This window comes from Canis lupus, chromosome 37 (assembly GCF_011100685.1).
Source record: "Canis lupus familiaris isolate Mischka breed German Shepherd chromosome 37, alternate assembly UU_Cfam_GSD_1.0, whole genome shotgun sequence".
Lineage (NCBI taxonomy): Eukaryota > Metazoa > Chordata > Mammalia > Carnivora > Canidae > Canis > Canis lupus.
In genome coordinates this window covers 10,126,359-10,248,516 of record NC_049258.1, presented here as the reverse complement: position 1 = coordinate 10,248,516, position 122,158 = coordinate 10,126,359, and the positions used below count along the sequence as shown (strand labels likewise).

Sequence of the window (122,158 nt, the reverse complement as noted above, 5' to 3'; positions counted from 1 at the left end):
ACAGTAGGAATATAGCCAGGGGAAAGGGCCTCCTGGATGGCAGGCACCTGTGGGAAGGAGGTGGGAAAAAATGTATGTGGAAGATGGAGGCGAGAATGTTCAAGTCAACTCAGGCAGGCACAATTTGCCCAACAAAGTAACCATGAGTGTCTGGGAGGGGAAGTGGTGGCAATAGGGATGAAGCTGTGGCCAGGAACCATTACAAAGGGCCTCATGCTGTAGGGCAAAGGCTCAGGCTTTACCCTAGAGGTGATGGGGAACTCAGAAAGGACCGTAATGTCATCCAGTTTGGGATTAACATGAAAAGTGTGGAGGACAGGGGCGCCTGGTGGCTCAGTGGGTTAAGCATCTGCCTTCCACTCAGGTCATGATCCTGGGGTCCTGGTCTGTCTCCCTGCTCAGCAGGAAGCCTGCTTCTCCAGTTCCTTCTGCCTCTCCCCCCACTCATGCTCTCTCTTGTGTGACCTGGCTCTCTCAAATAAATACATAAACCCCTTTAAAAAAAAAAGTGGATGCCTGGGTGACTCAGTCAGTTGAGCATCTGCCTGTCGCTCAGGTCATGACCTCAGGGTCTGGGGTAGAGCCCCCCATCAGGCTTCCTGCCCAGCATGGAGCCTGTTTCTCCCTCTCCCTCAGCTCCTCCCCACCGCACACGTGCTCACTCGCTCTCCCTCTCCCTGCTCTCTCTCTCTCAAATAAGTAAAATATTTTTTAAAAAATTTAAATTAAAATTTAAAAATATGTGTGGAGGATAGGCCAAAAGGACTAGAGGCCAGAGAAAGAATGGGATCTGACTGAAACAATGGTGCTGGGAAGACACGCCGCAGTGCTATACCCCAAAGGCCTCAGGATCACCTGACTCTAGAGGCAGTTCCCTGCACTGGCTAACATTTTTTGGATGAAAACACAAGTCCTGATTCTATTACTTGAGGTAATGATCAAGTGAACCAGGACTTATGTATTTTCTATATCCAATGTTAAAATAGAAATATTTGAGGGGCACCCGGTTGGCTCAGTCAGTTAAGAGTTTGACTCTTGATTTCAGCTGAGGTGATGATCTCAGGGTCACAAGACTGAGCCCTGCGTCAAACTCCGTGCTGGAAGTGGAGCCTGCTTAAGATTCTCTCTCCCTCTCCCTCTGTCCCTCCCCACCCCGACCCTCCCCTGCACACATGGCTCTATCTCTCTAAACAAACAAATAAGTAAGTAAATAAATAAATAAATAAATAGAAATATTTTTGATTTGCACATAAAGGTTAAATTTTAATATTTTCAAAAAGTACCCTGAAAGACTTTAAAATTTGTAGTTTTCCCTTTTAAAACACCTTCCTGGGCACCTGGGTGACTCAGTGGTTGAGCATCTGCCTGTGGCTCAGGACAAGATCTGGGGGTCCTGGGATGGAGTCCTGCATTGAGCTCCCCACAGAGAGCTTGCTTTTCCCTCTGCCTTTATTTCTGCCTCTGTGTCTCTCATGAATAAATAAATAAAACCTTTTAAAAAGACAAACAAAAAAACACCTTCCCTCTCCCTTGCCCACTCTGATTATAGAAGCAGTGTTTTTTTGTGTGTATGAAAATTGAAAATACAGTAAATCATAACATGGTCTCAGTTATCATTATCATACACCACACACACATGCATGTGCATGCAAAGATGCATTCATATAAAAATTAGAATCAGGCTGCATATCCAGCTGTGTACACCTATTTTTCCCCACTTAATATTTAGAACAAACATTTACCCCTACCATTAAATATTCTTTGGGACATTTTTAATATTTCTTGATCTCCAGCATGCAAATATAGCAAAATTTATTTTAAGGGATTTTTAATTCCTTTACTCTTAAAAATAATATAATATTGAGAAGCTTTTTCACATATCCTTTGCATATCTCTGATTATTTCCCTCTTAGAAGCCAAATTATGGAACAAAACCTTTTTTTCCCCTTTTAATCTAGAGCATACATCATTGTTTAGACACGTTTTCTTGCTTTAGGAAACTAGAAGGAAATATCTTGAAAGATACACTTTGTATGGGGTTCTCAAAGGCTGTAGAGCCTACATCTTTCACAAAAGCAACCAATTATCATGAAAATACTTTTATTTAGAAAAGGCATCTTAAATATGTGGCTATCACCTAACGGCATATGTTCAAAATGTAGCAAGCAAAACCTACTGGACATCAAAGGGGGCAAACTAGCAGGTTCATTCCTTAAATCACATTTCATAGAAACACACATGTACTAAACAGACTATGCGCATGGACTGTCACCACACAATGTGCAACCCTGAACAACTGGAAACATCCCAAATGTCCGTCAATATAGAAATGGCTGATTAAACTAAGGTATAGTCGGGATCCCTGGGTGGCGCAGCGGTTTAGCGCCTGTCTTTGGCCCAGGGCGCGATCCTGGAGACCCGGGATCGAATCCCACATCGGGCTCCCGGTGCATGGAGCCTGCTCCTCCCTCTGCCTGTGTCTCTGCCTCTCTCTCTCTCCCTGTGTGACTATCGTAAAAAAAAAAAAAAAAAAAAAAAAAATTATTAAAAATAAATAAACTAAGGTATAGTCGTACTACAGAATATTGTGCAGCAGTTAAGAAAATCCACTCCATCTTCTGAAATAAAAATGATAGCTATCCAAGATGTGTTATTATGACAGTAAAAAAAAAAAAGTAGAAAAAGTCATTACAATATTTTTTTTTAAGATTTATTTATTTATGAGAGAGAGAGAGAGAGGAGGAGGAGGGAGAAGCAGGCTCCATGCAGGAGCCCACATGGGACTCGATCCCGGGACTCCAGGATCGCACCCTGGGCCAAAGGCAGGCGCTAAACCACTGAGCCACCCAGGGACCCCCACATTACAATATTTTTTTAAAATATGTTTATTTTTAAAAATTACTCAAAGCAATACGAGATTTTCAGTGGTTGCAGATACATATGCAAAAGCAGAAAATAAAAAGGTAACAAGGTTCTGGGAAGAGACATACCAAATTCAAAAGTTTCTTCCGAGGAATAAAGGAGAAAACTAGAACCAGGGGGTAAAGGAGTGAGGAAAGAGAGTTGCCCTTTCCCTGTAATATGGTAAGAAGGATGTATGCAGATATTCTCTGTGTAAATGAAACTACTGTTAAAATACATCAGTTTGTTCTTGGGTTTAAGGTTAGTGTAAGAGAGTGAGTGAAGGAGGAACAGGAAATGACACACCACAGGCACATCAACCAGGAAAAGAAACCAAATCAGAGAAGCAACACAACACTGTTTGTGTTGTTTTGTTTTGTTTTTTAAGTAGGCTCCATGCCCGGCACCCAGTGTGTAGCCGAATGTGGAACTCACAACCCTGAGATCAAGACCTGAGCTGGTATCAAGAGTCGGTCACTTAGCCGAATGAGCTACCTGGGCGCCCCCACATTTGTGTTCTTCAAAGAAAATAAAGTATTAGAAGAATTTAAACTTTAAAAAAGAATTTAAGAGAACTCAGAAAACCTATCTGCCCTGAAAATAACAGGAAACTTCCACACGCCTTTCTTCGAAAATAAAAAATCTAGTAGACCGAGTAGAAAACTGAAAGATCGAAGTGGCACAAGTGACAAACTCTAACAGAATTTCCTCCCAGTAGCAAATACTTGTCCTTTCAAACACATACCAAGTAGTCACAAAAGTTGTCCACAAAGAAAATCTTAATACAAGATTTCCAAACAACAGAAATAGTACCAGTCCATATTCTCCTTTAGAATTTAACAGTGAAAAAAAAAAAAAAAAGAATTTAACAGTGAAATTAGAAACTAATGTGTAATTAGAAGTTAGCAATGAAAAATAGTCAAACTGAATGCACTGCAAAAAAGAGCTATCCTCATTTTTCAACACATCATGTTAGAACAATTGGGCAAACTTCTAGAACAAACTGCAATGGATCATAACTGAACTCTGCGTTAAAATAAGCTGCAGATGGATCAGAGATTCAAACCTGAAAAATTAAAATACTAAAGAAAGAAATATTGGAGAATTGTTTAAAGTAATCATGCTGTGGTAAAGAATCTTTCTAAGTACAACAGAAAACCTGGAAGCCATTACAGAAAGGTTCATAAATGCCCTTAAATAATACTAAAATATTCTGCAAAAATAAGCCAAACAAACATTAAAAATAAATAAATCTTGGACTAGGAAAAAGTAGAAAAAGGACTGATTTTCTTAAAATAAGACTCTTGTAAGTTAATTTTTTTTGAAAGAGATAAAGACCAATAATCCAATGCATAAACAGGTAAAGATCATAAGCACACAGTTCAGAGAAAAGTTAAGTACCAGTGGCTTTATTTCTTGAAACCAATGGCTTTTAAAGATTTGAAAAGATATTCAACCTCATTCACAAAAAAAAAAAAAAAAAATTTAAGCAACTTGAAATTACAAAAGACCATTTTCCAACTATCAGATTGGTGAAGTACAAAACTTGCAATACAGTGTTTTGAGGTGGTGGAAATAAAAACAGGCAGTTGGGTAATTTGGCCTTGTGGGTTAAAATATAAAATGACCCCACAATTTGACTTCCAGGAGTTTTTGCTACATTAGGTTAAGCGCCATGTACTTAAAAACATGTACACAGCTTTTCATGGCAGCATTGCTTGAAAGAACAAAAGGGCAGAAACAACTGTTTATCAGTATGAGAAGTTCAAAGAAACTTTACTGATATATTTAAAAAGCATAGGAAGATCGTCATGATTGGATTTGTGTGATCTAATAAGTGGTGCATGGATTTGTGTATTCACAGATCTTTGAATAGAACCAATACACAGGCAGCTGCTTCAGCGGCTGCTTCAGAGAGGATCTAGAGGCCCAGTGCTGGAGTGGATGAGGCCAAAAAGGTGGCAGAAAATTCAAGGTGACACCTTGAATTTTTACCAGGTGCATGCATTATTTATCCTACATGGACTTACATTTAAATGAAAATCACTACTTAAAGGCCCAATTTCATTCATAAGCTGGAAAGGACCTAAATTAGGTCCAGCTCTGTTTAGCACCATTAGCTCCAATGTCCTTACAGTTTTAAATCAGTTCTAACCTCTATTAAAATCTCATTTTGGGTATTATACTGAGTGAAATAAGTCAATCAGAGAAGGACAAACATTATATGGTCTCATTCATTTGGGGAATATAAAAAAAAATAGTGAAAGGGAATAAAGGGAAAAGGAGAAAAAATGAGTGGGATATATCAGAAAGGGAGACAGAACATGAGAGACTCCTAACTCTGGGAAACGATCTAGGGGTGGTGGAAGGGGAGGTGGGCGGGGAGTGGGGGTGACTGGGTGACAGGCACTGAGGGGGGCACTTGATGGGATGAGCACTGGGTGTTATTCTATATGTTGGCAAATTGAACACCAATAAAAAATAAATTTATAAAAAAAAATAAAATAAAATCTCATTTTACAGAATCAAATGAACCAAAGAATCAAATAAAAGCAGAATTTCTTTTTTTCCTCCATAATTTTTTCTGATAACAATGCTTATTGTATTCATTTTAGAAGGCACAGAAAAGATAAAAGGGAAAATAAAAATTACCTACTAATTCCACCATCCAAAGATAATCACTTAATAATATTTTACCATCTTTCCTACCAAGCATTTTATATATATTTATATTTCCCCTCATATTTTATTATACCATATTTCTGAGGTATAAGTGGACTTTTCACTGGTAATATTGTAAATACATCTTGATATCTTCATCTTTTCTTCTACAGCATGGATTTTAAAATTTGTAAAGTACAAAATCGCAGGATTGGACCATAATTTATGTAACCAGTCTCTGCTTATATTTAGAATAAGCTCTTAAAATGGAAGTCTCTGTGTACACCTCTGATTATTTTCTTAGAATAATTTCCTAGAAGTAATAACTATTGGATCCAAAGGAATAAACCTTCTTTAAGGCTTTTGTTACTACATATTCAAGAGCATTTTATGACAGTATATTATAATAATAATACTACAATCCAAGGCCAGGATGATACAACGTTTGGTTATAACATGATCGGCACTTGGCTCCTGTCCTCTGTCGCTGCTTCATCTCGTTCATTTTATTATCTTTGCAATAATTACACAATGCTTTCTAAATGATTTTTGCATCATATCAAAATGGAGGGTTAGTAGGGAAAATGCTGGCAGGGCTTCTTTTCTGGTCCAGGTTTTACAGGACACACTATGGCATCATCTTCAGTCTTTGTTTAGACCACACATCTCTCTAGTCATAGTGCCTGAAAAGCAATTCGCTGTAACAGAATTTTACACCGTTGATGACGGGCCGCCTCTAGGCACAAAGATCCACAAGTACAAGGATCGTGGAATGGATATTGTTTTATGCGACCTAGGTTTCCTGCATAATGGGCTAGAAATTTTGTCACAGTAACAATTTTTAAAGAAAACTTATTCTTGAATTTTTCTGATCCTAAAATAGTAAAAGTCAAACGTATTCCTTAGAGAATGAACAGAAAAGTATAAAGAGAAAAAGAAAAATCACTTAGAAACTCACCATTTAGAAATAATTCTTTGGTTATATTCGGTGGTTTCCTTCCATCTATAGTCGTGTGTGTGTGTGTGTGTGTGTGTGTGTAAATACATATATATATTTATACATATATCTGTGTGTTTATATACATACATAAAACTTATAAATTTGAATATTTTCATATTTTCATACATAATGCATACACTGTAGAAGAAAGGGATGGGGATGCAACGCCTCGAGGAAATTTTCTTTCACTTTCAGTTATACAATATCTGTTAAATAATAAATCCATATAAATAGATTTGTAGGGGCACTTGGTGGCTAAGTGGTTGAGCATCTGCCTTCGGCTCAGGTCATGATCAAGTCCTGCATCAGGCTCCCCTTAGAGAGCCTACTTCTCCTGCCTATGTCTCTGCCTCTCTCTGTGTGTCTCTCATGAATAAATAAATAAAATATTTTTAAAAGATTTGTATTATATAAATATAAGTATCTTTAATATTTTAATAATAAATTTATTCCCAAAAGTATTTGATATACATAAATGTTTCTATTATGATACACAAGCGTTTATAACATACATCCATATAAACTTAAAAATATGTTTTTACTTATTTTACTACAAGCCTTTGAAAAATTGGTATTATCATCTTCATGTTACGATTGTGAAAATCAGTTTAGAAATAAGCTTGTAGGAGAGGCGTCGGGCTCAAATTTGAACATCTTACTGGAGAGTTTCAACGACAGGCTCTGCAAAGATTTAATTTTATTCTACTTGCAGTTGGAAGCCAGTGAAAGAATTTAACCAAAAAAAGACATGTAATCATAATTTTTTCAAAGATTAAAATATTTTTAAAATTGAAAAACAAAGATAGTCTCAAAACACAAAACCAGGAATCTTTAATAAGTCTACTGCGGCAGAAAGGTCAGAATCTGAGAAATCAGACCTTATCTCCTTCCAGAGTCCCAACTCTACCCCTGCTTTGGCCATGATTTAATTAAGGATGAGCTCTCTGTAAAGATAGTAATACTTGGAACATTCCAGAAAAACCTAACCTAAGCTGGAGGGCGCCTTGAGATCTGGAATCTGTGGGGCTCTCCCCATGGCTCTCAGAGGGACTACTAATTCTTACCGTTTTCTCACCCTCAATAGCCTAGAAACGTCTAGAATCAAAGGTCTTTCTTCCCGGAGGCCCATCCAACCTTACCAAAGAAGCCGATAATCCTAGGACCCTCAAGCAGCAGCAGCAGCTTCTCCAGAGGCCTGTTTTCTCCCGGGCACACGACACACGACTAAAACAAGAGTACAGAACTAAGCTAGCTCCGCTCTACTTCCTGTTTGTGAAATAGTGACTCATTTAGGCTGAGTAAGGCTAGCTTGCCCCAGAGCAGTATCTCCTCCCAGAATTCAAGAGTGTGAGAGAAACAGGGGACAGGTTACAGGTGGGGAGCTGGGCCACCTGAGCTTTTGGCTTTGGCTGTGTGTTTGGACGGTCGTTCTGCCTTTAGGGCCTCATTACCACATTCCAAAATAAGAAAGGTGGTCTGGATGGTAACTAAGAACCCCTTCTTTTCATATTTCAGGAATTTACAGATTTTTCTGGGTTCGTTATGAAGACTTAAATGTTTTCATTCAGCAAATATTCATTGAGCACTTCCGAGAGATCTGAAAAGTGTGAGGCCCTCAGCATGGTTCTAGGAGGATCTGCTAACCCCCACAGCTAACTCTCATGGTTTCCCAGGATCACCTCCATGGGCCCTGAGCCCACCAGATCCCAGCCTCAGCAGCCTAGACAACTCTAGAGTCAAGGCCCTTTCTCCTGAAAGGCCCAGATGACCTCACCAAAGGGACAGACAAATCCTAGGGTCCTCAGTGTAGTCTGGACCCTGGAGATATAACTGAACAAAACACACATCAGCCTAGCCTCTTTGCTGTGAATCAGCTGAGATGTGTTCCGATGTTAAAAGTAGAAAGAAAAACAATTGAACACCTCTCTTCTTTGAAACTGTCCTTTTTCTTTCCCCAAATAGAATATTAGCTTTCTGAGGGCAGAGACTCACCTTAGAGCTGAGACGATTAAATGAGGTGTCTGAAGGTGCCTCTTCACCTGTAGAGGGCGGGATAAAGGTGCCAGGGTAAGTACTACCAATGCCCTTCACTACCACTTGATCTGTCCATTGAGTAAGGACACAGCAACAGAAGGAAATCCTGTTAGGAGTTCAATCCTAGCCCAGGAGGGATTCCCTGATTCTTGATGCTTCCTAAGCATCCACCCCAGCGTTTATTCCACTGTTTTATGACAAGCTGTGAGCTTCACAAGGGCAGGAATCATATCTTTCATGTCTGTGTTCCCAGAACCTGCCACGGGAGTAGCAATATCTATAACCTACAAACATTTCCTGCCAATCAGTGAGAAGAAGAAACCCTGTAGAGGGACAATGGGTTTGAACATGGAGTTCCTTCACAGGGATGCTTTAAAAAGCCAAAATGTTCAAAGTGATGCTCAAACATTTTAACAACCTCAGAAATGCAAAATAAAGCAACACAATACCCATTTTATACCTATCAGATTGGTCAAGTTGGATCAGACTAAGGATTGTTGGGCAAGTTCTTTATATAGGACTGTAAAGACTGTCCCGGGGTTAGAAAGTGGGACCTGGCAAAACATGGAACTTCAAATCCCAGAATGCTTCCTTTTTTAAAAAGAAGCGGAATGAGCAAGATACAAACCAAATAATACCAATACATAGTAATAATTGCTAGTACTTGAGAGCTTCTGTAGCACTAGTCACTGTTGGAAGTGGTTAACGTGTATTATCTCATTAAATCCTCAGGACCACCTCATGAGGTAGTATGAATTCCATTTAATGGTGAGAAAACAGAAGCACAGAGAAATTACTTACTCATTCCAGTTCACAGCTAAAAAATAGTGTATAGGGGATCCCTGGGTGGCTCAGCGGTTTAGGGCCTGCCTTCAGCTCAGGGTGTGATCCTGGGTCCTGGGATCGAGTCCCGCATCAGGCTCCCTGCATGGAGCCTGCTTCTCCTTCTGCCTGTGTCTCTGCCTCTCTCTCTCTCCCTGTGTCTCTCATGAATAAATAAATAAAATCTTTTAAAAAACAGTGTACACACACACACACACACAAACAATGATACATTTTGCAAAGATACAGATCTGTTCAGGGATAGTATCAAAAGATTTAGAGAGCTGTATTTTGAGAGGCAGCAGAGGGGATAGGAAGCGGGGTGGCAGAGGGAGATGGAAGAAAGCACCAACCCTCTGCCTGAATGGAAAAGAAAACAAATGAAATCGGTAAACAGCGCCTCATGGACTCTCCAAACTGATCCAGCAGGAGAGACACTGTGTCTGTATGTATAAGGACACACTAGGGGAAACCGAGCAGAGGAGTGGAGATCCCGGAGTTAAAAAGGAGCAAGGCCCGGGGCTGTGGCCAGGAGAGAAAGCAGAGACCTGGGGCCCTGGCGGGACCCTGAGGAGTCTCCACTGTGCCCCCTGAACCAGTCCCAGGAACCTGGGGTTCAGGAGCCTCCTTCTGCTCCAGGCACTCACCTGCTCCACCTTGTCCCAGCCACATCACAGTCACCAAGTGCCCACTGCACCCCTGAACTGCCTAATTTCCCACAAACTCTTAGGGCTTGTCCACACAACGAGAAAAATCCCTTGAAAGAGGGCGGGGATGAGAAGGGTGCAGATGGAAACACCTCCAGGAAGAAGTTTTCTTTTACTTTCGATAACTGCACTTTCTTCCTCCCCCAGGGGACTTACTTCCTATTCTCCACGTTCAGAATTTATTAGGGAGTTCAGCAGGGCTTGAAAGAAAATCACAAAAGACAAGAGCAGCAAGCAAGCAAGAAAGAAAATTCCTCGACTGAAAGATCTAGAAAATAAATTCGATTTCCAAAGCAAGAAGACAGAGATGACTCACTCAAACAAGGAGTGCTTCTTAAAGCAACAGCTGCCCAATTTCCAACCATCAGAGGAGGGGTGTAGGCAGTGTGTCACCCTGTAAACTAACTGGTTCCTGAAAGGGGCATAATATGGCACCCTAAAATACACCACTTCACCTAAGGGTTATTTTTAATTTGAGTTTCTTAAGAAATAACCAGTGCAAGAAGGACAGCTTGAACCTCCTTTTCCTCCTTGAAGGCAGAAAGTAAGTCTCTGATGTGAAAGGTACCCTCCCTGTGTCAGGGACCTAGACAGGGAAGTTAGAGCTGAGAAGACGTGAGCAAAGCTTGTTACTGCCTCACTGATTTACTACTTCAAGCCCAAACATCTTTCTTTTGTCAATTTTTCACAAATTTGCTATTTCTCTAAAAGGTATAAAAGTTGCCTGCTTTGAGGACACCTGGGTGGCTCAGTCAGTGAACTGTCTGACTCTTGATTTCAGCTCAGGTCATGATGTCAGGGTCGCGAGATGGAGCCCACGCAGAGCTCTGCACTCATCAAGGAGCCTGCTTGAGATTCTCTCCCTCTCCCTCTACCCACCCCCCACTCATTCACACATGCTTATTCTCTAATAAATAATAAATCTTTAAAAATAAAGCTGCCTGCTTTAGTCGTTTTTTTGAGTCTGATACTCTACGAGCTCCTATACGTATGAAATGGAATTTATTATTCTCTTGTTACTCTGTCTTATGTCAATTTAATTATTAAACCGGCCAAAGAAGGAACCTAGAAGAAGAGAACAGTTCCCCCCTGCTACACCTGGAAGCTGTAGGAAAACGCTTTGTAGGAAAGCATTTACATTAACAAAATTTAGTGTTAATAACTCCTGTAATTTTCAGACACCTTATAATTTAGGGTAGCTAGTAAAATGCCATTCTCCTTTGAAAGAGGTCTGGGGAGAGGAATTGTTCCTCTGTTCTCAGATCTCAGTGCTGAAGCCATGAACCATGCCATGCATGGGTTCATATGGCAGGCCTCTCCTGGGGTCAGAGTGGGCCTCTAGCTGAAATGGGAGAGCCTGCAAAAGAAAATGGTTGGCTCTGGCCCAGTCCTAAGTGGGGGTAACAACACTGTTTGCTCCTAGGCCATGCTGTTAGGTGTAGTAGTAACCAACGCCTCCTCCATCACTAAGCCTGGAGTGGTGGTAACATGGACACTTATCCCCAGGACTCTGAGCCCTCCTCAGTTTTTCCTCATCCTCTAACTCCTTCTGACCCTCTGCCTCTGTTTCCTGTTTGAATTTTTTAAGGGCTTTCCACCCTTTTGCTTTCACATCTTGCACATTTTAGAACCACAACACTGGCAATAATACAATTCCTGTATGTCGCACCCCTTACTGAATTATCTTCAATTCACACCATGGTGCGGAGGATTGTTCCCCTATGCTATGAATGAGGAAACTGAGGGTCAAGCAGACATACAAATTCAAACTCAATCCTGTTGGATCAAACACAAGGATTTTTCCACTGTAACACACTAGTCTCTCTTCCCTAACACTTAGAATTTGAAATGAACAATGTGGTTGGAAAAGCACAAATTTCAACTAAGACAACGTGACCTGTGCACAAAGATCAGGTCTTTGGACTCTTAGACACTTAAGAAAAAGGAGTTGGGGGACGCCTGGGTGGCTCAGCAGTTGAGCATCTGCCTTCGGCTCAGGGCGTGATCTCGGGATCCGGGATCGAGTCCCACATCGGGGTCCCTGCATGGAGCCTGCTTCTCCCTCTGCCTATGTCTCTACTTCTCTCTCTCTCTCTCTGTCTTTCAGAAAGGAAGGAAGGAAGGAAGGAAGGAAGGAAGGAAGGAAGGAAGGAAGGAAGAAAGAAAGAAAGAAAGAAAGAAAGAAAAGAAAGAAAGAAAGAAAAGAAAAGGAAAGAAAAAAAAAGAAAAGAAAAGAAAAGAAAAGAAAAGAAAAGAAAAGAAAAGAAAAGAAAAGAAAAGAAAAGAAAAGAAAAGAAAAGAAAAGAAAAAGGATTTGGCCCAATGGCACCAGATAACACATACCATTTTGTGTATGCCAGGCATAGTCACCTAAACAGGTCCATTTTACCTTCTGAACAACTCTTAGAGGTGGATGCTAATTTTTGTTCCCATCTTATAAATGAGGAGAGGGAGGCTTGGACAAGTCGAAAGATTTGGCCAAGTGCATTCAGCTAGTGCATGATAGCATGAAGCCTCTCTCTCTCTCTCTCCCTCTCTCTCTCTCAATCTCTCTTAGATCCCGAGCCATTAATCATTGTGTACACATTATTACACATCCATGGTTCTCAACTTGACTGATCTGAGAATTAACTGGGGAGGTTTAAAAAAAATACCAATCTTCAGACCTCAGCTTGGGAATTCCGACCAGAGCAGAATTACAAGAGATGAAATAGATGGAGCACTTCAGAGTAGTGCCTAGGCCTTCAACAGTTGTCAGTAGACATTCACTGCCATGGTTACTGATGTTCACAACATCTGTACGATGATTATAAATTATTAGACATGCTGTGGAGATAAATAGTTCAGTGTCAATCCACTGATAAATGGCAGAGACCCAGGAAGGTTTCACTTGAGAGTTTATACTCATTCTCCTGTCTACATCTAGGCCCAGCCTAGCAGAAATGGATGAGCTGCTGGAAGCATCCAGGGGGCTGTACTGAGAATGAACGGAGGGGTCTCAAGTCCTTCAATTTGTGTCATTTGTAAGGTATTGACCCTAGGCTCTCCCAGTCTTAACTCTTTCTAAAAAAGAAGACGAATAATTAACAAGTGAAATGTGAACCTCAAGCTGGTTAAACTCTTACTGAGATGGGCAAAGATCATTATTAATTCACCTGCTTTAACCAGTTTCTTGCTTCCATCTTGAGATATATGTGTGTGATTATCTATATCAAAATGAATAGTGTACATGGTCCCCTGTGCCAAGGGAGCTAGCAGACCTGGAGATGTTGCCATAGCAGCAGGACTTGGGCAAACTGGTCCTCGCCCAGTGCAGAGTAAGGCCAGCCTGGTTTGCCAAGTGCTTTCCACCATCCTGAATCTCAGCTCCCACCTGAAGGCCTGTTCCACAGATGAATGTTTACTAATCTGCTAAAAGAAAATTTGGATCTATAAATCTCCCTAGGAAAGCCCAAAAGGATTACACCTTTCAACCAACTGTGGCACGCCCTTCCCATTGATCTAGACTTGTACCAGAGGGTATTAGTCAAAGACAAAAATTGACCATGAAACAAAAATCCCCAGACCATGCATATTCTTCTGTTTGCTGCTTCTTTAAGTTGTATATACTTGATCCATGGGCCAGGTAGTCTGGTTTGTGATTCAGTTGGACCCTTCTTAGTCCTTCATTAACCCTGGCAGCAGGCCTTGGCTCTGGTCCTAGACTCCTTTTAGGGAGTGTTAAGGGAAAAGAAAAGAGATTGAATTCCAATCTGTCTATTTCATTGCCTCCTGAGCCTTGTAAGGAGAGACTTGATTATTTATCTAGTTGAAATTTGAAGTCTTTTGATTTTTTTTATATCAAGATAATCAGACAGACAATCAGGGGCAGATAGAAGAGTTTAGAGTCACTGATTTCAATACATATATTCTGTAACTTGCTGGTTGTCAATGCCTCCCCCCTCTGCTTTCTAAAAGAAACTACTACATACAAGAACACATACCACTGATCTAGAAAGGAGGAAATTGAGGTAATTGTTGGGCTGTGTTGCCAATATCCATGTCACCAACATTTTTTCCCTATTTTCATGGAGACCTGAACATAAACGAGGTAAGAGTCCTCCACGTTCATGTTTCACTATATGCCCATATCCAAAAAATGGGGCACCTCAAACCCTACTGTTGACAAACGTCAAGAGTCATTTTATTCTTTTTTAAGATTTTATTTATTTATTCATGAAAGACACACACACATAGAGAGAGAGAGAGAGAGAGAGAGAGAGGCAGAGACACAGGCAGAGGGAGAAGCAGGCTCCATGCAGGGAGCCCAACGTGGGACTCGATCCCGGGTCTCCAGGATCAGGCCCTGGGCTGAAGGAGACACTAAACAGCTGAGCCACCCGGGCTGCCCCAAGAGTCATTTTAAAAATTGTTTTATTATAGTAAAATAGGCATAACATACAATTTACCATTCTAAACATTTTTAAGTGTATGTTTCAGTGGCAGTAAGTACATTCACATGGCTATACAACCATCACCATAATTAAGAGCCACTTTTAATAATATAACAACGTGGTATCCCTGGATGGCTCAGCGGTTTAGTACCTGTTTTTGGCCCAGGGCATGATCCTGGAGACCCGGGATCGAGTCCCACGTTGGCCGCCCTGTGTGGAGGCTGCTTCTCCCTCTGCCTATGTCTATGCATCTCTTTCTCTGTGTCTCTCATGAATAAATAAATAAAATCTTTAAAAAATAATAATATAACAATATATTCATTAGGCACAAAGCAGTTTCCTTAAACAGTTTTACTTATTTATTTGATAGAGAGAAAAAAAATACATGTACGAGTTGGAAGAAGGGGGAGAGGAAGAGAATCTTCCAGCAGAGTCCTGCCAAGCGCATAGCACAATGTAGGGTTCAGTCTTGTGACCCTAAGATCATGACCTGAGCCAAAACCAAAAGTTGGATGCTTAATCAACTGAACCACTCATATGCTCCAATGTCATTTCTTTTATATTTACATTTACATTCTTTTCATTTAAAGCATTTTTCTTACTTTTTTAAAAAATTCTTATTTATTTATGAAAGTCACACAGAGAGAGAGAGGCAGGGACACAGGCAGAGGGAGAAGCAGGATCCATGCACAGGGAGCCTGAAGTGGGATTCGATCCCAGGTCTCCAGGATCGCGCCGTGGGCTTAAAGCAGGCGCCAAACCGCTGCGCCACCCAGGGATCCTGCACTTTTCTTACTTTATTTCATTTGATCCTTGTCAGTAACCACATTTCTTAGTCTAAGGCAGACAGGGCAGGTGTTTTTACAAAGACATTTAGGAAACCAAAGCTCAGAAAAGCGCAGTGACTGAGCTACACAGCTACTGTATCTACATACAGCATTAGTGATCGCTTCTTAAAAAAAAGATGGGTGGATTATTCTCCAAAACAGATATTTTCTCTATTTTAAAAGAGTAGGGCAGCCCATATGCAGGCACAGGCAAGCCCCAGGTGAGACTGCCAAGAAGGCAAAATGTGTATTTGGAGTCTTTGCCCACACAGAACATTTTTCTTCTCTCAGAGTTGTCCTCTCAGGCTCACACTCTATATCCTGTTCCTACCAAATCATGCTCTTACAGTAAGTCCACTAAAATGACGACTCGCCTGCTATATTAGGAGAGTTAATGCAGTTTCTTATTTATCTTTCTTGAGATATTCTGTACAAAACTAAAAGTAAACATATATTTGCATTAACTTCAATTTCTGTGCAAATGATTTTTGTAAAGATGTGTGTTCTACAATTTTTTCATCTAATTCCATCTTGTAGCTCTTCTCACACCAGTACTTATGAAACATTTCAATCCCTTATTACCACTCTGTGCTTCTGGGCTAGAGTTTAACATTGCTTTGGGACAACATGCATTTAAGTCAGAGTCTCTGTGAGCCCACTTGGGCTCCTTAGAACAACAGTGCTGGTAAAAATGCCATTTTGGCTGACCCTGAGAGCCTTGGCTGTTTGATTCACTCACAGTCAGTGACAGTGGTTAGTGGCAAAAGGGCCAGTTTTGAGAAATGGGCCCTTCTGCCACCGCGGTTGGGCAGGTTATGAACTCTCCAAATTAGACTTTTTCTTTTCTCTAAAGGTATTCAGAAGGAGATTAAATGAAAGAGTCCTGATGATAGTTATTCCAAATAACATATTAGAGGTGTTGATAAAATTAATATTCACTCATTATTAAACAAACATTGATTAAACGCTCAGTAATTGTTTATTGTTTCACAAAATGGAAAGAAAAGGTCGTGATTAGATGTAGCAGCTAGGTTATAAAATTAACTCTTTTGTGATTTACCATATTGTTTTACAAACTTCCCATTTATGACAAAATGAATCATCTGTCACCTGACACAACATATAGAGGGTTAGAATATACCACCTCAACATATGCCAGGTTGGCATAAGGATTATTTTGAACTAGAGGCAAATGAGAATCAACAGATAAAGAAGAAGTCTTCTGGAGCATACCTAATCTGACTAAAAGTAGAAACTTCTGAGAAATGAGAACTTCCATAAATCTCTCTCGTAGGGCATTTTCATGGCAGAAGAAGAAGAAGAAGAAGAAGAAGAAGAAGAAGAAGAAGAAGAAGAAGAAGAAGAAGAAGAAGAAGAAGAAGAAGAAGAAGAAGGAAGAGGAGGAGGAGGAGGAGCAGGAGGAGGAGGAGGAGGAGGAGAAGGAGAAGAAGAAAGGAGTTGGCACCAACTTAGCTTGTCCCATATAGCTACCTTCTTATAGTTTGCTGTTCTTGAAAGCCTAAAAGCCTTTGCCTTTATCTCATCATTTCTGTACATATTGTTCTTTGTTAAGGTGCTATAAAAGCCCAAGTTTTAACCACCCTTTGAGTTATCTCTCACTGGGGTTTCTCCTACTTGATGTGCTCTGATGGATTAATAAACTGTTTTTCTCTTGGTCCTCTGTCTTTTGTTGGTCTTGTTTTCAGGGCCCCAGATAGAGAACCTTGTAGGGTAGAGGGGAAAAGTTTTTCTTTCTCTACAGTATCAAGAATCATCCCAACAGCAGAGCAGAGGAGAGGCAAAGTGTCATAGCCAGGCCTGTTGTCTCTCCATCTTGTTTCTCTCTTTTGTGCAAGGGCAGTAAATGAAATTTTCCTGGCTCAGACTTTCAGCTAAATATCCACAGGTAAGGACGATTATATCCCCAAATAGTAGAGGATATGCTAGACACAACTTCATAATAACAATAAAAGACAGTGTATTAGTCATGTCTTTTATTTTGTACTTTTGAGGCTTTGATGATCCTGGAGAGACAACACTTCCCAGAGTTAGCTTATTCCTAGAGAGAGCAAATAACTTGCCTCTGAGCGTGTCTTTCATCTGCACATCAACTAATCTGGAGTCCATATCCCCAATTACCTCTTTTATGAGATCTCTTTCTCCAGGCCACTATTTATCTGCCCTACTCACTCCAGGCCAGGTACCAGATGACTAGGGATGGCCCCTACATCCTGAAGCGACAGCCTACACGACAGCCCCTACATCCAGCATCTGCATCCCCTTTCAGCTCACTGAAATTATGCACACTAATTCATCCTAAGCCTGATTACCCTGCTTTACCCCCTTCTTCCCAAAGAAATCACCAAAAAAGCTCTTGCCCACATTTTCCCTGCATTGCCTCTGCCTCCTGCCCATGCTGGTGCTTTCCCATGTGGACCTGCATGGTGTGCACCTCATCTTTGGATCTGTGACTATAAACTCTTTCCTCAAGACAGTCATTTCCATATCTGCTCATTTCCATTTCTGCATGTCTTACCATACCTGATTAAAACAAATCCCAGGCACCCTTAAAACAGCCACACTGGTTTTTTAACGTTTCAACCCCATTCTGTATAGTCTACAGGAGCATAAAATAAAATTTCTTGAGAGAGAATTATGGTAGAAGGTGTGAAAATTAATCAAAGGAAACCCCATTTAGAATGGAGGCAGGGGGCTGGAAGGAAACGCTCTCAGCCTTACCACTCCTTGTCAATTGCAAATCCAACAGAAAGAGAAAGATCTTGCACTTGGATTTTACTTTACTATCCCAGCAAGAGGAAGGAAGGCTTTCCTCCTCCCCTAGCAACAGCCCAGCCAATGAGAGACTGGCACAACTCAGCCAATGAGAAGCCACTATACTTCAAACTCCCAATTTACTCCAATGGACTTTTTGTTCATAATGGCCCTCCCAACTTCCCCCCCTCTCTCTATAAAACAGTGTTTCTTTCGTTCTATAGACTTGCTTATGATTTTTCCACAGCAGTTATTCTGGTTTGATTCTCTGCTAATCCCAAATAAACCTATCTTTTACTGGTAAAATAACCGGCAGGGTTGTTTTTTGTTTTTTTTTTTTTTTTAAGATTTTATATATTTATTTGAGAGAGAGAGAAGGAACAGGGGAGAGGGAGAAGCAGACTCCTCACAAAGCAGGGAGCCCAAGGTGGGGCTCTATCCTGGGACTCTAGGTTCATGACCCTTGCCAAAGGCAGATGATTAGCTGACTGAGCCACCTAGGTACCTGGCAGTTTTGTTTTTAAGGTTAACAAAAAACAACTGAAGTGTAGGTAAGGAGTCCAGTGAAAGAGAATGGACTTGCACTTGTCCACAGTGTCCTAGTGATGAGAGAGATGGGGAAAAATACTTAGTGTAAAGTTAATGCGATGTTATGATTTATAATAAATATATAGTTTGGTCTTCAGTCACTGTTCCTGGCTCACAGCTCCTGAAACACCTGGAAGTTCTAAAAAGAGCAATAAGAGCTTATTTTGTTATAATAGTTGGTCTTTTGTCATCTGCTCTGAAATTACTTCAGAGCCATAAAGATGAAATGAGTGTCTTGTCATTCATAACAAGCCCTTTCAACCACAACTGAGTTTATGTTAATCAGGTGACTTTTGGAAATCCCCTAAGGGTGGGGGAGCTGGTTGGCAGGGGAACCAACCATGAATAGAGGGTTGGAATTTTGAGACCCACCCACTGATCTCTGAGGAGAGGAGAGGGGCTGGAGTTTGGATCAATGACCAATGGTCAATGATCTAATCACTTATACTTGTGTAATGGAGCCTCCATAAAAAAAACAAAAGGAGGGCTTGAAGAGCTGCCAGGCTGATGAACTAGAATGCATCCATATGCCAGGCCTCAAACACCACAGAAACAGAAGCTCTGATGTTTAGGAGACCCTGTGTATCTCATTATCAGGCTGTTCATTTATTTCCTTTAATATCCTCTGTAACAAACTGGCAATCTAGTGAGCAAAAGTGTTTCTCTGAGTTTCATAAGCCACTCTAATAAGTCAGCTGAACCTAAAGAAGGCATTATAGGAACCACCAGTTTATAACCAGTCAGAAGCACAGGTTACAACCTAAACTTGCTATTGGCATCTGAAGTGGGGGGTGAAGGTAGCAATCTTGTTAAACTGAATCCTTAACCTGTGGGATCTGACCCTATCTCCAGGCAGATAGTGTCAGAATTGAGTTAAATTTGTGGGACATCCAGTCAGTATCCACAGAAAGTTGAGTTAAGGGGCACCTGGGTAACTCAATCGGTTAAGCTAAGCATCTGTTTTTGGTTCAGGTCATGAGGATAGAGCCCTCACATCTGGCTCCCTACTCAGTGGGGAGCCTGCTTCTCCCTCTCCCTCTGCCCCTGACCCTGCTTGTGCGCTCTCTTGCTCATGCTCTCTCAAGCAAATAAAATCTTTTTTAAAAAAAATAATAAGTTGAGTTAATGGCTTGATGGTTTGGGCAAAACACACACGCACACACCCCCAACAGTTAAGGAAATGTCCACAAACTACCCTCACTTCTGACACCAATTGAAGCTCAGAGAGTTCCCTAAGACACTCTTTGTTTTGATCATTGAAAGCTGTTATTCTCATGGTTGTGGTATTATTACATGGTTGTGGTTGTGTGTATCTTATGAAAGAGATTAAAATTAGCCAAGGAAAGAGATGGGGCAGAGTCCAGAAAGATCATAAAATCTGAGCTTCCTGTTGTCCCCTCCCTGTGGAGTCATGGAGAGCACTAACTCCTCTCAGCAATGAGGTATGACAACTTACACTGAGTACTGCCACTAAAGGAAGCTCATCTGAGCCTTAGTGTCCAGAGTCTTTACTGGGGATCTGTGGCCATCAGCCTGCATGGCTGACCTCAGTCTCCAGTCCCTCTCAGAGGTTGAGCTGATACCCAAAGCCCCTACCAAAAATCACATTTTTAATTGTTCTGGCTTAGTCTAAATCCTCTAGGCAACAAGGACAGCTTATCAAGCGGGACATTCCAAGTCACAGAGATTACCTCCCAGACGCCAAAGGCAAAAGTCAGCCCTCTCTTGGGCAAAATTCAATTCTTTCGTACATACTTAAATTGTTCAGGATGCTCCAAAGAAGAAAAGACTTGTACCTCACTCACTAGCAGGAGGCTTGATGGATCACAGAAGCTCAGAGGACCATTATGGTAAGTCAACTGAAATAGAATGCTTTAAGGAGGTTCTTGGGAGACCCTCACTTACAATCCCTGGTATTTGGGGCAATGTGAACATGCAGACTGGTGTCTGTATCCCACTTGGAACATGAAGAAGGTAAGAAATTATTGACATTACCATTACTCAGCAAAAGAAAACCAGGAAGGAAATGAGGTATGATTCAGGATTTTCTTATGGGACAAAAGTAGCCTGGTTCAAAACCTCTGGTTGGATCCCACCCAGAACAACTGCTTTCCAGGGCCTTAAAACTCTCAAAAATTCCATTGTACCTATGGAAAGTTGGACTCTCTCTGTGACGTTGTCAGAATTTGGATATCTGTCGTGACGGTAGACATCGACTGAAAGACAGACCTCTAGCTAAGCAGAGGGACTTTTGCCTCTTTATCTTTTCTCCCTGCACCACTCTGGAGGTGCCAGAGACCATGGTGTGGGTGGAGAGTGAAATGACAAAGAAAACAGTCCCCAACCCAACTGAAGTTCCCCTAGCTAGGATTCACCCCTGAACTGAGGGAAATGGAGATCCTTTGATTTCTGATCAGATGGAAATCTTGAAATATCTGAACTAAGTGTTTCATAGCTGAAAATGAGTCATGATTGCTAAATAATATCTGCTTATAATCCTTCTTATAACTACAAGAGAACCAAAAGCTGTAAGATCTGCCCAATGTCTAGTCAGGGCTATCACAGAAATCTTACACCATCACTGGAAGTAATGATGGGAGGTGTGATACTATGTGTCAACTATGCTTCAATTAAAAGCAAATAAAGTGATGGGAGAAAAAGGCAGTTCCTCTTGGTAGGCCAGTGAGTTCAGGCCAATCAATACTATAAACAATACTTTTGGCTAGCAGGGACTGGTGTAAAAAGGTCAATGGCTGCTAGAGCTTAGGGGCGGAGGGCAAGTAGGTAGGCCATAGGGGATTTTTAGGGGAATGAAACTGTATGGTATTGTGATGGTGGATACACGAAATTTTGCATTTGACAAAACTAGAAGTGTACAATTCACTAGAAGTGTACAATTAATGAAAAGACTGAACCCTAATGTAAAGTATGGAATTTAGTTGATAATAGTAATAATAATAATAATAATAATAATAATAATAATAATGTGTCAGTATTGGTTTATCAATCATAACAAATGTACCACACTAATACACGATATTAGTAATAGAGGAAAGTGTGTGGAGAGAGAAAGACTGGGGGGAGAGACATAAAAACTCCATATTTCACTCAATTCTTCTGTAAACCTAAAACTATTTTTTAAATAAAGTCTTGGGGCGCCTGGGTAGCTCAGTCAGTTAAGCGTCCAACTCTCAATCTTACCTCAAGTCTTAATCTCAGGGTCATGAGTTCAAGCTCTGCCAGTGTGGAGCCTACTTGAAAAAAAAATAAAAGCTAAAAAATTAAGTCTATTACTTTAAAAAAAAAGGTCTCACAGATTCATGATCCCCTGATTAATGGATAAAGATGACACTGCAGTGGAGCGAAAAAAGGATAGTCTTTGTAATAAATAAGGACAAATCAATTGGACCAAGTCAATTTTTATTTTATAAAAATAAAATGAGCCTTTATCTCCTACCTACAGAAAACTCACATCCATATGGATCATAAATCTAAATATGAAAGGGAAAGCAATAAATCTTCTATAAGACACCCTAAGAGAAGGTCTTCATGATATTGAAGAAGTAAATGAAAGCTTTTAAATAAAAGACACAATAAGTCCCCACCATAAGGGGAAACCTGATAAGCCAGAGTGTTTTAGAATTATCAGAGCTTCTGCTCAGAAGCATGAAGGCAGGAGGGAGACTGAGGGGGGGAAACGTTCAGACAGGGAGCGATCTCCTGAGGCGTTGATGAGAGGAAGGTGTTGCAGAGCAGAGTGACTGGAACAATGAACATTTACAGACAGGGCGGTCGCCAGATAACACAGAATGGCATCTCCTCTGCATCCCAGCCCCTTTGATGTCAGAGTTCTAAGGTGAAAACACGTCAAGTGATTTTTCTGAGGGGAAATTTGCATCTTGCCATGAGGTGAGGGTTAACTGACAGATTCACTCAAGCTAAAAACCTAAACTGATCATGTTGCCACTTGTGATCCTTGTCACAGCCACCTCAGTCAGCCATGTCCCCATCTGTGAGATAATAGAAATTATACATGTTGGTGTCTACCCCGCTTCCTTGGCACAGAGCCCCTACAACCTCTAGAGATTCCTAAGTGCTATGAGCACCAGGAGCATCTTTTGTTCAAATGAAGTGATTTTAGGTGGGCTGCTGGAGGAGGGCTGGTGACCAGAAAGACCAAACTGTGATTAGAATTTTGGAGTTTTCCACCTAACCCCCTCCCCCACCCTCCAGAAAGGGGAGAGGGGCTGGAAATGGAGCAATAATTGATCAAGCCATGAGGAAGCCTCCACAAAAATCCCAATTTTGAGGGGGTTCTGGGAACTTCCAGGCTGGCAAACACATCCACACCAGGAGGGTGACATACCTCAGTGCCATGAGGACAGAAGCTCCTTACTTGGGACCCTCCCAGACCTCACTCTATATCTCTTTATCTGTCTGTTCATCTGTATCCTTTATCATATCCTTTCATATACTGGTAAACGTAACTGTTTCCCTAAGTGTGCGCACCAGCCTAGCAAATTAATTGAATTCACTTGTTCTGTCTTTATCTTAATTATTTAAGTAGTGGGGAAAGAAAGAGAATTAATTACCATGATTAAGGAAGTAGGCTATTTGGGCCTCAAAAATTGAGGCTGTTGTTAGTCCTCAATCGATTGTGCAAGGGAATTCTGAGAAATCCAGCAACCCCTGGAGGAAAGTAGAACTGAGAGTAAGGGATGTAGCCAGGAGGAAGGACCTCCAACCTGAGAAGTACAGGACTCACTGGGTTCTCGGATGATTGCCACAGGAACTCGTAATTTACATATGTTCCGTTGAAAAGAAAGTATCATCTGGACGTCCCAGTGGCTCCCAGCCTAGAAAATTTGAGAATAAATTGGTTCCTCCATAAAATCCCCAATAAATCTTACCAGGGGGCAAAGACAGGTGCTTCTTTCTGGGATATGTTCCAAGGAACGCCTCCAAAAATGTAATGAAAGCCTAATAAAGAACATTTGGCTAGTGTCCCCGGTGAGCACGACTTCTGGAATTTCTGCAGGCAGAACAGACCCAGCAAATCAATGTGAGAGAGTGAGGATCTAAGAAGGAAGTCAGACACACCTTTTTCCATGTCATGGCAGCAGGACAGGCTGTGTTGCAGAGGGGTGAGAGCACAGGTCAGATAGTGAGGTTCCCAAATGACACAATTCAGCTCTGAGTGCAATGTCTAACTTTCCCAAATAATGGAGTCAGGGAGTTAGACCAGACAATCTTTAAGAATACTTTCAGTCCAAACATTTAATGAGTATATGATGGTATGTGGGGTTTTTTTTTTCATTCAGTGTCTTAATTTTCTTCCAAGATTCATCCCCCCACCTCTCCCCTGGTAACCATCAGTTCTCTACAGTTAAGAGTTTATTACTTGGTTTCCCTTTCTCTCTCTTTTTCCTTTGCTCATTTGTTTTGTTCCTTGTTCCTCAAGTCCACACATGAATAAAATCACATGGTACTTGTCTTTCTCTGACTGACTTATTTCACTTAGGATTATATTCTCTAGAGTATAATAGATTCATGTTGCAAATGGCAAGGTTTCATTTTTTTTAAGATTTTATTTATTTATTCATGAGAGACACAGAGAGAGGCAGAGACATAGGCAGAGGAAGAAGCAGGCTCCCTGTGATGCAGGACTCAATCCCAGGACCCTGGGATCACAGACCTGAGCCAAAGGCAAATGCTCAACCACTGAGCCACCCAGGTGCCCCAAGACTTCATTGTTTTTATGAATATTCCATTGTATATATACTACATCTTCTTTACCCATTTATCAATCAATGGATACTTGGGCTGCTTCCATAAGGTAGCTATTGTAAATAATGCTGCTGTAAAAATGGAGGTGTGTGTATCCCTTTGAATAAATATTTTTGTATCTTTGGGGTATGTACTCGGTAGTGCAATTACTGGATCATATGGTAGTTCTATTTTTAACTTTCTGAGGAAACTCCATACTGTTCTCCAGAGTGGTTGCACCAGTTTGCATTCCCACCAACAGTGCAAAAGGGCTCCCCTTTCTCCACATCCTCGCCAACACCTGTTGTTTCTTGTGTTGTTGATTTTAGCCATTCTGACAGGTGTGAGGCAATATCTCGTAGTTTGGATATGCATTTCCCTGATGATGAGTGATGTTGAGCATCTTTTCATGTGTCTATTGGCCATCTGGATTTGATAGTTATTTTTCAAGTTAGGGACTCTTCCTTCCAACTTAAGCTCCTGAGCATTTTTATTTTTTTAATCAGGAAAGGGTGTTAAATTATCAAGAAAAAAATTTTTCAGGAGGTTTGATGTTGATTATAGGATTTTTCCTAAAAATCCTCAGTTTCCTAAAAATTCATTGCTTCCATTGTGTTTATAGATTGGGGCTATGTGTATCTCACAAAATGAGTTGAAAAACTTTACTTTTTCTATCTCCTGTAATTGCTTCAATAACAGAAATTTTCTTGTATGTAAATTGTTTCTATTTTGTCACTTATTAAGTAGATGTGAGGTTTGGGCTTCGCTAAGCATATGAATTCTTAATATAGATTTCTTAAGGTGTTCTTTTCTTTATCATATATATTTTTCCAATCTTATTGTTTTCTTTTGATTTATTTGTGGGAGAGGGAGAGTCTAAATTTTTGGATATTGAAACTTATTTATTTTATCTCTGGTATTAATCTCTCATTGATCACTAATGAGGACTTTTAGGTATACCAAAATGCTTTGTGTTTATGAAATTATATCTTTCTATTGTAGGTGCAGAAAACTTTTCCTTTCTTCCCTTCTAGGTTCTTTGGTTGGCCTAATAATTAAATTGACATTAGACAGATAAAAAGTAGAAGAGCAAACTTCTTACATATGGGAGCCCCATAAAAATATAAGACTCCTCCACAATCAGGTAATTGAAGTTTATATATCATCCTGTGCTAAGCTTCAAAGTGGAGGAAGACAATTCACAAGAAGGCGAGCAGAGCAAATGTTCGGTAAAGAAATGTTTGCCATGCCAGGCACATAAGTCTTTCTGATATAAAAAGCTATTTCCAGTATTATCTTTCTTCCTGGTACAAGCTCCCCATCTAACTTCTTTTAGGCAGTTAAGGGAGAGGTTAAAAAACCACACACACAGACACACACACACACACACACACACACACAACCAACTCCTCCTGAGTCTGCTGAGCCCCAGTTGTCTTCAGCTAGAAATAATCCACATACCAAAGTGGCACATTTTGGAATGGTATATTCCACTCCCCTCAGTATATTCCTTTGTCAGGTTCTCCCTTTTAAACCTAGATAGATCTTACCTACATAGAGATAAGAAATTCACTCAAATTTTTCATTGATTTTTTGTATTTTAAATTTAAATATCCAATTCAATGATTTGATTTTGATGTACAATGGAAAGTGACTTTTTGTCCAAGTAGTTAACTAGTTGTCCAGCACCACCTACTTAATATTCCCATATTCACTGCTGATTTGTGCTACCCTTTTGCCTTTATGATACCTTTGCATATTTCAGGGACTATTTCTGGGCTATCTACTCTGTTCCATTTTTCTGTTCCTATAGTTCTTCTCCTAGCCTTCTAATTACTATAAGTCTATATTTTATCCAGTCAATGGACAGCAAAGTTTAATTTTTTCCCTATGTCCTTTTTTTTTCTTCTTACATGGCCAACAGAAGCTGTTTCACGGGGTCAAATAAGACTAAGGACAGGAGGCATCATCATTTTTCTCTTCTTCTCAGGGAGAATGACTTTGATGTTTCTCTGGGGGTAAAGGGGAAAAGGAAGAAGCAGAAAAAGTGAGATGGCAAATAGGCCCTAAAATTCTTCTCTGTTCTTGAAGTCGATGGGCCTGAAAAAAAAGAGTACCTCTGGCTCAAGTCTCTATCCCTGCATGGAATTGGGTCTGTTTGGCCTAAGAGAGACATTGCAGGTCTAGGCCTTACCTCCCACAGGCTAGAAACAGGCCTGGCTTCAGTAACATGGTGATTTCAGGATTATCTATGCAAAAATTTGAGATCATTTATTTACAGACTCACCTCTTAGGAAGGAAGAAAGACAAATAAACAGACTAAAAAGGATCAAAAGTCTCCCTAATGCTCTGAGAGTAGGGGCTTGCTGGTATTAGAAAGGCAGAAGACAGCCCGGTCATGAGCTTGTTTTCACTTATCAACAGGCAAATACTCTACCAGATTGTCCCTGAAACCACTAGGGACAAGTCAAAATCTTCACAATTCTGCTGCAGTGGAAGCTTCTCAAGACCAAGCTCAGAGACCATGGTGAGATGATTGCCTGTGGCCAGTGACATCTGAACTGGGAGGAGTCTCTTGCTTGAAAAGGGCAAAAATTGCCAACCCAGAAGGGAAGTGAAACAGAAAGACATGATCACTAAGGGAAAGCAAATGAGCCCAAAGATAATCAGCCCAAGATACCTGAAATTTAAGGAGAAAACATGATAGAAAAGTAAGCTGATAGGTGTTGACGAACTTCTAAAAAGGTTTGTTATTAATCAAAAAGTAAAAAGCAATTCAGTCAAAACAAAATAAAGAAATTAGATGCAGTTACCTAACAGTTGAGGAGAAATGCATTTCAGAAGACAAAAGAGAATAAAAGTTTAAGTGCCCTTGTATGGGAGTGGGAACAACTATTCCCTGAAATTACCTCATAAATAACCCAGGGAAACTTTCAGTGATATCCCACATATTCAAGGCATAGTTTTCAAAGAGAGAAAGTTCTCTACTTGTCCCAAAAGATACCACAAGTCTTCTCAGGGCTCTTTCCTATAGCATTTCAACTCTAGCTCAGCATTGGTTCCTTGATAATATCATCCTAGTCCACTCACCTTTCTCTCAATTGACTCCGTTATTTGTTGTCCCAGCTTGGAATACTCTCCATCTGGTACTTCAAATTGTGAATCTACACAACACCGTTCACTTCCTCCAGGAAGCCCTCTCTGACTACTCCAGCCTAGGATGTCTCTTTGTCCAAGTTCTGCTCCCGTGTTTATTCAGGACCCCACAGGCTGCTTGAAGAGAATGCAAAATGCCTCTTCCCCTTGTTCCCCAGATGAGCCTGTTGACCCTTGTCATGCCTGACGTCTAAGGCTGTTGCTTCATCATCATACAAAGTTGGCCCACATGTGGCATGGACTTCAAATCTACTTGTTTATGGCAAAGATTGAAAAAAAATGGCAGAGAAGTAAGCTGTATCAGGAGATCCTCATCTTATCTGTTGTTAATAAGCACTCAATAGCTCAGCTCCTCAGGAGTGCTGCTGGGGACTTATCAATAAAAACATTAGAGGTGGTGCACTCGGGTGGCTCAGTTGGTTAAACAACTGACTCTTGATTTCAGCTCAGCTCATGATTCCATAGTCATAGTGAGATTGAGCCCCAAGTCGGGCTCTGCACTGAGCTTGGAGCCTGCTTAAGATTCTCTCTCACCCTCTCCCTCTCCTCCTGTCCCTCCCTGCCCTGCTCTGCTCTCTCTCTCTCAGAAAAAAAAAAAAAAAAAAAAAGTTGAAGAATCAACTATGGCCAAGGGACATTTAGACTTTAAATACTGAGAGTTGGGGCACCTGGGTGGCTCAGCCAGTTAAGCATCTACCTTTGGCTCAGGTCATGATCCTGGGGTCCTGGGATCGAGCCCCACATCAGGCTCCCTGCTCTGCTTCTCCCTCTCTCTCTGCTGCTCCCCCCTGCTTATGCTCCCTCTCTCTCTCAAATAAATAAATAAAATCTTACATAATTAAACAGAGTTTGTGGGGACTGAGCATTTCAGTCTGGGCAAGGCAATTCTGCTCATCTAGATAGTGCTCTAAAGACCTTGGGGCATTAGCTTCTGCTGTAGTAAAGGGAACTCTTACCAGCAGTGGTGACCATGCAGCAGTCTTGCCCGTCAGTACTGAGGCCGACATTCTGGAGCAGTGTGCTCCAGCAACAGGGGACTTTCACCTTTGCCCTGGCAGGCAGACGTCAGCCTTCAATTGGCTAACCCAACTCTCCTCATTACCAACTTGCATAAAGGTATACTCCAACTAAATTTGGACTTTCTCTTTTTCAACTCCTCTTGCCTGAAACAATAGTTGACTAAGCTATCATTAATTTGGAGTATGTCATTTCTTTATGGGCTTATTAAAAGATACTATCTTTTATGCTCTATTGGCTTATAAAACTCCCACAGTGAACCTGTGTTAAATGAACTATTGGCAAAGACAACATCAGTCTCTGAGCATTAATTTGTCCCCAAAACAAAACATGGGAACAATGTACTTGGTGGAAAAAGTAAGACTCTAGGTTTGGAAAAGAAAAAAGTAAGTGAAAAAAAAAACTGCCTAAAAATCAAAATTATTTAAGCTGTACATTGATGACTTTTGTGCATCTTTGGTATTTATAGAATATTTCCAAAAAAAAAAAGAATATTTCAATGAAAAGCTCCATTTTAAAAAGCCAACATGATTCATTTCTAGTCTCCTGATTCTCTGTTTTTGCTCCTAGGCCTTGCTAGCTATTTTCATAAAGATAGAGAAGGGGATTCTGACAAAGAAAAGAAATTAGATGCATTGAAAAGACTCTAAATAGTTAAGAATCTGATGAAAAAAGTCAAAGGCTATCAATATTTAAGTGGAGACTAGAAATAACTGACACTTTTTCAACTAAATTCATTCTTTCATTAAAAAAATCATGTCACACCATTCTTCTTATTTGGTTTATGTTGTTTTTGTGTTTCCATTCAGAGGCTAGAATGTGCCCTGAACGAGATGTAGGTGACCATTTAGCCTTTATTTGTTTTCTTCATTTCCTTACCTCTATTCTCCCTCATTTCACCATTCACTTCTTTTTTTTTCAACTGAGATATAATTGACTTATAATATTACATTAGTTTTAGATGTACAATAGTGATTCAATATCTGCATATTTTGTGAAATGATCACAATAAGTCTAGTTAACGTCACTGTTCACTTCATGATAGACATGTCTTACAAAGTAGTTCATTAGTTTTTTGTGTTTTTTTTTTTTAAGATTTTATTTATTTATTCATGAGAGACACAAAGAGAGAGGCAGAGACACAGGCAGAGGGAGAAGCAGGCTCCCTGCAGGGAATCTGATGCAAGACTCTATCCCAGGACCCGGGGATCACAACCTGAGCCAAAGGCAGACACTCAACCACTGAGCCACCCAGGTGCCCCAGAAGTTCATCAATTGTTTTTGGTATTTTTGGTATGTGAAAAAGCTTGGGAGTTGCCAGGGCCCATCAGTGTAATTTAGGCTAATTGTAAACAGGCATTTCTCCCTTTCCACCCAGGGGCTCACTGAATTCCTTCATGTTGTCAAGTAATTAAAACTCGAGGTTATTTTGTCACAAGTGTCTTTATTTTACTTCAAATTGCTTATATTTATGAACCAAATATGTCAGTTCAAAATAAAATTCAAAATGGCTGACTAACTCAGAAAAAAATCTGCCATTTGTGTCTGGGGCCTTTTGGCTACAGTATCTACATCTTCTCTGGCCCCCTTACCAAATAAGGCGGAGGGGGGTTCTCCCTCACTTTCCCTGGACCTCAGCTCCCCATCCATGTGCCTACCCCATGGCTGATGCTCCAGTCGAACCAAACACAATCACTATTCCTGACTGAGAACTGTGTCCAGATTCCTGCCCCTTTCCCACCCACAGTAGACACTTAAATCTTAAGGACTTCATTCAAAATTCTGATCAGTAAAGGTTTCTTTTCTGATCATAAAAGTATATACACCACCGTTGATGATTTTGAAATGTTAAAAAAATTAAAAATATAAAGTTCAGCAACCACCCCTTTACCCATAGGTATCAACTTTGTGTAGATGTGTAGATGTGAAATCTAGTGGGTCATAACGAGTATAGAGTTTCTGGTCAACTTCCTTCCTGAATTTCACCGCCCCCCCCCCCACCAGCACCCCCCCCCCCACACTCCATCTCCCTTTCCTCTGTTCTCTTTGAAAGGCTTGCCCTGAGCAGGTCCATTCTGCAAGTTTCATCCTTCCCTTCTCACATGCTAGGTCCCCATCTGCTTGACTGGATTACAATTTCTGAATGGAATTCTTGTGTTAACTTGCTGCCCTCTGGTGAGTTTATTAAAGCATTCCTCACAAACACTGAAATTTACTCTGACAATGACCACTAACAGGAGATACCTGTGGTTTTTGGGTATAATTCTCCCTCCAAGGAATAGAACCTCTGACTTCAAATTTGTTTTTGGCCTGCACAACAGAAAAATATCTGGAAAATTCCCCAATATTTGGAAACTTAAGTAACATATTTCTAAATAATCCATGGGTTAATAAAGAAATCAAAAAGAAATTAGGTAGTATTTCTAAATTGAATTAAAATGAAAACAAAATGTATCAAAATTTGTGGGGTCACCTAAAGCAGTACTGTGGGAGAAATTTATAGCACCAAATGCATATAAAAAGCAGGGGTGGGGAAAAATAGCAGGGCAGGATGAAAAGGGGCAGATGGAGTATCTTGGAGGTGATATGTTCACTATCTTGGCTGAGGTAATCTCACAAACATAGATATGTTAAAATTTATTAAATAATACACTTCAAGTTTGTGCTATTTGTTGTTTATCATTACATCTTAGTAAAACTGTTTTATTTTTTTAAGATTTTATTTATTTATTCATGAGAGACACACAGAGAGAGAGAAGTAGAGACACAGGCAGAGGGAGAAGGAGGCCCCATGCAGGGAGCCCAACGTGGGACTCGATCCTGGGACTCCAGGATCACGCCCTGGGCCGAAGGCAGGTGCTAACCCACTGAGCCACCCAGGGATCCCCAAGTAAAACCGTTTTAAACAGACAAGTGGCAGGGAGGGCACCTGGATGGCTCAGTTGCTTGAGCACCTGACTCTTGATTTCAGCTCAGGTCATGATCTCAGGGTCAATGGATAGAGCCCTTGGTGCAGAGTCTGTTTGAGATTCTCTCTCCTTTTCCCTTTGCCCCTCCCCCTGCTCTCTCTCCCCCCTCCCTCTCTCTCTGTCCCTCTCTCTCTCTCTCTCAAATAAATAAAATCTTTTTAAAAAATTGGGGTGTCTGGGTAGCTCAGCTTAGGTTTTGGTTCAGGTCATGATCCCAGGATCAAGCCCCAAGTTGGGCTCCCTGCTCAGTGGGGAGTCTGTTCTCGCTCTACCCCTTTCCCTTGCTCATGCTCTCTCTCTCTCTCTCTCAAATAAATAAAATCTTAAAAAAAAAAAAAAAGCCAAACATGCGGATAGTGGCTACAATATTAGCCAGTGCAGATAGAAAGCATCACTAAAAGAAAACCAAAGGAATAGGTAATTAACAAGCTAGTAAAATCTGGATTCAAAACCTGACTCTGCCTCTTGCTGAGGATCCGCATACGTCTCCTTACTTCGCTCAGCCTCGATCTTTTCATGGGGGCAATAGGAATATTAGGACTGGAATATTAGGACTGCTGGATGAGGTGGGGGGTCGTGGGGGGCGGTGTGCAGAGTGGTGTGGGTGGTGTTTGCATGTATTGCAGCGCAGATAGCAGGTGCTCCAGGTGCGCTGATCCCTCCGGCCTCTGGCACCCCTCAGGCCAGAGCCGCTTTCCCCCCCGAAACTGTCTGTCCAGCCGAGGAGGGCAGGCAGCACAGGGCGGATAACCGGCCACGGATCAGACCTGACACCATGTGCCTGGGACTGTGCGACTCACCCTCTTCCAAACCTGTGCCCAGGCCCTGCCCCTCCCTCCAGGAATCCCTCACCAGGGTTTCACACCTGCTTACAGGACACCTGGTTCTTACCACCGACACAGACAATTGTCATTTATCAATTATTTTTGTTTCTTTGGAAAATAGCCCCCTCCCTGGAAAAGCCCAGCCATACTTACAGAAACAAAATAAGAAGCAAGAATTTATCTTTGTGTTTACGCATTAAAGCGCTGATGAAATCAATAAATAAAAGCCTCTTCCATGACCCCTCCCAATACTGACTTGAGAGAGATCAGACTATTACCTTAATTCTTTCAATCTATTTTTGTGCCTATAAAGCCTACAAAGCCATCATGATTCTTGCTCCGACGGTTACTGGTTGCGTGACCTTGGGCAAGTCACTTCCCAGCTTGGCGCTTCAGCATCCTTATTCACTGAGTGCAGGTATTAATCATTCCTTTGAGGAATTTGAGGGTTTTTGTGACAGTCAAATGAGTTAATACATGCAAAGACTTAGACCAGCTCCTGGTGTACAGAGTAAATGCCTAAGGAGCGGGAGTATGCACATACACCACCTATGCTAGTTTGTTTGCAAAAGCAGGGTCAGGATACGATGCCAGGATGGATCTGCGCACTGGCTCTCAGCTCCAAATCCACTCCTACCACCTGCTGGATGACACTGTAGCTACACCTATGGAAATGGCTCCTTCACCAGCTGGTACAGTTTCACGTTTTGTTCCTAGAGGACACTGGAGAGACAGCACAAGGCAGAGAAGAGGAAGGGCTTCTCTTCCAAGTTCAGGGCTCTATTAATCCTGCTTCTAAGGCACAGCTGCCAGCAGCTTGCAGAAGACCTAGTGGTGCTCACACCCCAGAGGGCTTTGTCAGCGTGCCGGCAGGAAGCCTCCTGCCCCCCAGCCGTTGGCAGACTGCAGATGGGCCCTGACCCGTGACACTGCAGTGAACTTCTCCACCATCAGTGGGCACAGCCGCATCTTCGACCAGTTCTGACTCCCAACCTTGGAGGGATGGGGAGGAGCCTTCCAAATGTCTTCCTTCCACGGATACTCTCCCTCAGCCCTAAAGGTATTTTACTTCTAGTAAGTAACTTTCTTTGACTAGTTAATAATTCTTCCTATTAAACTTTCCATTTCAGATTGCAGGTGTGGTTTCCGTCTCTGACTGGATCCTAACTGAATATCTATATCAACATATATATATGGCCTACAGTCCGCTTTCCCTTTCGTTATCAAGATACACTGGGCATCTTTTTCGTCTTCCCAAACATAATTTGTTTATCTTTCAATGTGGTTTTTGTGTCTTTGATTACACAGATTTACATTTTTTTAAAGATCTTATTTATTTATTCACGGGAGACAGAGAGGGAGAGGCAGAGACACAGGCAGAGGGAGAGACAGGCTCCTCACAGGGAGCCGGAAGCAGGACTCGATCCTGGGACTCCAGGATTATAACCTGAGCCAAAGGTAGACACTCAACCGCTGAGCTACCCAGATGTCCCAAGATCTACATTTTTATGTAGTCAAGACGGTGGTCCATCTTTTCCTTTGTGACTTCTAGCTTCTATGTGTTGCCAAAAAGTACCTTTCTTCTCTCCCCAACCAGATCATAATTCCCTGGAGGGCAAGGACATTTTTTTGCATCCAGAAGTTTTCTAGCCACCTGATACCCAGCAGAACAAGTACCTGTCGGTTGATGTCGCTGATGAGAAAGCTGAATGAGAGCTAGCACATTTCTAGTGCAACAAAGCAGCAGATGTAAAACTTGGGGCTAAGAATAAAGAAGGGATGTTGCCCCCAATTTTCATGGATGAATGTGTTTGTGTTTTGCTTACTAAGCAATTCTGGAAGAGCACTGTTTTGGGGTGTAGGAAGCAAAGGATGGGTAAGATCTGGTTCCTACCCTCATGAAGTCTGCAATCCCTAAATGCCTGTCACAAGGGGGTTAGTTAGATCACTGCTGATACATCCCTCCACTGGAGCCCTGCAGCCATGAAAAGTCTCAAGGAGACCTATGTGTTTGGATACAGAATAGACTCTGAGATATCTTAAATTTAAAAAAAAATCCAAATGCGGAACAGTGTGCTAGCATTTGGGAAGGAGGAAATGAGAAAAAGACACAGACACCAATGTGTTTATATAAGAATAAAGTATCTCTGAAGGATACTCAAAATAGGGCAGCCCCGTTGGTGCAGCGGTTTAGCGCCACCTGTGGCCTGGAGTGTGATCCTGGAGACCCGGGATGGAGTCCCACGTTGGCCGCCCTGCGTGGAGGCTGCTTCTCCCTCTGCCTGTGTCTATGCATCTCTCTCTCTGTGTCTCTCATGAATATATAAATAAAATATTTTTTTTAAAAAAGGGGATACTAAAAATACTAGAAACAATAATTACCTCTGGGAGCACCCGTCTGGCTCAGTTGGAAGAGCATGCGACTCTGATCTTGGCACTGTGAGATGGAGCCCCACATTAGGTATAAGATTACTTAAATAAATAAAATTTAATAACAAAAACAATAATTACCTCTGTGGAAAGAATGGGGGGTTTGGGGGGGTAGAGATCAGGGTGAAATTTACTTTTCCCTGTGTACCTTTTTGTACCATTTAAATGATTTTCTAGATGCTTGGATTATATTCCCAAATAAAGAAAATAGGGATTCTTAAAAAAATGAAATGAGATAGACACATGTATACACGAAATGAAAGCATGAGCAGTAAGAGGGAAGAAGGGTGACAAATTCAGAATTCTAAACTCCATGGTTCCAGAATGGAAAGATGATGCTGGGGGGGCGTCTGCTCCCGGGGACCACCGCTGGTAGGTGGACCGAGGAGCAAGCTGCCCTGCTTGTGCAGGGTCGGGACACCTGGGCGAAGGCAGGCCTAGGAGAGGAGTTGTTGAGACCTGTCTGCTCAGGTCCCCGCATGTGTTCTCTGACTGCCACTGAATTCACTTCCTTGTCCTTCCCAGAAATCACAGCCTCCGACTGAACACAGAGCAAAAACAGGAGCACCTGGCTGGATGGACTTGTCACATCCCAGACCTATGGGTGAAGAGCCAGGAGCCTGAGGAGGTTGGACCTGCTTTCAGTTACTGGCAGAATGAATCATCTTTCTTGTAAGTCATAGAACTATTTTAATATTTTATCAGGATATTTAACTTAGGCCAAGCCCAGTTTTTACAGGCCTGAAACTATTGATAAAGGGGCACTTGGGTGACTCAGTGAGTTAAGCGTCTGCCTTCGGCTCAGATCCTGATCCCAGGGTCCTGGGATGGAACCTCACACTGGGCTCCCTGCTCAGCGGGGTGTCTGCTTCGCCCTCTGCCCCTCCCCCCTGCTCATGTGCGTGCTCTCTTGCTCACTCTTTTCTCTCTCAAATAAATAAATTAAATCTTTAGAAAAAAATTCTTTTAAATTAAAAACCTATTGATAAAATTGGCTTCCCCTGACATTTCAGGGTCATAACTCAAGCAGAGTGGGCAGGCTCCCATCTCCAAGACCCAAAATGGGGTGCAAACTACTGAGACAGGCCTGCCTGCCCAGGTGGCTCAGCGGTTTAGCACCTGCCTTCAGCCCAAGCTGTGATCCTGGAGACCCAGGATCGAGTCCCACATCGGGCTCCTTGCATGGAGCCCGCTTCTCCCTCTGCCTGTGTCTCTGCCTCTCTCTCTCTGTATGTCTCTCATGAATAAATAAATAAAATCTTTAAAAAAAAATAGGCCTGCCTTCTGTGTCTCAGGAAATGTTTTCACAAGAGCAATGAGGTACAGACAGGAAGCACAGGCCCCTGGATGTGGCAGTCAGCCAAATAGAATTCAAGTTTGGTTCTTCCCATTTTCTAGTAGTGTGATCTTGTTTATTATTCAGCTTTTCTGAGCCTTGACTTTCTGATCCATAAAATAGGCACAATTACACCTCTCTGTCATTCTCACAGAGTCATCATTTTCAGCATTGGTAAGCGACCAGACCCAAGGGCTGAAGTTGCTAATTTGGCAGCAGCAAGAAGCACCTAGCCCAAACTGGTTCGCTGTCTCCTTGCAGGGTGGCCGGAGCCTGGTGATCCAGGCAGACTTGAGTAGAGGGACAAGGATGCCTTCAAGTGGTAAAATAAGCAGAAATGTAGGATAATCAGATGTAGTACTGAGCTTCTGATTGTGCATTCTGGGAATGGAAAAATGTCAGCAGCAATTGGGATAGGAATGGGGGTCACAGATGAAGAAGCTGGGTCTGTGTTTCAACCTGATTCATGAGAACAGGTTTGGGATATTCAGAGGCATCACAACTGGGTTTCCCATCTGCAGGCTTGCTTCCTGATCCAGACTAGAAACAACTCTAAAAAGTGAGCCAACGCCCCTTATCCCTGTCTTGGCAACATGGTTATATCACCGCCACAGAAATAACTACCACCAAAAATACAGACAGGTACAGGGTGGAAAAAACTTTGCCCAACCAAGAGGGCAAAGCCACCCTGTGTACCTGGCCAAATATTCACAGTGCGACAAGCTGAGAGAGCAGCCTGTCTGGTGGCCAAATTACATTAATCAGCACTGACCACAAAAAGATTTTAGAAGAAAGAAGACCCACAGATCCAGCACCCTGCTGAAGAAATAAACATGACCAGTGCAGCTGAAGCTCCTGCATCATTCCCCCTCTTTCCCCAAATCCCAGCCACATCTCAGGTAACACCCAAAATCTATCCCCCAGTGCATATTGTTGTATTTGTGCAACATGGATATGAACGCACAAGCAACCTACAGGACTTTTATGTGGGTTTTTAACATTGTGTAAGTTATATTGCACTTGCTCTTTTATTTGTTCAGAATTTTTCCTTTTTTTAAGACTTTTCATTTATCACTGTAATAGTTTATTTTTTTTTTCACTGTAATAGTTTAAAGTGAATAGTTCAGTGGCATTTAGTACATTCAATGTAACAATGTTCCCATTCACCACTACCCAGTTTTAGTAAGCATCCTCTTGCAGTGCATGTGGACGACCCACCCATACAAAATTGCTGATATTTGTTTCTGACCTAGAAAATGGCATTTTCCTATGGCTCAACCTAACAATCCCAGTTCACTTCCTTTCACTGTTTGGTAGTATTCCTTTATGTGACTATATCCCAATTCATCTAACCTCCTATCGATGGATATTTAGGTTGCTTTAATTGTTTCTCTCCCCCCCCCCCCCCCCACCACACACACACACATTGCTGCTCTGAAAATGCTCCTCCTCATCTCCCGATGCATGTACAAGAGTTTCTTTTGGGGCAGAGACCCAGAAACGGAATTGCTGGTTCATACTGTGTGGACATATTCAATGTTTATAGATATCACCAAGTTGCCCTCTAAGATGATTGTATTGATTTACACTTCTCTGAGCAGCGTAAGAGACGTCCCTTTGCTCCATGTCCTCACCCATACTTGCTACTGATAGGTTTTTAAATGTCGGTATGATGAGTGTGAAATGGTAACTCATAGTGGCTTTAGTTTTGCAATTCTCTGATTCTTCAGCAGATAATGTTCCCATTTGTTTACTGCTCATTTGTATTCCCTTTCTTTTTACCAGTGGTTCGTATTTTTTTTTTTTTTGCCCATCCAACTGGACTGTTTGATGATTTCATAAATTGTAGGGTATATATATTTATGTACATTTATATATATTTATATAGCCCTTGTCAGTTATATGGTATGTGGGCACGTACCATTCCCCAGTTTGTAGCTTGCTCTTTAGTTTTTCAATGTTGTTTTTGATGTTTTTAAATTGTTTAATGGAGGAGGGGTGTTTCTACTTAAATTCACAAGTGACACATCTGTAGGGGATTAGTAAAGAAAAAGGCGAGTCTATCCAAGAAATAGCTCTAACCACTTAGTTTGAGATCATAGAAAATTCTTTCACAAAATTCTGGGCTTAAGGTACACTGATCCAACTCTGTGTGACATTTTTCATGTTCTTTTGCATATGTTAGGGCTTTGGGTAATCTAGAAAGAGCGAGGGGCGGGAAGAGAAAGTCTCAGGCTGTGGCCCAGAGGCAGATACTCTGCACACCATAAAAATGATAAATCCCAAACCATTTATCTTTCAAGTCATTCCAAAGCAACAGTAGGAGAGGAGATGAGTTTGTTGGGATTTTTAGTTCTACATATAAGTTATGGGCCTCAGATTTCACTGTGGCCCAGGCCTTGCAAATGTTGGATAAGGCTGAGCATGGGAGGATGAGTTAGGATATGGAGTTAAGAGGGGTGGAGGGTTGTTGTCAGCGTCCAGGCAGATCTCTTCTGATCCATCTGAATCCCCTCTGCCCACCCAGACTCCATCCCCATCCTCCAGCCAGTTTGGCTAGCTTGCCAGATTGTAGGGGGTTTTGCTTGTAAAGATTCACACTTGTGTGTGAGGGGGAAGCACCTGGAAGTTTAAGTTCTCCCACCTGTGGCCACTCTTAGCTGAGGGGAGGGGTGAGGGAGGATGGAAGCTCAGCTTTCTTATTCCCTGTCGAGTGGAGAACTCAAGAGGTCAACTCCCCGCTCTAGCGCGCGCCCTCCAGGCCAGGCCCCCTTCCCCAGCCGCTTCCCAGCACCTGCAGGCTCCTCCAGAGAGCAGCTCCCCAAGATCACCTGCACGTGAGTCCTCTGCCGGTCTGATTCGGGATGGGTGACAGGGGATCTGCATTCAGGGCTTTCAGGTCGGTTTTAGTGTTTGTTTTGAAGGAGGAGAAATTGCAGCATGTTTTGTGTGCTGAGAGTGGTGTCCTCATAGGAGGGCAGGATGGGACCGGCCTGCACAAGAGGAAAGGCGGCTCTTGGGAAAAGCACAGACCGGATGGTGCACCGACTGTTGACAGGACAGAAAGTAGTAAATAGGGTTAGGGTGCAGGTGGCTCAGGAGACTCAGTGGTGGAAGGTGGAAATCTTTCCTGATTTCTTCCCTTAGTGAAGCCACTGAGACCATCAACTTAAAGTGAGGAGAGTGGAGGATGATAATAGAGGTCTGCAGAGTTAAAAGAAAGTGTAAAATAGCCTGAGAAAGCAGAAGGTGATGTAACTAGGGAAATGTTACAGGATTCCGAGAACCATGAAAGCCTATTTGAAGTTTATGGTTATTGGTTTTAAATGAGACCGGTCTGCAACACTGTGTATTTGTACACCAGCCTTCACCAGGAATTCTAGGACAAACGTGGGGGTAAGTAGGCATATGGGTGTCCAACCAGAGCTTGGACTCTGCCCCAAGAGGAGGACTGAGGGAAAGGCAAGGGTGTCAAGGGGAGGTGCAGAGAGTGAGTTGAGTTTAATGATAGGTGGACTCCAGCTGGATAAAGAGGGAGGGAAGAAGTGAGAGGTGGTGTTGACATTGCAAAGATGGCTGACTGGGTCAATGGACGATTGACACTTCAGTGGCACTGAAGGCTGTGGGGGGCAGAGTCCTAGAGAAAGTGAGATGGAATGGCAGGAGGCAGCTGTCAGAGAGAGGCACGTCTGAAACTGAGATGCGGGTGGAGGTACAGACATTGGTAATGACAGAGGTCACTGGATGCAACACGGGGAGGACGTGGTGGTTAGGCTGATGTAAAGGTGGTGGGAAAAGCTCAGGGGCAAATGTAGAGTGAAAAAATGGGAAAGTGTATGCCAAAATGGAATCATAAATTAATTCACTTTCTTCTTTGTTCTTCTGTTTCCTAAATATTCCACAATGTGCATATATTACTATGTAACCAGAGATCCAAGATCTTGCACAAAGGTTAAAAGGAAAAAAAAAAATCCCTTTATTTATTGGTCAGTTACTATTATTTACAACTACCCAGTCCACAAAGCTCATAAAGTTATTCTCAGGAATTTTCAGGCATCTTCCAGAATCATTTAAAATGAGACCAAATGAGACACACAAGTTTCACATGCACACACTTTGTTTCAAGAAACACTTACTTTAAAACACATATATATTTGTATTTGCTGTATTTGCATTTGTATTAAGAAATCCTTGGGGCACCTGGGATGCCCCAAGGCATCAGTGGTTGAGTGGTTTGCCTTTGGCTCAGGTCATGATCCCAGGTCCTGGGATCGAGTCCCACATCAGGCTCCCTGTAGGGAGCCTGCTTCTCCCTCTACCTATGACCCTGCCTCTCTCTCTGTCTCTCATGAAAAAATAAATAAAATCTTTAAAAAAAAAAAAAAAAAGAAATTCTGAAATTATCTCTGGGGTGCGGAGGTGGGAAGACCAAGCATTTGATGGACAGAAGTGCAGGCAAGATCTGAATACCTTTTTGTATTTTCTTCTCTTTGAGCAATGTAAAGAGATTACCTGTACAAAAATAGTGTTAAAAAGTAAAAATTCATACAATTTAAAATTTGTAATAAAAAAATCCTGTTTTAAAACTTCATATATGCAAAACTTACATCACAAAATAGTTGTTTACGGACGCCTGGGTGGCTCAGCAGTTGAGCGTCTGCCTTTGACTCAGGTCGTGATACTGGGTCCTGGGATCGAGTCCCACATCGGGTTCCCTACAGGGAGTCTGCTTCTCCCTCTGCCTGTTTCTCTGCCTCTCTCTCTCATGAATAAATAAATAAAATCTTTTTTTAAAAAAAATCGTTGTTTACATAGGCAAATCAGTGTTTAAACAAGGAATTTCCCTGGCACTTTTTTTAAAGATTTTATTTATTTATTCATGAGAGACACAGAGAGAGAGAGAGAGAGGCAGAGACACAAGCAGGCTCCATGCAGGGAGCCTGACATGGGACTCGATCCCGGGTCTCCAGGATCACACCCTGGGCTGAAGGCAGCACTAAACTGATGAGCCACCTGGGCTGCCCTCCCCTAGTACTTTTTAAAAAGGGTTCCATTTTCAGAAATTTAGCTGCTGTTTAAAGATACAAATTTGTGCTACCACAAATGTGATATTCTTAACACATAGTTAAAAGCAAACTGCAGGCTTCTGAGGAGAGCCAGACCCTACCAGAAAGAAAGTTAAATAACTTGTCACAGGCAACAGGTGCTTCCCTGGACGACAGCTACAATTGTTTCGTATGGCTCCAGAGTTTAGAATGAGGGGCCATGGGTTTCAGTAAGAGCTAAGCAGGTTCAAATCACAACAGGGAAAGGGACAATTAAAGCTGTCTCAGTGAAACCAGGTGGCCAAGCTGCAAAGCAGGAGATATACAGGATTGCAAATCCTCCACTAACAGCTATTGAACTTTAGTGAGCCAGCTGACATTCTGAAGGCTGGATCATGGGTTCTCTAGGGTCCTTCCAAGCTCCAAATCCATGACCTTTGGCGAGTGTGAGTTCCCTCCACGGAGAGTTAAGCAAGGGTTGAGTGATGGTGGACTAGAAGTCTGTCATGGCTTAAGAGGATGGACTGAAACAAGTTTCAAATAGATTAACCACTGGTACCTGACAACAGATCTGAGGACCTCAGGCCATGAACCCTAATCCATGCTACATTAAAAAGTTCAATATAAAGGTCATCACTTCTTGGAGCACTTGGGTGGCTCAGTAGTTGACCGTCTGCCTTCAGCTCAGATCATGATCCCAGGATCCTGGGATGGAGTCCCACATTGGGCTCCCTGCAGGGAGCCTGATTCTCCCTCTGCCTATGTCTCTGTGTGTCTCTCATGAATAAATAAATAAAATCTTTTAAAAAAAAGTTCATCCCTTCTTGTGGGCACCAGGATAGGAGCACAAAAGTTGTTTGGCAGTACTCAAATATGAAATGATCATGCAGACGAGCGAGGACCCACCTCTATTAATGTTTAAGATTATCACTAAAAAAGAATTAAAGCATTTCAGACTAAAGGTGGAGGACTCACAGATCCTGAGAATAAATCCATAAGTATCCAAGGACCCAAGAACTCTAGGTTAAGAGTTGACTAAATCAACTTGAGTTGACTTGACTAAATCACTCAGAGTATCTGACCTGGAAGATGTTATGACACAATTCTGGCTCAAAAGTTATCTATAAAATGAGGTAAACTTCTCTTTTGGTCTACCTCTGTGGAGACCTGTGATCATTGATAAAGGGCTGCAGTTCAGTAGCACTCCATTCTGATTGATCAACAACCACATTGTGCCAGCTGCTTGTATGTTTGCATTACCTGAGCACTGGCTCTAAGAGGAACCCTGGTAATATCAAAACTGCCCACTAGCGTGGTAAGGCCTTGCGGCAGAGGCCAATAGGATCTGTGGTAACTATTATGTCTAATAATAATCGCCACCAGTAATTTCATCATAACTGCTAACATTTGCATAGTATGGTTTAAAAAAATTCCATGCCCTCATTTTGTTTGGCAGAAACCAAACTTTTGAGGGGAAAAAAAAAAAACAGAAAAGAAACAATTAACTACGGTTCTTGTAGGTTGAGCAAAACTAGGCAAAATATATAGAAACCTCACTCAGCCCACACATTTCTTTCATAAATGTCTGGACAGACAATGGCTGTAGCCACCCGCCAAATAGCTGTGATCAAACCACCTCCTGTGTTTCACTCAAAATTTTCATACATACACACACACACAGAGAGAGAGAGAGAGAGAGAGAGAGAGAGAGACAAGGGACACACATTTACACACTTCATTTAAGAGAAATGACTGAATGCTGGGTGTACTCCTGGTGTCCGCACAGGCCCATGACTTATAGTCATCAATGTCCAGTGAGTCTTAAAGTGCTTGCCGGAGAACCCTGAAAAGAAAGCTCGTGGCAAGTTCCCTGATTCTAGAATTTACCCTTGCACAAGCACCAAATTCCCGTACAACAGAAGTGTGAAACAGACCACAGGACCAGGACTTAAACATCAAACCCCAAATGCTGCTGATGAAGGAGGGTTCCTTAGCAATGTTTTGTCCAGCAGGATTTAGAGCCAAGAGCCAGCCTGCTTCTCTGGATCAGTCAGGGAAGCAGCAGCCTTTCACTCACAGGACATCAGTGGGAATTTCTAGGATTGATTTGTGGCCAAAATTCAGCTGGAATTAGATGCAAAGGAACTCAAACTCTACAATTTCCATTTTGGTTACTGCCAGAGGCATCTGCCACCTAAAAGTGTATTACATTATGATATATATCTTACATTCCCTTAAATCCTTACCTTAAATAGGTAATATTTTCCTACTTTATAGATAGGCTCAAGAAACAACCTTCTTGATTTAATGTCTCAGAGTAAGTGAGTCACAGGCAAAAAGGAAACCCTAGGCCTCTACCTCCAGATTCTTTGCTCTTTGCTTTATACTACGTCATCCTTCACTTGCAGAGAAGCACTATGAAATGGCCAGAGGTGATCTGTGATATTTAATTGGGCAAAGACTGTAATCATGAGCTATTAGCTTTGATTGTATAAACAATGGTTTTGGAAGATCACCCTGACATGTATTAGACTCCTCTCCTCAAACTACATTCAATTCCACGTAACTACTATATTTAAAAAAAAAAAAAAAAAACAACTTCTGAATATTTCTCATAGCAAATATACCATAAATTAATTTAACTTTCACATTAATAATTACAAAATCAGGCATCACTGAGAGTTATTTTTCTTCATTCCCTAGATCTTTCATGAGCACCAGCAGATACCAGGAAATGTTCCTAAACCCCTGTTATGTCCTCTGACATTCCGGTTTACTCAAGTGGGGAAATAAAATCCTGTAAACAATAACTGTCTGGAGGACTACAGCAAATCAGTTTGCCTCCAGACTGGCCCAGACACTTGGGGGAATGTAGTGGCCCATGTGGCCTCAGCCTTGTCCCCACCCACTGCCAAATACAATGACCCCTTCCTCTGAAACATCAGTGTTCACCTCTTCTCTGTCCCCAGCATGTGACTGGTCACTCCTGGGGGAAAAGCTCCCCACCCACAAGCTCTGCAATGTGCCCCTCATCCTGTGGGCAGGGTGGGAGTGGTCCATCCCCGCCCTGGCCCCCACCCTGCCCCTGCTGTTGTTTGTGCCTTTGAAGAGTGTTAAATTATGGAAGCCCCTCAGGACCCTCCTTGTCCCCCAGGACCTCTTATTTATACTAAAGTTCCCTGTTTTCAAAAAAAAAAATCTGCATCTATAAATTAAGGCTTTAAGTTCAGGGCTTTCAACCTCCCTCTTTCAGGAACTGAAAAAAATTCCTCTTGAAATTGAAAAAAATAGTAAGTTCACATAAATAAAGATATTCAAAACCTTAATGTAAAAAGTATCAAGGCTTCCATATCGAACCACACCCTCTAAGGCACAGCCCGACAACCGTCTGATTAAGGACTGAACAACATTCCCTGTGAACAGCTTTAGACTCTCTGGCTGCCTCTCTCCTCAATCCTTTGGGCCAGAGGAGCAAGTGTGTTGGGCCACAAGGCAGGGGCTGTTGACCATTGTCAGCACAGTGCAACCACCAAGAGAACCCTTGGCCAAGAGAGACATGCTATACGGTGCAGACTGAATCCTGATTCGAACCTCATGTGCAGCCAGCACTACCCATCTGTGTTTCCTTTTCAGATGAAGGAAACAAGATATTCCCTTCTCTGCTTTAGTTGGTTTGACGTGGGTGTTCCGTCATCGGCATCTGAAAGGTTCTGACCGACACAGGATTTAACCTCAGGTGGTAAAGTCTCTGCTCTCATAGTGGCTCAGTGCGTCTCTTTTCATACAGTCATCCTAGAGCAAGGATGTTCTCGGCCCAAGAGAAACAGTTCCTGCAGGAATATCTTCCTTACACTCAAGTGGTAAGTGCGTGTCGTATAGAGCAAATTCTCACCTAAGCAGATGTGCAGAAGAGAAGCCTTAGGAAGGGGAGAGCAGAGGTCAATGAACCATGCATGATCTCTATCATCATCCAATGTCCAAAACAAAGTCGTGCAGAGGAGACACAGAATGACAACAAGGGGTGTTCATGTAGAAAAGAAGTCGAAGCCCAGTTGAGGCTAAAAACAGTGGTTCTTAGAGCTCAAATTAATCTTAAAGTGTACCTGCTTCCACCCTTTACTTCAGGGATTCACAAACCAAGACCAGTTGCATTTCTCAGGGTACACAACTCCAGCTAAGACGACAGTCCAAGGCTTCAATAAAGAAAGTGTTCTAACATTCAGACTTGTCAAAAAGAAGAAAAAAAAAGAATTTCCTGTGTCAGTAAATAGGGAATTTCCTATTGTTAGGAGGACAGACAGAGGCCAGCTCCCCATCTATCTCTGATTCCTATGACGGGCGGGAGAATGGAATGATGAACCAAGCTTCCTTTCAAGTCAAAGAGTCAAACTGTCTACTACAATAAAAGTTCTTTCTGTGGCACAGGGAATACTAGTTTCTTCCGTAGTGTGTACGCAGGTTGGGGCATTTGTTTCATCGTTCCTTGTTTGTCTGCTTGTTGACTCACATCATTGTTGACGGCAGTGAGGATGGATAAGATATCTTCATGTCTGCAGGCAGATAAGAAAAAAACATGTTCAATCAGGAGACAGAAAGCACATCATAGCAAGGAACCCTAAACCATGTGGCTTCTTCCCAGTTTAATAGGCCAAGATTCCCCCTGGAATTCTGCCAAATATAAAGAAATGCTTATGTCAAAATTAAAACAAGAGATGCAAAATCAAATGAAGCTGTTCAGTTCTATATTTAGCATTTAAGAACACTATACCAGCCACATCTTGCATTTTAATTTTTTTTTCTTTTTGTTAAGCAATCTACACTGAATGTGGGGCTTGAACTCATGATCCTGAGATCAAGAGCTTCACACTTGGGGCGCCTGAGTGGCTTAATGGTTGAGCATCTGCCTTTGGCTCAGGTCATGATCCTGGGGTCCTGGGATCGAGTCCCACATCAGGTTTCCTGCAAGGAGCCTGCTTCTCCCTCTGCCTATGTCTCTGCCCTTCTCCCTGTGTCTCTCATGAATAAATAAATAATCTAAAAAATAAGTAAATTAAAAGAGTCTCATGCTCTTCTGACCTCACATATTACATTCTAAGGCACTTGATCCACAAAGGATGTTTGCATTTAATTATTTTTTCAAGTTTCTCGTCCAAACTGGTGGATAGATGATAGATGATAGATAGATAGATAAGTAGGTGATGAAGATGGAGAGGGACACTACTATTAATAATTCCCTCTCCATTCTTGGTTTGAGGAGGGATACAAAGATACACATGGCACAGTTCCTGAGCTTAAACACTTCAAATGCAGATATGAAGCATATACCAAGTATGGCATATACACAAAATTCACTAATACAAGGCAGAAGATCAACACCATATAAAAAGTGGACAAATCCCCTTCTTTTGTGGCCCCCAGAAGGCTCAGTCAGTTAAGCATCTGCCATTGGCTCAAGTCATGATCCCAGGGTCCTGGGATGGAGTCCCACATGAAGCTCCCTGACTGGTGAGGAGTCTACTTAGGTTTCTCTCTCCCCCTTTCTCTACCCCTCCCCCTATTTATGCTCTCTCTCATCACTCTCTCTAATAAATAAATAAAATCTTTAAAAAAAAAAAAGTGGACAAAGTTCCATTGTAAGTTCAGAGGAAAAAGAGCACTTCCTGCTGGGAGATGATTCCATAGAGGAGTCTTCTCTATGAGAAGCCTGGGCTTGAGTGATATTTAGCATTTATCAAAATGTTCCAGGAGTAGGCCATTCATATACTTGAGAGCAAAGCACAGGCTCTCTGGAGATGGAACTCAATTGTGAATCATGCCTGGCTACATCCCTTGATGATTGTGCGCCACAGGCACAATTCACTGTGCCTCAATTTTCTAAGCCCTAAAATAAGGACTATAAGAGTACCCATTTTAGGGACTGCATGAGAAGTAAATGAGATGCTTTATGGAAAACACATAACACTGGTTATCATATTCCCCTGACCATCATTTTTAATCTCCTTAGTATTACTACTACTTATCCTCATCATGATTGCTATTTTCAGGTGGGAATGCAGGCCCTATCTGTTTCTTTGTCCTTGCACCCTGTCTCATACCAGCTATTCCCTCTGCCACTGGCTCTTCCCAACACTGACTCCTTCCTATCCCTCAGTCTCACTTGAAATATCACCTCTACTAAGAAGTCTTCTTTTTTTTTTTTTTTTTTTAAGATTTTATTTATTTATTCATGACAGTCAAAGAGAGAGAGAGGCAGAGACACAGGCAGAGGGAGAAGCAGGCTCCATGCACCGGGAGCCCGATGTGGGACTCGATCCCGGGTCTCCAGGATCGCGCCCTGGGCCAAAGGCAGGCGCCAAACCGCTGCGCCACCCAGGGATCCCCTAAGAAGTCTTCTCAAGTAGCTCCCTGCCCCATTCTCTGTATTATCTTCCTTTGCTTTCTTCATAGCAGGTATCACTTCCTGAAAGTATCTTACTGATTTAAATATTCACTTACATGTCTTTTAAAGATTTATTTATTTGAAGGGGGTGAGGGGAAAAAGGAGAGGGAGTCTTAAGTACACTCCACACTGAGTACAGAGCCCGACTCGGGGCTCAATCCCATGACCCTAAGATTATGCATGACCTGAGCTGAAACCAAGGGTCAGACACTTAACCGAATGTGCCACCCAAAGGCCCCTCACTTACATTTTCATTACCTCTCTTCCTCTCACTGGATGATAAGCTCTATGGAGAAAAGATTCTCTCTCATTCACAACTGTACCCTGAATCCCTAGCTCAGTACCCAGTAGAGCAGGCACATAGTAATAAGTCCTTGATAAATACTGCCTTGTCCCCGAAGTCACAGGACATTGGTCTTTAATGGCTATGGGGGGCGGGGGGGGATGGAGGGATTAGTGAAGAAGAGGGAAAAGCTAAAGTTGATTCAAGATTCCAATCCTGAGTTTCCAATTCTGAAATCCCAGAAGAGCACTGGGACCATTCCTAGAGATGGAGATTCAGGAGTAGGAGGCTGCTGGAGAGAACTAAGTAGATGAATTCAGGACCAGGCTCCAAGGGCAACACAAAGGTGGGATTCCAACAAGCTGCAAGAAACATATAGGACTGACCCAAAGAATGAGATACACCCAGTCAGTCACTGGCCTAACAAATATTTATCAAGCTAATAAGAGATAAGGTCCATGTCAGGTGTGAGTATATAAAGCTGAATGAAACAACTCTGCTCTCCAAAAACTCAGAGATTAATGGACCAGAGATGCCAATTTGGGAGACATTTTCACAGAGATCCAGTGGCTTCCAGGGATAGCTACCGTTGCCAAGAGCTATAGAGGACAGAAAATAGGGTCCAGGGCTAAACCATGGTGAAGGCCCATTTCCAGAGTACCAGGTAAGAAGCATGTGGCAGACACAGAAGGAAAAGTTGTCAGAGTAATGGCAGATCAAAGACATTATAATGCCAAAGACGACACAAGTAATCAGTAAATATGAGTCACCGATAAAGCCACAAATAAAAGGCCCTCCTACCTTTATTCATACTGTTCCCTCTGTCCAGCATGTCTTTCACCCCAATTATTTACCCAACATCTATCTGTCATCTCTAGAAGCTTCCCCTGATCCTTCAAATCTGGGGGAGGTACTAGTTCTATGTGCTCCCATACACCTATGCTTTGGCATGTGTGTTTGCCGCAAGGGATGTTCTTCCCCCATCTAGTTTCTCTATCCCTCTAGATTGTGAGCAATTTGAGGTCAGGGACTGTGTTTTTCTTTAAATTCTGTATCTTTCTTTCCAGTTATATGCTGGTGTTCAATACAGGTTTGTTGGATGGATAGATGTTTGGATGGATGATGGATGAATGGATGGATGGGAGATAGATGAATGCATGAGTGGGTGCATGAATAACTAAACAGACAGGTAGACAGATGGACAGATAAACAGGTAGGTGGATGGGACAACTCAAAACTCTCACCTTGGGACCAAGCTCTTCAGACGATTACACAGAGACTGAATATACCAGCTGCCTTTCTCCACATGCCGAAAGGATACATAGCCAGGGACAGTGGCCAGGCCAAGAAGGAAATCTGCAGCATCAGGAATACTATCCTTAAGGGAAGGGGATACATGCTCAGGATTTACAGCATCTGCTTCAATGGATACAGGAGTTTGTATCCCTTTACCTTGACAGGCCTGGATAAAAAAGAGTTTGGGTTTATGAGCCAGACCAGGGCATTTCTGAGCTGTGAAATGAGACATGATCTCCCGAATGGGAACAAGGGTCCCATCTGAAGAGTAGACAGCTCCAAATTTCCCATGGGTCAAAACACAAAACACAAAGCAATCTCCATCAACATGGTCTGGATGACACTTAAATTCCTGCAGAACCTCGTCCAGATGTCCTTTTGTCACATTTTTATATACATGTACACTGAACCCAAGCCACTGAAACACACGGCTCAAGCACTCTGTAAAAAAAAAAAGGAAAGAAAGGGGAAACAATAAAATGAAATGAAATTGAGTGGAATGAAATAAAATGAAGGGATGAAACATGTAATGCTATTTGCACAGCAAAGAGCCTGAAGCTGATTTTTTTACTTTCAAAACCACAAAATTTTACAATTTACCTGCCTTCTTATAGTTACCTATAGTGCTATCACAATGGTTACATTGTGTCAGCAGAAGAGTCAGCAGAAGCCTGAGTTTCATCCTATTTCACAGATAAGGAAGCCAAAGCCCCAGAACTCTCCCGCAGTCACAAAGTAATCAGCGGTAGAACCAGAGCTCAAATGTAGTTTTTCTCTAGCTGATGTGCTATGCTTTCCCCCAAAACCATGGAGTTGTAAATGGTCAGGGACTCTTGTCACTCAACAGGTTGGTGACACCTCTTCTATGGTCTAAATGTTTGTGTCCCATGAAAAGATGTTCAACATCATTTGTCATCAGGGAAATACAAATCAAAACCACAATGAGATACCACCTCATACCTGTCAGAATGGCTAAAATTAACAACACAAAAACAAGAGGGATGGGGAAAATGGGGAACCCTCTTACACTGTTGGTGGGAATGCAAATCAGTGCAGCCACTCTCTACAGAGAGAGTATGGAGGTTCCTCAAAATGTTAAAAATAGAGCTACCTAATGGTCCAAGAATTGCATTACCAGGTATTTACCCAAAGGATACAAAAATACAGATCCGAAGGGATACATGTACCCAATGTTTATAGCAGCATTATCAATATTAGCCAACTATGGAGAGGACCCAAATGTCTGCTGACTAATGAACAGATAAAGAAGATGGAGTGGGGTGTGTACACACACACACAATGGAATATTATTTATCCAACGAAAACAATGAAATATTACCATTTGCAACAACATGGATGGAGTTGGAGTGTATTATGCTAAGTGAAATAAGTCAGAGAAAGACAAATACCATAAGATCTTACTCATATGTGGAATTTTTTTCATATGTGGAATTTAAGAAAACAGATGAACATATGGGAAGGGGAGAAAGAAAAAAGGGGAGAGGGAAACAAGTCATAAGACACTTTTAATGCTAGAGAGCAAAAAAAAAAAAAAAAAACACACAAAAAATGCTAGACAGCAAACTACGAGTTGATGGAGGAAAATGGGTGGGGGATGGGCCAGATGAGTGATGCATATTAAAGAGGGCACTTGTGATGAGCACTGGATGTTGTATGCAAGTGGTGAACCACTAAATCCTACTCCAGAAACCAATATTGCACTGTATGTTAACCACCTAAAATTTAAATTAAAAAAAAGGCTGTGTCCCCTCAAAATTCATATGTTGAAATCCTAACACCCAAGGTTAGAGGATGAGGAAGTGGGACCTATGTGGGGTGATTAAGTTGTGAGGCAGAGCCTATAGGGAGACCCCAGAAACCTCCCTCACCCCCTCTGCCAAGTGAGGTTGCAGCACAAAGGCTGCCATCTAGGAAGTAGGTTCTCACCAGGCATCAGAATGTCAGAGCCTAGATCTTGGACTTCCCAGCCTCCAGAACCATCAGAAATAAGTGTTTGTCATTTATAAGCCATCTAATTTATGGTATTTCATTATAGCAGCCCAGGTGGACTAAGACACCAGGGACTCCCAAGAGGCCAGAAGCATTTATGACATCATTCTTACATTTAAATGGAAGATTAAAATTATAGAAAGAAAATGTAAAAATAAAAAAGTGATTTTAAGATCTCCAACTTGCATTTGATATACTATTCCAGATTTTCTTACCAGCATCTTTATCAGTCCCCGGTCTATCTGGCATTTTGGCAAATGTATGGTTATTGACAATAACACAATGGCCTCTGTGTTTCCGATCCATCCTGTACACATTTGCCTCCTTGAAAGAAGAAAAGATAGAACCACTTATTAGGGAATCCTCATTTTAAGGGTCTAATGTTTGTAACCAACCACTCCATTTATCAGTACCAATGGCTGAGACTTCTTAAGATTCAGGTACTGGCCTGGAATTAATTAAGTCTAATGTGGAATGCCAGGTACTGATTAAATATCAGACTTCATTTGGTTTGACTGCAGACTGTCGATTAGCAGTGCCAAGTAACAAAGTATGTATTTTGACTTTGGCAAATCAAGAGCTTATGCAAAAGTATCTTTTTTGGATTAGCAAGGTGAAGAAAGCATTAAGTAAGGATCTAATGAGACAAATATATCAAATGCTTATCACTTTTCAGATGGTAAGGTCCTGGAGTGATCTGACTCCCCTAAAAACAGAAATCTCTTTTGTAGAAATCACAGTGAGAATATTAAAATACATGCAATTATTTTTGAAGGCTACTGTAAACAGCATGTGATTACAAATAAGCTGAGTGGGCTTCTGTGTGGCTACATGATCTTTTTTTTTTTTTTTTTTTTTATGATAGTCACACAGAAAGAGAGAGGGGGAGGCAGAGACACAGGCAGAGGGAGAAGCAGGCTCCATGCACCGGGAGCCCAACATGGGATTCGATCCCGGGTCTCCAGGATCGTGCCCTGGGCCAAAGGCAGGCGCCAAACCGCTGCGCCACCCAGGGATCCCCTACATGATCTCTTAAAAACACGATATATCTTTGATTCAAGTAGAAAAGAAGTGGCTTCAGTCAATAGAAAAGAAAACTGTACCCAGAAATAATTTAAAGGCTCTGTGTGGCTATAATGATGCCAGCACTGCCTCCACAGCCAAAGGTCAACATACTTCTGATTGTTTCAGAAAAAGGTGGGAAGGACTGAGATAATCCCAGAGAGAGGAAGAAGAATCACAGAAACAAATTGCTCTGAACCCTCAAAGTCATTCAGGGATGGACCTTAGCTGGAGAAGATCTGAAGAAACTGTCTAAACTTTTGTGCTGGTTTCAGAAGTTAGAGGGCCAGTGGATGCTTCCAGCATCTCCACAGAGACCAGGGTTGCTCCATCGCTTAGAAAGAGAAGTTCTCAGACTCTTCCAATATCTGTCCCCCAAATTCTTATTTCCTTACAGAGGATGGTTTGCAAGTCAAGATCCCATGAGACCGCTCAAGTGTTTCTGGCAGAGAGCTTGGGTGGGCTTTGGCAGCATTTATCTGTTACTGGATATAGAGTGGCCGGGTGAATACCAAGAAACAGAAAGAGGGGAAAAAAGGAAAGCCCAGAGACCCAATCTGGGCAGGGCAAAAATCAGTCCCCAGCCCCAGTCACATCTCTGGCCCTGGCTAAGGGTTGCACTGCTCTGACATGTTCGGTTTATGAACTCCTTGGTTCCTCTAAATAAGAATCCACCACAGAGATGAAGCCACTGATGGGTTGTCACATGACAGTACAGGAAAATGAAACTTGAAGCTTTTCTTCTCCCACACCCAGCAAGTTTTCAGTAGAATCCAACAAGCTCTGCCCTTGTCTCTGAGGCCAGAGTCAATTATTAACTATAGTTAAGGGTGAGCCCTGGGTGCATAGCTCAGGCTGAGTGAATCCAGTATCCCCAGACCACAGAAAACACCAAAAGGGAGCCAAACCGCAGTTCTACAGAGCCCCTGTAAATTCCTCCTCTCTTTAGGAGACGATAATGTTCCAGGGAAGTCATCTCCAAACTTCCAAACCACAGAATTGCAAAACTAAAAGAAACTTACTGTTCAGAGAAGTGAAACCATTGCCTGAGCTCCTGGAGCTATACAGTGGTAGAGCAAGGGTCTTTGGAGGGGGGAGCTTGGAGTCAGACTGCTGGGTTCAGATCACAGCTTCACTCCTTTCTAGTCACGTGACCCTTCAGGAAAGTACTTGACCTCTTGAGTCTCCACTTCCTCATCATTAAGTGAGGCTAATCACCTATCTCCTGGTGACTGAAGGGTTCAATGAGATAAGCCCTAGAAAGCTCATAGAACAGTGCCTGGCACACAACTGCTCAGTAACGGTAACTCTCATCAACGTTGTATCGTGCTATCCCCTACTTAGGCAGAAAGCAGAGATTCCGGAAAGCAAAGTGTTTGGACTCCGAAGTATAAATTTCCAGGGGAAAAAAAACAGTAAGACTGGCCTCTGCTAAACTATGTTTCACAGAGAGACTATACCAAAAACCTGTCCATAAGCCACTCAGCCCTGTAACAGACTCTGGAATATTTTCCTCAAGTCATGGTTTTGGGGCAAGGATTCTGGGCACTAAACATACCAATGCCAAGTCCCTCCCTCTGGCCTCCCCCACTCTGAAAAATACAAGCACCATCTGGAGCCACACCACACCAGATGTTCCCACAGAGTCAGCATTCGGCTCTGTCATGCTGGCCTATGGATTTTGGCCCTACCAAGGGTTCCCATCACTCCTTACAGAGCAGGATCTAAGTCTGAAGGGGGGGGAGAGAAGTTGCCTGCATTCCCCAGACGCTGTTGTGCACAGCGTCTGAGTAGAAACCACTCAGCCCTCTATATCCTCCCAGAGAAAAGCCTGGTATAATCCAAGCCTGAATTGAGAAAAGAGATGAATTCTCCACTAATTTGTTAACCTTCTCCCAAGTCACCTCAAATTGCTTAGTATATGTCAGATGTTTCTATTCCTGCCATACTGATCCAAGTTAGGTAATAAAGTGTATGTATTAGAAGCATCTACCACTACCCCTTACGGGCTGATCTTGCCAGGCACCCTTCTGTTGAGGAAACAGGAAATGAATGAAATGCAAGGAATTCACAGAGTTAGGATGAGGCCCAAAAAGGTGGACTTGATGCAGAGAAGGAGTGACACTTTATCCCCAGCCACACAAAAGGCCAACAGTGGGTGACTAAAAGAGAATCAACTCTCTCCTTTCAAAGGAGTAAGTTCACAAAGACACAGTGACAAAAATATAATATGACACATGCACAAGGATATCCATTCATTGCATTATTTGGAATAACTAAAGACTAGAAATCATCCTGATGTCCACCGATAGGAAGTGCATGAAAGAGCTGTGGTACACCCATGCAGGGCCACAGGATGCAGAGGACAATTTCTGTACACTTCTCTGCATTATACTGTTACATGAAGGAAGTAAAGTGAAGAATAGTATTTTAATGGGCTGCCTCTTTGATAATAAAGGGGGGACATGGTTGGGGTTTTTTTTTCAAAAGTAACAACAGGATAAATAAAAAATAAACTCATAAAAACTGCAGTCTATGGTGGGGGAGGGAAAGAGAGGCAGGAATGTAAAGTAGTCTCCTCTGAGTATACTCTCTTGATAGTTTTTACTTCAGTCCTACATGAACATTCTATACCATTAAAAATTAAAACCTAGCCTAGGGCCTCATCTTTTGTGCATGATTCCCCCCCCCGCCATTCACTCCACCCCCACACCCCTTGCCCTCAGCCTGCAACAGAAAGCCCCAAAGGTGTTCTGGTCAGGGGCTAACCCTGCCACTGTCTACGTGGTGGAGAGCACCAGGAGACCTGTTTGAGGTGACTGGTAAGTTCCCAAGTCTCTAGGGATGCCTCCCTGCTAGAGCACTCCGGGCTTCTGGTGGCATGAGGGGACCTATCTTCAAGCCAGACCAAAGCTGCAGCGCCTCACTCCCAGGCTGCACAATATACGAATTCCCCAACTTTGAAGAAACAAATGCAAAAGAATTTCAGTTTCACTCTCCAGAACACTTCCGGCTATTCTTTCCCCAAGCTACATTTTCCTTCCTGGAAAATGCTAGTTTCTTTTGGCAACATCCAAGGGCCAGGCAAGCTGTTTTCTGGGTTTGTCCAGTTAGTTCTGAAAGTAGTCAAAATTTAAAGGGTATTAAAGGTAACACAGATGCAGGCTCTGCCCCAGGCCAAGTGTCCAACAAAGCTTTAAAAGGAAGCTGTTGTTACATCTCCTCAATAGACGTGCCTCTCCTTAAGAAAATCCTATGCCACACTCAGAAACATTGATTTGGTTTTTAATGTTAAATCAAATAATTAGGGGATAATACCTGAAAAAGAGTTTCTTCTCATAAATGCAATGGTTGGCAGCACTCTTTTACATAAGAAAACTTGTCAGGTGCAAATGAAAGATGGTATGATTTACCAAGTTTCATTTTATTCAGGGACAGGATTGCTTAGATTACTATTAAGAAAGACACCTTTCAACCCTGAGAGTCTAGGAGAAGGTATATAATCTGAGGTGCTGCCTCCCAGAGCCTCCTACACTCTCAGCTACCCCCATCTTCATCAGGCCATGGCCAGAGTCCAAAGTCAGCAAAACAACTGCATTTCAGATACCAAGGTTGAGCCACACCCCTTAGAAACTATTGAATTTCTACGGCAAAGAGTAAAGTCCTCTGTGTGTCTGTGTGTGTGTGTGTGCATTTTCTACATGCACATAAGTATCTGAGCATATAAAAAACTAGTTTAAAAAGTGAGTATGGAGAAGAATTAGGAATAGTGGACAAAAAAAAAACTCTGGGGGGAGGAAGGAGGGCTCTTGTATAGAGCGGAATGCTGAGTGCTGACTTACAAATGTGGAGAAAATCCTGGAGTTTGAAAATCATTGATTTTCAACGAACATAGTAAATATTGAATCACATTAGAATCATCAGTGCATACCCATCGATCTAGGGGAAATTCTTGACACAGAGTGGGATATTTGTATGGTCTTAAAATATCTCCCCACCTCTTGCTTATTAGTTGCAAGGGAAAAATAGTAACTATACAAAACTAACTGTATAGTGAAGAAATGAGACATCTTCATCAAATAAAATCAGCATCACAAATGGGGGACAGATGGACACCACTTCCTCCAGATGTGATGCCCTGAGAAGGGTACATAATTTAGGTAATATTCTAGTGAGAACACATTGCTTGAAATAAATCCTAAGCAACACCAGATACCAAAAATGAGGAAAATTCTGGTTTTTTAAAATAAAAGATGGTAGTGAGGGTGATTGTATTCTTCAAAAATGTCAATGTCAAAAAGAAAAGTTATATAAATGTTTAAAATTAGGAGAAACTAAAGAGACATGATAATACAATAATGATCCCAGATGAATTATGTATTGGAGGGGGAAAAAAGCTATACAGAATATTACTAGATCAACAGACAAAATTGAAATGTTAGAACTTCAACTTGGTGAAAGTATTGTACTAAGTAAACTTGACTAGCATCAATAACTGTACTATATATAGTTGTGTAAAACAATGTCTTAATCCTTAGGAAATACACAGTAAAGTATTCAGCAGTAAAGAGCCATGATGTGTGCAAGCTACTCTCAAAAAGTTCAGAAAAAAAAATTGTGTTTACATAAATAGATGATAGAGAAAGATAGAGAAAGCACACGAAGGTTAACACAAATGGGGTAAAAGTAAACAACAGGTAGGTGAATCTAATAAAATAGTATACAGTGTTCTTAGTATTATTCACATTCTTTCAACTTTTCTATAGATTGAAATTATTTCCAATGTAAAGATTAAAAAATGGTAAATGTAAAAAATATGAAATCATGAAAGTAGTAAAGAAGCTATCAAAGAATTTTTTAAGAATAAAAAATAAAACTTCCACAACAACCCAATTAAAAAATTGGCAAAGGACTTGAATAGACAATTCTCCAAGAAAGATAATACAAATGGCCAACAAACACATGTAAAAATGCTCAATATCACTAATCATTAAGGAAAGGCATATCAAAACTACCATGAAATACCATCTCACACCGATTAGGATGGCTACTATCAAAAAACAAGAAAATAGCAAGTGTTGACAAGGATGTAGAGAAACTGGAATTCTCATGCATTACTGGCAGAAATGCAAAGATGCAGCTGCTATGAAAACCAGTATGGAAGTTCCTCAAAAAATGAAATACAGAATTACCATATGATCCAGCAATTCCACTTCTGGGTACATATACCCACAAGAATTGAAAGCACTACCTCAAAGAGATATTTGTATGCCCATGTTCATAGCAGTATTATTCACAATAGCCAAAGATGGAAGCAACTCACATGCCCACTGAAGGACAAATGTATAAACAAAATATGGTATATACACACAATGAAATACTATTCAGCCTTAAGATAGAAAATTCTGACACAGATAAACCTTGAGGACATTATATTAAGTACAATAAGCCAGTCACAAAAATACAAATACTCTATGAATCCACTAATACGAGGTAACTAGAGTAGTCAAATTTATAGAGATATAAAGTAGAATGGTGTTCACCAGGGGCTGGTGGGAGGGGGGAATAGGTAGTTACTGTTTAATAGATATAACATTTCAGTTTTGCAAGATAAAAAGTTCTGGACATTGGTTACACAACAATGTACATTTAAAAATAATTAAGATGATAAATTTTATGTTGGCTTTTACCACAATTAAAAACAAAAACCAAAAAATTCCAAGGCCAAGATAACTTCATTGATACTGATAGCTGTTAGCAGGCTAAAACTGCCCAAATTTGCTGGGAAGACACATAAATCCCAGAGAAGAATGTCACATGTATCTCTCAAAGATCCTGATCATGTTGTAAGAAACAGATTGCAAATCTCCCAGTGTTTCCCCTGTACCCACCCTTCTACTGCTGGGCACTACAGGAACCCAAATCTTGTCCTCTGGAAAGGACAGGCTACATACAAGATGTGAGGCCCCCTGTTCAAACATTATTAAGAATTTTTTAAAAGTGACAGCTAAGCAGTGCGGCTCGGAGCCCGCCAGCCACGGTCCCGGGCGCCAGCTACGCCGCTGCCGCTGTCACTATGGCCCATTACAAAGCCGCCGACTCCAAGCGCGAGCAGTTCCGGAGGTACTTGGAGAAGTCGGGGGTGCTGGACACGCTGACCAAGGTATTGGTAGCCTTATATGAAGAACCAGAGAAACCTAATAGTGCTTTGGATTTCTTAAAGCATCACTTAGGAGCTGCTACCCCAGAAAATCCAGAAATAGAGCTGCTTCGCCTAGAATTGGCAGAAATGAAAGAAAAATATGAAGCTATTGTAGAAGAAAATAAAAAACTGAAAACAAAGCTTGCTCAGTATGAACCACCTCAGGAGGAGAAGCGTGCTGAATAGGAGTCTTCTCACTCCTATTGAAAAGACACTGAAAAAATGGTTTTGTATGACTTGAATAGTTTGTATAGAGTATAATCTTTTCTGAACAGATGCTCTAGAACTCTTTTAATATGTTGAATTCACCTATCACACTTTAACTGTTATAAACACATATACTTAGAATCACCAATAAAAACTCAATATAACTTTCTTTGGGTCTTAAAAGCAGGAGAATCCAAAGTGAATCCTGAAAAAAAATCTAAACACAGCCATCTAATTCATTACCTTAAAGGACATTGTTTATTAGTCTGACTAGGAATGATGGTACTGGTTGTATGTAGGCCAAGAAGTTCAGCATGGAGCTGTTCCTTGGTTTAGTGCAGGATGTGAGCACAGGTACAGTCATTCTTTAAAATGAAGAGGACACTGTTGTTTATATCCTCTGTAGGCAGCTGGAGAGATCTGTGTGACAGAAGATGCTTTTGCACGGGTTCCCATGAATATTGTACTCTTGTTTATATAATGTGGAACAAATAACTCTTCTTTGCCACCACTTTGCCTTAGATAACCGTGTGTGTGCCAGTTTGAACTCTGACACCACATTTCCTTCTATGCAATCATGCCCTATCTGATAATGTTGCCTTGCTTTGCTCTGTGCTTCAGTGGGTTCCAGCTGCACATTGGCCTATGTTGTTTTTCAATTTGCTATACTAGCAGTTACCCTGATTGTAATTTATATACCTTCAAACAGGATCACACTGTTCCCCTGTCTTACTTAGTTCCTTAATTGATTGAGCAGAGAACTGAGGTAATATAAATTTCTGGGTTCACGCACAAGCTGGGATAAGAAGGGGAATGAGCCATATATCGTGGAGAATTATAGTTTGCGGGTATAATTATATAGTGTTTTTTTTCCCTCAAAGTATTTTTCTAGCCTTGAATTCATTTTATCTTCATTATCCCTGTGAAGTAGGTAGGGCAGGTATGAGGGGAGGTTGGGTGCTGAATTTTTAGGCCAAAGACTGATATTAATACAAATTCTTCACTAACTATAGAACCTTGGGCACTTCAGTTAACTGCTCTGAGAGTCACTTTCCTCATCTGTTAAATGAGAAGAATAATATCAGTGCTGCCTACCTCACAGGGTTGTTGTGAGGGTCAAATGGAATGTATGTGAAAGATCTGTCAATGGTAAAGCACTATATTCTTGTTTGTTTAAAAAAAAAAAAAAAGTAAAAAAAAAAAAAAAGTGACAGCTAAGCATTAAAAAAAGCATGGGTCAGGTAGGACTACACAGGCTATTATGCTTAGGAAGTTGGCCTTGATCAGATCGCATAAGAACAGAACCACTTCAAAGCAACCCAGTGGTGTACTGGAGTCAACTCGAACCAGCTAGTGAGAGCCATTTGTCAGATTTCCAGAAATTCTATAATTAAATTGATGTCATGTTGGTACATGAAATCAGCTATGGTGGGAACATTTATACCAAACACTACACATCAGGGTCTCTCTCTCTTTTTCTTTGGGGTGGAGTGTTGAGGGTGGAGAGAAGAGCTGGTGGTGAAACATTTACCAACCCATCAATGAACCTACCGATAAGGCTCCATGGAACTGATTAATGTCTGAAGGGGAAAATAGTTCTTCCTCTTTTTGATGCAATGACTCTGTTTCCGTATCTACAGGAGGTGTCACTACCTCGGAGGCTGCAAATAGAACCATGGATAGTAAAACAAAAATCATCTTCTAACTAGTAGCAATCCAAGATAACCAATCATCAAAAGAAATTATTTTACAAGGACCTGTAGATTTATAGTGCCATTTGCTTAAAGAAAAAAAATGTGAACTTATAAATTGTTTTTCTTTATCATTCTATTCTCATTCCTTTTATTATTATATGTTATTGCTGATTGTTTATGTTTTTATTATTTTTGTCATTTCGTTAGTTCTTTAAGATTATTATATACTTTCCTAAATACTATTTCAGAACTTATGGTATTTAAACGTGTCAGGTAACGGCCAAGTAGAAATTACAAAAGCATTACCTCCAAAAACAAATCAGAACTCAGACTATAGCAAAAAAGATAAAGGAAAGAAGAAAGAAAAGAAAAAACCATTCAAGAAGAAAACATTCAAAAGTGGTGATTAAATAAATATTTTATGTACATAAGACACATTTCTATAGAACCATTAATAAAAAGAGCTATGTCTGTATTATGTACATGGAGAAATGTGAGATGCATTAAGTGGGACTAAAGCAAGTTATAGAATATGATTAGCAGGATTTTAGTTAAATATATATTTATCTAGCTATCTACACACATATACATACAAATTGTCTCTTTATATATTCTCCAAACAGTGCAAACAGTGATTATCTCTAGGGAATGGGCTGGCAGTAAATAAACCTTCTTTGAATTTTTATTTTTGGGGCACCTGGGTGGCTCAGTGGTTGAGCGTCTGCCTTTGGCTCAGAGTGTGATCCCAGGGTCCTAGAATCAAGTCCCACATCAGGCTCCTGCACGGAGCCTGCTTCTCCCTCTGCCTATGTCTCTGCATCTTTCTCTGTGTCTCTCATGAATAAATAAATAAAATATTTTTAAAAATTTATTTTTAATTAAGATACATTATCTTTAATAAGAAATTTAAAATAGTAAAGCAAACATCAAGGCTCAAGAAAATTCAGAAAGCTATCCTAGTGGTCCCCAAATACAGCTTGTGTCCTAATCAGATACAATGGACTTTGACTTTGCATCACATTCACTTGCAGAAAAGTCCAAAATCTGCCTACCTACTATCTTTTCAGTCTTTTAGTCCTTCATCCTAAATGGGAGAAATATACACAAGCTCTTAAACCTATACTAAAGTTAATACTGAAATATTGATATCTGATAAATATATATATATGCATATATATATATTTGGTCTTGCCCTCTTTTTCCTGGCACAGAGCTCCTAAAACTCTTGGAATCTCTGAACTGCTAGATTGTCTCTTGCTAATAAGATGTTAATGAGTTGACTGGTAATTGGGGCTCCTGGGTAGCCTCTGGAGGGAGGCAGTGTGCCAGAGGAATAAACCTGTGGTCAGAAAGTTGGAACTTTCAACCCCATACTCAGACCTCTGGGAAGGGAAGAAGAGCCAGAGCTTGAATTAATCATGATGGCCAATGATTTAAATCAATCGTGCCTATATATGAAGCTTCCATATAGAACTCTAACTGAAGGGGCTTGGAGAGCTTCCCGGTTGGTAACTGACGAAAAAGGTACAGTGTTTGTCCCTGAGAAGTTCAATATATGGGGGAAGAGGCATTGCCAAGTAAATTATCTATATGTGAAGGTGCTGGGGAGGTGAGCTGCCTGGAGAGGGCCTGGAAGCCTTATGCCCCTTCCCTCATACCTTGCCCTATGCATTTCTTATATTTGGCTGTTGCTGAGTCAAATCTTTTTATAATAAAAAAGTAATCTAGTAAGTAAACTGTTTTCCTGAGTTCTATGAGTTCTAGCAAATTACTGAACTGAGGACAGGGTCATGGGAACCCTCAGTTTATAGCCAAATGGGACAGAAGCCATGGGTATTCTGGGGACCCATTAATTTGCAACTGGTGTCTGAAGTAGGGGGCACTCTTAGGGCATTGAGCCCTTAACCTAATTGAGTTAAGGTCTGTGCTAACTCTGGTTAGTGTCAGAATTGAATTAAATCGTTAGACACCCCGATGGTATCTGTAGAGAATTAGAGAATTACTTGGTATGGAAAAATCCTACCCATCTATGTCAGAAATGTCCCAGAAGTGTTGGTGTGATAGGAGCAGAGGACAAGTTTGTTTGTTTGTTTTCTTTTGACATCCAAAAGAGATCAACCAGCAGGTAGGTTGTAAAAAAAGAAAAATCAAAATTAGAAATCTTCTGATATAAAGCTCACATCTTAAGACTCACTGAGCCATTTACTACATAAACATTAGAGTATCTTCTCCAGAGTTCAACTACCCAGAACAATCTGACCACCTGCCTGTTTATTTTGTGTGGGGTACTAACTACAGGAAAATGGGAATGTAATCAGAAAAAAAAATCTTAGCATTCAGAGCTCAGTGAGGATTCCAAAAGTACTTTTGATATCAACTCCCAGCTTTTTATTTCTCATTTGATAACTTAGGTTAGAAGAAACATTTTATTCTTCATAACTTCTACTTAAATTATGCATTTATTCATTACTTTAGTTATTTTGGGGGATTTTAGCAATTTAACAACAGTGTATTTTGTTCCTCAACACATTTTGTATTTATAGAATTCTTAGAGAGAAGTTTCCTTTTAGATAGTTTCGTTTTTAACCAAAGACATTTGCACACCAGATTGACTCCCTGAATTAAAATATGGGTGTGGCATAAAGTTTCATGAATATACTCATGCATTTCTATTTCTGGAGAAAAAGAAATGTGGAGAAAAATAACCTGGAAAAACACAAACTTAGTCTATTGATAAATAGTAAGCAAATCATCCAGGTGTTATTTCCATCCTCTGCTATACCTCTAGCATTACTATATTTACAAAACACAATTAAAAAAACAAACAAGGAAATAAAATTCTTCTTCCTCATACTAATTCTAAGAATATGAAAGTTTTCATGACTTTCTGACAAACATATTTATAGCAACATGTTTTATTCTATGCTAGACATGTATTTTTTTAGGAATTACTTCATTTGACCCTCAAAACACCCACGAGGTATGTACTATTATTATCTCCATTTTATGGGTGAGGAAAGTGAAACAGAAAGGCTAAGAAAAGAACCACTGCCCCATTAATAAGTGGAGTCCTGGTAATCTGACTCGCTAGACCTCATTCTTAATCCCCATGCTACCCCACCTCCTTCATTATTTCACTCAAAACAATTTTCTATCTCTCCCCTCCTATAAAAATGAAAAAAAAAGACATTTATCTTTTTTTTTAAGACATTTATTTAAAACTACTTTTCTTCACTAGAATATAAGCTCCAAGATAGCAGGAGCTTTGCTCTATACATCTTCTAGGCACCTTCTAAAACTGTGCCTAGTTCCGAGTATGCATTCATAAATAGGTCTTGAATGAATAGACAGGGAGAGAGTTCTGGCTTTCCCAAGGGAATATTATCAGAGTGATGAGTAAACATCATATACCACCAATTAGTTTAAGAATTTCATGGTCTTAAAAAAAAAAAAAAAATTTCATGGTCTTGTGCAAGCAAATAAGTGTAAGCTACTTACCTTTCTCTCTTTTGTATCTTTCAATCTTTCTTATAAGGTTAGGTACAACTTTTCTACAGAGATCCTCCAGTAACCCCAGATTATCCTCATCTATTAGAGCTTGTTTCTCCAAATATGCCAGGAAACTTAGAGGGGTCTGCAAGAGAATCAATGGAGTCACATTTACTTGCCTTCTGATGATCCATTCATTCTTTAAACATTACTTGCATGGTCTCTAGTCACCAAGTCTCACAATGACGAAAAAGGTACAGTGTTTGTCCCTGAGAAGTTCAATATATGGGGGAAGAGGCATTGCCAAGTAAATTATCTATATTAATAACAAATACCAAATATACATAACTCACTATATACCAGGCATTACTTGCTATATATTACCTCAAAAACAAGCCAATAAAGCTAGATACTATTATAACCCCCATTTTAAAGATGAAATTACTGGAGTTCAACAACTTGTCCAAACTCACAGAGCCAATAAGTGGCAGAGCTGGTATTTGAACCCTGGCAGTCTGATGTCAAAGGCTCTCTTATTAATTATTGAGCTATACGCGCTGTCACTCACATATGTAAATGACATTAGATTAGGGCAGCAGCAAAACAGAGACACCAAAGATACAAAGGGTAAATATTTAGTATTTTAAAAGAAAAAAATTCTTTTTTTTTTTTTTTAAAGAAAAAAATTCTTAAATGCTGCTGGGAAAAATAGCAAATTGGCTAGTATTATTTTAATATTGAATTACATGCAGGGTGGAAGGCACCATAATCTTTTCAGTGAATAGCACTTCTCAGTGTATTAAGCTGGTTATGAGAAAATATATACGAACAAACTTACATCAGAGCCCACAGAAAAGAGTAACTCATCAATAGTGAACTTCTGAACACTACTATCTCATTGCACACATAAGCATCAGCTAGGTGGGACCTGGGGCGAGTTCTCCAGACATATTGAAAGGCTGAACAGATAGATAAAAAGGGAAAGTGTGTTCAGAAACACTGAGAAAGAGGCTTGAGTACAAATCATGAATAAGAGCCAGGTCATGGCTAGAACAGTGGGCTGGTATCAGATGTGCAGGAACGCACGGTATGTGAGGAGTTTGAGCATGTCTCCCATGCATAAGGAGTGTCCGCAGAAGTTTTTAAGGAGAACAGTAACATAAACACATGCGGTTTTGAGTAGAAGTCTTCAAATTGGGGGAGGAAGCAGATTAGAGAGAAAATATTGGCAGTAAGATTAAATACTCTGGCAAAGAGATGATCAAGACCTGGTCTAAAGCCAGTGGTGGAAACACAGAGGTGGCACTGGATTTGAGAAACATTTTTGAAATAGAATTTGGTGACTTGGAGAGATCAACTGGAAATGAAAAAATGAAGGAAGAATCAAAAATGACTTTCAATGGTGATACCACTCAATTATTCATCATTCATCTATGGCACATAGCTGGCTTCACACAAGCTGCACATGGGAGGGGATTCTTGAAGGATGACTAGGTCTCATTGCCAACATGGAAAAGGACAAGCCACATGGAGAAATGATGTGAAACTAAAAATCTGGTTATGAGGATGTTCATGCTGGCTTCAGTAAGAAGTTTCACTGGGGACGCCTAGATGGCTCAGCCAGTTAAGCGTCTGCCTTCAGCTCAGGTCATGATCCCAGGGTCCTGGGATTGAGCCCTGGCATTGGGCTCCCTGTTCAGTGGGGTGTCTGCTTCTCCCTCTCCCTCTGCTGCTCCCCCTGCTTGTGCTCTCTTGCTCGCTCTTTCTCTCAAATAAACAAATATAAAAATATATTTAAAAAATATATAAAAATATAAAATAAAATATAAAAATATAAAAAAAAGTTTCATTGAAATGATGGAAGTTGAAGTCATATCGAAATGCATTGAAATGTGACCCAGATTTGAGTTAGTGGAGAAAGACTGTACACAAACTATTCTTTCAAGAAGTTTGGCAGTAGAGGGAGGAGGGAGACAGCAATAACATTAGGATGAGGAAGGGTTAGTGTATGTGCATGTGTGTATTTTCAAACAAGGTACTAAAGATGGCAACAACTGGCGTGCCTTGGTGGATCAGCCAGTTAAGTGTCTCCCTTCAGCTCAGATCATGATCCTGGGGTCCTGGGATGGAGCCCCGTGTCGGGCTCTCTGCTCAGTGGAGAACCTGCTTCTCCTTCTCCCCTCTGTTTGTGCGCTCTCTCATTATGTCTCTCTCAAGATGGCAGCAACCAAGGGAAAGGCCAGAGTTACAAAATCTTACCTGATTTCTGTTCTCATCTGGTCAAAGAGAAATTATAATTTTTTTAAAGATTTTTTTTAATATTTTTTTATTTTTTATTTTTATTTATTTATGATAGTCACAGAGAGAGAGAGAGAGAGGCAGAGACACAGGCAGAGGGAGAAGCAGGCTCCATGCACCGGGAGCCCGATGTGGGATTCGATCCTGGGTCTCCAGGATCGTGCCCTGGGCCAAAGGCAGGTGCCAAACCGCTGTGCCACCCAGGGATCCCAAGATTTTTATTTTTAAGTAACCTCTACACCCAACATGGGGCTTGAACTCAAAACCTGAAGATCAAGAGTCACATGTTCCACCAACTAAGCCAGCCAGGCACTCTTAAGATATTATAATTTTTTAAGAAATTCCAGAGACAGGGAGGAGAACCAAAAAGGCAAAGAAAACTGTGTGTCTCCAAGTGCAGCCCTAGCACACCAATAGCTTGGCCAGGGAATAAAGGCAGGAGAGAAGGGGGGGTGCAGAAAAATTCATCCAGAGCTGATCAGCTGGGCAAAGGGGTCCACCACACAAAGTTCTGCTGTAGGTCACAAGCAAATGAGCTATCTCTGAACCTTAAAACAGAAACACTATTTTTGACAGCATCCTACCAGGAGGAAGAAAATTCTAGAAGCAATGGTGCAAATTCTTCATACTTTGAAGAAAGTTTATGAGATGTTTGGTAAATAACACCTCTACACACACACACACACACACACACACACACACACTCGAAAAGGAGTCTGTACTTTAAGAACGCCACTCAGTCAATACTAGCAGGAAGTGTATGAAAGCGCTTGTTCTGCTTCTATGCTAAGCTAGTAGATCTGGGTGTGGTTTCCTTTACATTCAACGTTCATTTGCTACCCTGAGAACAGATTTCCGGACTATTGTTGGGTCTCTCAGGATGTGTGAAGGCGGCTATATTGCTATGAACTTGTATGAAAGTTATCAAAAAGGAATCTTAGAACACCCTACAAAGATCTTTTTTTTTTTTTTTTAAGATTTTATTTATTTATTCATGAGAGACACAGAGACAGAGAGGCAGAGACACAGGCAGAGGGAGAGAGGCAGGCTCCATGCAGGGAGCCCGATGTGGGACTGCATCCAGACACTCCAGGACCACGCCCTGGGCCGAAGGCAGGCGCTAAACTTCTGAGCCATCGAAGAATCCCCCAAGTTCATTTTTTTTTTTTAACTCAAGAGAGACCATGTGAATTTAGAACCTTTTGTTTTTGACTGAGGGAAGTTCAGGCCCTCCCCACCTGGCTGCTATATAATTCATTTCTGCGACAAAATCTTTTGCAATTACAATAGCAGATAATGCAGCCTTATTAAGCCCTGGCATGGAAACTCATCTGCGTTGCTTAGAGATGCTCCTTTACACATTTCGAGAAGGCTAGCCTGATCACAAGATCCAGTAGAGATTATCTGGATTATCTAAAGTTTATAAACTCAGCCACAATTCTCACACGAAGAAATAGATCTCCTTCAGAATCAAAAGCTGAGATCATTTGGAACCCAAGAAGTAGTGTGCTTTTTCTGAATCCCACAGTTTTTATGCCACAGTGAAATACAGCGATAGCTCCCTTTACTATTGTACTGAATGAGAAAAAGCATACAATCGTTTGGCTACCTGAGCATGGGCCTTCGATGACCTAAAAGCTAATTTAGCAGGGGGCAAAATGTTTGGAATGCTTCTGGCCACAAACCGTGGATGCCTGCAGGTTAAGGTCTAAGACCCATGGAGGAAAAGTATAGGAAGAAACACATTTCCCAGTTTTTCCTAGTAGAAAATCGTGACATGTGGAGCATATCAGGGACCCCTGGCCATCTCCTCATCCTCCACCCTATGGTGGGGAGTGAGAACTTCTGCTCATGACATAGGGAGGGGCATAAAGGTATAACCACAGAGAGTAGTTTCATTTTATTTATAAACCCAGAGACCAGAGAAATTGTGAGAGGATGCTTCACGCTGAGAGAGAATATTATTAGAATAATCTGGAGAGCTTTTCAAATGACAGGAAATCTCTTCTAAGGTTGAGTCATTTGGCATCTGAATCGAGCTGCCAGTTGCAGGAAATTTGGGAGCCTGAGGAGTGTGTTGAAATGTACGGAGCACACATAATCAGCAAAAGTCAAACTGCGGAAAATTCTATCTGCCAATCATCCCGGGGTTCTTCAACAGAAATTTTTTTCAACAGATAAATTTTAAGAAAAAGAAAGGGAGGGATTAAAGGGAGAGGAGTTTAACCTGTAGGTTTAAAAACACTCAAAAGAAAAAAACTGGCCAAGACTAACTTTGACACCCAGAGATGCACAGGTAAATGATAAAACCATAAAGAAACATCAAAATGTTGTTACCATAAAAGCCAGGACAGTGGTTACTTCTAGGGGGTAGGAAGGGGCTGTGATTGGAATGGGGGTAAGTGGAGCAGTTTCTAGAGTGGCTGGCAAAATTCAAATTCTTGACCTAGGTGATGGTTTCAAGAGGATTAGCCTTATAATCATTCATTAAACTATATGTTTGTCTTATGTCTTTTTTCTACAATTGTGTTTTGTTGGGTATTTTTTTTTCCGTAAGAATAAAAAGAGAAAAAGAAGAGGAAAAAGTATTTTAAAAAGGCAGAAAGCCATGAGAACTTCCAGGGGCTATTTAAGGAAGAAAATTAGTAGATTCCAACAAGTGGCAATAAGTATAAGAAAGTTATCAGTATATTTCTGCGCATCCTATCAAGGTGACTTAGTTCATCCTGCTAATCTCTCCAGTTATTTGTCGTAAAAGCACAGAAACAGAAAGGGTTCAGGCTCTTTTCTCAGAATGAAAAGGGTAAGACTGTATCATCCCATTCATTCCTGCTTTCATTCAGAGCATCACTTTGTAACAGATTCTCCAAGGTTCTGGAGCTATAATGATAACTAACACTCAGTCCTCAACCCCAAGGAACCCACAACCAACCTTTGGAAGAAAGGAGTCTCAAGAGGTGACTAATCAAAAGACACAGTCTAAAATCCCTGAGGGCTCTAAAAGAGGAAAAAAGATCTCAAAGATTGTCAGCAATGCAAACAAAATAAACCTACTCAGGTTTTAGGTCTGACACAAGGAAACATTTAATGAATGACTTACGGAGTCAGAGTCAGAGTCCTCGTTTGATCTACCCCATGTAAAACAGCCTCCCACTCCTCAATGATTTTTCTAAAAACAAAAGTTATTTGTCAATAATATCAGCTGATCTCAGGAGAATGTGATGTGGGAGGGCTACATATGGAATGAAGGCTCGAGAGCATGGGGGATATTCACATTTCTAAGTTGCATGGAAGGGGGTGGTCCACGGCTGTTCATTTAGTACTAAATTTCATAACTTCCATACATGTTACATGTATTTTTTTGTTATCAGATGTTCCATTAAGTTAAAATCTAATAAAAACAGCAATTGACTAGCATAATTATAAAGTAATGTTATAGGGTAAAATATGAAAGTGGCCCCTTCTAAAATTAACTAACTTGCTTGTTATAAGTTGACATTAGAATCAAAGGAAAACATATAAAGTTTTGAGGCCTGGAAGAGAGACCTGCTGCCACTTTCTTTCCTACTCTTAAATGCGACCCATATGGCAATACTATTAATATACAGCAATTATATTATTATTTAAAATACTACCATTAGTTCGAAACACCTATACATCCCTCTACAAAGCACATCCTCAAACGTATGTCTTATTTGATTTTCACGAAAACCCTACCTAAGAGATAATGCAAAGTTCCTCAAAAGGGCACGCAGCATCCTTCAGAAAGCACATCTAATGTAGATGATGAACGACTCATTCCCACTCTGCCACTATTTCCCACCTCCTCATTTCCACACACTTCTCTCTGGTAAAACACACTGGGTGCCAATAGCAGTTAACCACTTACTAGTAACCTGACTACTAGACGCCAAATATAGGCCCCTAACATTTACCCACGTCATGTTGTCTAATTCTCCCAACAGTCTGGGAAACAAGTAGTGTGATTGTCCACAATATGACACATGAGAAAATGAAGACTCAGAAAGCTTCAATCACTCGCCCCACATCCCGGGGTTAGTCACAGAACCAGGACTAGGCTCCAGGCTCATCCAACACCAGAGTCTTAAGCACTGTATGGGCATCAATTCCTACAAATACAAACCCTTCCTGAAAACCCTGTCCAGCATATTCCCAACACTGATGAAGTCAGTGCTCACAAATACCCCACTCTGTACGGACCCACTTACCAGTTGGGTTTTGGGCATCGAATCCCTCTGAAGGAAGATCATGTCCTTTAAGTTCTCTGAGCCAATGCTTTCTGACAGTTCGTAGAGCAGGTTTCTAAGACATATATCAGAGAGACAAATAAAACCTCACATGTGTGGAGGACAGCACAATAAATCAAGTGCACTTTTTACAAACATTCTCATGTGGATGATCCCAACCCTGTGAGTAGATAAATCTCTACTGAATTCTGAATCCCACTGTACAGATTCAAAACTAAAACTCGGAGCTTTAAGAGGCCTATTATATTAAAATAATACAATAAGGGGGTGCACCTTAGTGGCTAAGTTGAGTGCCAGACTCTTGATTTCAGCTCAGGTCATGACCTCAGGGCTGTGAGATCAAGCCCTGTGTCGGGCTCTGCACTGGTTGGGGAGTCTGCTTGAGACTCTGTCTCCTTCTCCCTCTGTCCCTCTCGCTCCCCCCCTCATGCCCACACTCTCGCTCTCTCTCTCTCTCTGAAAAAAACAAAATAAGATTAAAAATAAAATAAAATTTTAAAAGATAACACAATAAGCAGGTGAGGCAGGCCTTCTGATTCCAAGTCCAATACCATTTTCCATCCCACTAGGAAGATGTAAAACTCCATGTTGGCATATCCTCCCACCTCCTGACTCCATTCCAGGAATTCAGACTTACTTTACAGGCCCTCATCAAAGAGGACTTGATGCCAGTCTGTATGAGGTCAACTGTTGAACAAAGAAGGAAATATCCCAGCTTCTGGAGAATCGTGTAATTGACAACCAGAAAAACTGAACATTTCATTCACATACTAACACCTCTGTATGCCAGAGACCCACCCTGGGTCATTGAACCAGCGTTGTGGAAATAATGACTTGCAGAATTCCCCCACTGACTCAAGTGTAGCTCAGATTCTCAGCCACTTCAAGCACTAAGACCTGAAGGATTCTAGTCACCTAGGCCATAAAAGGTTCTTTCTCATGGGATTCTCTGATGAAGCTATGTCAGTGGACAATTTAAAACTGTGTTGATCAAGTTAAGTCCTGGTGATGTGCTGTACAACTTGGTGACTGTAGTTAGCAATACCGTTGACCCTTGAACAACATGGGTTTGAACTGTGAAGGTCTTCCTGAGTTCTGATTTTTTTCAATAAACAAGAGTACAGGATAGTGAATGTATTTTCTCTTCCTTAGGACTTTCTTATTAACATTTCCTTTACTCTGACTTACTCTATCCCAAGAATACACTATATCATACATGTAACATGCAAAATATGTATTAATCAACTTTATGGTCAACAGTAGGCTGTTAGTAGTTAAGTTCTGGGGGAGCCAAAGGTTATGCATGGATTTTTGACTGTGTGGGAACTGGCACTTTAACCCCCACATTGTTCAAGGATCAACTATACTGTGTTATATATTTGAAAGCTGTCAAAGAGTGGATTTTAAAAGTTCTCATCACAAGAAAAGAAAAATTGGTAACTATACATAGTGATGGATGTCAAACGTATTGTGGCGATCATTTCACAATACACTCATGTATCAAACCACTATGGTATACACCTAAAACTGTACAATGTTATGGATCAACTGTATCGCAAGTAAAAATAAAAAATTTTAAATAAATAAAATAGCGTTATCTAAGGTCTGACCTGTGATAACCTGATGGCTGTATTTCACCCCATGGGTAAAACATCTGTATTTTACCTCTCTGGGTTTCACCCAAAAATGTGTGAAAATTTGAAATTGGACATGGCACAAATGATGTCTTTCTCTACCCCAGAGATACATCTCCTTTTTCATTTGCTGATTTGGCCCCAAGTAGGCATTCCCTCTTCTCAAATCCTCACAGTGAGTCACAGGAGGAAGGGCTATCTCGGAATGCAGAGGGTAAAAGGAAAGTGCAAGTCCCGCTATGCTGAAGCCAACTTCCATTGGCAGGGAGAGGCAAACCAAAAGAAGGCACTGCCAGGCCCCCGAGCTGGGCTCTGAAGCCTTGCTGACCTCCCAACCTCTCATCTCATTAGTACCTGAAGGGAAGAGATCTCCTGGTTTTGAAGCACTATGTCATCAAAGGAGGTGGGTAAGAAGAAAATCCTAATCCTCGCCTCCTTTCAGAGCCCAGTGGCCTGAATGAACACCAAATAGATGGAAACCCCCTCTCCTGATCACAGACTCCTCCCCACCTGAACAGAGAGACCCTCCTTCGAGTTGGCAGCAAACTCTCCACTTGCTCTTTGCTTTGATTGAGGTACCGCAGCAGCGAATTTTGCTTGATTATATAGAGGAGTTCCGCTAGGAAGAAGGGGTCCTCCTCACTCAGCAGCTCCTCGGCCAACAGATGATCAAAAATATCTGAGGCTGAGTTGGACTTCTCCAGCTTCTTGTGGGAGACGAAGTCTCGGCAGAGAAACTTCAAGCCCTCCACATCTTGGATCTCCAGTTTTGAATCAATAGTCAGAAGCTTCCCACGGAAGCTCGACTGACAATTATCATCAGAACGGAAAGTCAAACTTTGAGCTTGAGATGTCATGGCCAGCCTGAAAGAGAGAAGAGGTGGGCAGCACATGAGAAAGCAAGGATACGGAGAACCCCAACTTCCCAGGCCTCCTCCGTTCAGGCATGAGAATTTCCCAAAAGTGCTGAAAAATAAAAATTCCTATAAGCTTACTTCAAAAACCAGTAGCCCCAAAAAATGAGCCCAACACTTGCATGGCAACCGTTTTGGAGGTCTGGAGGGAGCTTTTTTGGAATCCAATTTACCTTCATTTCTCCCAAATCAAAGTGTCCCTGGGTAGAGCTGGTCAAAAGGGAGGCTGACAAAGCACAATCTCTCCGTGTTAGAGCTCTTAATTCATTCCAATCAAATAGCAGAAATCGAGTTTAGATTTATGCCTTTCATTTTGGAAATACAGCAGTCTGGGAGTTTATACTTCAGAAGTGTCCACTAATCCAAGAACAACCATAACAGGACAGGTCTATATCTCACAAAAAAGAGAAGCCATAATCCTAGACCTCAAACGAAAGGGAGGTTTTGGACAAGAGTTGCTAGATCACTGAAGGAAGTCACAAATTACCTAAATTATATTTCCACCTGATCTGTTCATAAAGTTCATACAGTATTTTCTTTTTTTTTTAATACGGTATTTTCTACACTAAATTTCATTCTAATTAGAGGAACAACGAACTGATAAAAAATTTTCAGTGTGATATTATTCATTCCATAAGGCCTCAAGGTATAGATTCTTTGTCAGATTTGGCTATTTAGAAACAAGAAACCACTTTCTAAAGGAAGGAGAACATAACAAAAAACAACATCAGTAACAAAGAGTGGTTGTATCTAATTGGTATAATTACAAATACTATAAATTCTTTTCTGGGCCACTGTCTGAGTTTCTCAGATTTTATGCAACGAACACACATTACTTTTACTGTTAGAAAAAGAAAACTGAGGGGTGTCTGACTGACTCGGTAGGTAGAGCATATAACTCTTGATCTCAGGGTTGTGTGTTCAAGCCCCACATTGGGTGTACAGCTTACTTAGAGAGGGAGAGGGGGAGAGAGAGAGAGAGAGAGAGAGAGAGAGAGAGAGAGAGAGAGAGAGAGAGAAAGAGAACAGAAAGGGGTATTTTTTTGTGCTTATCCATGGGGTCTTCCCTTCTAGTAGTAGCCTGTGATACTAGAAACCAAATGAATGGCTTCTTGGAGAGAGTTTGCAATTCTAAGATATCTTAAATTTGCCTTGCAGTTTCCCGAAGATTCCAATCTGTAGCTTTGATGACTGTGTGCTTCATTTGTGGACTAGCATTTATTTCCGCCTCTAAAAGTCTGTGTTGGAGCTTTCCTGGGGCTTTTGAGGCCTTCATTTTCCCTGGCACAGCTAATCAATCCAGGCAGAAACATGCCTTGGCCAACAAGGGCTTTTGCAAGTCTCTGTGACTGAAGCCTATTGTGGAAGAGCTCAGCAGGGGAAAGGTGCTAACCACGTACCTTCAGATCAAATTCCGTTGATCCTCTGGAGGCAAATGGTTCCTGGGAGAAACTACCTGAAAACAAAGTTTTGAAGAAATTAGAATCCTCTGCGTAATCCAAGTTCCAGGGAAGCTCCCATTTACGCGGGAAGAGAACTCAAGACTTTTCTGCTTCAGCGAGCAAAAACTGGACCTTCTGGTTTGGGTAACTTGATAATTAATTTCCTGCCCACGTCATAGCTGCCTTGGCTGCCTTCTCCCCTCCCCTTTCCAGGTTTTGGAAAACGCTAACAAACAGCGCCTCCTAAAGGCAAGAGTCACAATTTTTCCACTGGACGCCCGGGATTTTCTCTGGTTAAACCAAGGACTCTTTACAAATGAACTTTTCCTTTGGGTCACGAAGGTTGATGAATCAGAGAAGGAAGGAGAGAGAGAGAGAGAGAGGGAGAGAGAGGAGAGAAGGAAGCAAGGAAGAACAAAGAAAGGAGACTTTTCCTAACCATCTCCTTCCCCAAACTCACTTAACCTTTAAAATAAAACCCAAGAAGTTCAAGAAATAGAGGTCAGCCATCTTAACTCTTTCTCAAAAAGTTGCATGTGCAAATTTTTTAAAAGTTTAAGGTAGAAAAAAAGGGAGGGAGAGCTGGACTATAAGCCCATTTGGAGGTATTTGCAGGAAACTCAATAGCAGACAAAATTGATGCAGTCTTTGGTCTCACAGCACATTCAGTGCACCAAGAAAGAGACTTTGAAGACATTATTTATAAGGATAAAAACAATACCTAACACTTACATGGCAATTGTAATTGTATGAGGCACTATTTTTTCATTGAACCATCCCAAGTCTCTAAGATAAATACTATTAGCATGACTCCTCCTTTATTTATTTTTTTTATGACTCCTCCTTTAGATGTGAAAACTAGAACACAGAAAGGTTAACTAATTTGTCCAAGGTCACATGGTAAGCTAGTGGGAAAGCCAAAATTTAAATCAGCAAATCTGACTCTTAGTCACTGCACTATAATTCAGCACATTCAGGTGTGCAGAGCTCTGGGAAGAAGTACAGATTCTTAGAAAAGATATTTTATTTCTGAAAAAAAGTAAGATTAATGATGCTTTACTAGCAAATATATTAAAGTGCTATTTTCATATCCTTGGCATCATCCAGAGAACTTCTATGTTTAAGAAAGACGAGCCCAATTACTCAGCCATAAAGATGAATGAAATCTCACCATTTACAAAACCATGGATGAACCTAGAGGGTAGTATTCTAAGTGAAATAAGTCAGACAGAGAAAGGCAAATACCATGTGATTTTACTTATATGTGGAATATAAAAAAAACAAAACAAATGAACAAACAAAACGGTAACAGACTCATGGATATTGGAAACTGTTGGTTACTAGATGGGGTTTGGAGCACAGGTAAAAAAAGGTGAAGATGATTAAGAGATACAAACTTTTTTAAAAAAAGAGGTACAAACTTCCAATTATAAAATAAATGAGGGGAATGTGACATATAACATAGCAAATAGGGTCAATAATTTCGTAATAACTGCATGGTGACAGATGGTAACTAGACTTAACATGAGGATCATTTCATAATGTACAAAAATAACAAATCAGTATTATGTACACTTGAAACTAATAGGATATTGTATGTCGATTGTACTTCAGTTTTCAAAAACTTACAACTTAAAGTGTGCAATGGGCAAAGCAATTTAATCTGTTTAATAAACCAGTCAAAAGATACACCCCCTTGGTCCTGGAAACAAGTGTGAAAAACCTGAATGTGGCTTTGAGTGATGAGGAAATGATGGTGTGTTTATGACTTCTACAAAACCCCTAAACATAGCCAGACAGGCATGAGCACTGGTATAGGGAGTTCCATTTATTATTGGAATGTATGCCATTTGGAAATGTTCTTTACTATTACTAATAATAAATAAATGGTTCAGAGAAAAAAAGAAAAAACAAAATAAGTCCTAGTGGTGATGGTTGCACAACAGTGTAAATGTACTTAATGCCACTGAATCATACACTTAAAAATTGTAAATTTTATGTTATGTACATTTTACCACAATTTTTTGAAAGATAAGGATACACAAGCCCTAAGTCTTAGTCTTCTATTTCATTCCTTGCAGCATTTCAGAAAGTAGTTTAGTAAAACTATCACTTCTCACCCTGTTTATAAAGTACACTAGCTTTTTCAACTTCTATTCAACAATATTAAATATTTAGCAAGCTCTCCCCATGTATAAAGCACTGACCTGGGCACAATTAGAAAGGAAAGGTGAATAAAACACGTTTACCTTTAAATAATTATGACTACTACCATTTCTTGGCCCCTTCTTTTCTGATGAACTGTCTAAAGTCAATGTTATTAGCTACATTCAGGAGATGAGGAAATTGAAGCTCATGGTTGCAAATTATCTTGCCATTATCCCAAAGGCAGGAACAGACGGGAATTCTAGGTCTCTCAGATTCCAAATCCCATGCTCCTGACCGCAAGGCTACAGCTGCCTGTGTCTCCATATGCCATGCTATATGTAACCATTGGGCAGGGTGTGCTGATGCTGTGATGGGGCTTCACCTAAATACTATAAGAGCTCCAGGAACAACGGATGAGTCCTAATGAAGATGACTTGGAGGAGGAAGTATTTGAGCTAAGCTTGGAAAGCAGAAGTAGAATAGAGACACGTGAAGTAAAACATAAACTTTTGTCTTAGTACTTAGTGGAAACACTCGAACCAAGTTACAGTGAGATTGTGTGCCATTTTATTTATATTCAGTATTTCACACTTCCTCCAATTTAGGGCACAGCAACTGAGGACATGTTGATGGCAAGTTGATAGCAGTGGAAATAATAAACATTTCTTACGGCATCTTTCCTGATTGGTTGCAGGCAAGTGGGTCTACATGAAAAGCCAGTCAAAACCTATTTAGCCTCGGGGATCCCTGGGTGGCACAGCAGTTTGGCACCTGCCTTTGGCCCAGGGTGTGATCCTGGAGACCCGGGATTGAATCCCACATCAGGCTCCCGGTGCATGGAGCCTGCTTCTCCCTCTGCCTGTGTCTCTGCCTCTCTCTGTGACTATCATAAATAAATAAAAATTTTTTTAAAAAAACCTATTTAGCCTTTTATAAAGTGTTGGGAGTCTGCTACTGCCCTGGGGACAAAGGGGAAATACCGGATTGTTTCTCTTTAGTTCCACCTTCAGAGTGGCTAGTGGTGGCAGTAGTAGGCTTTCCTTTATGTCCAGGCTTTGGTCCAAGTTCTCCACCCTCAAAGTTTATAAAGGGAAACTTTGTAAGTGTAAAGACTTATGAACTAAAAAATGGACACAAGTGATGGGGAAGATGGGAAGATGAGTGTGCCACCTGCCGAAGAGCTCCACTCCTTGAAACTTTCACCCCAAACCCTGATCCTGAGATGGTAGGTTCTTTTGAGGAGCCATGCCATCCCCAACTTCCAGGTCCTCCTCCCTCCCTCACTCCACACCTATTCACACATTCCAGACCTTGCCAGAACCAATGTGGGTGGGCAACATCTAATCCATTAACAGTCCAATAGAAAGGAGGAAGGGCAAATTCTCTCTTTTTGAACTGGTTGGTCATCTTCTTCTACCTTTGGACATTAAAGCTCCTGGTTCCCTGGGCCTTTGGACTCCAGAACTTACACCAGCAGCCCCTACTCCACACTCTATCTCTCACCCCACCCCCCAGCCACACTCTTATTGTGTATGCACTGGAGAATCTTGAAAGTTTCAAAGGAGGGAGGTGACAAAGTTGTAGCTAGGGAGAGTCTTCAGTTTGCCACTTATGAAGTAATCATAGAATTAAGAGGCTAGGGCAGCCCCGGTGGCTCAGCGGTTTGGTGCCACCTTCCGCCTAGGGCATGATCCTGGAGACCTGGGATCGAGTCCCATGTCGGCTCCCTGCATGGAGCCTGTTTCTCCCTCTGCCTGTGTCTCTGCCTTTCTCTGTGTGTGTCTCTCATGAATGAATAAATAAATAAAATTTAAAAAAAGAATTAAGAGGCTAGTGGCAAGATCAGAGAGAAAGCCGTTATCATAGTTCAATGGAGAGATAATGAAAGCAAGAGAAATTGTAATGATAGAGATAGATGGAGAAGACATTATAGATACAGGACCAACCAATTTGGAAACTGGCTGAATAAAGAAATAGAGGAAAGAGTAGATCACAGTGAAAATGAGGTGCCGTTAACTGAAATTGGGAGACACAGGCAGAAAAGCAGATTTGTAATGGAGGTTTTTATATTATATTATATATATTATATTATATTATGTTATGTTATATTATATTATATTATATTATATTATATTATATTATATTATTACATTGAGTTGGAGATGCCAAAAGGAAATGAAGTGGAAGCATTAGCCAGGAGGTTGCAGGGTGAGCTTTGAACTTGAAGAGTCTGGACTAGAAATATCCAACTTGTTAGCAGCATAGGAGTAGTAATTGAAGCTACAAGATTGTTGAACAAGAACATATAAAGAGAGAAAACAAAGGAGTGTTCCTTGTGAATATACACAGTCACAGATATGGAGGCGAAAGATTCTAAGAAGACTTGGTCAAAGAAGTCCTTGACAGAACTTCTAGGGGGGAATACAGTAGGGAGGGAGAAGTAGGGAGGAGACAGTGACCCCCAAAGAACCTAAAGACTACTAGTTTGGTCACCCTTCGATTTTACAGATTTGGCTGAATGATTAAGGTAGAATCCAGATAGCAAGGAAGTATGGAGCAAGTGGGTGGAATAAGAGAGAGTACAGAGTAGTCTAAACCATCATAAGACTTGAAAGCGGGCAGCCCCGGTGGCTCAGTGGTTTAGCGCCACCTTCAGCCCAGGGTGGGATCCTGGAGTCCTGGGATCAAGTTCTGCGTCAGACTCCCTGCATGGAGCCTGCTTCTCTGTCTGCCTGTGTCTCTGTCTCTGTCTCTCTAAGAATAAATAAATAAAATCTTTAAAAAAAAAAAAAAGAAAGAAAGAAAGAGAGGGACTTAATTTGATGGGGGCGTCAGAGCTTGGTTTTAGACTGAAGGATCAAAGACAGAGGGAGAGTTTAAAGATGCAAGACAGTTGAAATAATGCTTAGTCCTGACAGAAGACTGAGCTATGCCAGAAAAGGCAGTAAGAAGAGGATGGGAATCCTAGGTTTGACGCAGGAAGTCCTTACCAAATAAGGAAGAAAAGATGTTTATCATCATTGAAGCAGTGAAAAATTGTGAATGACTTAAATATAGCGCAAAACATAGATATAGACATGACTACTTGAAGGAAAAGATAGAACAATGTTAAATATTATGCCATTTATGTTTAAAATAAATCATTAAGTGTGTTTATATATTAAACAAACTGGACCTTTTTATAATATGTAATTTTTATTTTATTTTTAAGTTACAATATGTGCTTTGTATACAAGGAAACAAATAATACAATTACATTTATCTAAAACTCCCAATATGGTACTAATATTGAGTGTATACTAATACATAGACCCTACATCTTTCAGAAAAAGTAACTCAAAATGATGACAGACTTAAATGCAAAACTCTACAACTTCTGTATAATAACATGCAAGAGGGGCGCCTGGGTGGTTCAGTTGGTTATGTATCTGCCTTTGGCTCAGGTCATAATCTCAGGGTCCTGGGATCTGGCCCCATGTTGGGCTCCATGCTCAGTAGGGAGTGTGCTTGCCCCTCTGCCTCTGCCCCTGATGGGCTCTCTCTCTCTCACAAATAAATAAATAAAATATTTAAGGAAAATAACATAGGAGAAAGTGTAGGTGATCCTCAGTTTGCTGATGATTTCTTAGATACACACTAAAAGCACAATCCAGGGGGAAAAAAAAACATCTGTAAGTTGAATTTCATTAAAATTACAAACTTCTACCACATTTGGAAGAAAATATTTGTAAAATATCTGATAAAAGACTTACATCTGTAATATACAAAGAACTCTTTAAAACTCACCAGTAAGAGGGATGTCTGAGTAGCTCAGTTGGTTAAGTGTCTGACTCTTGGTTTTGGTTCAGGTCATGATTTCAGGGTCATGAGATCAAACAAGACTCTCCTCCCTCAGTAGGGAGTCTGCTTAAAGATCTTCTCCATTTCCCTATGCCCCGCCCCCTGCTCACTCTTTCTCTCTCTCTCAACTAAATCTTTAAAAAAATAATAATAATAAAAATAAAAACCTTCACCAGTAAGAAATAAGTTACTTTAAAAATGGGTGTCAACAAGGAAGATACACAGATTTAAGCAAATGCTCACCATGATGCCATTAGGTAACTGCAAATTCAAATGTGTTATCACTACCCATTTATTAAAATGGCTAAAATCCAAAACATTGACCACCAAATACTGGCAAGGATGTGAAGCAACAGGAACTCTGCAAAATGGTATAGCCTCTTGGGAATACAGTCTGTGTTTCTTCCAGAGTTAAACATAAGCTTACCATCAATTCAACAATTGTTCTCCTAGGTATTTGCCTAGTGAGCTGAACTTATATCCACAAAGAAATCAGCATACAAATGTTTATCGCACCCTTATTCACAATGTCAAAACTCGGAAGTAACCAAGATGCATGTTAAATATGTAGGTTAAAAAAAAACAAAAAATATGTAGGTAGCTCAGATTTTAAGTGCATACATATTTTTAAACAATAATAGAAAATTAAAATCATCTAGATAAATTTTTAAACTTATAACATGCATAAACATTCTAAACATTTTAATCTAATAATGCATCAGTTGGACTGTGTAGGTTGAAAGAAGTATAAATCTTTTTTCTCTCACATAAAAATCTGGAGGTAGGTAGAGTCTAAGGCTGTACCAGCCTTAGACTCTGCCTTCATCCAAGAAGGCTACTTCCTGCTCACCACTTAGCTGGCCCTACAATGTGGCCATTATCCCACAGTTCAAGATGGAATTTAAGGCTCCAGCCATCACATTCGTGTTCTAGTCAGCAAGATAGAGGAAGGGATGAAAAGGTGAAGGGCAAAAACAACTGCCTTTTTTTTTAACAACTCCCTTTTTAACATTTTAATTCCAATATAGTTAACATACAGCGTTATTTTAGTTAGTCTTGGTAGCATAAACAACATCCTTAATCCTGAAAACTTGCTCCTAAAATCTCAGAGGGCAAGAAGAGATTCTCATATCAAACCCTGCAGATAGAAGAAGGTGTCCGGTGACCCCTACTATGACCTGTTCATGGAAGAGGATTGAAAGAATTGGGGAATGGGATAGAACAGGGAATGGGATAGAACAGGGGAAGAAGTGAGGGTCAACTGGGGGTTGACTAGTCAGTCATCTGGACCAGTGGCTCAGAAAAACAGCAGTGAGTCCGGGGGTCCTGTGTCTGAAAAGGGGGTAAATATGGGACAGAGAAGTGAGGACAAAAGTAAGAAGAGGAGGGTAGTTTTGTTAGTGATGAAGAACCAACTACTTAAAAGTTGAAAGGAGTTACCAGAGCTTTAGGGCAGGAGCCAATATTCTGAAATATATAGACAGATATAGGTGAGAATTTGGAGAACAGAAAGAGAAAATATCAGTCATAGTCCTGCCATCTATATGCCACTTTGGAAAATGACCTTTTGTTTTCCTGAGAGGTATTTTTTGTTTTATTTTAAGCGAAATTGTAATAAACATACTATTTTGTACTCTTTTTCAGGTAACATGAATATATGAGCATTTTTCCTCACTACGATGTTCTGTTAAGGCCATATTGTGAATTGGTTAAGCACTTGGGCCCCAAAGTGTCTCTCTTTATGGCCTGAGTTTATATCCTAGTATGGGGTGATGATAGGGAAGCTACTTAACATTACTTGGCCCATTTTCCTCTATCTATAAAATGGAAGAAAAATAGTGAGAACAATAATACCTACCTCATAGAGCTGTTCTGAGAGGGGATTGAATGAAATCCTTCATGTAATTTATGTAATGAGCTAACAACCCAATGTAAGCTCTTATTATTTATAAACATAATTTTAATGGTTACATAAAATACCAGCCAGTGATATCGTCACAACCATACATTTATTACTGAACACTTGACTAAGTATCAGTCTGGGACGACTGTTAACATTTTTAATATTTTATTGGATTTATGCATAGAGATACACATCATTTAAAACCAAGTCAAGAGGCACCTGGGTGGCTCTGTGGTTGAGCATCCACCTTTGGCTCAGGTCATGATGCCAGAGTTCCTATGATCAAGTCCTGCATTGCGGTCCCCATGGGGAGCCTCCTTCTCCCTCTGCCTACATCTCTTGCCTCTCTCTATGTGTCTCTCGTGAATAAATAAATAACCTCTTTTTTTAAGTCAAAAAATATAAAAATAAATAAATTTTTAAAAACTTTAAATGCTATTTTAAATAATGATCTGGTTTTAGGTCTTCAAATCCAAGAAAGAAAAGTACATGTGATTGCTATAAAATATCACTTGAGTCCTAGATATTTCAAATTACAAGGCCAGTTACAGACTCAATGTTTGTGACCCTGGGCAAATTCATAGCTTGACACCCTAATCCTCAATGTGATGATATTAGGAGACAGAGAATTTGGGAGTAATTAGCTCATGAAGGTGGAGCTATTACAAGACAGCTTGCTTCCCCCCTCTGCTCTTTGCTATGTGAGGGCACAATGAGAAGATGGCCATCAGTAGACCCAGAACCTGGTCCTCATCAGACACCAGATCTGCTAGCGCCTTAATCTTGGACTTGACAAGGAGTCATACCTTCTTGGGACACCTGGGTGGCTCAGTGATTGAGCATCTGCCTTTGGCACAGGGCATGATCCCAGGGTCCCAGGACCGAGTCCCACATCAGGCTGCCCATGGGTAGCCTGCTTCTCCCTCTGCCTGTGTCTCTGCCTCTCTCTCTCTCTCTCTCTCTCTCTCTGTGTCTCTCATGAATAAATAAAATCTTTTTTAAAAAACAAACTTTCCTGACAACATTCCTAACAGAGGGTCTTTTCAATACATAACAGGATAACAGGACCCATCTTACCCACATATCTTGAAAATTACTTCTGGTAGTTTGGTTAGGAAAGTTTAGTAATGAAGACTACAGAGCTAAGCTAAGAGAGGCTTTTGGCCATTCATTTACAGGAGAGGATAAGTTTCTTTCTCAGAGTATGCTGCAGCCAGACGTAGTACCTCTCCTTAGCAGACACTCTGCTATTCCAATCATACACGCTGCTGTTGAGTTCAGTGTGGAGTTCCAAGAGTGGGCGTCTTCTGGAGGGAATGAGAAAAGCAAAAATTAATGCCATGCAGATATCAAAGAGGAGACAGATTGTCATTAGGGTGAAATGAGCCAACAGATGTGAAAGTGCTTTACAATTGTTTCTTTTTAAATTCTCTCTACAAGCTACTGAGTGAGTGATCCAAATCAGCTTGCCCAATGACCACAGTCCCTTCACCCAAGGGGCAACAGCATCTTATCCTGGGGACACTCCAGCCAGATGATAACTTACCTGGATCATAATGCAAATGTAGGATGGATGCCAAGAACACTGCTGGCCCATGGAAGGCTGAGTCATTTCTACTATAGCCCATTCCTTGCTGCTGAACCACTACTGAAGGGGTTGGGTGGTCATAGGTCATGAGACATATATCTGGGGTCCCCAGAACTACAACAGAATGCATTTCACACATGGCTCAGAAACATCATTCTAAACTGTAACGAGTGAACAACTGAAAAAAGGACTGCTAATCTTATGTGGAAATAATCTTAAATAAAAACCAGATAACCAAGCTTTCCCTTAGAAAAGTATTCTTGCCAATAAACATCAGAAATGTCTGTATAACACAGACTTGCAGATGTGGGGAGTCAGGTACCATTTTCCACCTATCAAACTGTCAAAACAGGGCAATAAAAGAGCGTGCAGTGTCGAGCAGAATTTGGGGACATGGGCACTCTCGTGCAAAGTGGGTGTAACTGTCCTAGAGGGCAATCTGATAAGACACATCCAAGCCTTTCCAAATGTATGCTGTTTGACACAGCACTTCTTCTGGGAATTTTGCTCAAGAAAACAGTACGGATGAGCACAAATACTGAGCTACAGAGATATTGAATGCTTTCCTTGTATGAAAGCAAAATGCCTTCCAAAGACTGAAAATTGGTCAAGTAAATTATGCCATAGCCATATTCTGGACTGCTCCACAGACATTAAGATGATGCTGTAGAAATGTGACTACTGACATGTAAAATATATGGGATATACTGTTACACCAACTAAAAGCAGGTTATAAAGTAATAGTGGATGATGATTCCATTTTGGTTTAAAAAACATTTAGATATGAGACGCCTGGGTGGCTCAGAGGTTGAGCGTCTGCCTTCAGCTGAGGGCGTGATCCCGGGATCCAGGATCAAGTCCTGCATCGGGCTCCCTGCGAGGATCCTGCTTCTCCCTCTGCCTGTGTCTCTGCCTATGTGTGTGTGTGTCTCTCATGAACAAACAAATAAATCTTTTAAAAAAAACATTTAGATATGATTGTGCAGGTATCCAAAAAAAGATCTGGAAGGCAAAACACCAAAAAAGATCTGGAAGGCTAACAGAGATTGGTTCTAATAACTAGGATTATAACTGTTTGTTATGTTCTGGGTTCAGCACGTATATTTCATAGGGTTTTTTCAATAAGGCATATGTACTGCTTTTGTCATTTAAAAAAAAAGGCAATTAAAAATTTCTTTATTTTGAAGACCAATATCCAAACTACAAGCTGACTAGCAAGTGACCTCCCGAAGCACAAAGCATTCCCAAAACATGTATCTCCTGTGGCAATCCCAACAGGGAATGAAAAATCCTTTTCTGCCTGAAGAGAAGAGCACCCCACGTGGTAATCACAGTGGTAAACTCCATCTTGGTAGCAAGAGAATTGATGAGTGGTCCAAGGATGGGCCACCACCGAGGCGGCTCACCTGTCTTGCCCCAGTTTCTGGGAAAGGCATTTCAGGTACAATGATGGAGAACCAGAGGACTGTTCCAGAAGGGACACGTCTGCCTTGCACAGGCTCCAGAGGAAGTCAGCTTCCCGGTGAATGGTGCAGGGCCCGGGCTGCTTGGCTTTGGATTCCACATTGTTTACCTCTGGTCCATCCACCTCCAGGAAGCTGCTGCTGTCCATCTGGCCTTCTGACACCACATAGTTCTGAATAAAGAAGAGCTTTGGCTTCCCTAAGAGAAAAGGGCATGCGTCTCCCATGAACATCCTCCTGACCTGATCCAAAGGGAACCCTGAGTTTGTATGATCCACACCAAACACACTCTGGGAGCCACCTCGGCTCACCAGGACACACACAAAGCTGTCGTAGTCTTGGTGTTGGGGCATGCGGGCAACTTGGCGAAGAATCTGGATTATACTGTCCACGTTCAGATATAAGAAATACTGGACTTCGTAGCCCAGGGAGGTGAAGGTGTCCCGAAGAAAATCTGGATAAAATAAACAAACACACAGGGAAAACAACACTAGGATGAGAAACACTTAAGAGGCAGTGGATAGCAATCCTAAGCACGGGCTGATCTCTGCTCCTTATCCGTTTCTGCTTTTGTGCCATATTTTGAGGTTTCAAAGAACCGGAGCAGGGGGCAGGAAGGAATCAACCTGAAACACATTTATGTCCCAGGATCTCAGTTACCATCCGCCCCATTATACCACCTTCCCTGCCCAAGGCCACCAGCACACGTGGCCACAGGCATGGATGGAGCCTACTTCTAGGCCAATGCAACCAACAGGGGAACAAAACTTTTTCTCTTCAACCAAAACAAAGCTGGGGACTTTCCAAAAGGCTCTTTCTTAAACTCACACACAAGTAAGGAGGAATGGATGCATTTGCAAAGTGCAGACCCGCACCTAGATCCAAATGGCTGCAGGAAGGGTGGCCCAGGTCACGAGTCCCCTCATCCCCACAGCTGTGGGCTGCTACAGCTGCGGGCACCTCCATCCAAGGCGTGACTATTTCCAGACTCCCCAGTTGCTCTCATGACCCACTTCCCAGTGTAACCTCTGACCAAGATTCCCTGTAATGCCCCCAAGAATTCTTCTCTTAGTTTCCAGAAATTCTGGATTGGCTTTGCCTGGAAAAGCAGTGTTAGGGCGTGGAAAAGGCAGACTTTAGGGTGCACAAGCCTGCCTTCTAACACTGACCTTAAACATACCTGTGGCTGCATGACCTCAAAGAAGTAGGGCTCCCTAGCTTTTTTTTTTTTTAAGAATTTATTTATTTATTTATTCATTCATTCATAAGAGACACACAGAGAGAGAAGCAGAGAGATAGAGGGAAAAGTAGGCTCCTTGCAGGGAGCCTGATGCAGGACTCGATCCCTGTACCAAGATCACACTCTGAGCCAAAGGTAGATGCTCAACTGCTGAGCCACCGAGGCGTGATGGTGGAAGTGATAGAGGTGATGATACTCAGCCTATGAGCATGCTGTGAGGATTAAGTGAGATAATACACATAAAGCTCCTGGGACTCTATTCCTTTTTTAAAGAAAATCTTGTATCCATCTCTTAGAAGTTTCTAGAGCCTTGGAACCATAGAAATCCTACCCAGTCCATTTCTTGCCCATCTGCTCAGTTTGCCTTCATCAGAGAAATAGTTTTCTGCTTTGTCACATCTTTCTAATAGCAGAGGCAGACATCTTTCTCTTCCTCCTTAAAAATTCCACATCCCTTTGAGCCACCCTTTAAGTTTCTGTTCCTTGTCTGAGGGATGCCTCCACTTCTTAATTCATTTGTGGAACAAAAAAAAACTGTTCTGCCCTAAGCTAGACAGGCATCTCCGAATTCAGATTATTACTCGAACTCTCAGCCAGCCAACTTTTCTGGATTTCTCTTCATGTCTCATGACTATATACCCACCTCTCTTTGTCCCCCAGGGATGTGGTCTTCCAGAAGTTTACCACTGCGTTCACCCCAAACCAAACAACACAACACTAATTAGAACAGATATAACTTAAAAAAAAAAAAAAAAAAAAGAACAGATATAACTTCTACCAAGGAACAAAAAAGGGCCCTGTCTCATACCAGTGTAGGCGTCACAGAAAGGAGAGGTAAATAACTTCCTTGAAATTACTACAATTTGTTTGCCACAAATTGTCAACTCTCTACATTAAACGGGTCTGAAGTCTGAATAGTCACAAATAATTAAAAGACTCCTAGCATCAACCAAGAGTTTCGACCTTCTTGCCCTGCAAACTTCACTGACCACTAATAAACTATAAAAGTGAAAGTTAGCTATCGCAATTTCTCTTTTGGCTTCTCAGCAGGAAATAAGAAGAGGAAAAAAGAGAAAAAGAAACCCAGCCTTAGGTAAACAAAAGCTGGAATAAACAGCTACTGGACAAATAAGAGCTCACTTGAGCGCTCTGAGTTTAATTTGCCCAGCCTACGGGCAGTACCTGGATATGTCCACATCGAGTCTAGTAGAACTTCCCATTCAGGAGAGCTGTGATTAATTATGGCCCCACATCTACCAGATATAGCAGTTTTAAATACGTCCATGAAGTTTTTGACACCCCTTCCTTAAAAAGAGTGTAGTTCCCCTACCCTTGAATGCAGATCATGCTTGGTAACTCATTTCTAATGAATATGGCAAAAGGGATACTATGTGACTTCCACAGCTAGATCATAAAAAGGACCTGGTTCTTTCTCTCTTTTGAACAGCTCACTCTGGGGGAAGCCAGCTACCGTGTCATGAGAACACTCAAGCAGTCCTATGGAGAAGCCCACAGGAAGAATTAAGGCCGGCCTTGCACCAGCTCCACAGCCACATAAGTGAGCCACCTGAGAGGATCCTTCAATCTCAACCAAGCCTTTGGATGACCTCTGCTGAAATCTGACCACAATCTGCCAAGAGACTCTGGGCCAGAACAGCCCAGCTAAGCTACTCCTAAACTCCTGCTCCACAGAAACTGTGAGATATATAAATAAATAAATATTAATTTGCACACATTATTAGATGAATAATTTACCAGGTAAATCAGGAAAAGGGAATGATAATAATTATTACTTAAGGATGTAGTTAGGCTACATACTTTTCATCTGGCCCAAAGGTAAGGGGGAAAAATAATTATATATCACATAATAATGGAGAGATATAAAGAAGGTGTCAATCTCCTTAAAACCCTATGATAAGTAAATATCATGAGGGAAATGAAGGACATGATACATGTTGCTGGATAACCTATTCATAGCTTGCTTGTCCCCACAGGATCTCAGTGCAGTAGAAAAAGCCCACGGACACTGCCCCCTGGCCTTCACCTCAGCAGGTGTAGGCAAGGACCCCAGTACCATCACTACTGTTTTATGCCTCAGGCTTCGGGGACTCACATGTCATGGGGCATTCTTTCCTCCAGGGGGCAGAAGCAAACAGGAAAACACAAGACTCAAAGCTTGTTTACTTTGACTCACTTCAAAATCCTCTCTTCACCGAAAGATTTCCTGCCTTATCAAAGTCCTTGAAATAAAGCCACAGTCTGTCCACGCTGATGTGCAGAGGTCAGGGACCGCAAGGGCTGTCCTGTGCCTTCCATCTCTTGCCTTCTTCTGGGTTCCTGCGGGTTCTGGCTAGAGTGTGGCAGTCACACAGCAGCAAGAAGGCAGCTTGCATGGGACCAGCAAAGAGGAACCAGTCTTGGAATCACAAGATCTGAGTTTTAAGTCCTGGTTCCTCTACCTATTTGCTGGGTCTGAACCTTGCCTGGTCCTAGAAAAGCTAATTTACGCCAACAGAGAGGCTAGGAAGAGGATGGGAATCTCACGTCCAGGGCAGGAAGTGCTTCCCTAAAGAACAAGAGAAAGAAGGATAAAGGGGAGGTCCCCAAAAGCCATTAAGAACAGCAGATCTGGATGGCCCTCAGACCAAGATGGAGCACCTGTTAAATATCCCTCTGGCAACACAGTCACCTCAGTAGACACAGCCTGAAATCATCATACTTGATATTTCCCATCATGTCACATCTTTCCTCTATCAGATGGGGAGGGCTGATGCTAGCTAGCATTTGCAACTTTCTTTCTTGGGCCATCAAGAACATGGATACATAGCCCAGTATGATTTACAGGCTCGAGGGAGTAATGACGGTATGAGTTTGAACAAATTAACCATCTTAGTTTATTCACCTGTAATTAATGTGATTAATACTAATGCCTATACCATGTTCTTCAAAAGGTGGCTGTGAGGATCCAGTGAGATTTCCGTAAAGACACTTTGCAAACTATGAGTGCCTACTCAAATGTAAGATATTAATTTTAAAGAAAATAAAGGGAAAAAAAGGAAAAAAATAAAATAAAAATAAAATAAAAAATAAAGGCAGCCATTTTACCACATCATGAAGCTTGCAGAGCATCTCTCTCATGGAAGCTTCTCCTTAGAAGGGATGTCCAGAGGAAAGTCTCTCAGCCTACATTAATATGGTCTGAGAGCCATCAGATTCTAGGTCTGATTTATCACAATAACTGCCCTGTCATTTCCCTCAAATAGGGGAAGAATAACTGGGAGGCTGAGTTTGGAAAATAAAACTTCAACAACTGCAGAAGTCACACTTCTCCTTCCCTGCACCCTGGAAACCCCACTCTTGACCCAGCCTTGCCTCTGGAAACCTCAACTTCCCGAAATGATGAGCTTTCTTGCGGCCTTACAGTTAGTACAAGGGCTAGGGTCAGCACCACCCACAGGTTTGGGGGCTATTGAGATGAAATCCAAAAAAAACTAAATATAGTAAAAAATTATGCCCCCCATTCATTTAGAATTTGTTTTCATCTACAATGAGTTCACATTGCAGGTGTCTGGCTGGCTCAGTCGGTAGAGGATGTGACTCTTGATCTCTGCATTGTGAGTTCAAGGCCCACCTGGGGTATAGAGATTCCTTAAAAATGAAATCTTAAAACAAAAAGAGTTTGCATTAATTTCACCACAATCTACAAAAGGAAGTCCATTAAATTAATGTATAGAATAACTAAGACAGAGGAAGTGTTTCATCAGTCTATTTACCACCACTTAGTACCTTGAATGAGCCCCATTCTAATTACAACGAAGCACACAAATGGAACCCACATTGGGCAGGATATTCTTAGTGAGAAGGGGAGTTCCGAGGTCAAACATAAATGTGAAGTGCAAAGTTGATTAAGACTTAACTAAGTTTCTTTACAGGAGGACTGCTTAGTTGTTAAGGCCCATATGCAAACCTCCAAAGGAGGAACAAATGATTCATCATTTTTCAAATCCAACTGACCCCAAAATTAATGTCTTAAGCAGTTCCTCTTCCTACGTTGCAGAAACCCTGTATTGCAAGTTGGGAAACACAGATGAAGTACCTGCCCTTCAAGAAACCTATAATCTAGTAGGAGAAACCTCTAAATATGCACAAAAGAATGACTGACATGTCACATGGTACAGTGGGATTTTAGGTAAAGTAAGCGGAGAGGAGGAGCCATCAGTGCAGTCTGAGAAACCTGTGATGACTTTGTGGTAAAGGCCTAATTTAAACTGGGCCTGACAAAATAGAAGGGGGGGGGGGGGGAAGAGATGGGGGAAGATGATAAACAAGGACAGAAGAATGAGTGAGTGAGGAAATCAGTAGTAGAGACAGTCTCGTATGAGTCTGACTTGTCATCTGTTTCCATAGACCAGTCAAGGGATTTTGTTTTTTGGTTTGTTTGTTTGTTTGTTTTTAGTCAGGAGGTTTTAATGGACAATCTACATTCATTCAACATCATAAACTACTTATTAAATGTCTTCTTTTTAAAGTACAAATGTTTACTAGTAATTCCTTCTGTACTAGCTTTTCTTAGGAGAAAACAATATTCATAATAAGCCTGTCTACTGCATGTCAAAGAGGCTTCTAGGGTACCTCAGGCAGCCACAAAGTACTCTTCCACATATCCATAACTCCTTATCCACAATTCAAAAACCCCCAAGGCTCTGAAAACCTTAAGGTCTTTTCCCTGATTCATTTTGTGGCAAATCTTTCCTGAACCAAGGAGAACCTATTGATAGTCTTTATTACACTTAATGTGAACTTCCATTCATTTTGCTGTAGAAATAGTAATGTATGGGCTCTAAGTATACTTTTACTAAGGACCTTTATAAGTATGAACTCACTCCCTTCTCCCAACCTCACGAAGAGGTAGGTCCTGTTATCTAACCATTTTATAGAATTGACACTGAGGGGCTCCTGGGTGGCCCAGTTGGTTACGTGTTCAGCTCTTGGTTTTGGCTCAAGTCATGACCTCATGGGTCATGCTCTCACAGGTCATAATTTCATGGGTCATGATTTCATGGGTCATGATCTCATGGGATGGAGCCCACAGATCAGGCTCCATGCTCAGCAGGGAGTCTACTTGAAGATTCACTTCCTCTGCCCCTTCCCCCACTCGTGCACTCACTCACTTAAGTGCATACGCTCTCGCTCTCACGCGCTCTCTCTCTCTCACTCAAATCTTTAAAAAAGAGAGAGAGAGAGAAAGAGAGAAATTGAGGCTTACAGAGGCTAGGAAAAATAACCAGGGTCACAAGCTATGATATGGCAGAGCCATGATTCAAACCCACACAGTCATTCGAAGGGCCCAACTCTGACCATGCTCCTATAATACAGGAAAACACAAATACATATTCAATCCCTGCACACAAGAGGCCCACAACTCAGCAAGAGAAACAAACACACACACTGGGTTTTAGTCACAAATTCACAGCAGATCATGGCTTTATGATTCTCTTCATACAATAGATATATATCCTACAGCTGGAAACTTTCTACCAATAAATGAAACAAAACTGATTATAATAGAAAGTAGAAGACAATTACTCAGTCTTTTTTAAAGGAGGAAATTACTCACTGAGGAAATATTTTTTCATTCTTATATGGGTACTAGTGGCTAAGAAAGAACGGACACTTTTCTACAGCTGAAGAGACAGCATGTTTCACATCTAACCAAAAATAGGACATGAGAAAAATGAGATCATATTTGAAATCCTGGGAAATTCAACCTAATATTTGCTAATTTGACCTTCTCTTAGACTCTCTTCCCATAAAACTCACCATGGCAACATTTTAGGTGAGCCTGAAAGACAGATCTGACTCATCCCAAGAATTCCAAAAAGCAAGATAACCGTGGGAATGTGATTATCAGCCCTTCTGAGGAAGGGATAAATGATTAAACATGTTCTTTCACAATGAGATTCTTATTCTCTCTGACGCATCACCAGTGATTGATTCAGTTTGAACAGGACATCCAACAGCAATTGAGCAAGAGAATCAGTTCAGATCCAAACAACAGTAACACACAAGTAGTACTGACTCAGGCCAACAACTCAAGTACAACGTGGCGGAACTAAGTGACACACTGCCTCTAAGTGAACACACAATTATAGTATTTTTAATTTTTCCCCAGAAAAGCTTCCACAGTCTATCTATATGAAATGATGGGACATCTAATAACACTGAAGCCAGGGAGCCTTCCATTTAGATCCCACTCTGGATCCCAGAGGACTCCTCCCTGCCACAGTATCTAGCATGAGAAAGCAAAATCGAAACTCCCCAACTTTTTGCCAATTACACCTTTGTACCAGAGACAATGCTATATGCTCCTCAAATCCCCTTCCATTTTTTTTTCCCGGCACAAAGCCAGTCTGAGTTTCTTATCCACTGCAGTTAGGTAGGGTCACACAAGTGAGTTTGACCAATGGAATGTGGATGGAAATGATTCATCTCACTTTCAGGACTAGTCCCTAAAACCTCTTGAGAGATCCTCCACGTACTTCCTTCATCCATCAGCCAGATGCAGAGGATCCTGTGGAAAACCCCAAGGCTTCAGATGGTGGAGTCATTGAATGATCACTCTAGCCCAATCCACACTAAGCTGTGACACGAGTGAGGAAGTACCCCTTGCTATGTGAAGCTACCGACTTCCACAGTGGTCTGTTCTAACAGCTTGATCACTGATGAGCACAGCTTATCTGGGCTGTGACCTCACCGTGGGGCACCAGTTAAACTGCAGCATCCATACCCACCTGTGTCATTGCCAATGCAATCAATTATCAGACAGATTCCTAGGGGCTTGCTCTGCATTCTGTATCTCTCCTCTGGTATGTGCTGGAAAGGAAAGCAGGGATTGTTAAAAACTCTCGCCACTGCTCTGTTTACATAAGGTCCCACACACACACTATCTTTTCTTTTGGATTTCCTCAAGCTTCCCGTTGCCAGGTGAATCATTCAATAGACACAGCCTGAAGTCACCACAGCTGACATTTCCCATTAATTTCAATTTTTTTTCTCTATTTAGGTAATGTGCTTAAGACAAGCTGTTTCAGTTTTTATTTAATTTTCATGAAAATCACAGTCTCTTTACACATGACTTAGCTCTGCAGGATAAAGACAATTTAAAGCTGAGAGAAAGGATGGGTCACATGTTTCCACAGTAACCTGAGTTTATAAAAGTATATTTTTCCAAACCAGCACAAAAGAAGGCCTTCTATTGCCTCCTTATGGAGAATGGGTTTCAGCCTTTTTATTTTATTTATTTATTTATTTTATTTTATTTTTTTGGTTTCAGCCTTTTTAAAAGGCCAGAGCAAGTCAAGGTTCAGCGTCACTGCTTACTTATATATTCAGCAATCACTCACTGAGGAGAGAAGTGCCACTCTGGAATTTCCTGCATTCCAAAGTTCACAAATGCAATCCACTTCAACATTTTTCTTTTTGCTCTATCCCCCTAGGAGAGCTCTCTCAGGAGAATGGAACTCTCAACGTCCTATTCTTGTCACAGAGAATTATTAATGGACAGCTATTTTAAAGAGAAGCCAGCGTTCTCTACAGATACCGCGCATACAGCACAATACCAAATCAGATCAATTATTCTGTACCCTCGGTAGAAATGGTCCTGACTCCTGGACGGATGCCTTCACTGATTCTCCTGGGGGATGAGAGAGAAATCAGTTACAAAGCTGAAGGAGAATTGAGCCCATTCCCATGCTGACTGGGTTTCTTTATATCTCAGTTGTTCTCTTCCCCAGCTCTAGTCAGCCCCAAGGTGCCAACCTCACCCTGAAGAACCTAACTGTTAAGAAAACACAAGTTCCCATGCTATGCAGGGGGTATAGAAAAACTGCTTAAATAACAAGGGAAAAAAGGCTCTCCTTTGCCCTTTTCCAGGCAAGCACCAGGTGACTTATGAATTTTTAAACTGATAAGGAGAATCCAATAATCTTGTCACCCAACAACATCGGTAGCTTTTTTCCATGTGTGAAACCATGGGCAATGCGTAGGGGGGCAGCCTTAGAGACTGGAGAGCAGGGAAAATTTACTTGTCACTTGTGCAACAGATGGCCATGTTTTCTTAGTCCAGTGATATTGAGAGATCATAAAATAAAATGACAACGGCAAAGATAGAGAGCCGTGAGTATAACAAATGTAGATGAGCCTAAAGCCAATAATATTAGGTAAAAATGACTTTATTAGCTCAGAGAGGTAGAGAAACCACCAGTTTTGAAGTCATAAATGGCTGACTCAAACCCTAGCACCTTCACTGAGGAGCTCTGTGATCTTAGGCAAGGTTCCTCCTAAAGTCTCAGAGTGTTTCTTTTGTTTTGCTTTTAAATCCCTAAGATGAACATACCGACATCTCCTTTATAAGATTCTTACAAAAATGAGAATATCTAAAGACAAGCAAAGAAAATGGCAGTATTTATAATGTTTGGGGGAAATGAGTACTTTCAAATTGTAAGTTCAAACAGTCTTTTTAGGGGCATCTGGCTGGCTCAGTCAGTAGAGCATGTGATCCTTTATCTTGGGGTTGTAAATTCAAGCCCCGTGTTGGGTGTAGAGATTACCTCAAAAAAATAAAATCTTAAAAAAAAAAAAGAAACAGTATTTTTAAAGGACAACTGGCAATACACTTAACATTCTGCTTCTAGAAATTATCCTAAGGAAATAATGGAGCAAGTATGCAAAAATACCTACTGAATAATTGTTTATAATGGCCTCAACCCAGAAAAATACTTAAAAATTCTCCAACATGAAACTGGCTAAACAAATCATGGTACACATAATGGGTACTATACATGTTAAAAAAAAAAAAAAAGATAGGAAAGATCTTTATGTATTTGACATGAAAATATATGCAGGATATATTAAGTGACAATGGATTATGAAATAACATGAATAATATTAATCTCATACACTTAAAAATATGTATTTGTGTGTATATGCTTACACATACATATACACACTTATAAGAGTCTAGAGGTATACAAATCAAATGTTGTTAGCGGTTATCTCATACCTGGGATTAAAAGGAAATTTTTCTTTTTCATTTTGTATTTAAGCAATCGTGGATTAACAGAATTTTAAAAACCACAAAACAATCTATGTAATATGCCTATGTGGGGTTAAGGCACTTAGTAAGAGCTTAATAAATTGTAGTGATCATCATCATCATCCAATTGAAATCTTTTTGGAAGTCCATATATGAATGCTTTTTTCTTTATTCACAAATAAACCAGGTCCAGGCAAAAGCAGGTCCCTAGGTCTCCGAAGGATCACAATGGGTGTTGGGAGCCTCACCCACCTCACCCATCATTAAAATTAAGGAGAAACCTGCCATAAGGGTACACTATGGAAAGAACAACATTTGTTCTTCATTCCTACCCAAATCTACCAGGTCCCTTATTTTCTTTTTAAACAGCTTTTGGAAGGCTAATTCTCACCACCTCATCAGTGTTTTGAGAAACACGCTGTCACTTCAGGAATAAATTCACTTCTCAGTAGCTTTTGCTGGAGAGCGGAATACTAGGTAGGGAATGACAGTCAAGAGCAGTACCATCTGGCTAATCTGGGGGAAATGCTTCTCAGTTTCTAGGTTTAGGCAGACAGCATGTAGGTTGACTCATAAGATTTTGGCAAGAGGCCTGCCACACAAAGAAGGCTTCCATCGGGCCACTGCTCCACAATTGCCTCTGCACGCAGGACAAATTCTAAGCTCCTCAGGGAGGACTAAGCCCTCCTTACCTGCCTATCAGTCACTGCCTCCTGAAGTTCTGAGGCTCAATCAGCTACACTGCAGTGCAAGACCAAGTCTCATTCTTCACTTCAAGGAGGACTCAAGATTAGCAAAAGAAATACACTTTAAAAAAAATGATGTGATGGGATCAAGTGCTGATGTTTTAAGAGAGAAGAGAGAGATCGTATGGGTTGAAATGATTAGTTTTTTTATTGTATTTTCCTTTCTTTTTAGGAGTAGGGGGATGTCATCTGTACAAAATCTAAATTTATTAAATGTGCTATAAGACAAGATCCTAGTAACTTTTCTTCTTCCTACTGCCAGTTATTTGGTTTAACATTAACATTATCATGGCTAGATTAATGTTTAATGTTTTTTCTTTCAGTTTTTTTTTCAAAGATGTATTTATTTATTTATTCAGAGAGAGCGAAAGAGAGGCAGAGACACAGGCAGAGAGAAAAGCAGGCTCCATGCAGGGAGCCCGACGTGGGACTCGATCCGGGTCTCCAGGATCACACCCCGGGCTGCAGGCAGAGCTAAACCACTGCGCCACCAGGGCAGCCCTAGATTAATGTTTAATGTAGCCTGGTTATGGTTCCATCTCAGGAATAAATAGCACAACTCTTTAAAATACAATCAAGATGATGAAGCTGATAGAGTAAGAGGTATTTGCATTCAAAAAAGCTAATTCATTAAATAATTAGAAATGCCATTGACTACATTTTAAGAATTTAACTGCTATTTATGTTGAGAGCTTCATCAGAATATGTAGATAAAGGAAATGGCAAACTCCCAAAATGCAACAATTGGTACTTGAATTATCAAGTATTTATAAAGAATGAATAAAAAGAAAAATTGGGCTTACGTTGAAGGTCAAGTTGTCTTACATTGAGTCTTTGTTCTTTACTTCTTCCATTCTGGAGCTTCAAATATAAAGAATAAGGTCACATCCCCTGTTAGTTTTTTCAGAGGCATGTTATATCACACCTCTTTAAATATCTCAATAGAATTCTTGCACAGGAAAAAAAAGTATCACATTCACAGTTAAATTATCTAAAGAAGAATAGCAAGAATGGTTAACTCCATAAATCCCATAATCTCTAAACCAAAAACAAGGCAATTCTTCTTTTTAAAAAGTGAAAGTACAATGAACATGCAATATCCTAAGTTAGCTTATTAAAATGTTTTAAAACAGCGCAATAAAGTCAGATGTTATAGTATTGTAGAGTTGCTATAATGATTCCAAGTTAGAACAAGCTGTTAGAATATCAGATTGACATTTTACTCCTGATCCTTTAACACAGAGGCAATGTATGGTATGATTAAGAACGAGAATTCTAAAGTGTTGGCAGGGATGTGGGAAAAAAGGAACCCTCATGCACTGTTGGTGGGAATGTAAATTTGTTCAGCCACTGTGGAAAACAGTACAGAAGAATTTCCTCAAAAAGTTAAAAATAGAAATATTATTTAATCTAGTAATTCCACTGCTGGGTATTTTTATCCAAAAAATACAAAACACTAATTCAAAAATATATATGTACCCCATGTTTATTGTAGCATTATTTACAAAAGCCAAGATATGGGAGCAGACTAAGGATCTGTCAATAAAGAACAGACACAGATAAAGAAAATATTATATATATATATGTAATGTTATATATATAATAGAATATTATGCAGCCACAAAAAGGGTGAGATTGTGCCATTTGTGACAACATGGATGGACCTAGAAAATATTATGCTAAGTGAAATAAGTCAGACCGAGAAAGACATATACCACTCATATGTGGAATCTTAAAAATAAAATGAATAAACAAACAAAAAGCAGAATCAGACTTATAAATACAGAGAACAAACTGTTGGTTATCAGAGGGGAAGGGGGGTGGAAAAATGGGCAAAATGGTTGAAGGCTTCCAGTTATGGAATGAATATGTCACAGAAATAAAAGGTACAGCATAGGGAATATAGTCAATGATATTAGCTTGTATGGTGACAGATGGGAGCTGTGCTCCTGTTAAGTGTAACATAATGTATAAACCTGTGGAATCACTATGCTGTACACCTGAGACTAAGGTAACATTTTTGTGGCAACTATACTCAAAAAATAATAAAATAATAAAATAAAATAAAATAAAATAAAATAAAATACCATGAGGAGTTCTAGCCCAGAAAAACCTGGCTATGAATCCTGATCCTGCCACTTACTAACCATGAAAGCTTGAGCAAGTTATTTAACCTCTACATCTGTTTCTTTATCTTCAAAATGAGAATAATAATAGTAGCCATCTTATAAATATTTTGTGAAGATTAAATGTTACACAAAACATGTAGCAAAGTGCTAGCATATTAATTTGTTTCTATAATGTCTAGTTATTGTTTTCCTATAATGCCTAGCTGCACTTAAACCACATGTGGGCTTGGTTCTTAAAAATAAGCTACCAAAAAAAAAAAAAAATCAGCTACCAATTCTGAGGGCTAGAATAAAATTAGAGAATGAAAGATTGAACCGACCCTTTCTCTTCTTGGATGACAAGTCCTTTGTAAGGTACATAAACCACATACTGCCAACCATCTGATAGGTTCAGCTTTCAAATGACAGTTCTCCTCTGAAGCTATCCTAGCCAAAAGACAGAAGTATACTATTCATTAAATCTTTGTGTCTGAATTAAAAAAAAAAAAAAAAACATGTAAGTTGCTATTATCATGAATAATAAGTGACTTAGCCAGAGGCTTAATACTACACAGAATTTGGAACCTCACATGGATGTGCATTCACATTTATGTAGCCATTAGAGAAATATAACATCAAATCAAAGCTAGGTTTAAAAAAGCATTATATTGCAGAATGACACAACTTTTTTATTCCATAATATGTTGTGCCATGTGTCATTTAATGTCACTATAATCTTTAAAGCACTTTGCACTCTTACATGAGTTAACATCCAGGCATTCACTTTCTAATTTTATGAGAAATTCACTGAATCCATATGCCACAGCTCTGCTTACTAAATGAATTAATGATCAGGGTCATAGATCAATACAGCAAATTAAAGAGAGTTTTATATAGAGAGTATGTGAGCTCCCAGTAGGCCACATAGACAGTGAATACATTGACTTTCGTCAACAAAATAGAAAGGCGATAGTAAAAATATGGCAAGCTTTTAACTAAGAGTGACAGTATAATTTATATTAGATATACAACAGTAGAAAAAGCTCAGGAAATCTGGATCTGAAACCTAAATCAATTTTGTTTCATGGTATCACACCATGAAATTATTCTCTTGGTATCACAGAGATTCAGAAGGACAAGAGGAAGTATCTTTGATTCTTGAAAAAATGACAGATATGCTTAAGCTATGGTATGATTGGTATGTAGTTTATTAAATATACCATGGTATAGAAGAAGGAGCATGGACTAGGACCAGTTCTGGTGGTCCCTTGAAGTGGGCAATCACTAGTGCACTTCAGGCCTAAATTTTTTATTTGTTCAATGAGGGGGGTTGGACAGTATAATCTTTCATACCCACTTCAGCTTTGAAATTCTTTTGCTAAGGTTTATCTCTCATAGCTCACATTCTCCAACAAAACTTTCTATTCCAGTAGTAGTTAATGTTTTCCTCACACACTCTTATGAAAGGGTTTACAATTTAACCACAAAACTGCACTATGACCTAAGCCTGACTACAAATTCCACATATCTGTATATGGGGATGAGGATATTATAGTAGGATTAACTTCTCAAAATAAAAAACTAACCAAGAACAATTATGATAATACCTTGCACTATTTACTAATATAACAAACAGAAGTGACTATGTTGTATGGTCACAAATCATTCACTCAGTAATATAACTCAATAACACAAACACTTCTGCTGAAAATATTGATATTTATTTTGAATTACTGTAGTAACAAAAGACTGGGAAGCATCTAAATATATACACACAAAAAAGGGTCATACACATTGTGATACATCCAGAAAGTAAAACCATTAGAAACAATGACTAAATAGAGGTGGTCCCATATGACTCATACAGAACAATTTCTAAGAATTCTCAGCTCAGGACAATGGGTACAGTGTTCTACCATTTGCAAAAAAAAAAAAAAAAAAGTGAAATATGATATGTGCATAGATTACCTCTGGATTTTACAGAAGGAAATGGTTAACAACCATTTGGGGAAGGGAATTGGGGTCAGAGAAAACATACTTTAAAAATTCTTTTAGCACACCTTGAAATTTTTGTTGACAAGCATGCCCTACTTACTTATATTTAAAAAGCTAAATTTTCTGAAGACCAAATGAACAGTGAACAAAACATTCAGTTGTATATATGTACAGATACACAAACATGCATAGAAAAAAGACTAGAAGGAAATTTGTCAAGATATTAACAGTTGTTATTTTTAGATGGGATAGAAGTGATTTATTTTCCTTCTTTTATATTTCTCTGTACTTTCCAAATTCTTTCAATGAACACAGGTTAGCTCTGTAAGTATAAGGCATACATATTTTTTAAAATGCACAGTTCTATCATTTTTTTCAGACATTAAATGAAGTACATGCTGTAAGAATATGTATATTCTTATCAAAGTTCTGAAACTGTTTCACGCTGGAATTCCAAACATTTGCTCCAGACTCACCCTTAAGTTACATGAAGGATCCTTTAGACTCAAATTTGGGAATGATGCCTGGAGTGCATTTGTATAATTTGTTCCAGCTCCTTGAGCTGTAAACAGAAGAGAGGTATTGACAAGATTTACAAGCTTTTGTCAAGTGAATATTCAACAGTGGCTCAGTTCAGAGTCAATCATTCTGGGATGGAGCCCTACTTCAGGCTCCTGCTCGGCATGGAGCCTGCTTCTTCCTGTCCCTCCCCCTCTTCCTCTCCCCCCCACCTCTTCTCCCCTTCCCTCTCCCCCTGTTCATGCTCTTCCCCCAGGTGCCCATGCATGTTCTTTCTCTGTCTCTCTCTCCCAAATAAAATCTTTAAAACAAAACAAAAATATCAGATCGGATGACTTTCCCACTGTCATCAAGAAAGGACGAAAAATGCTACATGGACCCTTGGTCTTTTATTGGTCATTGGGGCGTGGGAGGTTATCTGTAGGTCACTGAGTCTCAGCTATGCCCTTTAGGCTGTGACTCTTTGGTGGCAATGGATTGCTAACAGAGCCCATGCTGAGACTGAGTCTAAAAGACAATGGGGGAGGGGTGGCATGAGAAAGAAGGCCAATGTGAGTCTAGCCTTCTTTATGAAGGGAGTCAAGTACCCTTTTCCATGAGGAGGTTTTATGAAACTCAGGACACATGCAGGGCAGTTATGACAGGATGTCATTCAGAATTGGATAGTTGTCAGGCCCAACACTGGAGCAAGACAGAAGGGCTTGGCATATACCCAAAAGCCCTGAGTGTCCACAATGCTGCCAGGCTGTGCAGAAAATGGAGATATAGACTATTTCTTGAAGGTCCAAATGTTAAGAACTTCTTGGCAGGGCTTTGCAGAGGGCTTAGACTCTGTGATCATGGGTGTGGGTAATGAAGTCAGTAGATCTGGGATGTGAAAGATAGAAAGGGATATGATCTCTAGCCATAGGCTAGTGGGGGCTGATGACACTCGGGTTCTGTTCCCTCCACTTATCCAACAAATTTTTACCAACCAAACCCAGTATGCACAGGGTACTTTCCTTAGGCCACAGAGAGGCCAAAATTCTACTTACCAGACTGCTTGTATTTCTGGATTTTTGTCTTCAAGTCTATTCTGTGGATGTTCTTCAGGCATTTTTCTAGTAAATCCAATTGATCTGGAGCAATCAGATTTAGTTTTTCTAATTCGATCACAAGATCTAGGAAACTCTGAAAGAGCCACCAACAAGACACAAATGTCAGTAAGGTTGACTATTAAGCCCCAAATGCAAACCTCAAGCTGTATGATTTGTGACAGCAAGAAAATGTAGTAAGAAGAGCCCCTTCCATGATCTTCAGTGATCCTACACCAGACCTCTCTGCTTTATAGTCCCTCGAAGGCCAGGGGCAAATTACACTCCTGGATTTTACTGAGAAAGAGGTGGTAAGTCTTTTGGTGGACAACTGTACTTAGGTTGGGGATAGACACAAGGGCCATTTTATGTTATCAAGAAGTACCAAGAGAGCAGGCCTAAAAATAAAAACCTCCTGAGGTCATTCTCCTCCAAAAGGCCAGGCTTTCCTAAAAGGGGAAGAGAGAAGATAGCTGGGGGAAAGTTCTTATTAGAAAAATTCCAGTGGGGATCCCTGGGTGGCTTAGCGGTTTTAACGCCTGCCTTAGGCCCAGGGCGTGATCCTGGAGGTCCAGGGTGTGATCCTGGAGGCCCAGGATCGAGTCCCAGAATCGAGTCCCACATTGGGCTCCCTGCATGGAGCCTGCTTCTCCCTCTGCCTGTATCTCTGCCTCTCTCTCTCTGTCTCTCATGAATAAATAAATTAAAATCTTTAAAAAAAAAATTCCAGTAATGTGATTTTGAAGTTCCTAAAATATTTTAATCAATTCTGGACATTCCAACTCATTCTGACTCAAGAGTTACGAGGAAGCAAAATTAAAAAGTGATATTACTACTCACTTGCCCTGGACCAAAGAGACTATTAAAGAACTATATTTCAGAAATACTCATTGCTTTGGCCTTTTATTTCCCTTCTGTTTAACATTTGATTACTGAGGCTCTATATTTACTTTTTAAAATAATCATCAACATGAAAGTGATATAAGTGATTGGCAGATAAACTGATTTAGGGACACCAAAAAGAAGTCCTATTTTTTCATTTTCCTTCCCATCAGATGCATTTGATGGTGGGGGCATCCAGTCGTCCTATATGCCTAGATTTCAGAAACAAACCTACAATTATTAAGGAACATAAGGAAATTCTCAGGTAACAACTTACCAAAGGACCATCCTCAGAGGCAGATCCTTTAAAAATATATTGTGGAATATTCTAGAATATTCACCCCATCTCCACATGGAGCCTAATGACTTCACACTGACCTCAGCTAGCTGAGGGGGGAAATAGATGGCTGTGGGAGGGCAAGACAGGAGTGGACTCGCACTTCCCACGTGTCTGCACTCGGCATGAGCAGATGGGACTTCCTAAACTTCCCAGATGGTCTATCAAATGAGAGAGAGAAACTAATGCAGAAACCCCTCTGGCTTTTATAGAAATAAGATAAATACAAGGATGAAGAAAACACCCAGGGCCACTCTACTTCCTCTCAACTGAGAAACCAATGCTCTTCCCATCAATGTTATTAAGAAAAAACGTTACTCTTCTCACTTCTTACTTTTACCCCCAGCTTGGGCCTCTCCCCACTCTTCACACCTTAGAGACCACAGCCGGCCTTCTGATAGGCTCTTGGGAACATCAACCAAGAAAGAGAAAACTCACCTTATCCTTGGCTACTTTGTTTCGACCCATATGATCCCTCATGAGGAATATTAATGAGGACACATCAGATTTGTCTAAATCATCACCAATCTCTGTCATCAGCACCCTGGAAACCAGACAAGTTTTTAAAGTAAATTCAGATACCATTCCCAGTGAAAACACCAAGAGCCTATGCCTCTGCTATGCCAATAATTAGTTAAAAGACTATTCAGGCCCCCATCTGATACATACCCCCATCAAACAGAAAGCCTAGGCTATCCCAGTAAGATATCTCAAGGGAACTCAAAAAGGAAGTTCATCCTTTCCCCTACTTTCAATAGGAAATAGTACCTCTCTTTCCAACTAACTGTTCTAAAAACAACCCAGAGAATAAAAACTTCCCTAAGGAATCCCCTAGCTCCCCCAGATGTTACAATGAAATAAGTAAAAAACATATATGACTAAGATGGAAGACATAAATAGATTTCGAAGTGATCTTGTCTTCTCTGTTTGACAAGTTCCCAGGTGATGCTGATGCTATATAGACCCAGGCATCATACTTTGAGTCACAAGCTTTTACAGCAAAGTTATACCTGGGGTATCCAACTCAAAGCGTAAAAAGCATGGAGAGCCTGGAGATTGTGACCATCAATGTCTTTGTCTAGAAAGTCCTTCCTGATTCAGTCACCTCTACTCCAGGGGGAGCCACCCTCACACTTTATCTGGGCTCCCAGGACATGCTGTGGTTGGCTTTATTGCCTTGACATTGTCATCACTGCTTAGAAAGCTGTCTTCCCAATTAGGCTCTCAAATTCTTGAGGACAGCTCTCTTCATTTTGCTCTACCGCTGACCAAACACCTGGCATATGTTGATCCAAAAGAAAGGCCACTAAAGAAATGAGTCAATGAATCTAGCATCCCCTCCCACTGCCCAGACTCTCTGCCCAGAGGCTCTGAGGAACTGTCTACACTCACCATAGCAAGGAGACAGGAAATGGAGAGTGCCCTAACTTATTCACTGAAACCCAGTGCCTCTGAAAAAGTTTTAAGAACGTGACAGACATTATATGGTAGTTGAAGACGTAGAAGATGATCAAGAATAACAACAATAATAACGAACTCTTGCACTTATAGAGGGCTTCACAGTTTTAAAAGTACTTCACCTGCTAAATTATCATAATTGATCTTCACCAACATGCTTGTAAAATCAGGTTTCATTGTTTTTAGCTTTACAAGTAAGAAAATGAAGGCCCAACCAATGTTAGTGGTTGGCTCAGCCTGTGTGGCCTGTAGCTAATAGTTCTAGGACTTGAAATAGGCCTCTAGACCTCAAATCTCAGACCCTCTCCAAGGTCTATGCTACTTTCAACTCTCTTTAATATAGTTTTTGATAATACACATCTTCTCCAAAAGTGCATCATTGATATAATTAAAGGTTAGTGGTCTGGGGAAAAAGGAACCATTAATTTAAGGTTACAAAGTATCTTCCTATCTCCAGGAATGCAGCCTTTCTTGTTGCTTCTGTGCTCCTCTGAACCTCCAAGAGAGTAGTCTCTGAACATGAGGAAGGAAAAACTCAAAGATGGTCTGAACTAAAGGGGACTCCAGTGACCATTCCTCTCTGAACTGAAGGGGCCCTACAGCTGGTTAATGGATGGGATGTTCATTCTGCATCCCTGCCCCACTGAGCCTCTGGGGGCAAGGACATTACAGAAATTCAAAGAAAGGGAGTTCACCTCACTAACCTCCTCAGGAGGGGAAAGGCCAAAGGGGACTTGGGAGGGATCACAGAGCTTTGCGAAGGTCAGGAAGATCATTGTCAGACTTGTTATTTCCTTTCTCAGTCTCAGAATTTGCCAGTCTGACATCATAGAAAATAAGCTAGGAAAGACCACTGCAGATCTCACGGCCAGAGGATGGCAAGAATTACGAGCTCTTAGTCATCTCTCTCATTCTGTTCATCAGGCAAATACATAATACCCAGACCTTCCACTTTCTTTATGGTCTTCTACCCAATTACTTTAAGCAAACAGGTTCTAAGAATTCAAAGACTTCAAAGGACTGAAGTAACAGCATAAGGCAGTTGAATCTGTGGGTAAAGAAAGCAACGTGGCTGCTTTTCTTATTTCCTTCATTTCTATTGTTCATAAGCCTACATCACCTCACTCCCTCCCACCAGGTCCAGCCTTGAGAAGAGCTGATGAATTAATTACCTATAGTCTGAAATGAGGCGAGGGTGCCTGAGCAGGTGGGCCTCTACTGCCCTTCTGTCCATCTTGAAAATCCGCTTGAGCAAGTCAAACCGCCTCACTCTGTAGAGCAGCTCAGCCAAGCCCATGGCAGACAGCTCTCCTCTCTCACTTAAAATATCCAGAAGGTCCCTGACAGTAAGTGGAGCAACATCTGCAGCAACGTCCCGGCACAAAAAAAGAAGCATTTCCTTCTCGTCTTCATCAAGTGCCTCTTCGACCTGATGGATGACCTCAGCAGACATTCTGTACAGTGTCATTCCAAAAAACTGCAGTAATAAAACTCCACTCCAGTCAATAAAAGGCCATGAAGCTTCTGTCTTCATTTCTGATGGTTTTCTTCATTTCTTTCAAATTGCTTTCCAAAGGAGTTCTATGGTTAAAAGGGAATTTTTTTAATCCTCTTATCAAAGTAACCAATTGCTAAAATTCAAGGTATAGGCTCTTCCTTTCTTGCTGGTCTCTCTAACCTAGCAGAATAAATTTATATTGTTACGTCTTTAGAGAGTAGGCAAAGCAACTGATCAAAAAACCAAGGCAGGCAAAGAAGATAAACTACATTTTAAAGGAAATGAAACCAGAAACAAATTATCTCCCAAAAATCCCACAGACTTTATCAGAATTTATGAGAATGTCAAAGACGGTAAGAGGAAAGTTACAATGACAGAGTTAATAACTAAATGACATACTAATAACTTTGGTGGAAGGAAGAAGAAAAAGCCCAATGACTAAGCTGCTAACTGGACTAGAAAAACTGGTATCACAGAGTTAAATACCACTTTCGGTGATACCAATAAGGTACATCTGAACAAATACAGGTCTTTTTTTTTTTTTTAAGATTTTTTTTTTAAGATTTTATTTATTTATTTATTTATGAGAGACACAGAGAGAGAGGCAGAGATACAGGCAGAGGGAGTAACAGGCTCCATGCAGGGAGCCCCATGTAGGACTCAGTCCCAAATTCCAGGATCAGGCCCTGGGCCAAAGGCAGGCATTACACCACTGAGCCACCCAGGGATCCCCGCAAATACAAGTCTTGACAAGAAACCTTCTCCAGGGTATCAGATCTACTCTACCCTTTTTCTTCCAGTTGTCTCCTGCCCTAAAACCCCTCAGAAGCAGAAATCTCTGCTGCTATCCTCTCAAAGTCCCGGGTCCTTTTTACAACTTCATCATGAATGCTCACAGTACATGCCACCTTAGCTGAACAAAGTTCTGATCACTGCTTCAGACCCTGAGCCCACAGAAGTGCCAGAGGCCCCTTACTCTCAATACACTGCTTTAGGTCAGCAATTATCACAAGTTTTTGATGATATGAGTGGAAGGAAGGAAGTAGAACAGAAAATCTGGGGAAAGTTCTTGATCCAGGGCTGGACTTGGGTGGGAGCAATGGGAGGTAATGCCAAGGACATATTCTTAATTGCTTCCATTGAAACTCAACCTAAAAAAAAAAAAAAAAAGAAAATCAACCTATTCTTTCTCAAAATTTAAGTTACAAATGGTAGTCATTATCTACTCCATAGTTTCATAGCTGTATTTTTAAAGATTTTGTCTATTTGAGAGAGAAAGAGAGATAGCAAAAGAGAGCATGAGCAAGGAGGTGAAGGAGAAGCAGGCCCACCCATTACCCTCGCGGAGCAGGGAGCCTGCTACAGGGCTCAGATCCCAGGACCCCGGGATCATGACCTCACCTAAAGGCAGATGCTTAACCAACTAAGCCACCCAGGTGCCCTTATAGCTATATTTTATGTTAAGTAAACTCTTGTGTTCTGAGAGAGTATCTTGTCTATTTCTGTTAGACAACATTTTAAGATTAAAGTACATCGTAGCAGAAAAAAAAATGGAAACACAACCCCATTAAGAGCTGCTGTTACTATGTATTTGTGTACAAGTGTATTGCTATATTTATCTAACTATGTTTAATGAAAGGAACACTGAAGCTATTTTATTTATGTACAATTCCAGTCCACAATAGATTTGAGGCATCTTATAATAGCAACAATAAGTACAAGAAAAATTTTATATGAGACAAGGGGGAAAAATTAGGTTAAGAAACTATTAAGTTAGAATGTCAAAATGGGGTGGAAGGATAGAGAAGACAAAGCAAATATACAGGCCAGAATGGCCTAAACAGATTTTAGCAGACTGTAAATTTGTCCCTGAGTTTCCTGGCAGTCAAAGTGAAAAGAGGTATAAGGGACATTAAATAGTTCTTGCTGTCGAAGACAAAAAGACAAAATAGATTCTTAGAGTAAACACAATTTATAGAGATCCAGAGTTCCCCATCAATTAAAATAATAAGCATTTTCAGTGTCTAAAAGTAACAAAATCAAATTTATTTTAACTTTTATTTCAAAAATTTTAAATGCCTTATTTTAAAGTAGACCATTCATTTATATCTTCCACATTGGCTAAATGGGTGAGGTTTTTTTTTTTTTTAAGATTTTATTTATTTATATTCATGAGAGACACACAGAGAGAGACAGAGACACAGGTATAGGGAGAAGCAGTTTCCCTGTGGGGAGCCTGATAAGGGACTCAATCTCATGACCCCAGGATCATGACCTGAGCTGAAGGCAGATGTTCAACTACTGAGCCACCCACGTGCTCCTAAGTGGGTGAGTTCTTAATAAAAATAGACATTTTACCTAATGGATAGTTGTTAATAAGTATTAGTGTGTCTATGCCAATCCCCTGCCCATTCATCCAAACTTCACTTAAATATGGCCATTATGAATAACTGGAGAAATGGAATTTACTAAATGACTGCTCAATGAAAGTAGAAAAACTGGCACTCAGACTACTTTATTTTTTTTAATCTGAAAGCTTAATAACAATTTTATGCATCCCAGAGATCCTACATTTATACTTTCTTTATTCCCAGGCTAACAATCCTTTAGCCTAACCACTAGTTTCTGTGGAAGGAAGGTGAGTATTTTTTTCTATTGACTAAAAATCACAATTTTGCTAGTAGTTGTTATAAATCAACCTATAAAATATTCATACACACCAGAAGGTATAAAATAAGTCAGAAGTCATTAAACACAAGAGGAATAAATGAGATGCTATCCAAATTCACATGACTTAAATGTTTCCTATTTTTAAAAACAGTAGTCAACTTTTGTAATTCATAGTCATCAATGATATAACAATGCCGTCAAGAGTTAACCAGAATTAGATAATCATTTTTTTAAATGTTATCTGCTAAAAAAAAAAAAAAAAATCTGTTCAGTTCATTCCTTCCAACCATTATGCTAGGACTGCTTTCTGCCAGTCACGCACACCCAGCAAGAGAACTGGCATGCTGTCTTCCCTCTGTACTAATGGAGGTATAGTTTGGCAGCAAAATCCAAATTACTCAGTGGTAGCATCTGGCATATTCAGAAAAAATATCAAAAGGAAAACTACAGATCCTGTACTGAGTCAGACCAACCTGCAGCAAAATTCCAGTGTCTATATGTTAGGGTGGTGTTGAGACAGTTAATTGTAGCTAAAGATGACAGGCACTTGAGAAAGAAGAACATGAAAGGGAGAAGTAGAGTTAGGGTCCAAGTAATCACTACTTTGTTGGGGTTTCTTTTCATCCCAAACCAAGAAATAAAAATCACTCTCAAACTAGGAAAGCCTCTAAGATCCTCAGAAGCAAGCTCAAAACCACCCCACAAGGCACAACCCAAGATATATAAGACATCCATTCTGCTGGAGGCAAGTTCATGCTTAAAAACTGTCATGCACAAAATAAAAATCACCATGGTGGTAGACAACACAAATAAAATTCACATCTGAAGAATCTAAATCTGAAAGAATTTAAATAAATATGAAAACTTTCAAGAAAAATAAGGAAAATTTTCAATACAAGAGGCTTAATCAATAGTTCTCAATCAGTGGCAGTTTTGCCCCTCAGGGGACATTTGAAAACGTCTTGAGACATTTTTGGTCCTCTGGCCAGGGATGCTGCTAAACATCCCTTGATGTACATTCCCCACAATAAAGAATTATCCAATTGCAAACACCAATAGTGCCAAGATTGAGAAACCCTGCACTAGATAATATGAAAAAACTGGCTAACATAAACAATCAAATGAATTTATAAATTTAATATAAGTACAATCAAAAAATTTTTTAAAAATTGCCGCAGACTGTGGCAAGCTGATTTTAAATCTATGTGAAGGAGAAGGTCCAAGAATAACCAATACAAGTTTTAAGAACAACCAGTTGGAAGAAGTTACCTTACCAGGTATCAAGGTTTTATACAAATGTAATATGGCATGGGGATATAAAATAAAGCAACCAATACAGAAGTGAGAACCCAGAAATCAACCCACACACAGATGACTAAAGTGGTCCTACCAATCAATAGAGAAAGGAAATTAATGTCCAAAAATGGGATGGGACAACTGGTTATCCGATGCATATGGGGTGGGGGGAATTGGGATCCTTTTCTTACATCATTTATAAGCCAACTCTACTTGTACCTATAGCACCCTGAAAGATCTTGTCTCAGCCAGGGCAGTGGGGAATCAGGAGGCTTTCCCTGGGAGTGCTGGACTCACCTGTATGGAAGTGACCCAGAGTTCAGAAAGCAGCCAACCATCCCATCTGCTTCCAACACCTCCAAAGCTGCTGCCCAAATCCCTATCTCACCACCATCATGCTTGCCAACAGAGAAACTAAGAAAAGCAGCCAGCTATTGGCTTCTACCTCACTTCTGTTTACACATCTTACCTGAATGTGCCTAGTTGGCTAGTTCACATCCTAGTTGTAGAAGAGTCTAGGAAATGCAGTCTGTAACTTTCCATCCTCTAGATAGAGATGAGAATGAGCACCAGCTGACCTTAGCCACACAGAAGGAAAATCTATGAGGACATTTATACCTTCTTTGTGGTTAAAGCCTGTGCAAGAACCCCAGTGTCTGACTCATAGTAGGCATTCAATATTTGTTGAATGAATCAATGAATAAATGGAGTTTCACAAATTCCTTCCAGGTAAAGACCTCATTCACTCCTTTTCTCCTCAGACTAGACCTAGAGCACATGTGAACTCTCTCTCTCTGAGCAGCACCTTCAATTATCTTGCCTTTTGCCTCCTGACCACCAGCTCTGCAACACCTTCGACATATGACTGGTCCTGGCTTGCCAGGACTTTCCAGTTCTAGCACTTAAAGTCCTATCTGTGTCCTCAGGACACTCCGCACTCCCAGGAGTCTCAGGATGGTTGGCCACCCCAGTATCCCATCTTCTGTCGGTGAGCCTCCTCCACTCATACATTTTAAGTAGCAAGTCATGCTGAAGAAAGGGGGAAAGATCACACCAAACCCTGGTGGCTTACAGCCAGAGCTGGCCCCTTATTGCTGCTCAGCAATTGCTTTGACAGAACCTTGGTCAGCTCCTTTCCCACCTCTGCCTGACAGCTCCAACCTTCTCAGCTTTCTTGTACCTAAACACCACCCACTGGTGCCATTTCTTATCAGTTGACCTTGCCACTTATCAGGACCAAGTTCCCACAATCTTCCACTTTCCCACTATGGGGCCAGCACCTTCTGTCCCTCACCTTGCCAGGGCCATCCACTCCCTGTGTGCCCTCCTGTCTCCATGAGCCCCTACAACCACTCTTTCATCAACCTCTGTCTGCCTCCAGCTTGTAACATGTTCAAGTCTTTCTCATCTTAAAAAAAAAGAAATAAACTGAAAAAAAAAAAAAAAAAACCTTACACCTGGGATCCTGAGGCCAACCACCCTTTCACTTTATTTCCCTTCATGTAAAGCTAGAACCTCATGAAGAAAGAGTCTGCACTCAGAGCTTCAATTCCTACAACTTCAAATCACTCCTCAATATGCCCCTACCTGCATCCTCCCTCTTGCTGTACCTTTTACATAAGGACACTCAGTAACAAGCCATACTGAAACAAGACAAGAAAAATCAGTAAACTAACACTGTGTCTATTTTAAATTCTGATATTTTGTTCATTGTGAATTTTTTGCACGAGTGTCAATTTCTTTCAAAACATTGCACTAAACTTTATCTTGATTATTAAGTTTTTGAGCACCCTCTTAAAGGTTGTGCCTGAGGCGAGTGCCTCACTCTGCTTACCCTAGTGTCCCAGTCCTGACAGTGGCTCTTGTAGGGGACTTGGTGACCTCCTAGTGGCCACATTCCAGGGTCACCTGACAGTTCTCTTTTACCTGGGTATTCTATCCCATCTGATACTGCTGATTAATCCCTACTGGAAACTCTTCTCCTTTGGCTTACCTCACACCACTATATTCTACACAGTCCCTCCCTAACCTTCTCTGAGTCCTCAGCACCCTCCGTCTGCACCTGTTACTTAAATGAGGATAAATATCCTCATTTAAGGAAAAAATATACATTAAAACATAAACATCCTCATTTAAGGAACACCTATCTCTCACCCAGATTTTTCCCTGGCCTTTCTGTTTTCCTTGTCTATGGTCTCAACCCCTCCAAATCAATCTCCTATCAGAATGAACTTTCTGAAGTTCACACTTGAACTAAGTCATTTTCCTAATTTAAATCTTCCAGTGATTCCTCATCTCCCATTGCAGGTTCCAATTTTCTTTGCATTCAAGGCCCTTTGTGGTCCAGCAACTGCCCCATCTCTCATTAATACACACTTGGCACATTTGGCTTCCACCTAACCCCAACACAGAGCTCTTTCCTATGCCTCTATGCTTTTGCTTGGAATACCTTCTTCCACTTCCTGTCTAGCAAAAACACTTCTCAGGTCTCATACTGTGTAAAACTTTCCTGGGAAGAACTCACACGGACTTGGCCAATAACTTCTTTGTATCATCACAGTGCTATGGACATACCTCCCTAGTACCCAGCATTGACCCCAAGAGGTGACAGTAAAATGTGGTTAACTTAAGTCAGGCTTCTCAATCTTTCTCACAGAATGTCAACTTTGCCTCCAAAGTGTCTGGTATCCAAAGTACATGACATTCTCTGTAATCAGTAACACGGCCACCAGCATGACTAGTTCCCATCATACCTTAACTTATCCAAAGACATACTGAATATTCCATTCTTTGTACTGCTTCTCTACCTGAAGCAAAGCCATGGCATGGCAATGAAAACAAGCATGGCCATAGTATGAATGTAAATGTAATTTCCCAGCAACACCATAAAACTGGGTAGTGATGGAGAATAGCCAGCCTCGCCAGCTGCAGAAACTAGCATGTAAACAAGGAACTGTCAGGTGTCTGAAAATACCCACTGAAACATGAACATAAAGTCCCTAAAAGAGTCACCCAAAAGACTCTGAAAGGATCAAGAAGGGGTTACATGATCCTGGGCAAAAAGAATGTGGCTATCTCATGTAGTTCTGTGATGTCATTTCAAACCAGAACCCACCTTCCTTCTCTGTGTACAGAATCTGTGGAGGTGGGTTGTGTGTGTAACAATTCAAGCAGCTAATATAATGAACCCATCTTTCTTCTTCCATTTGAGACATTTTAAACCTAAGATAGTGCATGAAATGCCATTTTGCATAACACCCCCACACACAGAGAGATATTTAAAATGAGGTTTATAAATAATAGATCATCATGTGGTTCCTGATTTCTGAAATGTTGCAGATACATACTCAAACATAGTCTAGATGACCATGTAGGCTGAGCTCAAGGCTAAGCCATGAACACTTTCCAATTTGAGATGTTACTGACCATTATTATGCGTCAGTAGCTAAAAATATACATTAAAACATTATTTAGCTTCACAAGTCATCATTTCACTTATAGCAAATTGCCCACAAACAACAGATAATCTCAACTATAAAATGACATAAAATTAGAAGATACTTTTATAAAGTTCTTTGATGAGGCTCAGTCCCATGACTCTCAGGGAAGCTCCCACAAATGCCAACATAACATGACCTCCAATCACCTCCCTGATCTGTAACATTTGCACAGAAGTTGTAGAAAATGAGAGGATGAAAGAACCACAGAAAAAGAAAGGATCTAGATGGAGAGTATGAAACATCCATTTGGCAACAAAAACATACCCAGAATCACCAGGCGCAATAAAAGTAAATCCATTTAATGCAATGGTCCACTCCATCTTTCTTTTTAAAGACTTTTTTTTTTTATTTGAGAGAGAGAGAAGGAGAATGCACGAGCTAGGGGAGAGGTAGTGAGAGAGGAAGAAGTAGACTCCCACTGAGCAGGGAACCCAACGTGGGACTCAATCCCAGGACTTGGGATCATGACCTGAGCCAAAGGCAGACACTTAACCGACTAAGGCACCCAGGTACGCCATGGCCCATTCCATCTTAACCAAAGTTAAACTTCCATGAGGGCAAAGTTCTCCAACGTAGCCCAAGTACCTAAGAGTAGCTCCCCAAGAATACCTAAGAGTTCTGCCCGACTTGTAATTTAACTCATGACAAATAAATATCTCAGTGTTCTCTGGACAGAGCTTTTCTGTCCCAACCTTTTTGTTTAAGTATTTTCCTCCATTTGGAAAGCCCCTTTCCTCCTCCCAGTCTCCACCTATTGGAATTCTATCCCATCTTTCAAGGCTTCTCTTCCATAAGCTTACCTTGATCCCTAAGTCAGGTCATTTCCCACTGCTCTGTAGCACTGTTTTTACTCTCTTCCAATATTTATCTTATTCTAGTTGGGTATCTATCATATGTGGTAAAGTCCTTGAGGATAGGTAGGTCCTCCTTCATGTTCATTAGGCTGTGGTGCATCTGGCCAGGCCTGTCAAGCTCACCCCCCCAAGAACAGACTGGTCATGATTACACAGCTCCAGCAAGCCCGCACATGTGTGATGCCTACTCATCCTTTCGTAACCTACAATGAAGCAAGACAGAGCTGGTGTTGCTGTAGATATCATGCTTGGAACCTGGCTGTTAGATCCAGGAAACAGCTTGTGAAAGGAAGCTTTGTAAATATAGGAACAACAATGCAATTGTTTCAGAATGGCTTACAGTGTGACTGCAAGATCCTGGTGAGCCGCCATGCAGGGCATCCTACATGCTGGCAGGACCTCATCTTGAACAGGCCAAATCCAGTGTCTCTAGCCAGACTCACCGGACAGCCCCTGGCCTTTTAACAAAAGGTATATCTCCTGTTCCTTTAGTTAAAATTCTATCCTTTGCACTTATCACAATTACTAAAACTACAAGATTTATGTTCAGGATTTTCATTTTTGCCAAACCTCTGGGCCAGTCCTCTGTGTGTGGTATAAATCTCCTATGATGGCCTCAAAAGTGCCTAAATTTAAAGAATTTTTTCCTCAATAGGACATCACCAAAATTACTAATACCTTGTATGAGATGGTATAAGACACAACTAATTGTCCATGAGCTATCACTTTTTCACTCATGTTATTGAGAAACAGCCATAGGACAGTGTGAAGCATTTACTACATTCATCAATTTACTCTGAGGCTTCAATTTCCTCAAAACAACAACAGGCAAAGCTGAGTTTGAGCAAGATTCCAAATTTCAATGCTTCAGCAAAGCCTGAGTTCAGAGATCAGATCTTAATCCCAAGTACTGCAAAGGAGGGCTGTGACCTAGCCTCAGTTCTTTGTAGGTATCTGAACCATTTAGTGTCATCTTTATCACCATGCAATCACAATCAGGAAAATATACAATCCTTCTCTAAGTTTTTATCAAAGGAATCTAAGGCTCAAGAAACAACCCTCTGTGGGGTGCCTGGGTGGCTCAGCGGTTGGTATCTGCCTTTCGCTCGGGGCTTGATCTCGGGGTGCTGGGATCAAGTCTTGCATGGAGTCCCGCATCAGGTTCCCTGCTCAGTGGGAAGCCTGCTTCTCTCTCTGCCTGTGTCTCTGCCTGAATCTCTGTGTCTCTCATGAATAAATAAATAAAAATCTTAAAAAAAAAGAAACAATCCTCTATGTCCAAGGTATCAATTATGCCCCACTAAAATAAAATATTTAGCAGACATTTCTCTGCCCTGAAGCCCATTTATACAAGACTAGCTTGAATTAAAAATTCAACCAAGCAGGTATATTTGCTCAGTTTATATAATGGATTCTCCAAGGTTGGCCCATCAGGAGATAGTCCTGTTCAAAATCATAAGTCACCTATAATACCAGAGATATACAGATCTTGCAATTCTTTTTACACAGCATTCTTTTTTCTAATTACAAAAAGTACTACTTGTGTGCTACAAGAAAACCTGGAAAATGGAGAAAAGTACAGAAGAAAATAAAAATTCCCCATTTGCTCCAGCCCCATCACTATCTCTGGTATCTATTAAATGGTACCCAGCTTCTGATCTCCTGTCTGCTCCCACTTTCTAGGTTCCTTGACATTCCAGTTGACAACCCACCTAAAAGATAGACTAAGTAAATGTAGGTGCTCAGTAAATGCTGAATGAAGGAATTCACTTATTATTGATTTATATTATTCAACTTTGTTTTTTAAATAAATTTTTATTTATTTATGATAGAAAGAGAGAGAGAAAAAGAAGCAGAGGGAGAAGCAGGCTCCATGCACCGGGAGCCTGACGTGGGACTCGATCCCGGGTCTCCAGGATCGCACCCTGGGCCAAAGGCAGGCGCCAAACCGCTGTGCCACCCAGGGATCCCTATTTTATTCAACTTTGAATCAAGCTTTGGTCATTCTTGCAAGGAATTTGGTTTATTCATAGTTAGTATCCAAACAAGATTTGTCATGTCCCTACTCTTTAGAACAAAATTAATGATTATTAAAACTATACTTTCTGGAAGCTTCAAGTAAAATCCAAAACCAAAACCAAACAAAAAAGATATAGTAAGCTAAATGGAAGATCCAAAAGAAGTTTAAAAAAAAAAAAAGAAAAAGCTCAAGAATTTGACAGCTAGATAAGGAAGCTTGGGTTCCCACCTATAAAATCAAATAATAGAAGGAAGCCATTAGCCTGAAGAACATTTTAAACCTTGGAGTAAGTAGCTATGAGGATTTTTTAAAATTACATTGAAAAATTTCAGTATAGGGATCCCTGGGTGGCACAGCGGTTTGGCGCCTGCCTTTGGCCCAGGGCGTGATCCTGGAGACCCGGGATCGAATCCCACGTCGGGCTCCCGGTGCATGGAGCCTGCTTCTCCCTCTGCCTATGTCTCTGCCTCTCTCTCTCTCTCTCTGTGACTATCATAAATAATAAATAAAAATTAAAAAAAATTTCAGTATATAGATATTAATGTAAATAAAGTGGGTTAATTTCTCCAATTGAAGAGTTCACTGCAGAAGACACAAACCATCTTGAATATATAGATGAATGTGGTATCACATGGGTGAAGGTTAGTTCTTCTAAGTACTAAATTACCAAAGATTATAACCCCAATAGGAGGAAAACAACAAAGAAGCTGTTTGCCTGTTTTGCACAAAAATTTAAATAAAGACAAAGTGGCTAAAAGCAGAGATCATCAGAGAAAGAAGCAGTTTCATCTGCAAAGAATATATATACATATTGTGTATATGTATATATATATACACACATATATATACATACACACACATAGACATATATATTCATTCATTTGTATGTACTTGGAGTCAAAGAAGAAATTACTTCTCTGAACCCAGAATTGAGGGAGAAAAAACTTTGGGGCCATATGAACAAGCAGATGAATTAAATGGAAATTATGGATACATATGTTCTCAAAAACAAGGAAAGTGGTCATTAGGAAAAAAATCTTTCATTAGAAACACTGATGCTAGAGGCGAATGAAATTCCATCTGAGAAAAGCATAGATGTTAATAGAAAAAAATAAACACCAGTTCTGATATGCAATTGAAGACACAGCATCATACAAAATAAGAAAAAAAATATTTTAAAACACTTAGAAGTCTGTATGTAAGTGCATTAAATGTCTGAAAAAGACATTAAACACTGCAACCTTCTCTTATCTTAGGGAATGGGCTCCTGAGGGCTTTCTCTATTCACTTTGCAGGTACTTAAACACAGATAATCACAATACAACTTCACTGAAAAGTTTCTGAAGAAAAGTATTTACAATACAGAGTGTTAAGTGCAATCATATGGTAAGCGTAAAGACAGCCACCGTGTGTATGAAAGTATAGAGAAAGGGGACACGTGGTGGTGGGTTATGAAAGCTTCTGAGAGGAGGTGACAGGAGCTGAACATAAAGGAGAAATAGGGCATTGCAAGAACGATAATGTTTGTTATCTCACTGATATATAGTAAGGAAAGCAAGAATGAGTGTAATTACGTAGGCGTTGCCCTCTGTTATCTGTCATTATTTCTCCAACGTGGCCCAACAGTCTTCCCCCCATTCGTGGCTGTCAGCGGCCCCTGGGACGGCTACCTACCTGTGTAGGTAACTGCTCGGTCTCCCCTAACCGCTCTGTGAGCTCCTGGGGGGTAAGGAACCAAGTTCAGATCCATCTCTAGGTCCCCAGCGCCCAGAACTCGGCCTGGCCCATAGGAGCTCAATAATGTTGGTAGGATTACATCAAATCAAAGGAGAGGAGGCAGTTCAGTCCATAAACACGAGTTTAATTAGCCTTTGGGGCCCAAAAGAAAGAAAGAACCAAACGGAATCCATTCCTGAGATTTTAAAAAAGTGACATGCCTGGTGATCTGACTGCCGCAGGTGAGTCCCCAGAAGGCTCCAGAACAGGCCAGAAGGGCTAAAAAAGCGGTTCAATCCTTTTCCGGGGGGTGGGGGGTGGGGGTGGGGGTCGGGGACAGTGTCCTTCCACCCCCGGAGCCCAGGCGACTCCAGCACGACGCGCAGGTCGAGAGAGGAGGGGCGGACGGGATTCTTAGTCTACTCACGCCCGGGCAGCCCGGCTCCCGCCCGACCTCGGGCGGGGGTGAGACCCGCCGCTGACCGACTCGCAGCTCCGGGAAGCAGGCCTTGCGGGTATTCCAGAGACTGGGCGTCCGCGTCGCCCCGCTCGGCAGGTGCACCCTCCAGCGGGCTCCCGACGGCCGCATCCAGCTAAGTCTCTGCGCGCCTCTTCCAGGCAGCCCACAGGAGACACGGTTCGAGAACTCTCCGCCCCCGCACCTAAAAAACACTCCGCAAGCGTACGTGGGGCAGTCCCGAAACTCTTCTTTGTCTAAGCAAAGCGCCACGTGGAACTCGGGGGAAATTACGTGCTGTTGGCGGAGAATGAGTGGGTGCTGCGGCTGTGCCCCCATGTCCTGGCAGGGAGCGGGGCTGTGTGACTCAAGTGCCCCAGGACCAAAGCTATTTTGGTTTCGAGCTTCCACTAAGCCCCTGCTACTGCCGGAAAAAAAAAAAAAAAAAACCACCAAAAAAAAAAACAACACACAAAAACCCTGCCCGAGACTATACTCCCACCCACTCCCCCAATCGCGGGGTGCAAGGTGCACCCCACTCCTGCAGACCTGCAGGCGGCTTCACCGTCGAAAATGGGTGCAAGCTAGTAAGGAATATAGTGTTAAAGCGAAGTGCAAATGTCAGTTACAAACAGAAATAGAAAACGTGAAGTCGTAAGAAAAAGCCATTTTAATCAGGATACGCATCTCAAAAGCTGAAAGCAAAACAAACGTTAACATGAAAAGTGAGGGCAGCCTGGTTTAGCGCCGCCTTCGGCCCAGGGCCTGATCCTGGAGACCCGGATCATGGCCCACGACAGGCTCCCTGCTTGGAGCCTGCTTCTCCCTCTGCCTGTGTCTCTGCCTCTCTCTCTCTCTCTCTCTCTCTCTCTCTCTCTCTCTCTCTCTCTGTGTGTGTGTGTGTGTGTGTGTGTGTGTGTGTATTCTAACGAATAAATAAAGAAAACCTTTAAAAAAAATACGTGAAAAGTAAAAATTTCCGTGTGACATTCAAGATCCCCTTCCAAACCCGAGTCTTTTCTTTTGCCTTCTTTGTAGTTTTGGAGTTCAGCCAAATTTTCTCCCAATGAAACTTTTTTTTTTTTTTTTTGTAAGATTACTTAGGGGGAACCATGGAGGGAAAAATACCAAAAATTCTGTTCCACTTCTCTGAAATATCTTACCTAAACTAGGCCAAGCCCACCAGAGCCCAGTCTTAGTTTTAGATTATCCGGGTTTGTCGGTGACATATTCCATCTCTTTGTTGTCATTACCGTCTCATCGTGTAAGTAAATTTCAAATGTCAACAACAAATGAAAATAATTCGGGGTTTTAGGGCCTTTTACTAACCCGCGCCCTACTCATTTCCTGTTCCCTAGGGCCAAAACACTCTTCCGTGGCCTTTGTTCTATTGCTTTCCCCTGTAATGTTTTTCCTTTTTCCCCCCTGTAATGTTTAAAAAGAACTTGTCCTTCTGCCCAAATCCGGACACTATCAAGCAGGTACATCTTGAAATCAACATTTCCCAGCTCTGGGGAGCCTGGGTGGCTGGGCGGTTGAGACCAGGTTGAGACCTTGGGCTCAGGGCATGATTCCAGAATCCGGGATCGAGTCCCACCCAGCTCCCTGCCAGGGGCCTGCTTCTCCCTCCGCCTATGTGTGTGTCTCCTTCCCAGTCCTTTTGAAGGAGGGGCAAGGCGGGGCGCGGGGCGCAAGTCCATGGGACGGCTTTACAAACACCTTGCCCAGTCATTCCAAACTTTAGCAAAAGAAGTTTCCTTGCAATTTCTCAAGATCTGTTGGTCCCCTGTTGTGAAAGGCAACCCTTGACCTACTTCACCAGACTGTTGCGATAAAGTAAAAATTCCTGCCGGGCGGGCTGCTTCTGCAGAGACACGTAATCACGGAGGGGGGAAAAAGGCTCATCATCAGCTTTTCGAAAGTTAATTGCCAAATCTTTGGAACAGTTTACCCCAAGAATTGAGCCACCTGCACAAAGAGGATTTTAAGCAACGTTTACTCGTCCCCTGGAGTAAGCTCGTCCTCTGGAGCTTCGATGTGGGGCAAGGGTTACGCGGGCCCGGGCGCGCCTGGCAGCGGCGGGGGCGGCGGGGGCGGCGGGGGCGGCGGCAGCCCCGGGTGGGGGCCCCGCGGCCGAGCAGGTCGGGCGGGCGCCCGCGGGAGGGAGCCGGCAGGAGGACCCTAACCGAGGGATCGTCCGCCAGGAGGCCGTCTGCTCCCCTAACCGTGACCTGGCGGGTGCCCCCGGCGGCCGAGCAGGGCCCGCGGGCCCGGGCGGAGGAAGCCAAGGGAGGACCCTAACCCGGGGATCGTCCGCCAGGAGCCCGTCGGCTCCCCTAACCGAGGCCTGGCGGCCCCCGCCCCAGGTCAGCTCCGGAAGGAGCTAGTGCAGCAGCAGCGGCGAGGGGCGGGAGGGGCGGGAGGGGTGGCCCCCGAGGCCCTCCCCGGCTGGCTGGGTGGGCCCGCGCCCGGGGGGAGTCGCGAGCCGGGGGAGCAAGCCCTGGGCACGTACCAGCCTGCTTACCGCGGGACTCTTCTCGAGCTGCGCCCTATCGACTTCGCTGGCGATGACGCCCCAAAATCCCGAGCAAGATGGAGAAAAGGAAACCGAAAGCTTGAGCCCGCAAACGGACGTGTCGCCTCCCTGCTGGCCCGCCTCCATTGGCCTTTCTCCCTCGAGGCGTCTCTCGGCGTTCATGCTGGGGAGGTTTGGTGACCGACGCTCCCTGGGTCGGGCCCAGACACCCCCTTAGCCCCCCACTCACCAGCCCCCAGTGAGCCCCTGTGAATTAAAGCACTCCTGTGCCACAGCCAACCAGCTGTTAATCCCCTCCACTGTGTAGGGGAGCAGACTGTGGCCGCAAATGGGTCTCTGTGGCACGTGGATTACTTTAGGGGATTATTTTTGAGAAACAAGACTCTGGAAGGAACTTTGACCCTCCCTATAACTGTGTATAGATAGTATATATTTGACTGATTATATATATAAATATATATATGATTATATATTGATTATATCTGAATATATATATTATATAACTGATTGTATTTTATATATATATAAAGAACTTGTCCTATATATGTTAAGATTTATATATATCTTGTCCTTCTATATATCTATCTATATATATCTGAACATAGATATATAGAAGAACAAGACATATATATATATAGAAAGACAAGATATATATATATATCAAAAAGATACATACATATATATAGAAGAA

The 122,158-nt window shown here is 41.1% G+C and overlaps 2 protein-coding genes, 1 long non-coding RNA gene and 1 pseudogene across 16 annotated transcripts; 2 read left to right on the top strand and 2 right to left on the bottom strand.

Moving 5' to 3' along the window:
- The first annotated feature begins 33,117 nt into the window (after window positions 1-33,117).
- Window positions 33,118-36,117, top strand: LOC111094451. Its single transcript, XR_005384959.1, has 3 exons — window positions 33,118-33,551; window positions 35,433-35,579; window positions 35,921-36,117. It is a non-coding gene; the product is annotated as an uncharacterized LOC111094451 (long non-coding RNA).
- A 4,078-nt stretch (window positions 36,118-40,195) lies between these two features.
- Window positions 40,196-74,694, bottom strand: CASP10 (caspase 10). The gene is made up of 8 exons (XM_038585348.1): window positions 74,485-74,694; window positions 72,681-73,034; window positions 70,498-70,591; window positions 63,980-64,115; window positions 60,339-60,448; window positions 51,532-51,640; window positions 49,255-49,747; window positions 40,196-45,838 (listed from the first exon to the last, which is right to left on the bottom strand). Exons 2-8 carry the CDS (start codon window positions 73,025-73,027, stop codon window positions 45,685-45,687), a joined length of 1,443 nt encoding a protein of 480 aa, XP_038441276.1. The 5' UTR covers window positions 73,028-73,034; window positions 74,485-74,694; the 3' UTR covers window positions 40,196-45,684.
- Window positions 58,413-58,949, top strand: LOC607507 (c-Myc-binding protein pseudogene; annotated as a pseudogene).
- Window positions 74,695-82,775: 8,081 nt separating the features above from the next.
- Window positions 82,776-121,663, bottom strand: CFLAR (CASP8 and FADD like apoptosis regulator). Of its 14 annotated transcripts, none has more exons than XM_038585336.1 (11): window positions 121,444-121,663; window positions 118,902-119,136; window positions 106,093-106,501; window positions 103,901-104,006; window positions 102,205-102,340; window positions 101,128-101,213; window positions 97,352-97,409; window positions 94,352-94,401; window positions 93,500-93,581; window positions 85,412-85,922; window positions 82,776-83,724 (listed from the first exon to the last, which is right to left on the bottom strand). In XM_038585336.1, the coding sequence occupies exons 3-11, from the start codon at window positions 106,452-106,454 to the stop codon at window positions 83,586-83,588; spliced, it is 1,530 nt and encodes a 509-aa protein (XP_038441264.1). In that variant the 5' UTR covers window positions 106,455-106,501; window positions 118,902-119,136; window positions 121,444-121,663; the 3' UTR covers window positions 82,776-83,585. The 14 variants fall into 14 exon arrangements, with proteins under 14 accessions (XP_038441264.1, XP_038441273.1, XP_038441267.1 ...); XM_038585345.1 differs by having other exon boundaries at window positions 118,958-119,136; XM_038585339.1 differs by lacking the exon at window positions 118,902-119,136 and adding an exon at window positions 107,395-107,569.
- Window positions 121,664-122,158: the final 495 nt, after the last annotated feature.

Coding starts and splice junctions, on each gene's coding strand:
- CASP10 (XM_038585348.1), bottom strand. CDS start 73,027: ATGACATCTCAAGCTCAAAGTTTGACTTTCCGTTCTGATGATAATTGT. Junction 64,116..70,497: donor CGATGCCCAAAACCCAACTG/GTAAGTGGGTCC, acceptor ATTCTCTTGCAG/ACCCCTCTAAGTTTCCTGGC. Junction 45,839..49,254: donor CTGAAGAGCTTGGTCCCAAG/GTGAGAGTTTTG, acceptor ATCTGCCTGCAG/ACATGAAGATATCTTATCCA.
- CFLAR (XM_038585336.1), bottom strand. CDS start 106,454: ATGAAGACAGAAGCTTCATGGCCTTTTATTGACTGGAGTGGAGTTTTA. Junction 104,007..106,092: donor CGCCTCATTTCAGACTATAG/GTAATTAATTCA, acceptor TCTGGTTTCCAG/GGTGCTGATGACAGAGATTG. Junction 83,725..85,411: donor CAGAAACTGGGGCAAGACAG/GTGAGCCGCCTC, acceptor CATTCCCTCCAG/AAGACGCCCACTCTTGGAAC.